At 40.7% G+C, this 140,774-nt stretch overlaps 3 protein-coding genes across 11 annotated transcripts; 1 reads left to right on the top strand and 2 right to left on the bottom strand.

Annotated features, from left to right (window-relative positions):
• Positions 1-27,299: 27,299 nt before the first annotated feature.
• QRSL1 (glutaminyl-tRNA amidotransferase subunit QRSL1) lies at positions 27,300-42,511 on the bottom strand. The gene is made up of 11 exons (XM_075087382.1): positions 42,381-42,511; positions 41,942-42,101; positions 40,675-40,773; positions 39,038-39,134; positions 36,579-36,755; positions 34,142-34,317; positions 33,904-34,016; positions 32,215-32,407; positions 31,702-31,819; positions 28,294-28,499; positions 27,300-27,757 (listed from the first exon to the last, which is right to left on the bottom strand). The coding sequence occupies exons 1-11, from the start codon at positions 42,402-42,404 to the stop codon at positions 27,549-27,551; spliced, it is 1,572 nt and encodes a 523-aa protein (XP_074943483.1). The 5' UTR covers positions 42,405-42,511; the 3' UTR covers positions 27,300-27,548.
• Positions 42,512-42,566: 55 nt separating this feature from the next.
• Positions 42,567-68,179, top strand: RTN4IP1 (reticulon 4 interacting protein 1). 7 transcript variants are annotated; one of them, XM_075087384.1, is made up of 9 exons: positions 42,567-42,944; positions 44,535-44,686; positions 45,568-45,636; positions 45,904-46,028; positions 51,270-51,318; positions 52,867-53,003; positions 55,148-55,331; positions 56,666-56,758; positions 68,046-68,179. In XM_075087384.1, exons 1-9 carry the CDS (start codon positions 42,686-42,688, stop codon positions 68,160-68,162), a joined length of 1,185 nt encoding a protein of 394 aa, XP_074943485.1. In that variant the 5' UTR covers positions 42,567-42,685; the 3' UTR covers positions 68,163-68,179. The 7 variants fall into 7 exon arrangements, with proteins under 7 accessions (XP_074943485.1, XP_074943484.1, XP_074943488.1 ...); XM_075087383.1 differs by having other exon boundaries at positions 44,520-44,686; XM_075087387.1 differs by having other exon boundaries at positions 44,520-44,686; positions 68,022-68,179.
• Positions 68,180-69,681: 1,502 nt separating this feature from the next.
• Positions 69,682-135,206, bottom strand: CRYBG1 (crystallin beta-gamma domain containing 1). Of its 3 annotated transcripts, none has more exons than XM_075087379.1 (22): positions 135,082-135,206; positions 111,332-112,821; positions 104,232-105,696; positions 103,971-104,147; positions 101,378-101,425; positions 101,151-101,269; positions 99,635-99,797; positions 98,528-98,667; positions 95,597-95,723; positions 95,252-95,287; positions 94,709-94,851; positions 94,326-94,452; positions 94,092-94,237; positions 88,302-88,428; positions 88,087-88,119; positions 86,433-86,542; positions 86,040-86,169; positions 82,176-82,315; positions 78,341-78,464; positions 77,007-77,165; positions 73,987-74,149; positions 69,682-71,067 (listed from the first exon to the last, which is right to left on the bottom strand). In XM_075087379.1, the coding sequence occupies exons 1-22, from the start codon at positions 135,115-135,117 to the stop codon at positions 70,979-70,981; spliced, it is 5,292 nt and encodes a 1,763-aa protein (XP_074943480.1). In that variant the 5' UTR covers positions 135,118-135,206; the 3' UTR covers positions 69,682-70,978. The 3 variants fall into 3 exon arrangements, with proteins under 3 accessions (XP_074943480.1, XP_074943481.1, XP_074943482.1); XM_075087380.1 differs by lacking the exon at positions 135,082-135,206 and adding an exon at positions 119,349-119,397; XM_075087381.1 differs by lacking the exon at positions 135,082-135,206 and adding an exon at positions 114,005-114,107.
• Positions 135,207-140,774: the final 5,568 nt, after the last annotated feature.

Raw genomic sequence — 140,774 nt, 5'->3', positions numbered from 1 at the left:
CCTGTGAAAGGCAACAGTTTTCTCCTGCTTCTCATCCTAACTGTCCATGTCCCTGCTGCCAGCCCCTGTTACCTCATGCCAACCCGTAGGCAAATGAGCCCTGCTCACACCTGTGCTAAGCTTTAGTCCTCACACACAGGTCTTACTCTAGTCTTTGCAATTTTCAGATCTGGCTGCAAGCTTTGGACCCTACTGTCCAAAGCTAAACCTTCCACCCCATATGGTATTCATGTCACTTTCTCCTTACCATAAATCAAAACTCCTCACTCTCTGCTTTCCAAAATTCGAAGACTTAACCTAGCCCTAATCGCAGTGCAAGCAGTAATCCTGTTACCCCAGCATGATCTGGTGCCAGCTTTATGCCAAATCACTGAGAATCTTTTTGGAGCCTGGTGCTTATTTTTTTTTTAAAGTGCACTGTAGGTCATTTTATTCAGCATCATTTATTTTCTTGTTTGTTGCCAGTTCTCTTACTGATGTTAATGAGCAAATAAAAAGCACGTATAGTGTGGGCTAGCAGTCAGGTTATGGTCATGGCAGGAACTAAGGGTTGGGATGTTTTATCATTCAAGGGCAACAGAAGTAGAATTTGGGGGTGGAATTAGGTGTCAAAGTAGGGCAGAAATGTTTGTCTTTAACACTGGTTGTACAGGTGTCTCTGGGCAATGCTGAGGGTATTGGGAAGGTCAGATTGGAGTTAAGCTGTTATGTGCCGAAGAAATTGGTTTGCTGCTGCATCCCACAGAGCCTGCACGGGTAGTCCAGAAAAGGGTCTCCCTGCAAAGATACTGCCTGTACACACCAGCACCCTGTGCTCTCCTGCGAGTAATGAAGGGACCTCATGTTTCCTCCCTTTGGTCTAGCTTGGGGGGCACTTTGGTCAGAGACCTGCTGTGCTTGGCACACCCCAGGGTACTGGGGTGGTCCGTTGGGACTGGTGAGAGTGGGCAGCGTATGGATTGAGAACCCGCTACAAATCCCACTGCAGTGTTTTTATTGCAGAAGCTTGTCTGAGAGCAGACAAGGTGAACGCCTCCTTTGAGAGACAAGGTAACCAAGATTTTAACTCACAGACAGTTAATGTTTATGCCAAGGTAGTGTCACCAGCAAAATGCAGGCTCTAATAGTCTTATTGCAACATGGGCTGGAGGGAGTTAAGGTATAAGTGCCACCTTCGTCATCCCTGTTAATGTAAGTGAGCACCTGAAACTCACATACCATGCTGGCGACCTGAGCCAGCATAACAGGTTCTACTTAGAGTTGCCATAGCATCTTGTTTAACCTAAAAAACAACAGAACCTGAAATTTTCTTGATGTGGCAAGAGACTAATTTTGCTGAGCCGAAGGGCCTGCGGATAAATAAGCAGGGGTCCTGTGACAAAGATAAAATGGCATTTGCAGTGACGGGGGTCCTTAAAAATGGTCCCCGTCTCTGCTGGGATTTGTATAAGAAAAAAATTATAAAAACGTATTAACATGATACCTTTAAAAACTGAATATAAGGCTTGTTGAAACATGTCATATTGGCAAGCCTAGAAAATGAATTCACTGGTTGTGTAGGGCTAGCAGCAATCTATTTGCCACAATTTACGATGCAGGCCTGTGTGAAGGCTGAATTCATCGTGGTGGGCTTAAAGGGAGACTGCATACATCTCATGAGCAGTTGGATTTTTCTGAGTGATGACGAAATTGGGGATTTAAAAGGCAACTTCCGACCACTTTTTTTTTCTTTTAATATTTATATTTCCGAATCTCTCACGTGCTGATGGAGAGAGGGTAGAAGGGCTGTGGTGTGCAGCTGGATTTCAGCCATGTACAGGGTGTGTGGTTGCGTCTTAGCCTGAGACATTACATACAGTGTCTAATCCCGTAAACCATAAAATCTCACGTGAATAGTGCCATTGATGAAGCTTGCAGGTAAGGGCTGCTTGTGTGAATGACTGCTTGAAGTACCCAGCCCTCTAATTTCAGTCTGTAGGAAAATTTTCTAGCTGTGTTTTGTGTAGAAACACCTAAAATCAGATCCTAATAACATTCCTGGCAGACTTGCTGCTGTGGTGTAGAAGGTATTGCTGATATTTAGCTGACTGCTATGACCATGAAAAACGATGAACGGATTAAGGCCCTGGCCAGGCTCCCAGAAGAGCGGATCGGTTGCCCCGGGAGCAGAAGCTGCTCCCAAATGCTGGCAAGGCTGAACCCGAGGACTGGAGTAGAAGACAGAGGTAATCCCTTAAAACACTGAAATGCAGCGAAGCTGACCTTCCAGTCTTATGCTCAATGGAGAAGGTGGGAGGCAGGGAAGGAGGAAAGACTGTAGTTAATAAACTTGTGTTAATGGTGTGAGTCATTCCTCCAGTGTCTGCAAAGAAGCAGTTAATTTATCTGCCAGGAATAAATTAACACTGTAGCTGCTTTGCCAGTCTAATTACCTTGCAAGCAGAAAGGAAATGAGTGCTTGTTGTTCCTTAATAGCTTTTTCTTCAATGAACTGCTTCAAACATTTGCACTAAAAATAATGGAGATGAGGAGGTGTGCGTGGACTGAGATTTGTGTTTTGCTCTAAGTAGCAGGGTTTGCTCATTCTTACAGAAACTGGAGGGTTTGATGCCCTAACCTAAACAGATATATTAGATACATGTGACAGACAACTGTCTCAGGGTAAAGATACTTGGCAAGAGAGTTTTCTTCCTTGCCAAGGCTGCTCGGTTCCATACAAGAAAGATTTCTTTCTCCTAAATATTTTACACCAATATGAACTATTGATCACTCAAGCCAACAGATATATAGTCAATTTTCTTTTTTCCATTCAATATCCTCATCTGTGCAAGGCATAAGTGGAGAGGTAACTCACTTCACATAATCATTTGGACTCATATTCCAATATGGTACTAAATTTTTTGTCATTAAACACTTTTTCTAGTGCACCTAAGGAAATGCATATTAAACCCAACACATTCCTGGGAAAGTGAATTTGAAGGTTCCAGATATCAAAAACTCAACTTCTGTGTCTATTTGATCTTCTTGGAAAGTTTCAAACGATGCAAAAATTGTGGTTGTGGACACTAGCTGTGGAATGTGTCACTGGCTATAGCATATGCAACTTGATTTGAGGAAAGCTGACAAGTAGTCATTTATCACACAATAACCTTATTCCTAGAGGTTTCTCTGGGCAGAATCAAACACTTTAGTATGACTATAAAGACCTATGAATGATGAATGATTATAAAGAGCTCTGCAGGCAAGTATTGCGGGATTTAATATATTAGGCTGAAAATCTCACAGGATGAAAATGTCACAGAACTAGAAAGTTGCAATGTACGTAAAGGACAGATGAGCTTATCTGGAGGCAATAGCTGAAGAAGAAAGAATCAAGAAACATACACTGGGAATATTTGTACTGCAACTCTGCACTCAAAACGAGTATTTACTGTGAACAGGCTTTCAGAGACTGTCTAATGTGACAGTTGGTTGGATTAAGTGCCAATTATTCATTACTTAGTCACTGAAATGTCTGACAGTGCATCAGTTTCTTAGTAATTGTACAGCTGCTTAGGAAAAAAAATCAATAGAACACCTACTCAACAGAATTTATTGATTTTTGTCAAAATTAAAATGTTATGTGGAGATGGTTCTGATTCAGTGGAGGCCACAAATGGGTATTTTCTCCCAGGACCACTGTGCTTGATGAAAGGGCTTGTTGCAGCTCCTCTGCCATAGGCTGCCTCACCAGGTGAGCTCCTGGCCAAGTGCTCCCTGATGCCCACCCTGCAAAATCAATCCTGGTAAATCAAAGGGGTAGATAGGGAATAATGGGCTTGATTGTTTAACTTTGGTTTAAACGAATGAGGGATAACTCAGGTAGGAAAATCCTGGGAAAGAGTAACCTCCTCCACCTGTATGCTGGGTCTGGACAAGACACCCAGCAGCCTGAGTGCCTGTGACTCGTGGGTCCACACGAACCAAGTTTCCTCTTGTCTCTCTTTTGACTCCAGACAGCTTGTTTTCCTGCTTCCTCTGGCAGGTACTCAGTGGTAGGGTTTGGGGATTTCCAATCATATAATCACAGAATGCCCTGAGTTGGAAGGGACCCACAAGGATCATCAAGTCCAACTCCTTTCCCTGCACAGGACAACCCCAGAATTCAGACCATATCTCGGAGGGTGTTAGAAGCTCCACAGCTCTGGGTCACTTGGCCAAGCAGAGGCTCTTTGGTGGTACTTGGTGGAGATATTAAGAATTTTTATACTGACATAAGGTTTTGATTTCTGCTGGGGACAAAACTGTTTTGAAATGCTGAAGTCTTCTGCACAGAGGAGTTTCATCTCTTAAGATGTCTCTGACTTTCAGAATTAAAATTACACTTTTACTGAAAGTACATGAAAAAGCAGCCTTGGAAAGTGCTGAAGACTGAGATATATAGGTGGTTCCTGTGCAAAATGGGCAATCCTATTAGCTGACATGGGGTTGCAGGAAACTAAAAGGATGATGATATGAGTTCGGAAACTCTCTTCAGGGAGAAATTATTTCAGAAGGCTTTTGAAAATCTTCTGGGCGTTTAAAGTAGCCTCTATTGCCACCCTTCTTCCCTTGTTGTGTCTCTGTAGTAGAAATAGTAGAAGAAAGTTCGGTATGCAGCGATGTTCACAAAACCTGCATGAAGAATGTGCTTTGGGGCAAAGAATTGAATGGAAGCAATAGAAAACAAGTTTGCCACAAAATGGCTGGAAATAGAGTTATGGTGCTTCTCTGAAGAGCCTGTTTGAAATACAGAGCCTTCCTGTGCTACAACAGTAAGGCAATGAGTCTCCCACACTGTGGTCATATAGGGTAGACACGCTGCTCAGGAAAGCTGCCCAGTTTCTTGTATGTATGTGAAGTATATGGTTTCTATATGAAGAACAGCAGTATAGCAGAGACAAGTATTTTGTAGATCTTGAACTTCTGTCAGTAAAGCAATAAGGCCAAGAGAAGATTATTTTATCTTCAGGTCTTGTATTGGTGGCAATAATTCAGAAGATTAGATATTCAGATTTTAAAATCTGGATTTAACCAATTTAAAAATTCATGAGTTTTGGGGTAAAATTCCTCGAATCTTGTAAAGAATTGCAGAAAGAACTATATAACTGAGTCTTTACTTAAGACTGTGTTTTCCATCTGTGTTTAAAACCATTAAATGCTGTCACCTAAGAAAACATGTTAGTGTCATAATTGTACATTTTCAGTAAAATAGTGGTCTTATTTAATGTTTTGTTTTCATTACTTTCTCTTTCCGATTCTTGATTTATGTTCTTATTAAATAAGTTTTTATATACTTTCTTAAACAGTGTTTGTTGATTTTGAATCAGTTGTCCAGGAGTGAGTAAGGAACCACAGGAAAAGTAAGGGATTTTTTGATGTAGAAGAAATCTGTCTACTGGATTTTCTATAAGAGGATCAAAATGGACCAAGAAAGCAGGGGATGAAAACTTCACTTTGTAGTTAGAATTTCAACGACAATGTTCTTGTGAATTGGTTTTGTTTCCTGGTAAATCCTACATTGGTCAGATACAACACAAAGTATTTCCTGTTCATTTTGAATTTGCTAGAGATTTTTATAATCATCCCTGGATTGTGGGAGAGAAGGAGAAGAAGATGGAGTGCTAGAGAATTAAATTATAATTGAGTATGACTGATTATATCTGTGCTTTTTTCTCTTTGTTTATAATGTATTTTTCTCTTTGAATAGTTTGTCATATGTGCCAAGATGTCAGGAAGATGTTTGTATAGCAGTTCTAAACCTTATTTTAAGCCTAGAAAAGGAGATGAATAAGTAATACCAAATCTGACTTAACTTTTTATATACCTTCTCAGTTATTGACGACTTCCATACAAGGTTAGATCTTTTCATACCTCTAGGATACATTGGGGTGTTATACTTTTAACCTTGTTATCTGTCTCTAGTACAGGAATAGGTGTTCAGTAGTTCACATGGACAAACATTTTGAAGATTGCACTGCAAGTATTAGATCATTCTCATCTTTTTGTGTATATTCATTATCCTGTTTCTCAAAAGATGGGAATAGTCATAGAGTCCAGAGTGTAACAGGGGAACCACTGAACTGACTGCTTAGTGTCACCGAAATCCACAGTTTCGTGGTCAAAGGTTTTGCCTCCAAATGCAAGCAGGAATTAAGATATGTCTGCATGCATGTGTGCATTTTTTTTTTTCATTACTAGAAGCTGAAGATCTCTGGATAGATATACTGGTTTTATAAAGTTGTATATTTATGGGGTGAATTGTTAAATTTTGGATGCCAGAAATTTTTTTCCTCAGCTGCAGCTTCATATAAGTTGAAAGGAATATACAGGCTTGAATAAGAGCAGAGACTGACATGTAGGTCTCTTATAGAGACATAGAGGCAAAAAGCCCCGGATGAGCTCCTATGACTCTCTTGTGATGACCTCCAAGGGTTAGCACTGTTGCGTGCAGGCAGAATTCTGTCACCAAGAGACATTTGTCACTAAACCAGGGCAAGGAAAATCTGGAGAACCTCATCTGGGTGTTTTGCTGGGAGCTGAGAGACATCTCATCCTGCTTGGAAGAGGAGGTTGTCCTTCAGGCAACAACAAAGGATCTCCATGGGGTCCTTTGCAGTAGCTCCCTCCCATCAGGAGAGACTGTGCGGAGACACCTTTGTATCCACTCTAACACAAGGGCCAAGATATGCATCAACTGATCAGCACTTTTGAGGGAATGGGGGGACTAAACCAAAAATTGAATGAAATTAGAAGGTGGTATTAGTAAAGTTGGTCAAGAAGTAATAATTCATCACTACTGTCTACAATATTTGTGGCATTGCACCTGGCACACTGGTTTTAACAAGTGTGCTGTCCAGAAAGTTTCATTACCTCGTGGTGACAAGTATTCTTATAATAGAGAGTTCTTCAGCATAGAAGGTGGTCATAAGAAAGTTTAGTGCTGAAACTAGAAGAATTATACCAGAAATAAAATACATAAGGCCATTGAAAATGCTTACATAAGCATGAGTGGTTATTGAGTTATAAAAAGCCTTTAATTTTGTAAAATATCTGCTGTTTAGGAAAGGGTGGAATTCATATAAAGGTTGCTGTGGGATTTAAAATCTATTAAAAAGACTTGTGAATAATTACTTGCAGTAAATGTTACTGACCTCAACTCATAAGGCCTGATGTACATTGGCTTAAAGTTCCTAATAACAGGCCTAAAATCCAGATTCTTCTACTTTCAAATGTCTATAATATCCTGAGAAATAAAGTTTTAGATTAAGGCTTTTTTGGATTAAGATAATCCAATGCATGCTTTAGAATCTGCATAAATCTTACTATTTTTCCAGAAAAAGCACTATAGAAATAATTTTAAAATTTTTGAAATTAATGTTGCATTTTGGAAGACAGAAATAATCTGGAGTCTCACTTTCTCATGACCTCTGAAAAATAGGTTAGCTTTAATTATTTTGGAATTTCCTTTCTTGTAGCATCATTCCTTCTTTGCTCCTGGAACCAATGTTGCTGTGCAAAGACGGGTGTAGGGTATTTGTGCATCTTTAGCTCAGGACACAGTAGTTGTTGCAATGCATGGAGAGAGCAGAGCAGAGGAACCCGTCTGGAAAGGCTCAGACATACCCTGGGACACGGGGCTGCTACTGCCAGCCAGGCTTCATGAGCATGTGGCACTTCCTCTTAACAGAGAGAAAGACAAACCTCATAGGAAAAGGGACTGTGGAGCTAACTGCTGATGTGATTGTCCTGCATGAGGACTGGTGCAGTATACAGCGGTCCCCAGAGCAGCGAGCATGGGGAAGGTCCCTCGCATGCAGATCAACAAAGAGGCTATATTTGCACCTCATAGGTAAATGGGTTGACCACCCTCATATACACAGCTGAACAAAAGACAGAGCTGCGTGGCAGGAGGGCTTACAGAGTTGGTTAGGGCTGATTTGGCTCAGTGGGAGGAGGTACTTCCATGTACTGAGGGTGAATGATCAGGCACCACTTATTTTCAGGGGCATCCTGTGCTCCACTTCTTTCCGGTGTGAGAGTGGACCAAATCAGCCTGTTAAACTCTGTCTAAACCATGCTGTAGTTATGGGTTAAGTATCTATCTTCAGTGTGATCTGTCTTCTCTGAAGGCACTTGTCTTTAGTGTGAGGAGCCCCAGACTTTGGACAAAACCAAGAAAATCTGCCTTCTAAACTAAAAGCTATTAAACCATAGCTGAGGCTGACAGACCTTGCCCATGAAATTATTTTATTACACTATGCATTAAGTGTTGTACCTGCACCCCAGGTAAAGAAGCCTTCTGTAAGGGGAGAACTTCTGAAAAATTAATCTTGGTGACTATGTAAATGTAATCTGCTTTATTGCAAAAGTCATTTCAGCATTTCACAAAGCGTGTTGTGCTAGAGTGTGATGGTATGCCAATTCACTTGGGCATGGCATGGAAACTTCTGCGCAGAAGTCATAACAAGGCCCTCTGGAAATGTTCATCTCGCAGCCCATAAATAGGTGAGGCCCCCAGCCCATAAAGAATTACTACATTACCGGCACTTTCTGAGCAGCGAGGGAAGTCGTAAAATGAGGGTTTCATGACTTGGTCATGGAACTGGAAAGAGAAAAACGTTCCTTTCAGAGCTGGGGAGAAGAACTGAGCAAGAGTTCAGAAAAGATGTGAGGAGGAGGACGCCTTCAGAAAACCTGGAGTGGAGGCTCCATGGATGTTGTCCAAAGGCTTGTGACTGAAGGCTGAAGAGCCTGGCTGGGTGAAAGACAGAGAAGGGTTTTACTTCTCTGGAAAGGTTCTCTGACTTTCTGTCACAGACAGTGCCAGATGTCCAGCTGCCCCCTCCTTCTTGTGGCACCAAGTCCTTCAAATTTGAGCAAACAAGAGTCTATGTTGCAAGGGACCTGAAATATCACTAATTCCACACTGAAATATGCTTTAAGCTTACTTTCACCTCTAAAACAGCTATAGCCTATGTAAAAGACTAGAACCTGTGGTTATGCTTAAATGCTCAAGCTTCTGGGATCTAGGGGTGACTTTAATCCCATTTTTCATAATTTAAATGTTGACTAAATAGAGTACATCCATGGCCTGCAGGTTGATTGTGAAATAAGACCAGTTTGAAATACTAGTGATTCGTTTGTCTGGTCTCCATGGATCGTGACCGTGAGTACAATGATAGCATTTCCCCCAACGTGTCCGATCCTGCCTGTGTGGGAAGAAATGCTGTGCATTGTCTTCCCGAGTGGCGGAATGACTTTGCATGGATCAGTTCAGGTGCATGAACATAAGGCTTACCAGCACATGCAGAGAATATTTCTTTATGACTGATGGGGTACTGCCAGAGGTAAGAGGGCAGGAAAATGGAATAGATTAGAAAAAATAACTGTAATATAGCTTCTACAAACAAAACTCAATAGGTTTTTAGAGAGAACAACAGAAATTAGCCTTGTAAAAGTGGTAAACAGCAATCGTACTCTCTGCAGCCATTCATACAAATCTCTTGACTATGACAGCAAATTCAATAACATTTTCCACGCATTTCTAAAGCAGTCTAGCTTTTTAGAGTGAGAGCTTCATCTGCTGTGAATAACATGGTCCTCCTTCAATTCAGGAAACAATTAAAGATTGTGGCTACTGATGCCCCAAACCCCTGGAAATATCCAAACGTTTCCAATGTTTGTTGTCGCATAGGTAGAAAATAACTGTGTGCTCCCTAAATGAATATTTTCAAGACCTCAGTGAAACAGCATTATGAATATCTAAAAATGTAAAAATTGAACTACGGACAGATGGTTTGAGCTTTACTGATGTACAACTGCTTGCCGTTGCTAGGGCTAATGTTACTATTTAGAAAAAGACATTTTGTCTGCAAATTAGTAGACAATAAGAAGCAATACTTGCTTCCAGCTGCTTTTCTAGATCATAGGCAGCTTAAATCAGGGGACAAATATACTCCTGAAGCTGATATAGCAAAACTGTTTGTTTGCTATTCTGCAGATCCTAAGAAAAAATTTGGGAATCATTCTGTCAGCTCTCAACGCATGGAAAGGTTGAGGTACACCCTAGTAAGATGTTTATCTCTCTAGGCTGCAGTGAACAGGATCTTAAAGTATTTTACAGCTCCTATAAGTTATCTCTGCACATTAGGTAAGTCTACAATAATTAAACTTCATTTATTAAGGATGATTAAGAGACTTCTTCAGTAATTGCATAATGCTTACCTTTAACAGCATACCAAATGTTTTATGATAGCCTTAAAATCAAAATAATCACATCTTGACTGTGATATGCTGGAAGAACTGCTATAAATATATTAGATCATTAAAGAACTGATGACAAATATTTTGGTTTTAAGTGTACCCATACAGAAACATAGTAAGATAAAACACATTTTATGTGACAGTCTATACTAGCTCTGAAATACCTGACTTCCTTCTGATTTCAGAAAACAATTGTTGTAGTTTGATTCAACCACTTCCTCCACAAAAAATAGCATAGAGTTCAAGCAATTCTACTGCTTATTAGAGCTTACAGACTTGACGGAAGGTTGGACACTGTGTTGGTGTGAGGGGGATTATGTACTGAGAGACCAAGGAGTATGTGTTTACATGCTGTGGGAGTATTGATTTCAGAAATGGCATAATTTTCTATCTATCTGTTAAAGCTCATTTTCTTGGTTATTCAATAAAGTCTATAAATACTACATTCATATCTACTCCTGACGTAATAGATGAAAGAATATTTCCCTCGGGTAAACTGACTTGGACATAATGTGGAACACCAATAAATAACGGTTGTACTGAGGCTAACTTTGAACTAATTTATATTGTATATATAAGGAATGGATTAAAAAAAATCTAACATAGATAAATGTTACTTCAAGTAATAAATAATTGTATTTGAGTGCATAAAATGTGCACTTGCCAGAAAAGTACCTGATCTGTTGAGAAACATTTTCCTAAAATCCCTCTTAAATTAAACTTTGTCAATGAAAAAGACTTTTGCAAAGAGGAATGAATAGTTTATTCTGTCTAGGAGTGGATAGGACAAGAAAGACATCTCACCTTACAGCAAGCTTAGGCAACGGGAAAGCTTTCCAACAGTAAAAGTAGTGAAGTAGTGGAGCAGATTACCTGAGAAGTCCATCAAAATTTCTAGACTTCCAGTGTAGAGCAGATTAGCCAGTGTCAGGGATTAAATATGTGTATTGGGTTTAACTCTGGAGGAAGGCTGGTAAACTATTTCCTGGGATCATTTTAGCTTTGTTTTCTTTTTTTGTCTTTTCCCCTCTCGCCCCCCTCAATATGTTGGTCTTTAGTCTTCTTCAAAAAGTTAAAAAAATATAGTAGGGATGTTTAGGGATTTGTTGGTGGGCCAGTCCGGCTTTTTTAACCAGTGGCTCAAAACTAATAACAAAATAAGCATGTTGTACAATATTACAGCTGTAGGACTTTTAACACTGGCAAGGGAGTGCTTAAGGAGGTGAAGGAAGAAGTTGCTTTTGCCTTCAGAGTGGCTGCAGGCTGTAGTGTGGGTAAAGTAAAGGCTTTGGCTACTGCTGCCAGCGTGGTCTTAATGGGAGGCTATGCTGAAGCAGAAATTCAATTCAGTTTGGATATATATTGTATTTTCTTTCCCTCCTGAACATTCATACTGGAAGCTGGCACTGGGTCTGAGAGGACAGGCTCTGTCTGAAGGACTCACTATATGTATAGGGATCAATCAGATAAAATATAGGATGAAGAAACAATTCACTGAAAATTAGTTATTTGAACCACAGCCACATCAAGCCTTTCTCCTTCTTATAGGCAACCATAAATCTAAAAAAATTAAACTGTTCTTCCCTTCTCAAGTTTTGCCAAGGAGTTACACAAGACTTTCTGATCAGCATTTTCCTCAATGCTTTTCACAAGGCTTGGTGTTATAACTCATCTTTATTTAAGCTTGGAATAGTGCCAGAAATGGGACTGAATAATTGTACCTTGGTCATTTCAGAAGGAAATGGCTGACTCTTGCCCAGAGCAAACGAAAAACTTTAAAAAAATTTCATCTGCTGTTACTAGGTCATTCCTTGTGACTGCAGCCATTGCACTGGAGAGTGTGGCGCCTGCTTCCTCCTGGTGCCTCCAGCAGGGCACACCATCCCAAAGGTGCAGGGAGGAGTTGGGGCTGAGGTGGTACTGTCTCCCTCAGCATTAACCCAGGGTGTTGGCTGGCCTTCAGAGGAGGGAATAGCACATTACTGAGGCAGATGGCAAAGCCCAGTTTCTCCTGCTCTGCTCCTCTACACCTCCTGCAGGTGTATGTGCATCCTTTGATAGCCTTAAAATCAAAGGGAGCTGCTGAAAAGTCTGCCTAGGACTTTCTAAAATCCTCATCAGCAGTCCTTGCAGGTCAGGTAAGATTGATAGCTGGGTATGCCCCTGGTTTCATCTTTTTTTGATCAATACAAGTGCATCAGAGGCTGCTGGTGCCTGGAGGTAGGGATCTGGGTGCCATACAGCACATGCTCACGCATCTAAATGAGCTGTGTGACTAGAATACAACAGCGCGGTGTGTTTGGGATACGCAAACCCTTAGAAACAAAGGCTAACAGTGTTGAAAGGGATCTAATTGTTGACAAGTACAAGCCAAACAGCTCTGCAACTTTTTGGAGGTGATGTTTTCAAGCCCTTATGTTTTATGAGTGATGCTTAGGCACGGTAGAAGTGGCCAGGATGTGAAAAGAACAAACAGTTCAATGTCAAGAGCAAATCATGTGGCTGCAAGTCAGCCTGCTTGCTTGCCACACTAAAAGTGCAGCCAGATTGTGGCTGGAAATTCCCACTCGGGACATTAAACTGGAAACTCTTTTGTGATGAAAACAGCAGGGGAGTTGGGGGAGACAGCTACCCACTACAGCAGGGAAACTCCTGTGTTCTAGAGAGGGTTTCAAGAAGACGGAAAAACAGATTTCAGGACAAAGGTGAAGCAAAGGTACCTTGAGACTTCACTGCAGTCCACTGAAAACCTTGAGCTGGAGCCAGCTATTGGCTGTGCTGCTCTGCCACGCTGCCTGTGCCTGCCTCCAGGCTTCCTCTGGCAGCAGCTGCTCTCCCATTCAGGCACCCCGGTCCCGCTGGCTGTGCCCACCGCCCCACCACCTCTGGGCAGCCGTTGGCACACAGGGGACAGTCGCAGTGGCACCCAGTCAGGAAAAGTCAGTGGCGACTTGCTGCCAGAGCCTGATACACACAGGCACACACCAGCAGAGGAAAGCCAAAAAGGCCTGGGGAGGTTTTTTTTTCTGTAGAAGTACTCTCGCCCTTCTTGCTTATTTTTGGCAAAGTTATTTCCTACACTCACTTTAGTAGAGGGTTGACAATATGTAGCAATCCCTTTTTGATGTTATGCTGTTCTCAGGGCAGCAGGACTTGCTTCTGCTTTCTCTCCCTGTTTAACAGTTAATGATCTGGAAAAAGAAACGAGGGGTAAGGTGACATTGGAAGCACTGCAGCTCCCTGGGGAGATGGGCTCTCTGCAGGTGCTGCTGCCTTGTCTGGACATCGGTGGCCAGTCATGCCACAAAGTACACGTGCCAGGGAGGCACTTATCTCCCTAGGGCCGCCTGAAACAGGGTCTGCACTGGCCCCACAGCACTGCGGCAACTTGTCTGGGACAGCTAAGGGTTGGTGGAGTGCTGGCAAAATCCAGCCGGCGGGGCACGGGCTGGACATCCTGGGCAAAAGGGGTTGCAGCCAGAGAAGGTGGCAGAGGGATCTCTATGAGTGGGTAGCAAACTGGGAACAGAGTTCGGGTGGTGGCAAATGTAGGGAGGCATGCAAAGGGAACTTGAACTATGCATGTTGCAAATGTAAGCCTGTAAGAGCAGCCACACCAAGAGGTCAGCTTTGCCCCAGGTGGCCCTGAACCAGGGTTAACACCTTTGTATGAGTTGTGGCTTAACTTTTCTTCCAGGAGTGTTTCCCATTGCAGTAATGGGCTGGTAAAACTGCAGAGCACGGTTAGGAGCTCTCATAAGCCTGCATTGCACACTCAGAGAAGAAAAAGGTTATTAAGGTGCTGCGGCTGGTGTTTGAGCAGAGACTGAAAACATTCCGGCCAGCAAGGTATTGTCTCGTTGGCAGCACTGCGAGCTGGATACAGCCTGGCCTGCCAGCCCGTTTAGTGGACATGGTCGCAACGCCAGTGTCTATATGCTCACAAGGCCCGTTTTGCGGCAGCAAAGTTTAAATGAGAGTCAAAATGCTTTCTCATGGTAGGGACAGCACAACTAATGGTTGTGTCTCCTGATGAATCCACACCTGTGTGTGACACATCACCTGTGTACATGTCTGTGGGTGTGTGTGGGCATCCTGTTGCAAGGAAGGGGCTCATGTCCCAGGGCCCACATTGTTGTTTGCCCTTCAGCAGGGCTCCAGGCTTGTCCAGGAGCCCTGCCAGGAGGAAGCTCCAGCCCAAAGAGGGCTCAGTCCTGGCATTTTTTGCCTTCATAAGAACTGACCGTAACAGCAGTGAGGAAGAAAGGGACCTGTACAAGCTGCTTTTGGTGTTAGATGCCTCTGCACATTTCCAGTCTTTGCTGCATGAGTCTTTTAGCATGTCTCACCTCACAGAGCAGCCCTGTTGTTTGCTATGGAGTTACAACTTCCCACACATCTGCACATGCTGGCCTGGACTTGAGGCATGAGACGGGTAGACAAAGATTTTGAAGGTTGAAACAGTAAAGGCTGGTGATGGAGAGAGCGGCCCTTGTTCAGGACACAGGCAGAGGCAGCTCTCCAGTGAAAATGGCCTCTTTCTGCTGACGGTACAGCAGCAAGTGTGGCAAGGGTGGTGTGGAGGACTGCAAGAAAGCAGCAAATGGTGACTGTTGAACTTCCTGTGGCAGCTATTACAAATGAAGTGCTAATTTAAATGAAATTAGGATACACTGGACGTAGTTGCCTGGTGAAGTTGCTATCCACATCATGGAGAGCCAAAGCTGCTACAGCACCTGCAGGAAGAGCTGTCAGAAGCACGCTGGGTCTTGCAGTGAAACCCAAACCTGGACAGATTCTGGGATGAGAGAGCCTTACAGTGCGGTAACAGTTCATCTGGTTCCCGTTACATCTCTTGAGACTGGAATGGGAAGGCAGTACTGGGAACTGCAGAACATCTGCTTCAAAAAACATTGCCAGGCCATGCTTGACTTCATTGGCCACCCTGGACTTTCAGAAGATGCCTTTTCAGAGACAAAACTATATACATTCATATGATACAAACATCAAGCTGCTGTTTTAAATTTGGCAACACATCATGGCTGCTCAGGTATCAAGAATGTCAGCAATACAGCAGGGTGATCAGAGCAAGGGACTTTACCTCCTGCCCTGGATAAAAACACCATCATATTATAATCACAGTCGTAATATTCTGATTCTTCAGTTTATTGTTGAGAAAGAATCAGAGGTGGCAAGAAAGCCTATTTCAGTTTTACACTCTCAAAAATATTTCCAGTATATTTATATCTTTTTATTTGGATGAACTTCTGGAAGATTAAAGGCTTTATTTCTTCCCTGAATCCAATTAAATGTGAAGCATTGATTTAAGAATACATAAACATTGATCCCTTTAGTCATTGTCACTTTAAAACTCACAGTGGCAGTGCTGCTTAGAGTAGGTGAACAGTGTATTTTGTTGGCTTTTCAGCTGCACATCAGAGAAGATGAAGCTCTTCCTGCTTAAGTTCTTGATGGTGCACTGCAAAATGATGTGATAGTTACATCACATCAAGTGCATGTTCACAAAGTCAGCAGCTCAGTTTTGCTTAGCTTGCAGCATGCAGTGGGTGCTTAGGGATGCTTTTCCACTTGCTGGTGGCATGAGAAGTTTTGCACTGCAGTGTGGCTTTGGGACTTTAGTCTGGAGATAATCAGAAGATACCTGCATGGTATTTTCAGTTAGACCTTCTTCTGCTCCTTCAGCCAAACCATACATGTATGCTCTCAATATTAATATTTCTGGTTTGGTGTCAGTCTTTTTTGTTCTCAGTTTGCTTTTAAGAACAGCGCTACTGCATTTTTTCAGCGGGATGATCAAAAAAATGTGGGTCCCCAGGCTTTAGAAGCACAAAAATGTCGTTGGTTCAGCTGCTTCTCTTCAGAAAGATGAAACCATAGCAATTCAGACTTCTCAATTTTCCTGCATCCCATCATGTGAGACACCTTAGGTCAGGTTATTTGATCTGGAAGAGCAAAACACTTGCACAACTGATCAGGTGGGGAAGAATGCAGTGAGGACTGTCCGGGCACAAGGATGCGTGGGCTGGTATGTCTGCACCCCCACGTCCCTGGGGAAGGACCTGAGGCTCAGTGCTTAGTGATGCTGCAGGGGGACAAATAGAGGCTGTGGCACAGCGCTGCTGACGGTGGTACTGGTGATGTTGGAGGAGGAGTACAGTGCTACAGCCGTCGGGCATGTCTGATCTCTGAACATGGCGCTGAGCGGGCCCAGGGGATTTGGTGTCAGATTCAGGGAAAAAACTTCCTTACAGAACACATAGTACTTGCTAAACAGTGAGTTCTTTGCTTGCCAAGTGGAGTAATTCATTCCAAATAACCATGATGCCAGCTCAGGAATGGCATCAGTGGAGGCTGCCAGGGACTGGCTGCATCCTCACTACCTGTGCCCGCAGGTTTCCTCACTTGAGCAGTCCCCAGTAACTTTGGTAAAGGATGTGGGCCAGGCAGGCTGATCAGAGCAACTCTCTGGAAACCGTTAAAAGCTTTAGGAAAGAAATTGCACTGTCTGTAGGCTGGCCATGGAGAAAGTGGGGAGTACCTTGCTTCAAACGCAGCTCCAACATGCAGGAACCTGTTCTAGTTTCACTTTTCATGCACCTTAGGACATGCCTACAGAGCATGGCTTGCTCTGCTGTGACCTGTCGTGGTAGATAAAGTGGCACAAGCTCATTAATGTGGGTACAGTATAAAGCAAGCAAGGTTTGCAAAGAAAAGTAATAGTCCTTGTTAGAGCAACCGATGCCCTGGAAAAACCAGAAGATTTCAGGTACTTGGGCCTTTTTGCAGATTGTCTGCTCCTTACACAACCGCAGTTACAGGTACATGGTTACTACAACACTGTAGAGGTGTGCTGTAATACATAGCTGTTCCCATGCAGAAAAGGAAATACACACATATATACAATAGGTAACAAGCCCTGCAGTGGGTTGTGGTATTAAAAAAAAAATCCCAGTGAGTAGAACAACTGAGCCCTTCCCAGTTGAATCTGGCTTTAAATCAGGCTTTAAAATCTTTAAGTTCTTCCTGCCACGTATTACTAATACCTGACTTTGCAAACAAGTCCAGGTTCTCCATCTCCACTCCTTCACAGCAGACAAAAGCATAAGCTTTTTCATTGAAATGTAAAGCTAATAATTTCTTTTGCTGATAGACGAATTTACACAAGGCAGGTACACCTGGATGCCTGGTGACAAGCAGGATCTGAAGGTTGCTTTAAGCCTCCCGGATGCTGTGACATGAGGTCAGGGCAGGCTGGAAAGTCCAAGCAGCCACTCTGAAAATGGATGAGATTCTGCACAGCTGGGAACAATATGTTTGTACGTTTGCTTTCCTGATGCTTCTTGTATATTGACTGGTTTTTGCCATGTCTGGGTTTCATGCTGTCTAAAAGGTCCATATTTCCAGTTCATCGATATGCCTTAGGAACTGTGAAGGATGAACCCGAATGGTTTTGACCACTGCCTGGAAAGCAACTGGCCTGCACAGAGGAACATAAAAACCTCATTATCCAAACAGTTGTCCGCAGCTTGGTGACCAAGCAACCCATTGAAATGCGTGAGGCAATTCACACTTTCTGAACACCATTGATTTAGTCTGGCTGCCAGCTTTGGGAATTAATGCTGTAGCAATTTGCACTTATTTCATGTTTTCATAGTCATAGATCTGGAGACATAGATCCAAAATCAAAACCTAATCCTTAAATTTTGGAGGATTGGGGGATCCTGAGCTACATGGAGTATTGATGAAAGAGTCTAAAATCCTGGATGACATTCAGCCATGTTTGTTAATGCAGCCTGTACCTATTTTCTAGACTGCTTTTTAAAATTTATTTTTCTTTCTTCCAACAGACTTGCAAGGAAATCTTTTAGACCTACAATAGACTTGCAGTAGTATTGGCTTTGAATTGAATCACGTTTCTCAAGGCATTTGAAATAATGGGGTCATTAAACGTGAGTTTTGTTTTGTGCTAAGCAAACTGAGTGAGAAGTGGTTGCAGAGAATGCAATAAACATCTCCTAACTAAGAAAATGCTTCAAATGTAGGAGTTAAAAATGTCCTGGCTTTTAAAGTGGCTGTATAAACAATAGTTCCTTTAGGACATGCAACTGAAAAGTTACTTTTATTTGATCCCCCAAGAAAATGTAAGATGTCTCAGCACAAAATGCTGAGCCATTAGGAGATTCGGATTAGGAAGGAATAATTTCTGTTCTGAGGGTAAGGGAATACTGCAGCTGAGGTTTTTATTCTACAAAGACATATAAAGGGCTAGCAGCAGAACACTGCTGCTGTATTGGCAAGATGACAAGATTTGAAAGTGGCAGACATTAAATAAAAAGGTGGAATTGCAATTACTTTGAATAAATTGCTTTTTCTCTCTTTTTCTTTCACTATTTTTCTCACTTTCTTTCATTATTGCTGTTAAGTACTAATTACACTACGATTTGTATTACAGTCTGTAAGAATAATTGGCCCTGTTTTAAAGCACATCCTGTAAAAGGACCATTTTACAAGGCATTAACAGGAGATCGCTAAAACTCTTCTCACTCAGTGTCCAATATGTCTCTGATGAGATGCAGCACTGACTTCAAGAACGGGCTTCTGTGGTTTTGAGTATTTGTGCAGGATAACCATCCTGATGAAATTTTTTATCATACTAGAAATGAAAGGACAGGACTGCTTCATTAATGCCTGAACTTATGTGCAATTAAACAGCTTCAACCTTTAACTGCCCTCTGATACTTTTAACACCACGTTTCCTATAAAACAATGAAAGCTAAGAGAAAGGATATGGATACACACAAAGAATTAGTTTTGCTTTAAAGGTTCAGTCCTGTCTACCCTCTTCTGAGGTGTGAAATTACTCACAGGGCAACGTTTTGGTTTTTTTTTTACCTGGAGAGGGGGTAGCAAAGTAACACATGGCCAAGTATTAACCACAGTAACGACAGAAACCACTTGTGCATGCCGAAAGAAGTCTGCAGGCATAAATATTTTTAAAGTCTCCTGCCTTTGGCTGCAGGGGAGAAGGGAGGCTCTTCTTCTTGGAGGGCTTGTGAGTGGGCAGCCCCTGAGCCAGCTGGGGGAAACTCCACTGCTTCTGTGCCTTTGTGAGGAAGGGACCAACAGCTGAGAGCGTGGGACCTCCAGCAACCCCGGCATTAGGAAAAAGTGAAAAGGGGAAACAAAGGAGCATCTGTTTAACCCCAAACCATGTCATGGTGAATAAAACCACCCAAATGCCCGAGGACATGAGAAGGAGAAATTATTTAGCTGCTTAAACCAATATGAGGGTCCTAGATAATAAACAGAGGAACTGGAATTGCTCATTTATGAACATAAATTCAATAGAGGCGGCATTGCTGGAACTTGATGGGAAATTTCTGGTGACTGAAATCTTTAAATCACTGGTTATAATCTCTTAAGAAAGGTTTAGTGGACAGAATAGGATGAGAAATGGCACACTATGACCAAAAAAAAAAAGGGCATGATTTATTTACTAGTGACAAATGACAAAGAAATGATCTCATGGATTGATTTCCCACCATGAAAAGCGCAAAATGGAGTATGAGTTGCTGTTGCGAGAGAGCAGCCGTTTTTATAGAGGAACAGATGACTGGCACCTTCAGCTGCTATCTATAATGTATGGGAGGAAAAAGAAAGTTGCATTTTCTTGGGGAGCGTTAATCCAAGTGACGTACACTGGCAGTCTCCTGCTGCCAGCACTGAAGCATCTTCAGAATCACTAAATAACTTTCATGATTTTCTTACTTAAAAAGTATTGCACCAGAGACCAGGGAAACTCTAGACTAGACATTTGCCTCAGCAAAGGGGAGGAACCACAGTACTAAAAATTAACAGTACAACAAATTAATAAAAATGTTCATAACTATTACATTTGTTGAAGGCAAACAAAATGCAAATCAGTAGCTTTAGCTGACACAATTTCACAAAGTAGAAAACAATTCTGAACTAAGTCAGGCGGGGAAAAGTGTAAATGATAATTGGAAAATGCCTAAGAATATTTTACAGGTTGCCTAATAAACCATAACTGGGAAAAAATAAGGGTACATTAGTTTCAAGAAAAACAACAACATCCTGGCTGAGAGGGAGCTGTTAAAATACTAAACCTCCTTTCCGTGAATACGTAATTAGTAGAAGAATGGGGAAGCAGAGAGTGACAAACATAAGACACACACTTCTAACTGGGAAAGCTGATACAGCTCTTTCCATGGGATGGGATGCTAAACACTTGAGATAAGGTAGGATATTAAACACTTGAGCCCTAAGCTTTCTTAAGAATAAAAATCAGCCTTTCCTTCTCAGTCCAGATGTGCTCCTGGTCGCCTACCAGTGCATTTGGTGAAACGAAAGCAATTTCTGACTGTGAGAACTGGCATTTGAGAGGAGTTAAATTCTCATATCTTAAATAGGGTTGAAATATGTTCTAAACCAGCTTCAAATTCAACAGCACTTTTGCTCTGGTAATACTAGACTGCATGGAAATGTGACATTTGTTTAGTGAGTTTGCTCATGAAAGCCACAGGTAGTGGTTTAGGGAATGTCTGTGCTTTCAGAATGAAGAATAGCAGGTGGAGGAAGTTTTGGACACATTTGTCAGGCCAACACGTACATGATTGTGTTTATTGATGTCTCTTCTTGACAACAGCACATCCATTGCCTTTACAGCATGTAGAACGACTTTTCTTTCCATTTTTGAAAGGTTTCCTCCACCATCTCCAGTCTATCAATGAATTCCATACTTATTGGCCAAATTCATTAGGAAATCTGGGTTTTAAATGGAATGAATTTAGTGGGAGTGAAGTGTCAGACTGAAAGAGCAGGGGTCAGAAGTGCTCTACATATAAAGAGCAAAGGTTGCACAGAGCAGAGCAATAGTTCCCTAAAGTTCCTTTAAGCCACAACTTGTCTTAAGTCTCACTTTTAAAGAAGAAAGGGAAATAATTATCTTCTTTATTTTCAGTTAGGGTGCTAGTTCAGTGCAGATTCAGCTGAAATCTGTTTTTCACCAGGTTCAAAGCATGTTAGGTCAGTCCTAACCCTTCAGCGCTCCAGTTCAGCCTCACCAAGATGATGGAACTGGAGCAACGCACCTCCATTGCATCAGGCTGTTTGCAAATGTAACTGTGCTCGAAGAGCGAACACATTAGCCTATTTTGCTGACTTGCTTGCAAAAATAATTTTCTCCTTTGGTATTCCATTTCACCTCGCCTCATTTTTTAAGGCATGCTACAAATTCCCCTCCACCATTCTTTCCTCTTGTAGCATGTACTAGAAAAGGGGAATCTGATTTTCAAGAAAAGCATGCTGGGCAGGAGAAATACACTTGGCATCTTCCATGTCTCAGTATATATTCTGGGGACAAAACTAAGAGTATTTTTGTCTAAGAATAGTGAGTTTCACTGAGTTCCTCCCCCAGGAGAGATACTAGGAGGTGCCATCTCCTCTCCCTTTGGCTGAAGACGAGTACGGCTTCTTTGCTTGCTGTGTGAGGGAGTCCCTCCTGCCAGGATGTGCTGTGGTCCTGCTGGGCTGCCCTCGGGTGAGAACGTCTCATGGCAAAGATGTGCAGCAGTGACAGCTACAACACAGTGAATGTTTTCTAGCACTGAGGGTGATTCTGTCAGCTGGATGCCCTAAGTCCCAAATCAAACTGATATGAGCAAAGCTGGGTTCTTATTCCTCCCTGAGGATGTTTGGACACATCCTCCAGGGCAGACTTTATGCCTCGGGATGTGTTTTTGCCTCGACTGCATCGTCAGTGTTTCACTGAACATAAGAGCCCTTGTGGCTCTTGTATGTTCCTCGTAACCACTGTATGTGCGCTGCTATGAGTACTTTGAACCTTGTGATTGATTCAAGCTTCAAGACTGGGCTGGGAAACGAAGAAACCCAAATTCAGCTTTGAGTCCTCGGAGGCTAAGAATCCTAATAATTATCATCATCATTATGCTTGAAAACTGTAAGTACAGATGTATTAAAAAACAGTCCTGAGAAATGCCCCTCTCCTAAACTTGATATTAGCTTTCCCATGGGCCAACACTTCTAGAGAGACACCAGTTCTGCCCTCATGTCTCCCCAAATACAGCCTTTGCACTGGTGTGGTAGGCAGCCCTCCACATATTTTCCCCCTAAATATCTTTTCTGACTTGTGTGGCCAAGCCGACGGAGCCCAGCACCTTCCTACCACTGCTCATCTGCACAGCAGGCAAGCCGGTGTCCCTGGGAGCGGGCACATTGACTCAGAGCTCATGCCTCTCTCTGAAAGTCTTTTTGAGGTGTTTTGTGCTCTCCCTGAGCCAGGCTGTATTGGCAAAGTCTGCATTGTCAGCGTGGTTGCATAGCACAAGGGACAGACACAAGCATGACCTGAAATGGAAGACCCCGAACGAAGTGCAGCTTGCAGCTCAGTTCAACAATATGGACATCCCCCTGTCTGTCACATTCCTGATGGGCTGCAATACAGGATTTTGTTGCTTGTCTGTTTAAATACTGTGAAGTTAGATGTTTTCTTCTATAAAAGAAATGGCATTGTTTTACATGCTGTATGAAAAAAAAGAGCACAGCACAGACTTTGCACACAATTGTGCTTTTCATCCTGTTTTTCGAGTTGTTAACTGCCAAAGTGCTATGACTACAATATCTTTTCAAAAGTAGTAACATCTTCCCTATTTAAGTGATGCTATTTTTCTTCATGGTTTTTCCTGTCAGCTCCTCTGGGGGTAAATCTTAATTTTAAGCATCAAACAAAATTCTACACTTCGTGTATGAGCAAGAAAGTAACATAATGGCCCCTCCTTCTAGCCCCAGTTGCAGTGACCATCTGGAGTCTTCCCTGTTCAACTTTGGATGAACTTCAGCTGAAGTACGAGAGCCAGTTTGGCTCCATACAAACTGTTCCAAGCCTCATTGTTGCTATTAGCAGTTTGTCTTGGTGACAAGGCTGCATTTTGCCTATTGAAGGGTTGGTTTTAGTGATTCAGCGTGTTTCCATTGTTCGCAGTTGAGAGTAGATCATTCAGGCTCTTATGTTTCCAGTGCTGTGGATACAAAGCAAAAATGCAGTTCTTGTTCACAATAGCTTATTACCCTGGGTGGGTTTTTTTTTTGTAGTTTTTACGGGGGGTCTTGGATAGATGCACAATTAGATTTGAGCTCTTTTGAGGGGCAGGTTCTTTTCTTGATATCCTTGCACGGTGTTTGTGGCAACAGGGCTCTGTTTGCTTGCAGCCATTAAAGCAAGCCAGTTAGGTAATAGGGTGAGGACCAAAACTCCAATTTTTTGTTAAGGGTGCCTACAGCACCTCAGCCTGTATCTAGCTGTTGTCAACAGGCAGAGCACTGTCACAACTCATCAGGACACAGGTGGCTCTTAGAGAGGCCACATAGGAGAAGCTGGCTGTTATTGTCCTTAGAGGACAACGCGTCCATTGGCAACCACAGCTTGGAGAATGACTGCGATGAGTGCGAAGTTACTGCAGTAAGTAAAGTTATTTGAAGGACACATTCTTTGTTTCTGATGACATGAAGCTGGGAGTTACTGTCAAAACAGTGGAGAGATGGACTCTACAGGAAAAACTGGAAAACACCAATAATTTGAATAGCAGTAACAAGAAGGAGTGCAGGGTCATGAACTCAGAGGCTTAATAATGAGCTCTCGGCTCATACCAGAAATGCTTATCTATTGAAAACAGTGGAGGAGAGAAAGCTGCCGGTGCACTGGTTAATCATAAACAGGCTTTGAGCTACCAGCGTGGTGTAATGTGGCTGAGTAAAAGACAAGTGCGATTCCAGAGTGTTCGGGGGAGGAATTTTTCAGGAGCGATGGGGAAATATTAATGCTGTTGCGCTTGTAAAACTGCACCTGGAATTGTCTTTACAATACTCGTCACCCATGTTGGAAGACAGATGAATTCAGCTGGAGCAGGTGCAGTGAACGGCTACAGGGATTAGCACTAGGCAATTTAATATACAGGAGTAAACTGGAAGAGCTTGACTTATTCGTCCTAGCAGAATAAAGGCTAAGGAAGAATGCAACTGTGCTCTATAAATGCAGCAGTGAATTAAACACAAGGAGTGAGAAGACATATTTAAACAAAAGAACAATAGTGCCTTGAGCAAATAGGTGTGTGGGGCTTGGTTGTGATTAAAGTTTCTAACAAAAGGTTCTGGAATATTAACAGAAGAAAGAAGCCAAAATACTCTTCAGATAGATTTTAATACATTTATGGAGGTGACTGTACGAAATAGTTACCTGTGAAGAGAAATGGAGCCCGCGAGGTCCCTTTTGCTGTGTTCCTAGGCTTCCTGAAGTATATTGTTAATAACATGTTTTCCTTTTGATTTTTATGAAGCATGTTACGTGTGCCTGTGCCAGGCATTATGCGTACCCGTGCCAGGCATTATGTGTGCCCAAATAGCACTCACTTTGGGACTAAAAGCTTGCAAATGCAAGTCTTAAACACTCTGATCTTGGACTAAATCAAGCAGACTCTCTAGTTCAGAGAAGTACAACTCGCAAAGGTACCCACCTTCAAAGATTTCAACTTAGGAGCATGAAGTTGGGCCCCCTCCTTCACCAGAATATTTCTGCTTCCTCATCCCCATGTCCTTTATCTCTTCAATCTTCCTCTCCCAAGTCTCCGGCTTCTTGAAGCAGTTACCAGATCTTATGATACTTAATCCTTCCTTTCTTCCATATGTTTTCTACAACCTGGTGTTTCACAGCCTGCCTAGACAACCATTCTGTGCTTCTCTGTGTCTCTTCCCAATCTGAAACATCCCATCTTGGGTGGCACAACAAAGCGCCTAGTGCTTTTACTCCATACGCTGCAGTGCAGGAGCTTGTCTCCCCGTTGGGATTACTGTTGGCAAACAGCAGTTGCAACCCAGCAGCTGTCCCAGTTCACAGTACAGTGTGGGCAGGTGCCCAGTTGCTGCCAGCAGGTACTGACCACCTCCCCACCTGTGCTCCCGCTCCCTTATCGCTGCATCTTTAACACCTGCCTGCAGCAGCCTTTCAGCCAGTCTTTCCTTTGACCTGTAACTCCAAGCCCTTTCCCTCTCCCACCACCCTGCACCTCCCCTAGAGTGGCATCTAACCCAGGAGTCTCCGTTCCCGCCGCAGATGTCTGAGCTGGCACGCGCGACAGCAACCTGCCCATCGTACTCCGCAAGCAGTGCAGCGAGGCAGGCCACACAAATCCGTTCACCAACAACACAGTGATGTACAAACACAGTCCCTCTAGCTCAACAAATTTCAGTTCCTACCACCCTGAAGTCCGTTTCATCACACACTGTGCCACAGCATTTGCTTGTGACTCCCAGCACCATGTGCACCCTTACTGTACGGATATCAGACCACAGACTAAGCTAGAAAACCGCATGCAGGACCAGACAAAGCTGCCGGGCTGGATTCCTGCTGCTTTCTCTGAACGACCTGCACCGCTGAGCTGAAGACACCTTTTATCGCTCTTCAACAGTGAGCACAGGAGGATGCCAGTGCTGGGTTTGAAAACCTTTCTTTTGATTACAACAAAAAGGGTTAGCTTGGAATCCCTTAATTGCCACTGGACATTAGTCAAGCAAAGGTGTGCTAAGCTAATTAAGGTGATTTTAAGTGTTTTTCATTTCCTGTCCCTAACATTCCTGTAACTGGATACCTTCCTTTTTATTTGGGAGACTACTAAAAAATAAAACTTAGATAAACCTTTTTTGCTCCTCTGACTTTCTTGCTTTTTTTCCCTGCCCTTTGGTGGCATTGTGGGCACCAGTTTAACATGAAGCATGACTTCCCGTATAACCCCAGCGGTCTCTTCGATTTTCAGACAGGCTGTGCACACCTCATCCTTTTTTGGTTGCCCATCTCCTATACAAAAGTCTACTGGTACTGCTCTGTGTTCTCGGGGGCAGAGCTGAAGGGTATACCTTGGTTTTTAATATTTAAATTAAAAACTAAATTTTACTTTTAAAATTTTATTCATGTGGGATTTTATTTGTGTACCATCTTAATTGTGTGGGAAAGGTATTGGAATAGCTCACCTTGGGGCGTGGAAAATTCACCAATTCATTTGCAATTTTTAGAAATAAGGTGATTTTTTTTATATAGGTGACAGTATGGTCTAAGACAAGATGTAGTTCAGGAAGATTCTGTATGTTACCATATCAGACTAAGCTGCAATCATTTTCCCCACCCTACACTTTCTACATGTGTGCAAACTATAAACCATGACTGAGAGCAAATCTGATGCAAAACCAAATCTACCAACTTATCCTTCATACTTTTTCAACTTTTGAAAAATGGAAAATAAAACACTGACAACAGGTTATTAGTTGTTTAGCATGTCTTCCCTAACGGGGGTGTGTGTCTAGTATACCAACCCTACTAGGGGTGCTAGTCTACCAACGTTATGGCTTTGAAAGTTGTTTCAAATCTCTATTGTGTTGAATGACCGTCCATGAAGGGATAGCTGGTATTACTCTATGGAGAGTTACACTGAAGAAGAAAATGTCTGTCTTAGTAAGTATTCATTTTAAGTGATGGTTATAAAGAACAGTGATGAAGGAAAAAGAAAGTAACTACCCAAGGGCTAGCAGGCATCCTTCCCCAGAGGAAATGTGGAATTCATAATTCTTACAATGAATGTAACCAGAGCAATATGCATTATTTGTAAACCTGGAACTTATTTCACCTCCTAAGTGAGTTTGCTAGAAGGGATTTTTTTTTTTTTTAAAATGAACTATCTATATGTTAACTCCCTTTGTTTCCTTTTGTATTTACCTGTTGGTGAAAAGATGCTTGATACCTTTTCTCCATTAGAGCTTGCCTGGTTATTCCATTACAGAAGTCTATGTTCCAGAAGGAAACCAACCCTTTGGCAATGATGTAATTTTCACAGGAAGGTTCAGGTTAGTTCTTTAACAGGCCGGATACCTTTCACGCCCTCTGGAGATGGAAAAAAGCAGCTCCACAGGTATAAGATAAATAATTTCAACCTGGTGTTTTTAATTTCAGTTAGAAATGGTTCTTAATGACAGACACGTTTACTTAATGATTCGCTTTGCCTTGATTACATTGTAACAAGCTGTGATGATTCCATCCTGCATTACTGTACATGGTCTCCTTAAAAAGGATTATGATTTCTGCAAAAGAGAATTAACTGCAGGAATATATTTTGAGATCATCTCCACAGCTTTCTTATTTTAGCTGACTAGCAAGTCCCATGTTATGAAAAAGAAGCAGATTTCTCATGCTGAAAGGCGCCGTGGTCATGCCTCTTCACTTCTAGCTGGATCATGGGGAATTTTACTTGTTTTTCAAACCATTTAGCTACAGTGAGAAGCTGCTTCTCTTGGAATGACTGTCCAATGAACTGAAGCCCAACTGGCAAGCCTCTCTCTGAAAGAGCTGAAGGAACATTTATGGCTGGCAGTCCTGAAAGAAAAGAGAGACACATGCAAAGACTTAGTATTAAACAAATCCAGTTGGAATAATTTTTGTAGCAATTCTACTCTTAGAGCTGTTTTTATGTAGAGGAAAAAACCTAGTTTTTGCCAAGACAGGTTGGAACAGATGACCCTTGACATACCTTCCAACCTGGTATTCTATGATTCTACTTAAAATAATTTCAGTCAATGAAGTAAGGATACTGTTAGGTGATCACAAGAAATGAATTAGAGTGATTTAAGGAGTCAGCATCCTCTGAAAAGAGGATCAATGCTCCTAAGAAAGAGATTTTTGTCTCTGAAACTTGAATGGATTAATCTTATCTGCACCCCCCACCCATTTTAAAATCTAGTCTTACATTTTAAAGCATTTCATAAATAAACTATGCTTATACATGGTTAACACTGTAAGAGGTAAAAGAGGTGAAACATCTTGATTCTAAAGAAGAGGTTAAATAACTGAAGGGAATGGACATTAAAAATGACTAAACAGGGGAAACCAGCTGAATTCCTGTCCCTGCTCACCAGCCATGTTTGCAGCCTGTGTTAGGATGTCATCTTGTGCGCTACGGGTTCTGTTGTCTTCTTTGATGAATTCCATATATGGTACTGCATCACTCAGAGTGGTAGGAGTGAGTAAAATATCAACACCGCTCCCAAAAACCTTCACAAAGTCACTGGCAATGAGACGTCTGACTTTCTGTGCCTTGACGAAGTAATTCTCATAGTTCCTAGAAAGAAATACGGACGTGAGGGCCTGACGCTAATTCAAAAAATACAGAACCTAATTTCTTAGTTACTGTAGAAAAGACAAGCCCAATATTCCTTCTGGTTAAAAGACTAACACTGGTACTTGAGTTTTTGATACACCAGAAGCATAGTCATCAAACATGGTGTTTATGCTCTCATAGCAATGAAGCTGTCAAAGAAGGAAGAGATGAGGGCATCCTGCTGAAGAAGGGTGAAGGGAAAACAAAACCCTAGTTTAAAATAAAAGTTGTTTTGATTTTTAGTTAATTATCACCTTTCTGAAACTAAACCATGTACTGAATTTCACCGCAGGGCAGCACAGCAAAGCCTAGAAACAATACGGAAGTAAGCAGGCCTGGAAAATAGGCGTTAATCATTTAGGATTCAATCCAGCAAGATACTTAAAGCATGAGAAAAAGTCCCATCATCTAGGGAGGGCTCCAAATGGACTTAAAACTATGTATATGTTTGCAGTATACTTCTCTGTAGAATACTGTCAAGAACTTATCTTTCCCTAACCTTTTTTTCTCATGTAAATTTGTACTCTATGAACTTCTAAACTGTCTTTACACAATTCTGAAGCAGAAACAAATCAGCTTTATCAACGATCTGGACGAGGGGATCGAGTGCACCCTCAGTAAGTTTGCAGACGACACCAAGTTGGCCCAGAGTGTTGATCTGCTTGAGGGTAGGAAGGCTCTGCAGAGGGGTCTGGACAGGCTGGGTCGATGGGCAAAGGTCAACTGTATATTGAGATTCAACAAGGTCAAGTGCTGGGTCCTGCACGTGGGCCACAACAACCCCATGGAACGCTACAGGTGTTGGGAAGAATGGCTGGAGAGCTGCCTGCCAGAAAAGGAACTGGGGGTGTTGGTTGATACCCAGCTGAACATGAGCCAGCAGTGTACCCAGGTGGCCAAGAAGGCCAATGGCACCCTGGCTTGTATCAGGAATAGTGTAGCCACCAGGAGCAAGGAACACCTGTACTCGGCACTGGTGAGGCCGCACCTTGAATATTGTGTTCAGTTTTGGGCCCCTCAGTACAAGAAAGACATTGAGGTGCAGGAGCGTGTCCAGAGAAGGGCAACGAAGCTGGTGAAGGGTCTGGAGCATGTGTCTTATGAGGAGCGGCTGAGGGAGCTGGGGCTCTTTAGCCTGTATAAAATTAAGCTCAGGAGAGACCTTAGTGCTCTCTACAACTACCTGAAAGGAGGTTGTAGCGAGGTGGGGGTCGCTCCCTTCGCCCAAGTAACAAGCGATAGAACAAGAGGAAATGGCCTCAAGTTGCACCAGGGGAGGTTTAGACTGGGTGCTAGGAAAAATTTCTTCACCAAAAGGTTTGTCAAGCATTGGAACAGGCTGCCCTGTTGGAGGTACCCTGTAAGTGGTACCTTCTCTGGAGGTATTTAAAAAGACATGTAGATGTGATGCTTAGGGACATGGTTTAGCAGTGGACTTGGCAGTGCCAGGTTAGCAGTTGGACTTGATCCTAAATGTCTTTTCCAACCTAAATGGTTCTATGTCTATTGTTCCTTTCAACTTCATATGCAGAACTGGTAAGTGTCGAATCCCCAAATTCAGAGAAATTCAGTTTCAAAAGTAACCACCGTCTAAACCCACAGCTATTCTACAAAAAAAAAAAAATCCCCCCCACCAAATCCAAAACCAAACCACAGAGTGGGGTATTAACAACTGCTACATGCCAGAGTGTTTGTAGATAAAACAACTGAAACTGTCCCAAAGCCACTTCTTTTTTAGAGTAATTTAAAGATTTATGTTTCTGAAAAACTGCAACGAAAATGGTTAGAATCAATAACAGACTGCAGATTCAAGATAAGAATTTATATACCATGGGAATTAGCCATTTTTTCTACAGTCATTTCTGAAATCATTCTAGCTGTTAACATCAGAAAAACAGTAAAAGGAAAAAAACAGACCTCCAACAATATTTGAAACCAGAAAGACTATTTTGGGTTCTAAAAAAGGGGAGCGGGGGGAAATACTGTTAAATCAAGCACATGCTCTCTATTAATTCTGATACAATATGGACAAGCTTCCATTCCTTCCTGAACAATCACCTAGTTATTTCACAGATTTTAAAAGCAGATAAAAATAATCTGTAAAATGCAACATTTTCAGGAGACACAGATGGTTTTTCTCTACTATTTATTCTAAGAATGCTTTCTGAACCCTGGGTTCTGTTCTTCAAAAGCAATTCACTGTGGATGGGAACAGGACCCTCCTCTTCAATCTTGTTGGAAGCGAATTGTATATTCCTTCACAGAATAGTGAGCTACATGAATTTTAAAGCAGCCTTAGGAAAGCTGATCTGGACAGTTGTAACCAGAAGGAGCACACTTGGCAGGAATATCGGCATTCCATAAAAGCTGGTTTTTACATACTGACTGACAACATTCCTGTCTCTGCGAGCAATTAGAAGTCACATCTGATGAATACTCTTGCTGACAGAGCTCTTTCTGTAGTGCTTTGAGATTGATTACACGACTAATATTTGTTAGTATCTGAACAAATTAAGACAGAGAAAAACAGCACTTTTGCTAACATAAATCAGGATTGTTGGATAAGACTGAAAACTAAGAAAAAAAAGTCAAATTGATCCATGCACCAACTTCTCTACATCAGCTGTATAAAAATATGTCTAAAAGACATTAGTTCAGTACCTTTGCCAGTGCCTTCCTTTCCCTGTATACTGAGGCAAAGAGCTATAGTTAATTTAATTACTGTATCTTCTGGCTTTCTCTAAAAGACCTCACTAGAATGTACCAACAGCTGTTCTATGCAGTTTTAATGAGGTTAACAGCTACAGAACTTTAACACTACGACAGTAATGGCTTCAGCATGATTTTAATGTCATACCATAGGACAGATTTTTTTCTTAATTTAACTAATGGGTGGAAATAATAGTCTGGTAGGAAAAAAGAATAAAAAATCACTAAGTTGTTTTACTTATTTAATAAAGAAGGCTCACTGGTAAGGCTACAGGAAAACATTTTCATTCATTATTAACAATTCACTAGGTATTATATTGCTAAAGCAATAATAATAATACAAGTAGCTACTAGTGTAAGGCGAATTTTTTTCATGTCAAGATGAACAATTAATCATCACTTGCTTAAAAAATTGTTAACTTGGCAAATTTGAGTTTCAAGATGTTCTGCTTACTGTTTCAACAAGAAATAGTTTCCTGACAGAATTCTTCCTCTTACAACATCATTAAAGCCTTCTCGTCGTGTTGCAGCATACATACTTTCTGTGGAATTGTTCATGTCAGAACGGTGTCCTGAAAAGAAAAAGCAATTTGGAAATTAATACTTTTTGTAATCCTTAAGTTTTAACAACATAAGGTAATGTTATACATAATAATACAATAGGCTACTGTTTGCTGCAGTCTGACATGCTACTATTCTGGAAAAACAACAAAGCATATTCCTGTTTTGTTACAGAAATATTACATAGATTTTAAACCCAGACACTCACATGTCTACAAGTGAAATATATTAAAACACGTATTTAATTACTCGTTTTTATTTGGACAGGGTTTTTACTCTATTCTGTCTTGGAGAAATAACACCAAGCATTCAACCACGAAAAGCATATCTGTTATAACTAATACTTTTTAATGGCATCCAGCAATGTTTCTATAGTCCGAGAAAAAAGTTTTTTCAAAGGACTTACCATATTCCAGTCCATCAAACCTGGCCATATTTGATGCCACTTCTGCTGTGCACAGCACATGATAGCAGACAATTGAGTAACGAGTGTGTGGTAGACTCACTTCAATTACTTTAGCACCTGCATTCTTAAAGAGGTCAGTAGCCTTTGACCAGACAGCCAAAATTTCACTAGAAAGCCCCGGTGCATGATATTCCTTAGAGAAAAACAAGAAGGGGAGTGATTTTACATACTGGCTTACTTCTAATGGCAACCAAAATACTAAAAATAAATACACTGAAACTGTTACCTCACCACTATATGATTTAAAGGCTTCTTGCATCTACTAAATATTATAAAATCAAGCAGTATTAAATTAACAGAATTCAGTCTTCTAAGAATATTATGTTAATCTCAGTAGGATCAACCCACATATTGCAGACCATGGAATTTCAGCAGTTTCTTCTGAAGGAGAAATTACCCAGTTATCCACTTATTTGTCTATTCACAGAAACTGTACTGCACTGCTCTGCAGTTCGTGGGTAGAAACTCTTCAGGTTTAAATCCTAATGCTAGGGCTGCTGCGAGTAGGAAAGATAAAAATAAATTATGGCCACAGCATATCAGTGGCAACTGGTATGCCTCACTGAAATGAACAAAACAAGCCACCAAAGAAGAACTACAATCAAGGGGTTGGGAGAAGATTTAGACAAGCTACATTACTGTTTAATAGCCAAGTTAAAGCCGTTCTATTAAAATTCTCTATTTTTGAAGGTACTTGCTTTAGTTCTAACTCACTATATCGGTGTCCTAATACTGGCTGATTTCTGAGCAGCTACAACCCATGTTTAATATATGCATGTATCTGTTTAGGATAATCTGTAGCAGTAGAAAACAACTGTCCAAAGGATATGAATAATTAACAATACCACTATTTTAGAGTTATCTAAATCTAAACAGTATGCAGCTAATTAATTTTCTAGGCATACAATTTTTTTTGGTTCACAGTCCCTGAATAATTGGTCAGTGGACAACTGTTTACCACATTAAATCTTTTGGTATACCTGTCCTAGCACAGGTTCAAATCTGAGAATCAAACTAATAAATGTTATTCACATTACCCCTTTGAAGACAGAGCCTTTACTAAATTATAAATAGGCTGAAGTCCCAAATTGCAAGTATCCTTATAGTTACAAACCTGATTGAACTGCATACATCAGAAGCCAGATTACAGTTGTCTTCCAATCCTTATTAGAGCTCTGTGAATCACAGCTCCTTGCGCTACTCGTGTGCCTTTAAAATTCTGCTTTGTATTAATACAGTGCCATTTAGACAAGCATCTCAAAGCACTGCACAAACAATACTAACCTCACTGCATGAGAAAGCACTAAGAGCAACTTGTTTGAGGTTATACAGGTGACTGGTAAGACAGCAACAGAGAGAAACAAGAATTGAAGTTCCCCATTTCCCTTGGAACTTCCTGACAGTGCCTCCCATGACAACGACAAAATGTTTTAGATGAAGCATTAGCATATGCTCACTCCAAATTGCCTGCACAAGCAACAGAGCACATACTGTTCTTTCCCAGGAGCTGCTCATATGCCTTCACTGTTTTAAATCATGAGAGACTGGGAGGTGATGGGCAAGACATTTTTTGTTAGATCTTCTATTTGCTGTTCCTTCTAACAAGTGTTGACAGAATTTAAGTGTTACCTTCGGAATTCCTATTGAGAGCTTGCTAACATCTGTCAAATCAGATAGTTCAAATGGCTTAAAGTTGTCCTGAATCGTGGTAGAGTCTTTAGGATCATGTCCAGCAAGTGAACCTGAAATATGACATGACATACGAAGAACAGGAAAATGTACATTGGGTAGCCAGAATTCAATTTGTTTTGAGACAATATTGTAAACAAAGATGTGTTGTATACAAAGACATATGTAGTAGTGATACCTAACACAACTGCTGCATCATCCACGCATCTGGTTAAGATTCCTGGTACATCCATCGAGTTCACTAGAGGAATGAGACCATGGCGAGAGATCAGTCCATATGTTGGCTTTAAACCTACTACACCACAGTGAGCAGCAGGGTTTCGGGTAGATCCTCCTGTGTCTGACCCTAAGGCTCTATGGTTTCAAAAGGATTATCATTAGTAAAATAATTCAGAATGTTTCCAAATAATAAAAATGTATGGTTTTAAGACACATGGATTTAAAAATGTGTGAATTCTTCCAGATTAGAAGTCATAATCACACAGCCTAAATTTCAGTCTGCTCCTTATGTCTGCTATTTTTTATCTGTTCTCTTATTTTTCTTAGGGTCTCTGAATTAGCCACTGGGAGAGCCCAGTCCTCTTCACAAAGCAGAGGTAGATAGGTAGAATTTAGGCCATCTGAATATGGCCCTACATATCTACTTCCACTTCGCCTGTTGGTCTGTTCCAATTCTGTGCACTCCAAAAGATACACCTCATGTGATTTAGCATACAATTTTCAGACATTGATAGCTTATTCAGTAGCCAATACACTATGAAGCAGCATCTTCCAGTATACAAATACTTCTTGCCCCAGTAAGAGGGCATACTTTTCAAAGTCTAGGATGTTTTTCCCGTTTCCAAACCTACAAAGCATAGCATCAGAACTCCCAGCTTACAGTAGCTTAGGTACAATTTTATGATACTAGTTTTTCTTAAGTTAACTTTTTTTTGTTCTTTCACAGGTGAAACCTTGTTCTTTCTACATTGAAATTTTTATTTCAAAAAACTATAATGGAACTGGAAATTCATATTGAAATGAAACCTGCTCTTCTCTTGTTTTTAATAATTTTAACGCCAGCACCATTTAGAAAATAAAACAGCTTTCATCCAAACCTTTGCCAAAAATAAATCGAACTTCAGAAGGAGGTATAATTTTTATTGAGGTGGTAAATGTGGCTTTTCCCATAGGCATCTGTTTCTGAGATGGCTGAACCAATTCAATTGGCTTTGCTGAAGTGGAATTTTTTCAAAGCTTTTAGTGTTGATATAAAACATCTTTAATTTTCTAGCATTTCTGTACATCCAAATCTCAAATTGAAAAGACAAAGACTGGCAACATTCCTGATGCTTGAAAGAAATAATAGAGTGGATATACAAGAGGTTATGGGCAATAAAATAGCTGGATGAAAAATATCCCTGATCTGACAACGTGCTGAGCAGTGCAAAACGGGAGTTCGGCATGCCCAGTAACATAAGAGAAGGTGCCAGACCCTATCAGGATCAGCCCATCCTGGCTCAGGACAAGGACCAGCCGTCCTTGGGAATGGCTGCACTGAGTTCAGTTTCAACAGTATTAAAACACTGAGTAGATTACAGCCTAGCAAATGGCAAGGAGGAAAGGTATAATTTTTAAAAATCATACAATAAATCAGTCTTTGTATCTAAAAGCATAGTATTTTTTCTAAAAAGCTGTAATCAACATCAGCAAAAAATATTTTAACAATAAAGTAGATGCTTATAATATAGTTATGGGTAAACAATGACACAGTAACTAAAGAGCATTCTTAAACACCTTCCAGTTAAGAGCTCAACTGAAATAATCTTCCATAAAATGTGCTCCACTATGTAGCTCTAAAAACTGCATAAAATGAAAGGTGTAAAGTTTTAAGGATCAGATTTCTTTTAACAGTTGGATTGGGAAGATAGTATTGACAGCTGATTGGTTAAATAGCGCGTTGCTATTCCATGCAGAAAATAATTATTGTAAAATAAAAAAATCCAGCTTGTTTAAATTCCTTTAAAGAAAAAAAAAAAACACATTAAAAAAACCCCAAAACCTAAAACTGCCTTTTAACTTTTTAAAACAGACAAGTTTGTAAGTATCTGTGTAGTATCTGTGTATCCTTTTGTTAAGTCAGGGATTTGAAAGCTTTTAGATCCCAAATCTCATGTATTATTACATAACTCTGCTATAAAAACAAAGGAGGGAAGATTATCATACTGTTGTTACAAATTAAGAGATCTCCTCATTTGCTGAATTACGTTTTCAGCGTGTATTTGTGTAATGCACTTACCAAGGAAGAGGGTGTGTCACAAGCCCCGTGTTAATTTTAAGAGAGTATGCGGGAATAACAATAAAACTGCTGTTCCTTTACTGCCATTATCATTTTATTTCACGCAGTGCAAAATGGTCAGTATGCTGAAAAACACTCAAAATAAGTCTAAATTTGCCTACATGGATTCATTCTGACTTCACAATATGCCATGAATAAACAAGGGATGCTGAAATAAATTCTTGCATGCCAGTGCAACTAACCCTCCCATTTCAAACTAGATTATGAGAAAATTATAAAACTAAAACCTTCCAACATAGAGACATTTAATAAAAAACAATTTTAAAAAGCCTCTTACGCAAAACATGTGAAAGATGACACAGCAGCCGCGCTGCCTCCTGAGCTCCCTCCCGTTATTACCCAGTTAGACTCTTCGTCCTCAGAATGGGATTTTGGGACAGATTTTTCCTTGTACTGTCTTGAGTAACTCCAGGGATTTCTGACTGGTCCAAATACCCCATCCGTACTCCCAGATCTAAGATAATTAGACAGAACAAATAGAGACAGAAGTGACAGATGACATACTGCATTCACCAAGTTTTTTTCTTTATCCAATTCCTCATCCTTCACCCTAGCAAATTCAATTTCAACTCAAAAAGACCAGTGTACCTAAATCACTGTGCAGTCAGCTTCAACAATGTTACACAGAATTGTTAAGTTTATAGATCTTCATCCCTTTCAACTCATACCTCCAACTTTTGCTAATACCACTGAAAAGAATGTAATCACACAAAGTATAAAACTGATTTAAGCTATGTAACAGTAAAGCTGCATATCAGCTTATCAGCTTCAAAAGAAAGGTCTTCTGGTTTCCTTACGCTCCCTTGTCATTTTGAAAAGTCAAAAGATGATGACCACAGTCTTGTGGAAAACCATGCTGCTAGAGGTGGGGGAAAGCCCTGCAACAGCAAGAACAAGCACCTCTACATAAATCACACACTATTACTCACTCTGCAGTCCTCTTCTGAGGCCACAGTTTGCTGGTCCAGCATGTTAGACTGGCTTCTCAGAAACTGATTTCAGTCAGCTTGTGGTCACCTAAGCACAAGCTGCCAACAGTAGCGGGGGCAGGAGGTACTTTCCTCCTTCCTCACAACCTCACCACCATGTTCCCCCTGACTCCAGGGTGCCAGTGACATCAGCCAGTGTCATCAGAGTGGGCAGTTGACACTGCAGTTGAAAACTAACCTTACTGAGCTATCATTACTTTTGAGCTGGATCAGCTTCCTGATCAAGTTCATGGTGCAGCTGTGTTACTGCTAGCATAAGAGACCACACAAACACACAGACCAGAGATGAGAGGCCAGTGGTGGGATAAACCTTTATAGGAGTATCGTGTGCTTTAATGAGCTTAGACTAGTTGTAACACTGCGTATCAGGGTTTATTCTGAGCTTTTTCCCTGCTCTTCCTCTGAAGAGTCTCTTTGACACAAAAATGACTTTATCCAAAACAATGCAGTCAAAGTATTTCCACCCCATCCATGTGAATTCCCAATCAAATCTCCGTCTTCAGTTTAGGTAAAATAAAAACAAAACCAAAAGGCAACACTTATTGTTTGTAATAGTGTGCCGGTTTTGGCTGAGAAAGAGTGAATTCTCTTCACCCCTATAGTAGTCAGGGGCCTTTCCAGCTTCCCATTCTCTGCCACATGGGCAGGAGGCTGGGAGGGGTGGGGCCACAGCCAGGACAGCTGACCCCGACTGGCCAAGGGGATGTTCATTCTGTACCATGTGACACCATGACCAGTACATTAACCGCTGGCACATGGGGAGGGCAGTTGCGGCTCGGGGACCTGTGGCATCAGGTTGGTGGGCAGCTGCATCACGTGCGGGTTGTTTCAGTTGTTCATTCCCCCTTCCCCGGGTTTTGCACCCCTCTCATTGTTTTCTTTTCCATTGCATTATTGTTGCTGCTGTCGTTATTGTTTTACTTTAATTATTAAACGGTTCTGATCTCAACCTATGAGCTTTACCCTTCTGATTCTCTCTCCCATCCCACCAGTGGCGGAGTGAGCAAGCAGCTGTGTGGGGCTGAGTTGCCAGCTAAACCACAACAAACAGGTAACTAGTCCCAGATGTTCCTTTCCAGATCCAGCAGCTGTGGTGACAGAGACTCCCATTCCTAATGGCCCAGGGCCATTCTGGCCCAGAAGCCCAGCCCTTCTATAGCTTGGTTGCCTTCACTGATTTGCTGGGGAATCAATTTGTGAGAGCATTTTCCAATGTGCTCCTGACAAAAAAGTCACCAGCATTAGCTTAGGCAATTTAAAGTGTTGCTCTAGATTAGCCTGTTTGCAGTGAATCAGGGAGTACTCATACAAATTACTCTGGCGGCTGACTGGCAGAGGCTGCCATTGGGGGCATGATAATAATTAGCTAAGCGCCAACAAACACCAGTAAGGAGAGAGAAAAAGGCAGCAATTAACTGGTGGTGTAACCAATTCTACTAACACACTACTGGATCTGGAAGAAGCCTGCTTGTCCTTGGCCTTCTGCAAAGGCTGCACTGCTTCATCCCCCTCAAACACAGCTATAATCAAACACTATGTTCATAAAACTCAGCATTTATATAATTTACACAACAGTATAAATGCTCAGGGAGAAATTCACGCAACTCTATATAGTCTTCACAGGTAAGCATTCATTATTTTCTAACCTCACAGAAAGAGGAGTTAAGGATTACAAGTAGATCAGAACAGATGGTATATATTCTATTTAATGTGCAATCACACATTAAAAATAATAAACGTCACTCACCCCATGGCAAATTCATCTAGGTTTGTTTTTCCTAAAAGCACAGCTCCCTGATCCAGTAATTTCTGAACTACTGTAGCATTGTAAGGAGAAATATAACCTGAAAACAATCAGAAAAATTAAGAGTGATTGGTGAGACACAGCTGATTCAGAAGTGGCTACTTCGAACACTTCAAAGTTGTAAATATTTATGCATAAGAATTGTCAGTTCACAGTTCCAAAATTTTGCTTCAAGTTAACAAGAGTACTTTCAAATTTAGCAAAAGTAAATAAAATGCTGGGGTTTTTTGCAATGTCTTTTTTTTTTCTTCCACAACTTACAACTCAGTAATTCTGGATTATACATCTCTAGAGTGTGGAGCTAAGACTTCACATAAACAAGATATCACAAGGGCAGCAAATTACTGCATTCAGCCAATTTGCAGGAACTGCTTAAATTAGAAGAAATGGGAAACAGCTCTTTACAGAAAAGCACTAAGCTATCTTGAATTACCTCCCATTACCATGAGGTAAAGGAGCCTATGGTTAACCACAAGCTGAAATACTAACTGGCTATATCCTGTCATCAGACATCTGCATCCATGATCACTTAGACCTTACATAAACTAGGATAAGAACCATGATGCTTACAGATCCTGAGTAGCAACCAATTCCTTTTGTGAATATTGATGGGTTTCTCCACCCTCAACAGGAACAACAAGGACAACATCACTCCTAATACTCACAGCTGTGACACTGCAATCAAACCACAGTGGGTCTGAGAATGTGCTTTAAGGAAAAGCATCTCGAAGAACTTTGCTATTTTAAGAAGTTTTATGTTATATTTTATTTTTTCTGCTATTAAAAAACCCCATAACCAGATCAGGGTTTCACTGATTCACTTGAACCATCTTCCACAAAACTCTTCAGTTTTACTTTATGCAGAATCATAGAATCATTAAGGTTGGAAAAGACCTCTAAGGTCATCAAGTCCAACTGTCAACCCAGCATAAATAAAAGAGATAAAAGAAATGTTTTCTACTTTTGCTTTTACTACGAAAACATTCTAATGTCTTGAAAATGTTCATGGCATGTTAACAGAAACAATGAGCTTAGGAAATTTCAAAAAATTAAAAAAGCCTTATAGAATGTGTTTTTATATCAGGAACATAGAGAAAAGAATTGTTAATCTCTACTCTTCCTACAGCCATATGAAAAAGCTACTTAAGTCACCAGTTATCAACAGAACAACAACAAAGACGACTGTCTTTGGATTTTGCTAGACAGAACAGTACTGACTGCTCTCCTGTGGACCTAAAAGTAAAAGCAAAATGTGAACTATAGAACAATCCTATTTTAGTTTAATACAGGTTATAATAGGCTATTTAGTTTATTACAGGCTGTAATAAACATTGTGTTGTTAAAAGCATGTAACTATACGAATAAAGGAGATAATGTGCTTACAGAAAAAAACCAAAAAGCTTCTGTAATACCAGATGAGCTTGGCAGAATAAATTAGACAAATATATTTCCTCAAATGAGTTCAGCTCATTTTTTAAAAATATTAGATTTCTGGAAGACTCCAACTCCATAAACCCTCTAAAGAGAAGAGCAAGAGCTCCAAAATGAGATCTGATTTTACTTTAAAAGCTCTACTGTACCTTTTAGCATGTTTGATGCACATGTTGTCTCAATGCCAGCTGTATTGAAGTTGTCTTTCACTGCAATAGGAATTCCATCCAAAACACCCAGTGGCTGACCTGCATTAGGAATTATTGCAAGGACAACAGAGATTAAAGCAAAGTGTGCTATATTTATAGCCTTCCTACCAATTACAGTTTATTTTACATGTCCCTTTGGATGTTTTCTGGAAGCACGAATGCTATCCACTTAGTGTTTGATAGTGGTCTGTTAAACTTTCAAGAACCATCTTCCATTCTAGCTCTAGCATTGAGCATCCTGCCCAAACCAGACCTGGCCCCGCAGGGCTAAGCGGAAGTGTCTAAGCCTGCAAGACAGGCAGCTGCTTTCATATGGATTAGCTATCCCAAAGGAGTGCTTACCTCTTCAAATGTGACCATGTAATGCTTATTTCAGCCATAGGTGCTGCCTAAATCTACTCCATCCCTAGGCTGGGAGCCATAAATTCTGCCTACCTGACATACACAGTAGATATGATCTAAAAAATTACCGAAGCAGAGAAAATCTTCCTTAAGTGATCAATTATCCATCATTCAGGAAAAAAAATATTAAAATTAAAAGGCCTATGTCAGGAAGCAAAACACTCTGGCTGGCAATTTTCTTAAGCTGACAAAGGACAGCATGTGTCACCCAGGTAGGCAAAAAAAAAGTGCCCTGTTAGGTGAAAATTTCCCTTTTCTGTCTTCCTGGAAATGCGGAGGAAAATGAGGACAGTCAGCCTCTAAATACTGGAGATAACAGGACTAAATGTTGTTCTGTTCACCAACCAATAACTGCAATTAGCAAAGTTGCTTTATTTTTATTTGCGTTCTTAATCGAAAACCTGACAGGCTGAGTGAGCCAGGTGTTTTATCTACCCTGGTCAACCGGCCTGCAAAAGACCACTGCATCTTCCTGTTTGTGGTAGCTGTTGGCTACCAATTCAAAATAAACTGCTGAGGGAAAGCACAGCCAACCAGCAGCAGTGAGGTTCAAGAAGCCTGTTTAATCTGCAGTGCCTGGTTTGGTCCAGGTTTTGCCTCTGATTTTTGAGCTGAATACACTAGTGGGTGCCAAGCATACACCCACGAGCATGCAGCCGCAGAAGCCTCAACGGCAAGCCTCACCTCCTGATAGTCAAAGGAGGAGTGCATACATCTCCTTTAAAAAGAAAACGTGCTTCACCTAAGACAGGAGCTCCTCCGCAGCAGCTTTTTAAGGACTAATATCAAGTAGGAGCAAACATACCTCTTCTGTATCTTTCCTCTGATTCTTCAGCCTGCTTTAAAGCAGTTTCTTCCGCTACGGTAATATAAGCATTGAGAAACTTGGTGCTTTTGATGAGGGAAAGGCACTTCTGGCAGAGGTCCGTCGGAGTGACGCGTCCTTCCCTCAATGCTTTCGAAACCTGAAAGCGCAATCCCCCACTCAAGGCAGCCGGCTGACAGAGCCCGCTTCGCGGCGCGAAGGGGACAAAGCGCCATCCCCGCTGCCAGTTCGGGAAAGAGCTGGCAGCTGGAAGGGCACCCGCCCGCCGCCCCGGGCCTCGGGCAGAGGGGACGGGAGGTGACACCGCGACGAGCCCCCTCGCCCCGCTCACCTTGCGAGCCCGCCCCGCCGCCACCCCGCTCCGCCGCGCGCCCTCTCCGCGCCGCGGCGTCCCGCCGGGCGGGCTGCCAACACTCACCTCACAGAGAGAGACGCGCAGCATGGCGCCCCGACCCCACCGCCTCACAGCCGCCGGTCCGCCGCCGCCTTTCTCCCGCCGCGGCGGCTGGGCGCCGCCATCTTGCCGCAACACCGAGCGGCACCATTGGCAGGATCGCTAAGAAGGCGGCCGCACATTGGCTGAGGGCGGAGGGCAGGCTGGGCCGGGCCGAGCCGAGCCGCCGGCGCTGAGCGCAGAGGCGAGCGGGGAGCGCCGCGGCCCAGCCCGATCCCGCGGGGCGCCGGCGGCCCGGCCCGGCTCGGCTCGGCCCGGTTCCCCCAGCCATGCTGTCGCGGGGGGCGGCGGCGAGCGGGCGGGCTCTCCGCGGTGCGGGGCGAGCGGGCGGGCAGCCGCTGGCCCGTGGGCTCCGCGCCTCTCCGCGGTCGCGGTCCGCCATGCCCTCCTGGGTCATAGACCGGTACGGCCGCAACGACGTGCTGCGTTTCACCAGGGACATGGTGTTCCCCATCATACATTTCCCGAACGAGGTCATCATTAAGGTTCACGCTGCGAGCCTGAACCCCATCGACCTCAGCATGAGAAGTAAGTGCCGGGCCCGGGCGGCCGGGGCTGGACGGGCGCCCAAAAGCGTACAGACCTTGTCACTGGCCTGCCCTGGAGGGCCCCCGGCTCCGGGCTGCCCCAAAGCACCTGCTGCCCTGAGCCCTGTGAGAAACCGCCTCTTGAAACTTATTTTTGTCGAGTTCTTAGGGAAGAAGGGTAGAAAAAGCCATTGCCTTTCGGAAGACAAGAGTATGTGTGTGTTGTAGGGGTCAGCTTTTAATCTGAGTGACTAACTGCAGTCCTCTATGCAGGCTTGCAGCTCACAAGTCACCTTCCTTTTGTTAGTAGCGTAACTGTGGTGGGGTTTCTTCCCTTCTCCCCCGTCCCCACTGTTTGGGCGGCAGCACTCTTGACCAGGGGACTGGCCCTTCCAAGGAGCAGTGTTCCCCCTGAGATGTGCTGGATTTGCCCATCTCTTTAAGGCAAATGGGGCTGAAGGTTAAAGTTATTGCAAAGTCGGCACATGCAACCTAATCCAAACCAGGTTGTTCACTGTCGTGCCCTTTCTTCCTGAACTGGCGTCTGGCAGTACTGGTTCTACTCAGTTTATACCTGAACTGGTACCTGCTGTCATCTTGCCCAGGAAATTATACCTTTCACTGACCAACGCTTTGCATTCGACACATTTAATCAGATTTTTTTTCTCTCAGTTTCAAGGTTCAAAAAGCAAGAAGGAAGTTATGATAGAATACCTTATATTTCATGTTGAGAAGCGATCTTGCACACCAAATCAGATTCAGTAGTACTTTCAGAGATACCTGTGGGAAGCCTGCTGACAGAGCTGTAATTTGTGTTTTGGGTCTCTAATAAATGAATTTAAAATATCTTTGTATATAGTTGTGGGTTTGATTATGGGACTTCTGCTATCTAAGGATTCCTGTTGAATGACCCACTTGAACTGCTGGGCTGCAGCTAGTATTTTCAGTCAGCATAAAAGTATTTTGAAAAAACTAAATTTTCATCCTGCTTTTGAGTATCTTTTTTTTTTCCCCAGTATTAAAACACTTTCTAGCATAACAGGCAGTCTTGTCCAAACACTTTAAAGGGCATACATGCCAGAATGCAGACTTTTTTTAGGCTAAGCAGAGTTATTAGATGGTCATTCTGAGAGTTCACAGCATTTAGCTATTGCTTACTGAGTAGAAGTTAGGGCTACTCGTCTTAGGAGATGTGCCTTAATATTTTTTACAATTCTGTTCATGTTACTTTTTACAGTACTTTACTGGAAAAGACAAATGGAAAGCTTGGAGTTCTTTTGGGTTTGTAGCTACAGGATGCTGTTGGAAACTGGAGTATTTCCAGCAGACTTCTTAGAATTTCTGACAGTGTTACCACTATTAAATATTTTAATAATAGAAAGCCATTTTGTGGATAAATAAGCCAGAATGAGATTTGCTTTTATTTGTACAATCTGTAGAAGTATAAAATATTGCAGATTTTTTGCATGCCTAAGTTATAACAGAAATGAGGTACATTTGGTACGTTAGGTACAGACAATGCTTTATATTTGGATTTGTCCACTTAATAAATGAAAACTCAGTATGTCATGGTTAGTTTCATGTTTTGCAGGTGGTTATGGTGCAACTGCATTAAATATGAAGCGGGATCCTCTGAAACTCAAAAGCATGGACACTGAATTTCCACTAACGCTTGGTCGAGATGTCTCTGGTGTAATTATGGAATGTGGGCTGGGTGTGTCTTATTTCAAACCTGGAGATGAGGTGATGCCACCAGTCTCTTTTTTTCTAAAATGTATAGTTAAAATATATTACGAGATGTTCAGCTTTCATTTTCCTCTTAAGAAAATGATTTTTTTCTTTATGTTGTTGCACTCTGAATGAGGACTATTTGTCAATAAATTCCTAGAATACTTTCTTCCCTACTTTTTTCTCTGAAAAACATGGTCTTTCCCAGACTTGCTTCTGCAAGTGAATTTCCCTTCTGTTTTTTTTTTTTTTATTTTTGGTCCATTTCAGTGGTAACAAGAGAGGAATTTATTTATTAAGTGCATACTCAAGATGTTGCTTCATTCTTGACTGAAGATAGAATTCTAACAGGAAATTATTAGTTGGGTTTTGTTGTTTTTTTTTCTTGTGTAACTTAGACTCATAGAATCATTAAGGTTGGATCATCACCTCTAGGATCATCAAGTCCAACCATCAACCCAACACTACCATGTCTCCTAAACCATGCCCTGAAGGTTAGGATAGGAACTCTGGCATAACCGAAGAGCCACTTTGTGAGTCCCCACATAAATTCTGATATTATTTGCTTTCACCTTCACCAATTGCTTTCACATTTTACCAGTTTTACTGCTTCCTCCCTGCGCTTCTCATCTGCGCTTTCTTGCATGGAAGTAGTTTGGGGGTTTTGAAAAATTATGTCTTATATACTGTATGGTACAATTTATTTTCATAGCTCTGCAGTCCTTCGTTTAGTCAGTCTTGTGATGGTTTTTGTGTAAAGTGAGTTAAAACTGGTTTCTGATAAGCAATAGTGAAGACATTTTGCAAATTGGACAAAAGATTAATGAGGAAAACTTTTTAGGTACAATCATGAGCAAAGTCACAAAAATTGATAGTTGTTTTCTGTTTGGTTTTAGGTGTGGGCAGCAATTCCTCCGTGGAAACAGGGCACTCTGTCAGAGTTTGTGGTAGCTAGTGGAAACGAGGTAAACCTTCAGAAATGTGGCTAACAGACAAAACCGTCAAATTGTGAAGGCTGGCTTTTTTTTTTCTTGGTTGTCTAATTAACTGTCTGTTTCTTGGTGCTTGGATTGATTTAGACTCCAGCTAGTTAGGACGATAGTTGAAAATGTGCAGTACACAACCTGCAAGTCAGTACACAATGTGGAATACACAATCTGCAATCCAGTTTAAATATTTCAGTGTCATTTAAGATCTGCTGTGTGACTTTGGTACGACTGATTTTATTTCAGGTGTCTTTTAAGCCAAAGCGTCTCAGTCACACCGAAGCTGCCTCCTTACCGTATGTAGGTCTCACAGCCTGGTCTGCAGTTAACCAAGTTGGAGGACTGAACCAAAGTAATTGTAGTGGGAAAAGGTAAGTAAATAGTTCTGGTGCTGAAACTTAGTGTTTCATTTTTAAACTGATCTGCTGCTTCTAAGACATGTCCCAACAGCAATGGAGACTGTTGTGCCATGATATTCACAGAGACCAGCTGGCCTGAAGATGGTTCAATCTACACAACCACTGAGAGAGGGGCTTCTTCAGAGGGAGTCTCAGACAAGGACCCTAACTGAAGTGCACCTAGTCACTTGCTGCTCACTTCCTCTATATAGTGACTATATAGAAGTAGTCCAATGTGTATCTACTGTGGACTATAGACTATAGGACTCCATAGAGAATTTAAGAATGGTATCTGTAGGAATTTGTAGGGACTTGCCTTTTTGCCTGGTAGGACAGCTATCTAAATGTAATATCCTCTCTTGAGTTATTTTGGCAGCTCACAAAAAGCGCTCAACCACCGAGGTGTGGTTCAATCAGTTCCTGCATGCGTGGGCCACTTGGAACAGACTGGTTATCCAGCTTTTTAGAAAAAAAAAAGAGCAGGTGACTTGGTCTCATTTGACCTATAGGCCAGAACTTTGATGAGGTCAGGGGTGCAGAAGAGAAGAGGAAAACGTGCAAGACGAGCAGCCAAATCAAATAGAAAAATTGGCTTTGTTTATCAGCCTGTTAATCTGACAATGGCAGATGGAGGACAGAAGAGGAAAAATGCATTGAAAGATTGGAGCAGATACCATTTTTTGCCTGATAATTGAAATTGGCAGTTATTTTGGCCTCTGGATATTTGTGTAAATAGATAGCAAAATGTTCAGAATGGAAAGAAGGGCAAAAGTAAAAATACTGGAATTGAAAAATAATCACTAAAATTATGATGTTGTACCAAAAATTTAGGTCATAAAGTAATTATTGGGCAGTAGGAGTCTAGATGCCTGACCTCCTCTTATCTTGGGTGTTACACTGTTGTAATGTAACACATTGCAAAGGACACCAGATTTACTGAAATTCTTTGTCCACATCTTTAGAAGATAATTGAGTGAGTGGTTGTTTAGATGTCACGGTAAATTTCACTGTGAAAATATATAGTAATTGTTTGTTTGTTCTAAAGATGAACAATGTTTTTAGAAAATGAAATTGCAAAATTTAAAGCAATTTCGGAGAGGCTTCATTGAAAATAAATTCCAGCTAGTGATAAAATTCGAGGTATGTTGCCTTCCTTTTTATTTTTCAGTATTTAGGCTTTTTTATTATCTTTCACGTATAAATAGAGTTAACCTAAGCATATGTTGATAGGCTAGCCTTCCTTAAAGTATCTTTCCAGTCTTCGGGTAAGTGTTTGGATTGTTAAAAGTGAAATTCAAACTTCATTTATGTGTGTCTTTATATTTAACATTTACTTTTATGTCCCCAAGAAATATTTAACCACTCTGCCAGCAAAAAACATTTTAATGTACTTACAAAATTATGATGTTTCCGATCTAGAAGTTTCGAGTTGTAAAAACAGCAGAGAATGACTTAGGTGATGGTAGCTTTTTTTTCCCCTGAAAACTTTCTTGTAGGAAAATACATAAAATGCATTGAAGGGTCTGTGCAACAGTATATTCCATTAACTTTACATTACTCTCTAAAGGCAATAATTTCAAAAGACAAGAATTTACATAATGTGTCTTAATTTCTTGAACTAATTTAATTAGCTTGGAAAGAATTTACCTACATATGTGATTTTATGTTGGTCTTTTTGTCTCCTGTAGGTGTATGTAAAAGGCTATGTAGAAGGGTGTATAGACACACCAGAGTGTGTCTTATTTTGAAAGAACAGCTGTATTCCTTGATGAAAGCTACTTCACTGATACTTTATTGCAGTGTTAAGACATCTTAGAAACAGCAAGATTTTTCTATTGGTGTGTATTGGTTTTTTTGCCTCTTTAAGGTGGAAGGGTGGGCTACCCAGAAATACTAACAGTCCAACATCTGACTGTATATTGATCTGACAGGAGTATCTGCTGCATCTGCACACACTTTCACAAATTTGGTTTTGACAAGTTACCTGAAGTGTGCTCACATTGTTTGTGATTCTCCTTCTTCACTATAACTTCAGTCATTTCTCCATAACTTTTATCCTACACCGCTGTAATTTATGTCAGTATTCTTGCACAGGCTAAAAGTGAATGTTCTTATTATCCAAAATGTTCAGAATAACTCTGTTGTTTTGAAGTTCTCGGTGGATAATACCTGGAGAGCTTCTCGTATGTGCTAGTGTCCTGTTTCAATGGAAAGGGGATATGCTTCTTCAACAATAGCTGTTAAATATCTTGCTTGCTGTATTCACAAAAAGCATGATATAAACAAACTTGACAATTTGAGAAGTTCTTGAAAATGTTTACATTAAGTAAAGGTCTTCTATATACAGAGCCAATATTTTATGTGTTTAAGTGTGCTGGGGAGAGACACTGGATTCTGTTACTGTAAGCTATTAAATGTACACTCCTGGTTTATATTGTTGCAACAAAAATTTGAATTATGTAATACCCCAAGAAAGTATTTTTTCAAAGTTTGTGTGTTATTTCGTCATTTTATCTGTTGAGAAGTACAAAGTGAGTGTAGGTTGTAAAACTTCTTGATAGGGTAAATCCTTCTTGGTACAGGAATGAATCTCTTAGGGACATTTTGTTGGCATAATCAAATGGAATTTAATTTAATATATATATGTAAATTGTTATATTTATTCAATAAATAGAATAGTTATTATTTGGCATGTAACTGAGTCACTGAAAATTGTTAGTTGTTTATAATCTGGAGAAAATGCTAGTCCTTGATCTGTACACCCACTCCCCACCCGCTGTGTCTTCTGTGGTGGGGGACACATCTGAAACAGGTCCTGGCTCTCTGATGCTGGTTTCTGACCACCCCATAGTTCCAAGCAGGGCCCAGGGAGAAGGGCTAAGCTCTCAAATCCCATGGTATGCTCATCTGGAGAGATCTGCTGACTCTCAGATCATTTGAAACACTGAAGCCTTGTATGGGTCTTGGTGAATGCTGGCTTGAATTATGTGCCTCTGTCAGAAGGGAGCAAAGCGTGCGGTACAAACGTTTGTTTTGTTCTTTTGAGAGAATCAGTTCTCTTGGATCTCTGTTCAGGTCAAATAATTCATTAGTTTGTTCCCTTGTGCACAGGCTTATATGTTAGTTTACTGCAGTTAGTTTACCTTTGCAGTGAAACAAGTAGTTTCTCTGATATGTTTTCTCCTGGCTGTGTTTTCCTGAGGCAAGGCAAACAAAATGGTGACTTCTTTGGCACTTTCCACCATCTGTGGTTCCTCAATACCATCCTAACAGGTCCTCAAACACTTCCCTTCTTCCTTGTGTTGTGCCAAACAACATGTCTTGCTGTCCTCAGTGCTGTAAAATGCTCATCTATTGAGCTGTGGCGTACGGATCTCCTGTGCAGACATAGTCTGAAGCGAGGAGCTTTCTTAAAGTCACAATATACGGAGAGAGTTTTAGTAATTAGGTTTGAGAGAAAATAGCCTGCATAACATAGGAACAAACCAAATCTGGAAAGTATTTCTATGTGAAGAATCTCAAGGCTTTTATTGAAGGGGAAAATAAAAAAACCTCCTAGCCAAGCAGCTTCCCAAAGCTGAAAATGTACCTAAATCCTTGAGCAAAATGTATGTCTTAAAACGATAGCTTTTTCCAAAATTTGTAGTGGAAGAAATGCCCTTTAAGCAAGGAGTAAAATTGGAAAGGCAGTTTGACAAGGCTTTTTTGAAAGGATTTAATTGTGACTGTCTGTTGTAAGGATAAAGATGGGCTTAACCCAGTATCTTGAGCTTAACCCGGTATCTTGAGTGTAGCATCCCTGAGCCTTTTCAAGTATAATAAAATCTAAATATGAACATTGCTTCAGGCATCTGTCATTAGAAGCATGGTTCTGAGGATAAGTACTTTTTGGCAGATTTAAAAGCTGCAGGCATTGTGGTTTCAACTTCTTAATCTGAATTTTGCAGCTTGGATCAGTGAAATCGGAGGGAACAGAATCTGATCTTACAAATGAGGAAGCATTTTAAAATGGGTACTGTGACCAAAGCCAAGTCTCTTAGGTTACTTCAAAGAATTTTTGTAAACTGAGACTCCAGATTGTATAGTATGGTTTTACACTGTAAAAAGTAATTTCCTTCAACATCCATCACAGTGAGATTTAGAACAGGAACATCACCAGCTTCTAAAGATACTGAAATTTTTCTGGCAAACAGAAGTTCTGAGAAACATGATGTTCCTCAGTCCTGTGCCAAGACTTAATCTTGGATCTTCCTTTTGTCCTAGAATTAGCAAATAGGTCCGAAGTCCAAGCACCATTTGTAGCTTCAGCAGCAAGGCTTTCTTACTAATTTTCTTTCTGAAGTTTAGTTATTTAATAAAATATCTAGATGAAATTTTTGAGCAGTAACTAGGCTGCTAGCAGTAAGGTTCTCACACCACTAAACTGGAATACATTTTTATGAAATTTAGGGTAGTGTGTTCAGTTAAAGTGAACTCTCACTTGCTAATAATTTGGTAATATACTCTTTCATTTTCTTGCTTGCATGCCAGTTTCCACAACCTGGCATTTACAGGGTCTTATTGAGATGTACTGAACTAGAAAAACTATACTGCCTTTTTTCTAAAGAAGAAGGCGCATATCTTAGTTTAGCAGAACTCAAACTTGTTTGTGGTGAGGCTACTTCATTGTATTTTTGTCTTTCTTTTAGATAAATATTATGCAGTATGGGAAAATTATGTTCCATATATTCTGAAGTTCCCAGTCTCCCTAAATAATGTTATAATAAACCACTTTCACCACCAATTTGTGTAGCATGTTGGTGAATCAGATTTTTTCTTTAGGAGATATGGCAGTGGAGTCTGGGAGACCGTAAGACTCTTAACTGATTTTGTCCCAGGCTGGGCAATTGTGTGTGGGAAAGTGAGGACAGGGACAGGGCTTTTGCATGATGAATGTTGCTGCCTGACAGCTCCACTGCCTGGTTTTAGTGGAAAGCACATATGAGGGAGTCTCTTTGGCTGTGCTGAGATAATGCTCTTGGCACAGGAAGCATGATCAGCAATGTTAGTCACGTTACTATCGGAAGAGTTAACCACTAAGTAACATTGAATGACAAATACAGTCTTTTGCTTGAAATAATTTAGTGTCAGAGATGTATGAGAAGCATTAGAATGCATAGTTAACATAGAGTTTATTTAAAGAACTATTTAATATATTTTAATTTTCTCTTGCAGAGTATTAATATTAGGAGCTTCAGGAGGCGTTGGTACATTTGCTATACAGGTAATATAAAACAGTGTGCCCAGGATGCATCTTCAAACTTATTCAATATGAAAAAAAAAATTAATGGAAGGGAATTGAGGGAAGGAATAGTGAAATAGCAAGCTACTGATCAATCTATCTATTCTATCTGATTGATATTTCCAAAAGTGAAATATTTTCAAATTTATTGCTTTGCATTTGTTATGTTGTATTAGTTTAAAGTAGGAAGCAGGGACTTTCAAAGACAGCAGTTGTGAGTGTGGGTAGTGAAAGATCACATTTTATTGTTTGGGTGCAGGAAGTCTCTAGTTGGTGTAGCTTGAAATATGTAGCCTGATTTCATTATCTTTCAGTCAGCTCTGCTCCATAAATATGAAAGGAACTTGGTGTATGAGTAGAAAAACTGATGGAGAACGTATCGTCTACCATAACTGTTGTAGGTGGTCAAATGATATGAGAGGCACCAGGCTTTTATGTGCAGTGTATGTAAAGCACAGTGGCTTAGCTTAGCTTTCCCTCACTGTCTTTGCCCTGCTGCCCTTTTGTCTGACTTCATTCCAGTAGCTCTAAACTTTGGAGAGTCAACATGCTCTTTTATCGATTGTTAATTGTGGAACATCCTCTTTTCATGCTTCCATTTGATTTGGGGATTTTGATTCTAATCGGTGTAATCGCATACTGAAAAATCTTTCTCTTCAGAATATGAAAAAAATATAGAAGTTGGGTGATTGCATCACTGTGTTCCATGTTACTAGACCATAAACATAGTGGTTTTAAAGAGGCTTACAGGAGAATTTTTAGTGGTATGCTATTTGCCTGATCCCTAATAAAGCAGGTGGCTAAATTAGATCAGTATGAAAGGTTGACCGGCCAGTAACTAGTTGCAATTTCCAGCTGATTAATCCTGAGTAAACTACACTAATCTGGAATAAATGTAAAAAAGATTACTGTAAGTGAAAAATGAGATTACAAAAGAGATAAATAACTATCAAAAATCCTTTGCTATAGCTTTAGGAGTAGAAGATAATCTGACATCCTCCCTGTGGTAAATCAGAGATGGCTTCCTTCTTTTTCTCATTATTAATATTTAAGATGTTCACAGGGAGTTATATGAAATACTTAATGACCAGGTAGGAATATAAAAGATTTTAATATTAACTATTTAAAAGTATTTAATGGTTGATCTGGTGACAGTTCTGTAGATCGGTAACTTGGACAATACTTCTTGGCATACATTTAGCTGACAGATTCAGATGGCAAGCGTATTTCATTTGAAGCCTTATTTATCTTGAGACCTGATATCTGTAAAGTGGTATTAAAAAACCACCCTCCTTCCTCCACATCAACTCCTCCCTCCCCAAAACCTCCTTAAATATTGATGAATTTTAACCATTTTTGGTCTGTTGGATGTGTGACAATTTATCCTGTGTTGGAACACAGTCTCCCCACTCCCTACTAAAGGTGCTCATTTATTATATAAATATAATGAGACTTTGGCTTTTTAAGTTGTTCTCAATGTTTCACTAAATTTTAAACTTTGGACTTCTCCTTTTTTATACTTGTTTTTAGCTAGTGAAGGCCTGGGGTGCTCATGTGACAGCAGTTTGTTCTCATGATGCCAGCACACTGATGAAAAAGCTCGGAGCGGATGATGTGATTGATTACAAATCTGGAAATCTGGAAGAGCAGCTTAAAATATTACCCTTGTACGTGTTTGTGTTGCTTAATACTGAGATGAAGGAGTTGGCAGTCAGACCTTCTGCCTTTTGATTGCTTGACTCCAGTCTATCAGAACTCTGTCTTTCCCCCCCCCCCCCCACCATTTCTAAAGCGTTACTTTGTAAAGCAAATTAATCCCAGTCCTTTTTGAATGCAGTTTGCCAAGTGAGTATCCCAAGCACAGATTTCATTGTAAGACTAAGCCAGTTAATTGGGCTTGTGGAGGCAAGCTCACTTTCACATGCTTCTCTTCAATGACTGCAGTTTGAACAGTTCTGTCAGCTTCCATCCAAGCATCTTGGAGCATTTACAAAGCATGAATAAATTAAAATAAGTTTCAGAAATCCTGGGTGAGGCTAGTAAATAGTAAAATTGATCTTCTAGAGGGAAGAACTATGTCATGAAGCAGTTAAGTGACGTGCCTGAAGGTCTTCAGCCACTGTGCAACTTGACCAGGAATAAATTTCTCTTCTGTAACATTGGGTACAGCTACCTCTGATAAACAATCACACTTATCTTGTCACAGCAGTTATGTTTAAATTGGCTTGGGGGTTTTCTCTAGAACTGAAGTATTTTTTGCTTTTGTAATCTTTCCATCTGTTTAAACCTAGTCTACTGTGACTTGTATTTTAATATGGTATTTACACTGCTCTTTTTAGCCAGATTGAGTTAACTTTCTGGGAGGGGAAATAGAAGCTATTCTATGTATAAAAGAACTTTACTGATAACTGCTATGAAGACATGAGCCCTTTAACTGTGGTGTGATTGTCAGCAGGCCTGAGGTCAGCTGTGAGCGTACTGGCACTGTCTGTACGGGGAGGATGTGCAGCAACTAACGTAGCAGTTTGCAAGCAGTGCTATATTTGCCTTTATGCAATTCAACATCTAAACACCTGTTCTAGCAACTGACCCTTTTTAGGATCTATCAACAGCACAGTCTTAGGGTGCAGTTTTATGATATAGCAAAGCCGATCAGTCAGGTGTAGTAAGGGGAATGGTTCTACTTCCCTCCCCTTTTTAGTTGTACTGGCTCTTCAGACTCCGTGGTGAGCTAGTTTTTCCTGGAGCATTAGTTTTCAAGATTTTAATTTCTCATGTTGGCAGCTAACCGTTAGGTTGACTGAACTGTAACATGAGGTTGCATCCTTGAAAGGCAGGCAGGAAAGCTCTTTCCAGAGATAAGGACTTTTTTATTTAATTTGCATAAAGTAGTTTCCCTCTTATTTGAGGGTTATTTAGATTCAGTGTATGTGTAAATACATATCTGTTGCAATCTGGAGATTGCTGGAAGCTTAGAGGGGAGAATGAGCTGTGTATCAAACAGAATAGGTGCATAGCTCCCTGTTACCCTATTCAGCCTTTACTGGCTCACATGCTGGGATAATGAGAAGGAATGCTGAAACTGTGGCTTGTTGCCAGAGGCTGCATATACCCATTCCACGGGGGGAAAGTTTTAGACCCTTGCCGTTGTTAGGTTCTATGTCAAATAGGTAGATTTGAAGAAAAGAACTGTCCATAAAGGTAAAATGATCGCCAAAAAAATAGGGAGGTCAGAAAAGACTCTTCGAAGTGAAGCTGAGAACTGGGTCACAGAAAAGATGTGAGGAGATAAAGGTTAGTAGAGTAGTTTGTTTATGTAACTTTGGCCACTGGAACCAACTCTCATGCAAGGAGGGCATGTACAGGAGATGCTCCTAGTGAGGGTGTGAGTCCAGGCTAGTTTTTACATGCACACAGCATATTGTTTAAATGTTAGGGCCAGACCTCAAGACTTTTCCTATGGTCTCAGTGGGATGGCTGAAGAGACAGAGCTCTAGAAGGCTTTAAGCAAATAGAGAATGTAGTTGTGCATCTTTGGAGTTGAAGAGAAGTTTAAGTTATCTAAATACCTGTGTCTGCTGTACAGTGAATGAGCGATAACCTGTAAATTTAACTACCATTGTACAGTAAAGCTGGGATTTAGCTGAAGTCTTGGGACTTTCTCCCTACTGTCTTGCAGGCAGTTATTTTAATATTGCAGTGATATGTAAAAATGTAAACTACAGCAAATTTCTGATATGAGTTAGCTTAATTAAGATGAAACTGTTTTCCCCATATCATGATTTTAAACCTGTTCTTTACATGTCTGCAGATTTGATTTCATTCTAGATAATGTCGGCGGATCCACTGAGAAATGGGCTCTAGATCTCCTGAAGAAATGGTCAGGAGCAACATATGTCACCTTAGTAACACCATTTTTGATCAATATGGACAAACTTGGAGTGGCTGATGGCATGTTACAAACAGGAGTTACTGTTGGTTCCAAAACTGTAAAGGTATTTGACAAAATCCTATATACTTCAATATTATGTAGTACTTTCATGGCTTCCTTTGTGGCTTGGATGCTAGTCATGTGGCTCATCTGTCTTATTTTCCTCATATATCATTAAGTGTACTTCAGATGCATTTTTATTCTTTCCTCCTTTCTTGCACTGAAAAAAAATGTGCTAGGGTGGTGCCGATTGGTGTATGTGGTAGTTTGGGGTGCTTTGAAGTTTTGATTCCTTATTGTGCTTTTCATTGTGGCCTTTTCCATATGGCCCCCCTAGTGGGTCCTGCTGACAGCTAGTGTTTCATAGTAAGCAGAGCAAATCCCTGCCTCATTGAAGTGAGGGCAATTTTGCTACTTGCTTTAGGCTGGTCAGGCTTTCTCTCAAAACATTGTTCCATGACTGATTCTCTTCATCCTATTCCAGCACCAAAGAGTAACAAAAGTGGTTGAGGGTGGCTAGAAAGTCTTTCATCTCTTTCATGTTCATGCGTCTGGATGGTGATACTGATTTTTCTGGTTTTCATAAGTGGATCTTAAAATGTTCAGCCAGTAGCCAGATCAGTGAGGCTTTTTAGAACTTTTCTCTTTCTTCTCTCAACATATGTGCTTGCTCTCCAAATGAATGCTTTTCAAACAGTTGCCATGGTGTTCCTGTGATGGCATGGTTGAATGAGATTCTAAGTCCTGCACTGATACTTTCAAAGGAAAGCTCAAAAACAAAATGAAAAGGCTAGGAAGAAATAATGTAATGTTATTTCTCAGTGTGCATGTTTCAATGATGAGGAGCATTGCGTGCCATGTATTAAAAATCATCTGGGCCTCTTATTCCTATCATGACTTACTTAGAGGAGGTGTTCTTGACTTGTGCTTGTGAGGTCTTCGTAAAATGCTTTTCATGTGAGCTGCCATCTGTCATTGGACGGTGATGACTTTGGCAGGTGTGGTGGCGGAAATTTTAATCACTGACACTGAGGTGGAAGGTTCTAAATGTCACATTGCTGGGTTTATTTCACCCCCTTTGTGAACGTGTATAAACGTATAGCACCATTCCTCTGTTACCTAACAAATGATGCCATTTCTAGCTGCAGAGAGGTGGTTGTTTTTCTCAACTATCTGACTTGTGCAATTGGACACAAAATTCACTCTGATCCTATTGTAATACAACATCCCTGTCTTTACATTTAATCCATATGCTTAGGTGACTTTTTTTTCAGACATTAGCATATGGTTTCTATGTCTTTTCCTTAGGTTACTTCTCTAGTGCTTCTGTCATTACTTTTAGTTTCCATTTCAGGTTCCTGTCATGATTTTTTAATATATTTGTGATCTTTCTTGCAGCATCTCTTTAAAGGAGTCCATTATCGGTGGGCATTTTTTACGCCAAGTGGCCCAAGTTTGGATGAAATAGCAGAACTAGTTGATTCTGGAAAGGTATGTCAATAACGGTTATTTGGCTATTTGTGCTGAAAGAGGTGCTGCTTTGACTCAAAAGTGGTGTAGTTCACAATAAGGAAATAGAATCTTATGAGAGTCACAGTGAGGAAAACTAGGTAGGAATTTACTTGCTTCAGTTTGTAACTTCTGCCTTTTGCATGGAATTCAGGAGTTTGTAATCCGCAAGACTGCCCTCTCCCTCTCCACCCCACCTGTTTTTAAAAACACAAAACTTACTAAGTTAAGAGGAAAGAACGTCCAGCACTTGTTTATTTTTGCCAGTGGGAATCATTTAACATGAACTCTGACGTTGAAAATGATATGTTTTAAGAGGCCTCATTTGGTCAGAGTGAACATGACTGTGTATCTGCATAAGCAAAATTGCCTAGACTTGGGGGATCAGGAGTCCTGCCCATAATGTGCATAACTAGAATATTCAGGTTATTGCAGGTCATAGAGAATCTGTGCTGGAAGAATGATGACAAGAATCTTGTGTTTCATTATTTCAGTGCTTCAGAGTATAATGCTTGTGCTAATCCAGCACAGTGACTTGGAATATTGTGAGCGTTCATAAGCTTTCGGGGAATCTCTTAGTGGACGGGGGGGGAAGGCATGAAGTGGCAGATAGATTACTGCTTTTCTGATCTTTTCAGGTTTATGAGGTTGTTACAAAATGGGTGTGAGAGTGAGCAGTTGGTTGCCTGTTTATTGGACTGTGTGGTGCTGGTAGTGTCTTCTTTTGGATAATTTCGTGTTGCCAAAATTCCCAGAGTAGAGAGCATGGACAACTGCCTTTAATCTTTCTATGTGGTACCTAAGCAGAAGAGGGAGCAGAGTCTGCTGTGACTGCTGGCAATTCCAGTATGTGAACTGTCAGGCCATCTTGCACTCAAAATTTGTGCATATTAGTAAAAACTAGATCTCTCAAAGTTTGAATGTTGATCTCCTTTTTCGCTATACGTTATGCTCCAGAGCTTGGAGAAAAGTAAATGAATTGCTGTCATACTTAAGGCCTGATTGTTTCTATTTGCCACCTCAGTGCTGCTGATCAGAATAAAAGTCTTCCTGAATTCAGCCACTCCTATTCCTCTGTCCACAAGCAGTGTGTTGCTGACACAGCCAGTGGAAGGTCTGTGTTTCCTAAAAAGTTACCTGCTCATAAATAGAGGCTGCAGCAGCAAATAAGCTGTGCTGAAGTGTGTTCCTGGCTACAGCTTTGCACTAACCTGCTTTGCATTATGTCCAGTGCTGTAGGCATTATCCCATGGTCCATAACAAAACCCTAGAAGATGCTCCTCATCCTGTGATTGCGTCCAGTCACACGACTAAATTAAAACTGTCTAAGAAATGGAAATGCCCTTGTCTGTGTTCTTATCATTTGTCCTGATTCTCAGCCAGTCACAACTTGTTTTCTGTTCTGCTCCTGCCTTGTAGGCAAAACGAATGCAGAATATGCCCATGAAAGCCTCTTGGGAAACACCAGTTTATGCAGTAGAGATAGGGCTTAATCAGTGTTCTCTGCCTAATAATCTGGACAGGTGAATTGTAATGCCATTTAAAAGGTACATCATACATATATGAATGTCTGATGTTCTTTTTGTTGCAAGATCATCATGAAGACAAAGATGTTTGCTTGATCTTTTATTCTCTGTGCAAAAACAGGTCATAATGTCAGACTGTTTATCTGTGTAGTCATTATTTTAGCAGCATTTTACTGTTTTGTAAAATGTTGTAAACACCTGTGCTATCCTCAGTGTTTTGTAAGAACCAGATGTTTTCCATTTAGACAGATGTTAATAAGACTATGTCGTGGTTTAGCCCCAGTCAGCAACCAAGCACTATGCAGCAACTTGCTTACTCCTCCCTGGTAGGACGGGGGAGAGAATCAGAAGAGTAAAAGTGAGGCAACTCATGGGTTGAGATAAAGACAGTTTAACAAGTAAAGCAAAAGCTGCGCACACACACAAAGCAAAACAAGGAATTCATTCACTCCTTCCCATGGGCAGGCAGGTGTTTCTCCAGGAAAGCAGGGCTCCATCACCTGTAACGGTTACTTGGGAAGACAAACACCATAATTCCATAACTCTGAACATCCTCCCCTTCCTTCTTCCCCCAGCATTATATACTGAGCATGATGTCATATGGGGTGGGATATCCCTGTGGCCAGTTGGGGTCATCTGTCCTGGCTGCACCCCCTCCCAACTCCTTGTACACCCAGCCGAGCATGGGAAACTGAAAAAGTCCTTCACTAGAATGAGCACTGCTTAGCAACAACTAAAACATCTCCACATTATCACCGGTTTCCAGCACAAATCCAAAACACAGTCCCATACTAGCTACTATGAAGAAAATAACTATCCCAGCTGAAACGAGGACAGACTTTGACCTTTATTGTCTGGACACAACAGTTCTCTTAAATGGCCAGATCATCCATTCAGAAGAGTAGGTGTTTGGGAAAGGCAGGAGAGAATTACTGGAGGAAGTGTTCCATAATTTCCCATAACTCAGTGAAAAGAAATGTTTATGTTTGAATAGAAGAGGATAAATGAGAATTAAAAAAAGAACAAACGACAAAGCACTGGAAGTATAGCAAGAAGACTTGGGGAAGCCAGCAAAGTGAGCTCATGTAGTTGCATTTCTTAGTTTTGAATTAATACAGTTTTGAGTAATGCAGATTTAGTTATTTTGATATTTTGGTGAATTGTCTTTTCTGTTACAGACATCTTCATTTTGAGATCGTATGAAGTGTCAATAGGAGAGCAGTTGCAGAGCTCCCAAAAATGAGAGGCTTTTTTCATGAAAGCATAGATCATGAGGGGGGATTTAAATGAAGGAAATTAAAAAGAGCTGATGGTTTAAAGAGATGATGTTATAGTAAGTGAAGCTTTGAAGAGCATACCCCTGAAGCAGTTACAGATCATATTGATTTGTCAGTGTTTTTTCTTTCAGTCCCTTTGAACCAACAGAGATTTTGAATTTTGATGAGTTCATCATCTTCCTTTGCTAAAGCAAAAGGATTCTCAATCCTTCAGTGGCTGAAGAATAAGCAAAAAGGGCACTTTGTTTAAAGATACTTGGTTTTCACACAGGTGATTTTTGCAGCAAGGAATAGAGATTTGCAAAATGTCAGCTATGAGGAGAAGGAGAGGATTTGGTGAGCTGGCAGTGCAAGGAAGGAGAATAATTTTCCTTTTGTAATTTACCTGCACATCAGCTCAGTTCTGGGGATTGTAAAACCATTTTCAGTCTATGAGCTGTTTTCTCTGCCTTGCAGCTGGACATCTTGCAAAGAGACTATTGTGAGACTGAGGGGCTGGGAGGCTGCTGCAACAGTAGTGGGCGCAGAGGAAATCAAGTATTTCCTTGTCAAATTTTAGAGATACTGGCTACTTTCTAAACTGCTGGAAAGTCTCTGTTGTGGGTTGAACTCCACCAGTTAATTACAAGCCAGTAAGGATTGGCTTAATGTGGGCTCCACCAAAACAGTCGTGACGCTGGGGATCTCTTCACACGCAGAATGTTCCTGGTGAATTACAAGGTTGTCATCTAAAGACAACTGAAATCCACAGAGCCTTTATCTCAGGACACAGATTTGCTGGCACACTGTTCGCTGAGGCATTGTCACTGGTCTTTGCTGCCAGCATTGTCACTGAAAGGCTTGTTAGGATTTAGTTTGATATGTTTATGGTCAGTGTTGTGGATTTAACATTGACAGTCTTGGGTTTTGCTGCTTGCTTAACTTTTTTACTCCTTTCTAAGGATGTGCCATTTAGTCCTTGGTGAAAATACACCAAACTCGAGTAAGTACATAAGTTTGTGGAAAGCTTCTAAGTTATAATTGAGCACTTAACTTTGCCTTTTGTAAAGCCTGATGGAGGACTGAAAGACTCCTTTGTGTCATCAGGGGGAGCACTAAGTACGTTGTATGTTCCTGCCAGACCACGATAGGTTGTGGGTTAACATGCAGCCCTACAGAAATTTGAAATTTTAATTTTAATTTGGTGTCATTTAAATGCAATGCAGGTGTGTGTGTGTGTGCGCGCGCGCAGTACTTCTGGTGGCTTAATGCTCTTTCCTTCAGAGCAAAGTTGCATCAGATGGGCTGATGGGTGGAAGTTGATTTTGCAGAAGGAAGACTAAAGGACAAATGGAGCCTCCGATTGTGGATTGAACAGATCATTCTCTGTATTGTTTGATCTCTAGGTAAATGTTACAGCACAGGCACACATAAGAAAAATAATTGCATGCCTATATTAATGTAATTTGTGTGAAGTGTTGATTATACATTTTGCTGAAGACACTAGATGCTTTAGATGTAGCACCTGCTGTTACGGTTTGGAGGACAGGATGCTGATACTTCTTTGGCTCTGCTGCTCTCTTCCTGTGCAATGCTGTACAAATCATAACCTTTTGCTACCATAATGTCTCTGTCTACTAATGAGGGCTAATGCCCTTTATCCACTTCTGGTCATTTGCTCTGAGATACCCTGTTAAAATATGGAAATCAATTGTTTTCTGTTACTAGTCTTTGCTGTTCAGGAAGTAAATAACACAAATAGATATGGTCATCCACTTTGACGTGATATGGGGTTTTGAGTTGTTTGGATGGCAGTGATTTAAGGTGGCTTACATTTGTCCTGCTAGCACAGGTTATCACAGCTTCTTGACTCTGTACCCTAACCTGTGTGTCTTGATTTGCTTCCAGTTCATCTTGTCACAGTTCTGGAAGGAGCTTTTTCCCTGGCCCTTGTGGCACAGTTGTTGCAGATTTCTCTCAACTGTGTGAATATCAAACAGCTAATGTAGCATATTGAGTCCTTGAACATCCTCCAATTCTGGCATCTCTAGATGTGGCCTTCTCTGCAGTAATTCCAGTCTTTGTCTTTATGGCTGTTGTAAGGTATCTTAAGGTACTCGAGGTGACTCACCCTTGGGTGGAGCCCGCTTTACCCTCCCTGTCTGAAAAAGGGCACTAGGGTAGCGATTCTGTACTTACATGTGTAAATTGGCTAGATATCAGTCCTTCTTCCCACTCTCTTTAGGCACTCTCACCCATTCCGACAACCATCTTTCTCCATGTTAAACTGCAAAGCTTGCACCTTTTTTTTTTTAAAAAATTTTGTGTTTTCTTGTTGCAGTGCTTTTGCTTGCCAGGTTGGTTGGCTGGACCCCAGAGGTGTTGATCAAGGAGAGGTTGCCAAAAGCTCTGTTCAGTCCTTTCTCTTCTAAAAGGAACTTCTATCTGCATTTTGTTATGGCCACCAAAAAACCCACTGTGATTTTTATTAAAACACATCTGCTCCTCTTCCTGCGGGACATGGTAGCTCACTTATGATCTTTATGAAAGTGCTGTGTGATTACATCATAAAATGTCTGTGAAGAAGACTAATGGAAATTTTGCATACTGGGGAGAGATAGGGTTTGAATACATAAATTCACATAAACTGCAATGAGGTCTGGAAAAATTTCATCATATACCAGGTATTTAATCAACTGTGTTACCTCAGCCTGATGTAATTGCATGTTCTGTAGGAAATCAGTCCTAGTGTTCTGACCTCTAGTCTCTTAGTGTAGGAGGGAATTATGTCCAGCACAGTGGTAAAATGTGGGGTCAACAAGACAGACATTGTCTGTTGTGAGTCAAGTTTGCTGAGACCTGGGGAGATGCAGGTCATGCAGGACTGTTCTTCTAATATGTATATATAAATATATATAGAAATATATGCTTTCACATATAAATGCATATATACATATATATAACTGTATTAAAATTTATTCTCTCTTAATTATATGGTAGCATTGCCCCAGATTGATTTAATTACCAGTATGAATAGCAAGACAACTACTATGAACATGGCTGCTAGGGGATTCCAGAAGAGAGAGTTGCTCTTTCCTTTAGTTAATAGTTTTTCAGCATGGTTCAGCAGGTAACTAAGCCCAGGATCTTCCTCACTTCTACTGATTTAAGCTTGGGCTAGGCTGGCACATACTACAATTCTGGGCTTGTTCCAGTTTCATACTGCTCTTCATTGTGTTCTTTAGAAGCTGTTCTGCCAGCGCTAATTAATGAACTAGAGAGTTTTTTTAAGCCTCTTCTACACTCCAAACCATACCCTGATAGCCTGCTTAACTGGGATTTATCTTCTAGCATTTTAATAATTGTAGATGATACTCATAAGTTACTGTGGGCTGCTCATAGAGGCTTGATACGAAAGAATGTACCTTGGCTTGAAAAACAAAGAAACAAACAAAACTTGGTAATACAGTTGTTTGTAACATGACTGTGGGAGTAGACCCCAGGACATATGCCTTCCATTCCTGTGTCTTAACTGCTGCACCACCATTCTTCTGATGGGTTTATGAGGCTGGATCGTTGGATCATTTTTACTCCTGCTAGGCGTTTGGGACAGAAATATCATGCACCTAATGTCCTTTAATGTGCTTTTGGATGAAAGTGCGTATTCTCTGAAATAACAGTTAATCAAAACCAAAGTACTATATAGTTGCAAAGTCACCCATATAATATGTGACCAGAGCCAGCTGTTCCAGAAGATAACAACTTTAATCTTTGTCTTCAGTGAGGGCTGACCCTAGAACCTAATGATGGCAAGCAATATGAAGGTCAGGATACATTTTTGCATGCCATTTTAAGGGGAAGACAGGATGAAGAAAGGGGTGGGATTAAGACCCAAAGAACATAGAACTCGAGTATGGCAGAGGAGGTGCTCAGCTGAAGGGAAAAATGACAGAAACAGCAGTGTCCCAAACCAGCATTTCTTCCATGAGATGACAGTGAAGTGCTGAATGGATAACTAAATGTTTAGTTACAGGACAGGGACTGTTCTTTGTAATGATTTCTGTTCAAGTCTCTTGTTGACGTTGAAGGGAGACTCACTGAAGGCCAAAGGAGAGTATGAAGCTCTGCATTTGTGCTCATATACTGCATTTGGGCATAGTGATAATTTCTGGAGGAAGACAGCCTTTCTCTTGTAACTCAGCTAGTCAAAATGACAAGCGGGTGTTTTGTGTTACGGCAAGCCCTCAAGACGATTTTGAGGTCTGCTAGAGCACATCACAGCTCTTGTTCTGTGCACATGGAAGTCTTTTCCAAAGCATGTTATACAAGCCACAAGCAGACTCGTGGCTACTTACCAAGGCGTAAATGGGGGGTGCGCCCTGGGAGGCAGCAGCTGGGAGGGAGGCACTCTGCAAAGCAAGGCTGCCTGGCAGTGTTGATGCAGCCATCCTTTACAAACCTGGGGGAGAGCCAATGCACTGTCATTGCCCTTGGAGTGAGGGGACTTTTTTTCTTTTACACTTCGAGCTAGGCTTGCTCTGAGGGCCTCAGGTTTGGTTGTCTCCTGAGAATTTCAAGGCTCTAGCTCTCCCTCCAGCGGCAGGAAGCAGCTCCACACTCACTGGAGTGACTGCTAATGCGAGGCTCAAAGCTGTCTTCGTTCCCTTCATGTTTTCTCACTTGTCCCCTGCTGGTAAATTTAGACTGTGTCCTTGCTACCGGAGGAATGGGGACCTCCAAGGGTGGCCTTGAATTTGCCATTAGCAGGAGCGTGTTCCTGCTGACCAGTCAACTCCTGCCAGTGCCTGTTCGCTGCCTGCTGCGCTCAGAGCTGGATTGGCTGGGATGCCACAGCCTTAATCAGCATCAGCAATTGCTCTTTTTATTTTTCCGAAGAGATGAGTTCATGTCAAGAGACCTGAGATTCATTTCAATAGTATGTCCTGCATCGGAGAGAATGAAGAGGAAGAAAATACCTTTCAGGCCCAATCTGTTTTCAGATAAACATTTCAATGCGGGTGCGTTAATCCTTTCTCTCCCAGACTTTAGTTTAATCCCTTTTCCCTGAACAAATAGGTGTCCTCTGGCAAGGAACTGATGTGTGGCTGTAAATAGGCGGTGTTTTTATTGTCCAGTTAATCTCCATTTATTATCACACATTCAGCAAACAGCAGGCGCTCCCCTACTTGTTTGTCTGCTCACAGGAAGAAATTTTATCTTAGTCAGTGGATTATGGTGAAGGCTGAGTGAATCACTGAGCTGCAACACTGTCAGCCCTTTCAGGGTTATTCAAACAATGGGACTGACCAGCCAGCCAGATAAAATGTTTAATGCTCTAGATTGTCAGGATCATCAATTTGGTATTCATGTCTCTCTATAGCACTGCCTAAAGCCAGCGTTTAAATGGAGCTAGAGGTTACATCAATGTAGCAGATCAGCTTTGAGCGTGTGGCGGCTGCAATGCACACGGCGTTTTGAACTGTGAGGCTGAATTTAGGGTTCCTCTGAATCCCTGTGTCACCACTTTTCCAATGTGATGCTTTGAACTTTACCTAATACGCTGAGGACATAACATACCTCGTTCTGTCAGGGTTATAAGCTGCAACCTGCAATAAATGACTGCAGGTAGCAGAACATTGAAGTGTTCTGTTCATTTTTTCCTCAGTTGCTGCATGTGTCTGAAACCAACTTCTGCCATTCCCTGGAATCCCTTGTATACCACGTCCCTTGTGCTGCTGCACTACTTTCTTCCCTGAATACCCTCCCCCTCCTCCCAGCCTGTTGCCCTGCTGGGGTCATCCGTGTCCATGCTCCAGCAGGCTGAGTTTCTGTATTCTGGTTTTTTCGTTTGTTTTTCTTTACTGAAGCACAGCTTTGTATGTAAGTGCCTTTAACAATAAGTACTTGTACAAGTGCTGCACTTGTGCTTGGCTCAACAAGGTTATTGCATTGTTTTTTTCCCAAGCTTGTGCTATGAAAGCAAGGGTTGGTCTTCCTCAGAACAGCCACCACTGATCAGCAGCACGTTCCTCCTGCTGATAGTCACGGCAGCTGCAGTTTACTCGGATGCTCAGTTTACCCAAAGCCATTATCTCATTCAGTGGTTTTGCTGCCCTGGGTCCATGTCCCCGAATTTGCTGATGCCCAAGATGACATTTCCATTCTGTGCTGGGTGCTGACCAAACATGATTTTGTCTTGAATTTGATCATTCGAGCCCCACGCTTCTTCCCCAGTGGAGCAGCAGCAGGTGTTACACGGTATCTTTCTGGATGTGCTGCTGTGTGTTACTACTCACTTAGCTAGAGGTGTGTGTACAGAAATTGTCCTGGCAGAACAAGGGGAAGACATGATCCAGCCTTGTACCCTGCAGGATGGCGAGTTTGAGGCACTTAGTGAATATATTTATTTGCACAGTTGCTCTCACAGTGATTTGGCTGCTAATTCTGACTTTTCCTCTGGAGAGGGTTCACACACCTACTTTTCTGCCCTGTAAAGTTTCACACTACTGCTAAGCTTGCCTTGATAAAGAAGGAAAAATCTAGTGACAAGCTTAGGAGATACTGCAGTGTAATAGTTAGATTACTGATGTCTTGGATTACTGTTATAAGCAAAACCAGTAGTTATTTTAGTACAAAGAATGGATTTCAAGGTAAGGCACTGTGTATGAATAAAAAGAAAATTAAGAGTTGAGAAAGGAACCTACCTGAGCACAGCGAGCTGCCAGACTGCCTTTGCTGTGCTGTTGGCGCAGGCGCTGGGTGGTCAGTGCTGCTGCTTGGAAAATGTGTGCCTATGGAAACCTTTCCTTGGCAGTGCTGCACACGGACCTTCTAAGCAGCGTGTCTGAATACGTACCCCTTGCCTTCTGTAAAAGTAAGCAAGCCTTTTGAAAGATGGCACTGTTCTGATGCTGGCAGATTGTTTGTCTCCTTATTGCTGTTGTATTTCTTCTGTTTAGTGAGATGCATGGCCTACCAGGAGAGGAGGGCAATTACCAGTTCTGGAGTATTCAACGAGATAGTGTGCCTCTAGTAGCTGTAAGGAAAAAGCCTGAAGATATTTTTTCACTGACACAACAAGGATCTTTTTCTAGCACAGAAATAGGGTGTTTGGATCTTTGTTACTACAAAGGCATGTAGGGATAGGACAAGGGGTAATGGCTTTAAAGTGAAAGAGGGAAGATTTAGATTAAAGAGGTGAGTCTTTACTGTGAGAGAGATGAAGCACTGGAACAGGTTGCCCAGAGAGGTTGCGGATGTCCCATCCCTGGAAGTGTTCAAGGCCAAGCTGGGTGAGGCTTTGAGCAACCTGGTCTGGTGGAAGGTGTCCGTGCCCATGGCGGGGGGAGCTGGAACTAGATCATCTTTAAGGTCCCTTCCAACGCAAACCATTCTACAATTCTATAAATCTATATCACTGCAAGAGCTAGCTGCGGACTCACCTACTGGTAATGCTTTCCTCTGAGAAATGGATTAGGATCAGTTCATCAATGCAACAACATGCGCTGGGCTGGTGTTAGGGGATCCAATGTAAGAGACCAGCCTCAGGGTAGATAGGATCTTTGGGAGGATGTGCGGGAAGCACTTTTGTATACAGACCTTATTTTGGCCTTTGGAAGGCCGACTCAGAACTTGCTGATCAAAAAAGTCTCTTCCCTTGGACCAGCTGTGACAAGTGTTTTTCAGAAGCAACTGGGACATGTTCTGCCTCTGCTGGTACACTATGATGTTTAAAGAAAATGCTTGTAGGATTTTTCAGGCTCCTTGGTCAATAATGGGGACAGTGAATAGGGCAGTTTCACCTTCTTTATTAGAAATTAGTGTAAAACAATCCAGAAGGCTACTCTACAAAATTAACGCCAAAATAGTAGTCAATGCAAGCTGGGCTTAATGATGTGTGCCTATGGGAATACACCTGAAAACTCAGCTGCCATGTATCTAAATGATTCAGCAACAAATGTCTGTGGACTTTTTTCTGTACTTCATTTGTGACCAAGTCTTTTCAGGGTACTGAGGCATGTACTGATGCAGATAGCTTTGAATCTAGTGCCTATCTTTAAAACATCCAACCTTTTGAAAATTCATGGGTTTAACAAAAAAAAACAGCAAAGAAATATGAGGGGAAAAAAGTGGTTTTCCTTTTCCTCAGCGGATCATTCTGGAGAACAAAAAGTTGAAGCACAGTGTTAGCTTTTAAAGGGAACTTTGGAAGTTAGAGCCTTGCATGGTGACTGTATTGTTGAGTCTCATGTGAGACCTCTGAACTGTGCTAGTAGAAATGTTTCAAAACCTGGGCAAAGAGCAGCAGAAAACCTTCTCCTGCTTTCAGGGGATCTCTGAATAAAGTTAAAAGCTAGGGACTCCATCATTTGGCAGCATCTGCCCTAAATGCTATAAAGTAACCTCCCCCCTTTCTTTATACACTAAGTGTGAAGGTGATACGTTATTTTACTCCTAATATAGTGACACTTTTTCTTTATTCTGTAGATCCAACCAGTCATTGATCAAGTCTTCTCTTTTTCTGAAGTTCCAAAGGCCTTTCTGAAATTGGAAGGAGGACATGCACGTGGAAAAACGGTGATCGATGTAATCAGTAAAAAATAAAGTCTCTCTAATCATTACTCTGCCTGCAGTCAGTCCTTTACTGGTTAATTACACTTGAACATTAACTGGTACGTAGCAACTGTTTCTTCTTCAAAAGCTCACTTAGGGTACATAATATTTTAAAATGTCTGGTTTTAGAAAATCCCCTTTGATTCTTCCATACTCTGCCTGTTAATAAGTGTTAATATGCAGACAAGAAATACTAATATCCCTTAGGTGTTTCTGCATGAAAACCACGTTAAGAATGTAATTGTGACAGCTGCAGAACACCACTCATTCTTGGGGTATGAGGAACAGCTGGCAGCATTTTCAGTTTGTACCTCTTCAAGCTTTTATTTTCCAGCTGTTTGAACTAAGTCCTGAAACGGCAAGGCACACTTTTATTTGATTGTCCATAAGAAACTTGTCCTGTCCGTTCTTCCTTGGCCTTTCCTAGTTCTATTCACCTTTATTAATACATATTACTACTCAATCTAGTTCATTCTCAGAACTTGTAAACTTTTCCTGTATTAAGTAGTCACGTTGCTGTCTCAAGACCAGTCCTTTAAGCTTGACATGGCAAATCTCTCATGGCGCAACTAATCTGAGTCAATGCATGGAACAAAAATGAATCTATAACTGATAATTATTTTAATTGCCTAACTCCTGGCAGAGATTCAGCTGACTACAGTGTTGATGCAGGTAGGCTAGACAGGATTTTGTCAGTAATCAGGAGACCCCATTCCTTCCATGCCCCCTCTATCACTGCTGGTTGTGATGAAGTGCTTGGGGGTTGTGTGTCTGATGGTCTGTTTTTAAACTTACCGTTTTGCCAGAGACGGGCTACAGCGTGACTTCCGCTGCAATTATGCGGGTAGATCGAAGGAAAGTGGTAACCTTTTAATTGAGGACTGCGCATTTACTGTGGTGCAGCTACGGTGAGGGAAACACCATTTCATGCAGCACTTCCACCAGGGGACAGAAGCAGCAGTGTTGTGGCCCCACGCACAAATGCACTGAACGCATGCTTGTATAGAAGCATCCATTCCTCAGAGCCTGCAGCTATTAGACACCGTGTGTTCACTCCTCAGTAGCTAGCTGTCGTGGAGGAGTTATAGACAGAGAAGGGCACGAGACAGAAGCAAAACTAACTGTAAAATGTCAGCTTTCAACCTTTAAAAATAATTTCGATAAAAAGTTACCTAACTTAAATTTATTTTTAAAATGCTATATTATATATAGCAAGAACACATCAATATGACAAAGTACCACTGTTTGGAACTAATGACAACACATTTTCTATGAAGAACTAAAAGCAGCACATTTCAGAGGAACAAAACTTCAGTATGTCTGTACAAAAGGAGGAAAATCAGTAAGGCACTTCCTCTAGGGTGGTAACAATAAAAGCACCAGTATCCTTTGAGGCAATACAATAGTAATGAAAATGTTAAACAGACTTACTATGCAAGACAAAGGCCTGGATGCTCCTAGGAGCAGCTTGTAATAACACTGGTCTAAGCCAGAACAAAACACAGCAGCATAGTACAAGACTTCGTTTGTATCTTACCCTTTTGCCAACCTTATTAAGGAAAACTAACAAAACCAGGTGAAGAGCAGGGCAACAGAAGAACCTCCTGCAGTCATTGGTGTGTTTTACTTATCACGAGCTCTTTACTAAACCAGTAGCGGTTTCTTTGAATGGGCACAGCCCTTGTCACTGGGCACGTATCCAGGCTTGGCTGTGCCCCTTGCTAGAGCAGCCTGACACTCCTGCCCAGCAGCAGCTGGGAGCCTGCAGCCCACTGCAGCCGTTGCTCTCCAGTGCCACCAGAAACACCTGGCAGCCTGGCATTCTCCATGGTAAATCCAACAGGCAGCAGCTGAAAAACTTAGTAACCACAGCACTTAGGTGCTGTTGCAGCCTTCTTTAGTGATACTTTCCCTAAGAATTCTTGTTTTCTGGAAGACTATACTTACTGGAACTGTTTTAAAAGGTCAAAATTTGACTTGGCAAAGAAGTAAAATACCCATAACTCAAAAAGTTAGGCAGCCTAGAAGATGGGCAAGTTCTTCACATTCTGATGCATCCTTTTGCCAGCCCTCTCTTTTTCTAACAAACATCTACTAATTTACATCATCTCTGCAAGAGAAAATCTAGATTTTTTTCTTAATTTAGGACTAACTATATCAGCATACTAACTATATTTGAAGCCACATGTTAAAAATTCTTTGGATGTGCTGTGCGCTAGCAGTCTTTAAACTTTCAGTAAACATAAATTTGGTCCAGTGAAACAAATATATTAGTTTCCAGTAGTGAATATTTCTCTATACTACAGCCCATAGGTCCAAGTTGCTATACCCACATACACACTGCACTCCTGTCCTTTATAAAATAAGCTTTAATTATTTTTTTAGCCCTTCTCTCAGCTTAAAAAAAAAACAACACAACAAACAAAACCCAACTTTAAAAAATAATTTAAAATTATGCATATTGACTATTTTGGATTAACTACTCACTGACACAGCTGTAACTTACGGGGCCTCTCTTACCTTTAGTTCTTCCCCTCTAGCCTGAGGCATACTACCACTCTCTATCTCACAGTGAGTTGTGATGATTTTAAAAAAAAAAAAAAAAAAAAAAAAAAGTTGAGAGACAGGCTTTTACAGGGGTAACAATTTCAGACTGAGGTGAAATCATTCTGTTGCCGTGTTCTTTTAAAAATTGCGAAGAAAAGACAAAACTCTCTTTGTTGATCCTGTATCCTTCAGAGATGGCAGTGCCAATTCTAGTGTCTGGAATAACGGCTAATCCAAACACCATCTTTGCTCATTTGGGTTCATACAACTAGTGGTTCCCAACACTGCGTTAACTTTTCTTCGCTGAATGTGTTGACAACAACATGGTCGCGATCGTATTGTGCGCCCCCTGTAAAGAAAAATTTCAAAGACTGTAGATTATCTTTGAAATAAGAGACTGTAGGTTTCAGGGCAACTCTCTCAAGTGCTGGTGTAGCCAGTTTCTCTTCTCCCCAGGGCACTGAAAAGACAAACTCATTTTCATCACTGCCTGCTTTTGGAGTTCATTATGAATCAAGGGAGCCTGCCTGCTCTTCTCCACCCCTTCAGTAGTTCAGTACCTTGGCTCTTTCAGCCTGGATGGGAAAAGAAGGAAACACTGCAATACGGTCAGGGTAGCTCCTTTATGACCGTCACTTCCCAGAAGTCAAACTCAGCTGTTCAGTTTCCCCTCAACAGTTGTCAGTTGTCACTTTGCTCTAAAGATGATGTTTACATGATGAAATAAGTCCTGCTGCTAACAGACAATACGAGCATGACCACGCCAGGGGTAAGGTCTGGTACTCATCTACTCTTTGCCATTATAATCCTGGATTTTGACCAGCTGCATCACAAGTCACCATACACAGAATCTCTCCCAATGTTCAGCTCTTTCCACGGGCAAAATACAACCCCTTCTTAGAGGGGCTTCATTTACTCACGTGATGCAATGCCAGACATGTTCCCGTAGAAGAGCACCATTAGTATCCTGACAAACTCAGAAGCAAAGAAACATTCAACTAGAGCTGAAAGTCAAAACTGATTTTTTTTTCTCAGACCTAGTACGTACCGCAGAAACGCAGGACGCGTGCATCTCCTGTAGTACAACACATCTGCAACAGCAGGTAGTATTCCCACTGGAAGCCAACCATTTATACAGAGCACGAGGACACTCCTATAGGCACCGCCTTTCATTCTGCACCCTGACAGCCTCACCTGCCCCGAATGAGCAAAAGACAAGCCTGGCAGCTGAAAGCTTACGATGAATGTATCAAATATGGATTCTAGCAGATCTCAGAAAGAAATATGCTAGGCACCTGGAGTGCTGCATGGGCAGGCACATTGAAGAGCAGCTCTTTTATACTAAGGAAATGCCGTCTCAAGCCCCTTAGCTGTTCTCCACTTCGGGAATCTGGGGGAGGCTTTCTGGTGCTCCTGTCCCAGATCAGAAAGGTATCTGAGAAGGTTAACACCAACATGATTTCTCTCCTTGCCATCACGAGGCAATTACTAAAATGTAGTAGGGATACAGAGCAGAAACACTTGCAAGTTCTTCAGAAAGAGGGGAAAGAAGGGAATACCAGATCAAATACTCCCACAGGAAAAAAACTAAACAAAACCAACCAGCAGCTACCAAAAATAACATTAGCCATGTAGCTCAGTTATTGCTGTGAGTGCAAAAAATATTTTGTATGCGGTGTCTGATAGAACATAAACGTTTTATAATGGGATAAGATGGGATTTTTACCAGTGGAACACAGACTATTTACTTTGATAGAGGCATGCTCTGGACAAAGCTTTGTGCTACACCAGTATATCCACAAGGTGGCATGCACGGCTGAGCAACTGCATTCATTTGCTGAAGAATTCATTAATGCTGAATTTGTGGTCAAGAATGGATCAGCAGAATTGGCAGAAAGAGGTAATGTTCCTACTAGGCTTTCTCGAATACAAGCTAAATGTACTTACTCTTTCATGTTTACCATACAGATTTACTTTTTTTTAAACTTAAGAGTGCATCTATGCTTTAATCACCAGACCTATCCATTGTGAGGTTCTAAATTATAAATGCAGAATACATAATTGCTTTTAATATGATTAACTGAAGACAAGGCAGCATAATAGTATTTCTGTTTGTCTGGTGAACTCAGAACCGACTTTAGAAAAAGGTATGCAGAATCATTGTGACTAAAGACTCTCCCTTGAGCTGGAGTCTTGGTAAGTTTCTTATTAATCATCACTAGCTTTTTTATGGCAGTAAAGAGAATTTGTGATTATTTGTGCCAGTGTTGTATTATGGTCGGACATTAGATAACCCTTTCTCACAGTTCTGATAGCCCTTTCCTTTATAGGTCTAACGTGCTGACTGCTGACTCTCTGTTTTGGTTTGGTTTTGTTTGTTTGTTTGTTTTGGTTTGTTTGTTTGCTTTGGGTTTTTTTTGGGGGGGAATGTGTTGATTTTTTGGTTTAGGTTTTTTTGGTTGTTGGGTTTTTTTGTGTAATTGCTGTAATTAATGTCCCAGCAACAATGCAAAATTAATTTTAAAACAGCTAAAAAATATTAACAGCTATGGGAAATTATTATTCCCCCCCACCCAAAAAATGCAGGGTTATGCAAGAATATCGGATTATGCTAATTCTGCTAATCACGCCATTTGTTGCTTTTTCAGACCTTTTCAGAAACTGAAAACAAAGCTCAGAAACAGTTTCAACATGAATCAAATTGCTGTGACAAAAGTGACTGTAAAACATGCATCGAGTGCGCACAGACCTTAGGCTGCTATGGCAGAATCTCATGTTTGCAATAAAGGTATAGCCATTAATAAACAAATGAAAAAACTTCTTGCATCTGATCACATCAGTGTACAAGCCTGCCTTTGCTCTCCTAATATCCTTTAGCTCTTGCATCTACAACTACTATATAAGAAAATTTGCTCTATACAAATTAAAGTTAATGAGAAGTTAGGTTTTTCTTGCTTCAGCATTTTAAGTAATTAGATTCACATCACCCAGTGCCCCGTAAAATTAACTGAGGATATCTGCAGTGAGTGGACACTGGGAATACAAGATAAGCAAGTACTGTGAGTTATTAAACTCTGTGTAGAAAAAATGAAACAAAGTCCTAGGGCCTGTATAATTCAGGAGGTCAGACTAGCTGATCGGGTCTTTTTGGATTCCAGATTAAAGTAACTATAACACCATCCTTAATTTATAGGCACGTTTAGTGCCTATCCCACTGTAAATACCATATAATTAAGACACAATGTAATGAGATAACACATTTGCTTACCTTTGATATCTAAAACCAGCTTGGGTTTCATCTTGCTATAAATCCTGCCATCGGGACTAATATGCCAATATTGTTTGTCCTCATTCCGCTCAAATGACAGACCAAGTTTAGAGCCAGGAGTTATAAGATTTCCAACAATTGTCAAGCAGCAGTCCTCTGCCATCTGTATCATCAGAAAAGCAACAGCAATTACTCAAAACAGCCTTAATTCTAGTATCCACTCTTTTTCAATCAGATAGGAGAGATGTCAGCAGGTGAGAACAGAATCTAGGAACTACTTTCCCTAAAGGAATGTATTTTTGCCCCAAATTCAAGACTACTTATTTTTCCTTTTGTTCCTGTTTCTACTGACAGTCTCCACTACATAAGAATGTGAAAATAACCATGCTGTATCAGATCAAAGGTTCAGTTAGCACCTGCCCCTAGCAGTGGCCCATAACAGATGCCGTGGAAGATTACATTCACTCTGCTCTCACATGCAGTGTGTTCCTGGTAATCTCTCCCAGTCTACACCAGTTTCCAGCCCAGAGCTGGTACCTTTAATACTCGGACGGTTTCTGTCCCGTATGTGCATCTGTTAGTCACTACCCACTGAGATCAGTGTAACCCCTTTACATGAACACCCGTCTGTGGTAAGCAGGTCCAAATCTGAACTGCTACTGTTAGAAGAGAAAAATGAAAAACAATTTGATAGGCAACTATTAGTTTTATTTAATGCTCTCCTCAACACCCCCGCCCCCCTTCCCCTCCTTTATTTTAAGGGATGTCTTGTTCACGCTATGTTTGGAGAGACTTCAATCACATCATCTGTCTAACTGACCCCCCTTTGCAGGCTAAGAAGTCGTAGCTATCTTGTCTCTTCCTTGCACAGAAGCCCTCCACCTCCTCTGCGCATCCTTTTTTTGTTCTTTAATCGTTTCTAGCTCTGCAATAACCTTTTGAGGTAAAGGACATAATGGCACAGTATTAAGTATATGAATTTCACAGTGTATCAAAATAATAATTTGTTCTTTGTTCTATTTTCTTTTCCTAGTCATTTGTATTACTTGATTTCAAAACTCTGCAGCTGTCTTTATGATTAAAAAAAGAACGGCAAAAATCAAGCTTACTTGAAAGGAGTATTAAGGCTGTATTAGTAATACATTACAGTTAATTATCCTGTGTGAACAGAGATTTTCAGTAGATCACCATAAGCCACCTTTAACTTCCAAATGGACTCCAGCAGCAGATTAAACAAACACCCATCTGCCATTGTTGATATGGCCCTAAATTATTAAATATACAGTTCTGAAGAAGTAGTACTTATTACTATCATTACCTGGAATTGAAGTAAGTCAGTTTAGTTCTCCAGTTCTGAAATTATCATCTGTATTTAAAAAATGTTCTCTAGCAAGACCTGGAAGACTCAAAGCTTACACACTAGGTCCACTAGGCTACTACTTCACCCATCTCCAAGAAACTCATGAAGAGTAAGGAGACCTGAATTCGTATTTGCTCTTCATATCTGTTTCTGACAAAATGAGCACAGTAACTTCCATATCGTGCTTACTGGTTATCCCACCTACCTAAAACAGCCCTTCCTTGAGAACCTCAGACACACCTCAAGGTACCATGACTCAGTCAGTGAGATGACCTAAGCTTAGCGGAAGAAAGGCACGAGTTCTTCCAATGCCCTATGTCTGCCTACGTGCACGTACCTACCCACCCACGAGCTTAATATGCTTTTTAAAATGTGGTGAAAACCAATTTTTTGTGCAAAATACATTTACTGCCCTTCAACAGAAAGATGGCAGAGCTCTGTAAGAGTTCAGTCATTTAAGATCAATGTTGCCAGCCTGCACGCCCCACTAAGCTACCCGACTGCTATACAGCACGAGCCATGTGCACAGTTCCCTGTGCACAGAAAAACTGCTTTATGAGATACAGGTACAAAAAACGAGCATTTATCCAAAGCCATGTAACACCACACTGTCTCGATATGAATACTTTCAGTGAAACGTCCGAGAGGCACTGTCAAGAGAGAAGTCTTTTGTATGCGATACTAAAGCTTTTAGCTTACTTTGCATCATTTTGCTGTCTGCATAAATCCCTTTTACGACTGCATGTGTCCTGTAAACATGTCCAAACAATGCCTTAGCTTATTAACAGTAAGATTCTTCCCTCCAGCATAGATGACATAGTTATAAATAGCTCCTTTGAAGTTATACAATCCTATAGAAAAAGTTCACATGATTCTTTGCAGTCAAGCTGTTTAACAGCATTAAAAGTAACTTAATTGTCTTTGGCCCGCATCCCTACCTAAGACTGTTCATGCTTAAACATTATGAACTGCGCATACCTCTGCTCACCTCAATGACAATTCACACATGATTAGTTTTATGGACTGTGAGAAAAGTAGGACTTCATTTGGAAACTTGCACAGAGGAATGGAAAAGGGATGAATTCACAAATACAGGGATAACCAGAAACGAACAAACAAACAAAAAACCCCAACCAAAAGAGTAGGATTCTATCTTTAAGCTTGCCTGAATGCAGAAGAGGATATAACCTACATTATACTAATTGACCTACCACAAGGTATGCATAGTTCAAAATATTATCAGGAAGAGTCTGCGTTTTAAAAGGTGTCCCTGCTTTGACACTTTTGTGGTGTTTTCACTGTGGAGAAAGAAGGCATGAGAGTGGAAGGAGCTCATGAAGGGCAAGACAATGATCTGCTGGTGTTGATTGTACTTATGAGGCTACTATTGTTTATGGGAAAAGTAAATCATAACTAATCATAACTAAAATCTCTCAAAATCAATGCTGTCAAAAAAGGTATCATACAACTAGTTTGTATCACCTGAAAAAGCCAGAGTTCAATTAAACAAAAAAACAACCACAAACCCCTACAAAAATTATATTACAGCTGAAACAGAATAAGTCCATAAAATCAAATAAGATGATACAGTAGGAATTGAATTCAGAAAGCCCTACGTTGGAGAGGAAAAGAGAAAATTCACATTGAACTTGAACCTCACCCGGCACCTTATGAATCCATCCTGATAAACCCAGATTTGGTCATCTGAGTCTGTATCTTCTGCAACCTGTATTCTGAGAAGATTCAGATTGTCTAAGTTTCCATCAGCTGACATGAATTTTCCCGTTTCCTTGTTTCGAAGCCTGAAGTACACACGTTTCTGCAGAAAACAACAGAACTCTTTAACCACAGTCTCAGCACAGAACACATCCTGCTCTGGTTAACTTCAGAGCAATTACTGTGCAGTGCTGAACCCCGTGCCTCCCTTTCAGAAAGCTTAACTTTTCTATTTTAGAATTTAATTCCAAAGTCCATAAATATCTAGGACAAGCCAAGCTTTGAGAACTCACCATTCTGCATGGAGAGTTTTAGGCTTTCCTATGCACTGAGATCAACACACAGTGGAAAGCTAAGAACTTTTAACTGAGAGCAGCACTAACTTCTCTCTGCTAACTTCTTGTATAGAGGCTCTTAGCTTTCATTAAGGTGCACTTATGCAGTGCTGCTTATTTCACTGGCAGCAAGTATTACGCTGCACATTCATGCTGCGGCCTGTTACACATTAACATTTCTGTTCAGACAAGCTCTCAGCCAGGGCAGTCAAAATGCATTATTCCTAACTCTGCTTAAGGCTATACAAAGACAACGCTATGACAGCAAGCAAATGCATTTGGTTACAGGTACAGGTAGTCTGTGAATTAGAAAAAGTTGTTTCCTGAATAAAATACAGCTCAGCAAGAACCTCAAATGTTAAAGCTCACAGGACTGCTGCAGCACTGGACCAAATCACATGGTCCTTTTTCAGAGCAGCAAATGAAAAGGACACCGTGAGAATAAGTTTTGCATTAGATTTGCAAATTATTCTGCCAAATAATAAGCAGGGAAGAACCTTTCCCCCTAAATCAACACAAAATCACTACTAATTGAAGTATCCAATTTTGTTGACCAGTTTTCTTGTTGCTTGAAAAATAACGCAGATAGTGCAGACAGTATGCCACTGAACAGTTTGGGCACTAATTATAAAACAAAATAATTCATATATAGTATAGCCATTATTTATTAAAATAATTTAGCCAATTGTATGCTGTCTTCTATACTTTGGTTTAAAGTATGCTTAATGAACAGTTTAAGCAGTAGAACTGCAAAGCCATGTAGCATAATCAAATAGCTTTTATTACAAGTGAAACGTAAAGCAATTTCTTTACACAGTTGCCATTGCTGAAGCTTGTGACACGCATCAGAACAGTAACATTGCTTCCAACTGTATAATATTCCCTCAACTCCATTACAAAATATAAATTACTACTTGACAATCTCATGTCAGAGCCTACTCACCTGCAGTAAAGGTCTCAGAGAACCTATCTGACAATAGCCACTCACTTTATACCAATCTGGAATTTCATTCGGTGATAACAACATCTGACGCCCCCTGTAATTACTATGCTCATAAATTATCCATCTATGAGAAAAAAAGGAGAGAAAAAAAAAAGACAGAATGCTTTTACTGCCAAATCCTGCTTTGGAATCAATAAATGGGTTTAACAGAAATCTGCCCCACAAAGTAGTAGTGTTTAGTTTTGGAAAGCCAATAACCTTCCTGTTAAGAGGTCTTCAAAAATAATAAAATTGTGTCCTGATTTAGATCAACCACATTAAGATGAGTACACTGGAGTTTACGTTTTAAAGCCGTTATTCAAAAATTACAAGCTGAATGAAACAAAGTATTTTCTTGCCTTAAAGGGAGAAGCCAACTTTTAAATATCATCTGTTTTCAGGAGGTACTGTGACTCCTCAAGGAGCATATATGTGTCTGTTGCATATGCTGTATATGCTAGATTGTTGCATGTGCAAAACCAGTAGTTCTGTATCTTAATTTGGACAGGTCTGACCCACACAGGAAAGAACTACTAGGGATGCAGGCTGCAACAAGCAAATACTGGAACTCAACAGGGTAAAGTTCTCTAGGGTATTTTGGTAGAGGTTTTATTTCAGAACACCTTTCTTCTTTCCAAATACTGGGGGGGAAGCTCAGGGGGAAGACAGAGACGAAGCATATGGAAACATTTTGTATAGAATCATAGAATCATTTAGGTTGGAAAAGATGTTTAGGATCATCAAGTCCAACTGCTAACCTAGCTCTGCCAAGTTCACCACTAAACCATGTCCCTAAGCACCACATCTACACGTCTCTTAAATACTTCCAGGGATGGTGACTCAACTATTTCCCTGGGCAGCCTGTTCCAGTGCTTGACAGCCCTTTTGGTGAAGAAATTTTTCCTAGTACCCAGTCTAAACCTCCCCTGGTGCAACTCGAGTACGTTTACTCTTGCCCTGTTCCTTGTTACTTGGGAGAAGGGAGCGACCCCCACCTCGCTACAACTACCTGAAAGGAGGTTGTAGAGAGCAATAAGGTCTCTCCTGAGCTTAGTTTTATCCAGGCTAAAGAGCCCCAGCTCCCTCAGCCGCTCCTCATAAGACTTGCTTCTAGACCCTTCACCAACTTCGTTGCCCTTCTCTGGACACGCTCCTGCACCTCAATGTCTTTCTTGTACTGAGGGGCCCAAAACTGAACACAATATTCAAGGTGCGGCCTCACCAGTGCCGAGTACAGGGCGATGATCACTTCCCTGCTCCTGCTGTCCACTCTATTCCTGATACAAGCCAGGATGCTGTTGGCCTTCTTGGCCACCTGGGTACACTGCTGGCTCATGTTCAGCTGGGTGTCAACCAACACCCCCAGTTCCTTTTCTGGCAGGCAGCTCTCCAGCCACCTCTTCCCAACACCTGTAGCGTTCCATGGGGTTGTTGTGACCCACATGCAGGACCCAGCGCTCAGCCTTGTTGAATCTCATACAGTTGACCTTTGCCCATCGACCCAGCCTGTCCAGACCCCTCTGCAGAGCCTTCCTACCCTCAGGCAAATCAAAACTCCCACCCAACTTGGTGTCGTCTGCAAACTAGATCCCCTCGTCCAGATCATTGATAAAGATATTGAACAGAATTGGCCCCAGTACTAAGCCCTGAGGAACACCACTTGTGACTGGCTGCCAGCTGGATTTAACTCCATTCACCACAAATCTCTGGGCCCAGCCATCCAGCCAGTTTTTTACCCAGCGAAGAGTACACCCATCCAAGCCATGAGCAGCCAGTTTCTCCAGGAGAATGCTGTAGGAAACAGTGTCAAAGGCTTTGCTAGAGTCTAAGTCGGCAACATTCACAGCCTTTCCCTCATCCACTAAGCGGGTCATCTTGTCATAGGAGGAAATCAGGTTAGTCAAGCAGGACCTGCCTTTCATAAACCCATGCTGACTTGGCCTGATCACCTGGTTGTCCTGTACGTGCCACATACTCAAGATGACCTGCTCCATAACCTTCCCTGGCACTGAGGTCAGACTGACAGGCCTGTAGTTCCCCAGATCCTCCTTCCAGCCCTTCTTGTAGATGGGCATCTCATCCAACAGATTTCCTAGCACACATCCAACCATGCTTACAATTGCATTGACAGCAACCTGTCAGAACCTGACTTCCGCTTCTCTACTACAGGCACAGTCAGTGAATTACAACTGGACTTTGAAACAGGCTGCTATACAGTGCAATTTGTTGAGTTTTCTTACACTGATTTGCTGTGACTGTCCAACAGCCATAGGTTTCTGAGTACATGAACATTTTCCTGTTACCTCCTTTCCTCTGATTTGTCAGTAGTCATCTGTATCCACAAGAAGCACATTCACCTTAATTTTGATGCTTTTTCACAGCCTAATATACATCTAACCCCCAGTATGAAATTAAGAGAATTATAAACAGATGTCTCTTAGCAAAAGGAAGAGAAGATGAAAACCCCTTCAAGTAAGGGAAGCAGTAGGAACAGGGACACTCTGAAACCCGTATTTTGACACAATGAAATCAGGATTTTCATATCATACTCTACATGTTTCCAGTTATCAACCAGAAAAAACATATACATTAATTGGATAGGAAACACACACAATTCATGACTCCGTTACCTGGAATCATGGTAGCCACGTTCTCGGCAAAGAAGTATCTTATGTTTGACTTGATGTTATTTCATGTTATGGAAAGTGAGAATCAACTATATTGTGGTTAAGGTAAAAGATACTGAAATCTCAAGAGACTTAAGAATACGGGGCATGTACCTTCTCCTATGACCTTTATGTTTCAAATGTCAGTTCAGTGTCCTAAGAAAACCCTTTGACCAGCTTATCCAGATAGGGAAAAATGGTTTGCTCTACCAGTCTGGTGTTAGCTATCCACTTGAGGGCAGTCTTAAGCTATCCAACAGCATCTCTCTAGCACACATCTTGGAAATATAAGTCTTCAAAAGAACACATTTAAATGCAAAGCAACAGTAACATGCACCTATTAATGAAAAAATAAGTCACGTTCTTCAAGTTAGGAAAAAAAATTGAACATATACTTGGGGCAAGTATCTTGGAAGTAGAGGTTAACAGCAGGAAAAATCACAAAATGATAAATTTAACAGATCTGCTGGAACCCTGGAAAAAGATAACACACTAGTTTTCAAAATGCTTCCAGACAGTTTTTTGATTTCTTCACAGACTACTTTTTTACACGCTCTTCAAAAGTAAATTAAGGGAACGCAATTGCTTAAAAATAGCTGAAAAAATTTAACTGCTAGATTTACAACCAAGACTCTGACCCAATTACTGAAGTAAAAGGGATTATTACTAATGCCAAAAGGGGCCAGATCATGATCTGATTGTACCACTGTGTCCATAACATCTAGGTAAAAGGATGAACATGAAGACTTATTAAAACATTTTGAGGTTGTGACATGACACAGGTCACAAACAGAACTTATTTTTTTTTTTATGATTGAGACCTAAACCAAAACCACAGAAGTTGGTTTTAAGGATGCTATGCAAGTTGGCTTTTATAATATGGCATGAGAGAAGACACCAGTTTCCTTGTAAGCTTTACTCAAATTCATTTCAACTTCTAGCACAGGGCACAGTCAGTGATAGCATGTTCTTGAAGCAGGATGTGAAAAGGTTCTATAACTAGAAACTGCATTAATGCACTGCACACATTATGATATTCTAATTTTATACTCCTTGGTTTCTAACACCTGTAATTTTTCTATTGAATAAGTACATCATTCTAAAGAATCAAAAAGTTATTTTAAACTTACATGCCGCCAAGGACTTGAACTGAAGCTATTTGAGGACTGTATCCCAGGAACTGGAGATTTAAGATTTCTGTACTGAATTTTATTTTCTTTCCTTGGAAACCCACCTTTTCAAAAAGAGCTATGCATGGCTCAGACAGCTCCTGCAAAAGGAAGACGACACTTTTATAGGATGTCAGAACTCCAGACGATGACTGTGAACATGATTACTCCACACAGCCCTTTTATTTCTGAGGTTTCTTCTTGATTGTATAAGATCAAAGACCCTGAATAATGTTTTTGCTCTGCAACAGGTTACTTAAAAGAAATTTAGAAAGTAATAAAAAGCCTTTATACAAAACACACAAGGGATCTTCTTGCATGGAACGTAAAACTTCCTTAAGGCACACACAAAGGTCTCTGTGGTTGATTCCTGAATAATACCTTAAGTATGTTTTAAAATACATTCTAATTAATGCCATATCCCTCTTCCATTGCACTAAAACCCACTTATTGTAGGAATTTTCATCTTCAGACCGAAACACACAGTAAGCTAATATTGATTTCTACAGCTTCAAATGACAACAGCCTTGCCAGCACTGCTTAGCACTTACTGCTCTCATTTATAATTCCTATAGTAAGTTATGGCAACATCAATCTCTGACTAGACAAAAGCTTCAAGATTCATACTTCTGAGGTGAAATTCATGGCTCATGTTACTGCAAAAGCTGTAACATCTGAATCCCCTAAATTGCTGTGGGGAGATGATTCTTCTCCCTGTCAAAATGCTTCTGGTGTCAAAGGGATTCTGCCCACATGAAGCTCCCTGCACCACTGAATCAATTTTAAATGTCTTCTGGATAACGAACCTTGGACTCTTTTCCTCACGGCAAGGTACCTATAGTGGACTCGAAATAACTTCTCATAATTAAAGCTTTCCCCTGGAAGCTGGGAGGTAAGGGTTTGAAATCCCTCAGGGTAAAGTCAGTTAAGCGCAAGTGTCCCGGCGCTACAGTTTATGCTCATAGATGAAATGACTATGCCACTCCCTTTCTCTCAAGTCTTCCAGCAACGACTGCACAAAACCAACACCATAGCCAGAAGTGCTTCTTCCTGCTGGCATGTGTTCAGCATGCTCAAAACACATCAACTGGATCGGGAACGCCCGACATGACGCGAAGACTCGACAGACTCCCATCTGGCCTCAGGCATGGAAACAGGCCCTCCGAGGCAGAGGTGGCTCCATACACACATAGCAGTGGATATCCACACTTCCTTGTGACTCTGTTAGGCAAGACTTCATGTCTACCAATTTCTAGACAGTCCTTAAACTCCTCTTTAATCTTCCTTGAGGTGTTTAAGGGCCTGGATGACAATGCTGCATGAGCGTTACCATTATCTGAGCAGTGGTCCATGTTATCGCACAGCAGCTGAGCTATGCTTCCTGATTGAACGCATGCTGCTAGGCTGTGGAAAATGCCAGGAGAGGCCTTTCAGCTTACTCCAAAATCAGAGTACACTCATCCCCACCATGAAATGTTAACACTAGTCAGTGTGTCATATGTCATCACGGGTAAAGAGCCCAATAGGAACAGTCGCACCATGATGATGTCCCGGTGTCTCTTGTCCCCTCAGCCCTTTTACAGACCTGCGCACCTGCACTCTGAGACAGGCAACTGGTCAGGCAGCAGGCCCTTAAGCCATATGCAATGCTTCAGAAATAATCCACTTACAAAGAAAACACACAGACAGAAAAGGAAATCCTCCAATTTTCTGCCACACCTTCCACTCTGGGCATTTTTTAGATGGAGTAGCAACACTGTTATATAAAATGTTCTCCACAGACAGAAGTGCGAAGTCAGCTCACAAGTTTTCTTTCAGTTACTTCCCATGTGCTGCACTGCACGAAGCTGGTGCTCCTGCATATCTACATTTATATTTCACAGAGTTGAAAAGAAGTTCATTAAAAAAAGAAGTATTTTCAACACAACAGTTCAAGCATAAACCACATTCACAATTGTTTTTACAGTATGCTCAGGCAAAAGAACACGTGGCAAGTTCAAGAAAGAAAAATGCCTTTTTTGGTCTGCAGCACAACCATGGGGAGCACGCAAAGGAAGCACAATCAAGAAAGGTACAGTGGTATAAAAAACCAAAAACCTTGAGCTTACAAAAGCCCTTTTAACTTTCACTTCCAAGTTTATCAAATATCCCTTTCATTTCCTTTTTTTTATGGTCCCTTAGAAATGGATCCCTGCAAAAGGGAGTTAAACTAGATAAGTAAAGTAATGTGACATATTAAAATAGCAAAGGTGCTTCTTGTACAGAAATGTCACAGAAAAATCACAAGGGAAGTTATGGGAATGGCAGATGGTGGGGAGGAATTAAGATCGGCTCTGCCAAAAAAGGTCCCAAAATAAATCTGACAGGTGAAACCAGTATCTAGAATAACAACGTTCAAGCTTTTGTAAAATTATGAAAAATGAACGGTATAATATGATCACTTCCACCTGACTTATTATTCTCTGTATTCTGGTTTGCTAATAAACCACTGAGCAAAGCAACCCATTTTTCTCTTCTCTACAGGTAGGAAGCCTCTGAAGAAGGAAGCAGCAGCACATAACTTGCAGCCAGATGCAGCTCTGTGCTGCAGTCTGAAGTGTGATAAATTGTAGGGCTACAACAGGTTTCAGAAGTTTAAGTTCTTATAAGATGTACAGAACTGGCATTTAGCTGTTTTAACACAACAGTCTCTGCTACAAATTATCTTCCAAAAGTAAGAAGATCCTTCCAGCTTGAAACAAGCATTTTAAACCCAAGAACTTGATATTGACAGGTACAAAAGAGCCTATTTTAATTCATGGTGATCACCCACCAAGCCTGGGCAGAAACACTTCTATTTTTTTTAATAGGATCTGTCTACTGGACAGCCAAAGAGCTCAGAAGCCAGACTTACTTGCTGCAGATGTTTGTTTACACTGTACATCAAAATGCTCCAGAGACATGAAAGAGGATGACACATTTTAGTTCTCCTTCGTCAACTGCTACATCACTGACGGGTTAGCAAAATTACAGTGGAGTGCAATAAAGTTGCCAAATTCAAAGAAGAGAGTCAATAGTGTACTCCTCCTTTTTTAAAATGAGTACCATCTCTTCATATTGCCGTAAGCTCCTGGATTCTTGACCCCATTTTGGTCTTAAAAGATACTCGAAGATTCTGTACATGATCCATCATAATGATTGGTTATAGTCTTGAGCAAACTCATTCCTCACCAATGATGAGTTACAAAATATGTAAATGTTGTTTAGTTTGTATCCACCACACATAACAACAACACTGTCTGATTTTGCCACATGGCACTGGGTGTTGCTTTGCTTTATCTAGATGGGCGCATTATTTTGTGATTAACTCAAATTGCATTTCCCTGATGATAGCAACAGTGTTTTTTAATTACATGTATTTCATGTAAAGTTGCTTAGTTAAGTCTGCTTTTTTAATATACACAAAAAACAAGGTCTGTAGTACAGATGTTTCCTGATGCTGTCCTACTGACATTTCTCAACCCACTCTAAGTGGTCTTTCCTACTGGGAAACAAAGAGTCTATCTGACACATCTTTGACTCTTTACAGAAGTCCTTAATGTTATTAAGAACAGTAATCCCAGACAGCTGCTTCTGTGATGTCCTCTCCTCTGAAAAAGCAACACAGAGGTCAAAAAAACTGACTGCAGCTAGGATTTTTAACTGCTACTGCATAGGAAAAAACCAAAAAAATACTCCTCTGTTGTCTGTGTGGCCCTAGCGTTTTTACTGTTGCAAAAAATGGGGAGGTCAGAGTCATCAGTGCACTGATCTTTACTTCACAACATTTCTAATAGCTTTACTTACAATATTTATAATCTGTAAAGATTTTAGAACCGCCTGGGGTGAACAACCCATCGCTGTCAGGTCAGGATAGATTCCTTCTTCTAACACATACTGGTTACCGCAGAATTCTTCCTGGTCATACACTATGCAGCTGCAGGAAGAAGAAGAAATTACCTCTTAGGAATTCTGTGCAAGTAAAACAATGCTAGCGTTTGTCTTTAGCAAGAGATATAGACAGAAACATTATTTACAATGTTTTGTCCTGACAAGCTAAAGATTGATGTGTAAAATGCAAAGCATTGTTCTCTGTAAGTCCCCATATATGAAACCACTTCAGGTGTTAGAAAGCTGGTTGCTTTTTAAAAAACTTTTACCATTTTAGTGATTTTGCAATATTCATTCAATATAACTTACCTGCCATCTAAAACTTTTGAAGACTTCACAGCAAATGAATCAATACATCTTGTGTTTTTGTCAAATATTTGGCAGTTACCCTTGAATTCAGGCTCTGAAAATAACTGGACCTTTAAAAAGTTAGAAACATATTTAAAAATTCATTCTTCGACCTTCAGTAACATGTCTCTGCCGTTACTTCTATAATTAGATTAGAAAATACTTAAAACACCCAGCCTTCCTCAGTTACATATACTTTTTGTTACCTCTTCAGTGCTGCACTCCTTGTTCAAGACAGCAAGGTAACAATATCAAAAATTACTTCTGGCTGTAAATCACTCAGTAACATAAGAAATAATTAAAACAACATTAACAAAGATAGCTCCTCAGACTATCTGCTGGGAAGGTTTTTAAATCCCCACAGAACGGCCAGAATAGGCACACCTTTAGTAAAGAGCCATAAACGGTTTTGCTTTAGATTATTAATCTGCTTAATCTCCAAAATACATACTCTTCCCACTAAATGAAAACTATCTGTCTCTCAGAACATAAATGGTGCATAATCTTGGCAAAGTACTCAGCACGCCAACAGGCATGGTATATATTCCCTGAGTAGATGGGTTTTATGTGTTACAGCTATAGTTACAGTCATGTCAGTTCTTTCTCTGCTCAGAGGATAACAGAGCATACGTCACCCAGAGTCTTTTGTCCTTGTTAAAAAGAGGAAAAAAAACTTCTAAGCAGCAAACCTGCTAATTTTGTTAGAGGATAATTAGCCCTGATCACACAGAAGTCATTCACATTATCACATGCCTAGCAGCTTTATTCACTCTTAACAGAGATACGAGCGTGGGCATGTACAGGGTTCTCCGAAGAGGAACATGCTGACAAGGGATGCAGCCTCTTCACTACAAGCCAGTACTTCTTTGTCTCCTTAGGATAAGGTCTTAATAGGCACATAATATACAGATGAAAATAATTTTTCATGCACATCGCTGAAAATAAGCAGCCTTGAGATTTTTATTCCCCATAGTTTATACATTATCCCTATACAGGAGATTCCAGTAAGGCATGCTACTAATCAAGAATGCAAACGAGACAGCTAAGACTTTTCTCCCTAGTTTTCACTTCCATGGCATACTCACCATTTTGACCGAAATTAAAATAAAAGTAACTTTGTACAGGGACAAACACAAAAAGGCTCAGAATTATGAAAAAGCTGGCCATTAGCCTCACTGTCATAACTACAGATTAGTATTTGCACATAGGAGACAGTCCAACATAAAAATATGTTAACTCACTGAACAGACAAGTTCTCTCTGCCATTTCCTTCTCTTAGTTATTGACAAGCAGTATTTGGAGCTTCCAGCTCCAGCTCCTCACAACAGTCACCGATACCCCAAAACAGCTCACTTGCTGAACCCAAACATTGCCTGTGCCCAGAGAAAGTTCTGATGGCAGCCATGTATTAAAACCTACTTTCCTTGGGCCTTAATGTGCCTTACTCAAGAGGTCTGAAAAGCAGCCTTCCTTCGCCTGCAGTTCTCACTGTTTGTCTTACTAGTCAACCATCTATGCAAATACCTGGGTGTTACACTAGACAAAAAGCCATTTCTTTATTTATACGTTACAGACACTACACATTATGTTTCATGCACTTAGAGAAATATCCTACCTTGACTTTACCCCTTTCGCTTCCAACAATATCCTGCAAAAGTTTGGAGGGGAAAAAAAGGGAAAAAAGTGTTTTAAACAGTGCTAAAATAACAAACATAAAAGTTTATAGTAATTATTGTTTAAAGAATGTAAATAATCTGAATTTGACAGAAAAAGTATAGCTCCAAATACTTCAGAGAAACTTGCAGAACAAGTATAAAATGAACTCCTTACCATAATGATGGGTTGAACTGAAGATATTTTGCAATTCTTCCCCCCCCATGCCTCAATGCTGGGATAAAGCCCTTTAGCCAGTATATACTGCTCCCCCGTAAACTCAGGATTCTCATAAGCAACCCACCTAAGAGAGACAGAAGAGGACAGCGATGGGCAGAAGTCACACTACTTTTCCAAACTACTGATGTGTATATTCATTACTGTCTTAATGTAAGAACAAATAAATTTCTTCAAGTGCCGAACTGTGACACTATTACAACCCTAAACAAACCCGTGTATCTGATACTCCAAAGCCCATGCACATACATCTCTCCAATATTCAACTACCCCTGCAGTGCTTTATTTCTAGCCTGAAGTATCTGCTGTCAGCTAATCTTGCTATGCATAGTCTACCACATTAAATAAACTTTCTATTATTGCGTTCTTCTAACCTTAGCTCCATATTGAAAGCCCAGATAAAGCATTTCTGCATCGGCACTACCTTTGGTTTTGTGATAACCTGCATCACTTGTTGCTTTCACTGCTAGGCTTCCCAAACTTTCCCATAATTACATTCTAGCTCTTTCTTAAACTCATCTTTTTTGTTCGTTTTTGACTGCTGATATTAGAACTGGCCAGAGTAACAGCTGAGTTTCATTCATTATGCAGGTATCAGGACATCTTGCTGGTTCCTGGTTCTACAGATAATCTTCTACTCATAGTCAACCAGCTTTTAATTTTAGCTAATACGTTGAGTAACTAGTATGTGATAGGTTGTGCCAAAATCCACTTTGAGTGCAGTCTTCTTACAGAGTTTCAACGCTAACAAGAAATTTCACATCATAAAGCAGTAAAATGATACGGAGCTTATCATTTGCAGTAGAGGCTAACTCTCACCATCTAAATTCACCATAAAATGATCTATGTGTGTCAAGCAACTGGATTCTGTTACACTGCAGTTTTATTCCAAGAACAAATGCCAGAGTCTCTGCAGATATAAGAAGTGGGATAACTTCAAACCTAAATAAAGCTGTATCAACATGTATGTGCTGAGAGTATGAGCTTTGTATTATTTGTCCATGCCAAACACTCATATAGCGATTCACATTTATCACTATTCACATCTCTTGGTTTGCCTCAGATGTAATCAATTATTCTAACTTGTTACGCACTAATTACTTAAGGCATATTTCAAGGCACATTTCAAAATCACCTCACAGTAATTCATCAGAGAGACATTGGTATGTACAGTAAATTGAGCAGACAGTCCAAGTGTCTGAGGTGTGTCTATACCTGTATGCCACATATACCAAAAGCTGTAGAAATGAGGTTTCCTTAACCAATTTCTTCAGCAGACACTCATTAGATTTTTTCAATGCACAAATGCCAGGCTACAACTACAGTGCATGACAGCTTAACTTGACTGAGATTTCTGCAATCAAGTGTTTCTGATATCAACTGAATCATAAAACATGCCAGATGTTTTCTCCTAAGATTCTCCTAAGAATCTCTCCATTGGAGTTTTTTCATTTCCCCCATTTAAAAAGAAGCCTGAACACAGAAGTAATCAACATATCTCACTTGCACATGTTTATGTTGAAACCAATGGGATTTAAATAAGTAAGTACCACTCTCCCATGCAAGTCAGCCCATGCAGTTAGTGAGTTTCTAGAGTCAGGGCTTATTGGTGAAATATTTGTGCTTTTCCGCTTCATTCAGAAGCCCATACAAACTTCTGAGAGTAATAACATCATCAAGGACAGGCAGGTGAATTCAGTACCAGCTAAACCTGTCAGACGTCTAGACTATCCCTAGGAAGGAGCACTGCCTTAATCCAACTTCTGACTTAACAGAAAGGCCTGGAGAGCAAGACATCACCTCCAAATCTGAGCAGGAGAGTCACATCCCAGCTGCCAGGCACCACAAAAACTGAAGTACTGCTCTGTAGCATGGCAAAAACAACCCTGCCCCACAGGGAGTGAGTTCTCCTAACGCAACAGTTTTTGTAACACCCAGCCCTACAAATTGTCTTAGGCTGAGTAACAGCCTCATCCCAGGTTGCTGGCAGGGTAGTGCTGGAAACCTTCACTCCTTTGCACCATCCATGCCCCTGGAACCAGAGATGTAGAGAGAAGTGTTATTTATATATTGTTAGCACTGTTACAAGCACAGTGTCTTTCCCCAAAACCTTCTATATATGATGTCTAGGAAGCGCAGTGCCAAACAGGGTCTGGAAGAACAGCCAAGAACCCAGACACAGACAAAAATGACCTTTGCCCATGGTTAGCCCAGGTCTCATCTTACCTAACTTTGTGTTTTAAAACATTGTCCACTTCTCATCATGCATGCTGCTTTTAACCTTAGCTGAGAGGGGTAATCCCCCTGTTTGTACTGCTCAGACTCATTTTAGGACTTGACAGATTACCGAAGTCCTGGAAGGACCTTCTCTCTCAGCTACCGAGGAAATGGCAACACCTTCATTAAACCAAATGCCATAGTTGTAAAAAATAAGCTTTCAGGCACAGAAGCACTTCTTCAGGTCTGAAACACAATCCACAATCTTTCAAGCTTAAATATTACACAGAGGCAGTGGGTCTAGATTGGCCTATACATGCTAATCCCATAGACCACAAGGGACCAGGAAGTTAACTGGCACTTGCAGATTTGTAGCATGATTAACAGAGAGGATGGAGGTAATAAAATTCGGTTTGTAAGAGAAAAAAAACCAAGGTTCTTTATCATACCCCTTCATGCTTGTGATTCCTAGTATCCCAGGGACCTACAAACTTTAATTTCCTGACTCCTTGAAAGGTTTTGCCAAACTTCAGTTCAGCTCAGTTCAGAGATGGAGGAAAGTGGAAGCTCTGTTTAAAATGTTCTCCCACAAGGTACCCAAGGGCTCTTGCCCTTTTCAGCTCCCAGCAGAGGTTTGTTCTTATACCTCACATCTCTTTAGTTTCACCCATGATACCTTCCCGAGTGCATCTGCATTAAATTTACTACGTTCTGGCTCCTGTATCATGAACTGCTCATCACCTAATAATTGCCTTAATCTCACTATCCATATTTACACCAGAAACAGCCAAGTTCGCACTGTGGACTAATTACTTTAAAATTAGGGGAGAACCAGGCTGATTACACGACCACAGTAAGATAAATGCCTACGTAAAAAAATAAATCTGGAAAAGTTCTTCCACCAAGTTCAAAAAGGATCAACTAAAAGACGGGCTTTTTCAGGATTTTTGGCAAAAGTTTGATATGTTTATGGATAAAGAAAAGGCACATTTCAACCAAGCAATTCCTGTGATTTTAATCACTATTAAATATATGCTTGAAGAGTTTTTAAGCAGAGAGGAAATCAAAATTGTACAACAGTTGATTTTAGTACTTGCTTAAACTTGTAAAGGGTGTTACCTGTTGCTAGTAAGTATTTCCATTTTCCACCACTTAAAATTCTGCCAATTTGGAAGCAAACATCAAACCCTACTTAAAAGAAAGGCCTCTCTTTTCAGGCTTTGTCCCACCCCAATGGGAGAAGAACAAAATATCTTGGGTTTTATGCTTGGCCAAGCTCTGAAGTACAAAACATTTTCCTTTTTGAAGTCGTCAATCCTCATCACTTTAGGATATTTCTTTCAGGAGGTCTTTACAATGGATTTTGCAAAAAACATGAAAATATTGATTGGAAACATTCTTCAGAAACACAGTAGGTGAAAATTTTAATGCAGCTAGCGTTCAATTACCCCAAAATGGAATATTCACCCCCCAAAAGCAGAGCTAGGCTGTCTTCAGCATACAGTTTAGAGATGCAGTTTAGCTTAGAACTTGTTCGGTAGTATCTGCGCACTGCAGTGTCAGGCTTTCTTTTCTTTGATATACCCTTTAAATTGCAGGGCAATCAAACTCATTATGTGGGAAATACAGATCATCTGTTATCGCTATAACTGCTTACCCCAGATACCTGTAGTTAGAAGATTGCTATGAAAGGTTCAGGACTTCTTACATGTTTTACTTTTTTTTTTTTTTAAATAAAGTACTTTCAGTATGATACCAGGAAGGTTACTTCAAAACATTACGACAAGCTTTTACTGAATCTGTCACAGCTCACAATGACATCACCTACGCTACAGTCTAAACAGCTCAGGAAATTGCTCAACGGATTATTCATCACTCCATGACTGCTTTCTTGGAAGGAAAGATAGAAAATTTTTCTACCTGAACAGTTACTTAACACTTAAAATAAAGCATTTCATGACCAAGCATCACTTAACCTGGATCATTCAACCCTTCTGGCATGTTAGCATTTACTAAGAGCACCACCACAAAACCTCCAAACACCCACAATTGCTTTGGAAACAAAAGGGTCATACAAGACTGTTCAGAGTTGCGTGCTAGCCACCTGTTATCTACAATACACCTAAATTTTTAAAAAGCTTATTCCTGCAAATTACATCTTTAGGAGACTACAAGGTGAGATTACAGTAGTAGTAGCAGAGTCTGTGGGACAAGAGTTTTGTTTGTAATGACTTCTAGCCGCCTTTACCATCACAGTATGAGAGTCACTCTTAATTACTAGAATACTCGAAGTCAAGCATGATTCCTATCTCAGCTGCAACAGACAATTACTAGAACAACTACACAAAGGGCATGATAGGTAACCCACATTTTGTTTCCCAGTCTTCAGAGGCAACTCTTTCACATGAATCTCGCTTGCATATTACAGAAGACAAAAGGGCGCAGTGGCCTCAAAGGTCACCAGGCGGAAAAAAATGCTGCTGTCGCACCATATTCATATAAAAATCAAAAGCATTCCTCTGGAATGCACTGAGCTTGATTCTGCAATCTTTAGCCAGACAAAACTTGCAGAGATATCACACAGATAACACACAAAGATTTAGGGTGTGGCTGGGTAAGGCAGAGCTTTCAGCAAGTCACCTGCATACCAGGCAGGGAGAGAGACTGCACGTCTCACACTCTTTTGGCTCTACTACTTCAAGTATTTTTGTATATGTGGAGACATGATTGCTAATACTTGTTTGTATTTCCAAAATACTTTGATGTAGTCTGCAAGGCTGTGAAACTCTATTTGCAATTGATGTACTGAACAAATCAAAGAGCGAAGTCTATCAACTGATCAACTGCATGTGGCAACACATGTGCCACAAAGAGTAAAAGTTGTTAATGGCCATGCCAATGAAAAGATTTGGGAACCACTGCGTTAAAAAAAAAACAAACCCAAACAATAAAAAACACCACCACGGTGCTAAAATACTATTAACCTATGGGATTCACTGCAAAAGCAGTGTTACTTTTCAGAACAGTTGAAGTCTCCTTAATATCAGAATGTATTAGTGAGCACAGTAAGAGTTATCTCCATTTTACACACAGCTGAGACAAAGAGCAAGGAATTTGCCTCTGGTCAAACACAAGAAGCCTGCAAATTAGTTTCAAAGCTGGAAATTAGTTCCATAATGACTTTGCTGTTGAAACACTTTTAAAAAAAATACAGCCACGAGAACAAGCTATTTGTGGATCTCTGATGAAATGTCATACCATACTTTCATACTTTGTGTATCAGTAAGTCAACATTTCCTGGGACCATCTGATCTTATGAGAAGAAAACCAATTTACGGTACATATTCACAAAAACCTTACTTTTCACATTCTGCAGTCGAGGGCACAAAACTTTATCTGAAGACTCCACACAGACATTAGAAGTCAGAGTGCTGAAAAACATCTGCAAATACTGTAAAATTCTAAAAGGAATAGCACATTTAAAATTGAACAGCAATTAAAAATATCACTTACACGCCACTTAGCACATTTATAGACTGTGTCCTCAGCCCATATCCAGTGTCTTTCAAATTGGAAATAATTCCTAACACATTAATATTGGCACCCTTTGATCCGAAGTCTTTTTCACTGTACATTATCATATGGGAACTTGAGAAGTCCTGTTAAAACAAAGGGAAGCACCATAAGGAAAATGCAACATGACATCTTGGTGCACTCAGGAGAAGCCTACATGTTCTTGGGACTTACGCCAACAATCGGTCGCAGTGACTGCAACGCTTCATCATAGCCACCCCAGTCTGTCCAATCCCGATACGCTCCTTCTTCCAGCAAGTACTGATGGCCTTCAAACCCAGGCTTCTCATAAGCGACCCAGCTAAACAACAACAACAGAGTCAGCATGTGAAAATGGACAACTGCCACTCCGCGTTGTTATGGAGCAGCTACAGATGTGTGGAATTTGTTCTTTTGGTGTGACTACTTGCAAATTTAACCCAGGCATATATGTAAACGCAAAAACTAGGAAAACAGAGAACATAAACAGGTACTGAATTTGTCCACTGCAATTTCCAGCCTAAGGAGTTACTACTTCAGCTGAAGGGGAAATATTGCCGCTGTTTTCCCACACTTACACTCCTCCCAGTACTTTCATGGATCCCACTGATGTAAGTGGAAGTCTTCTCTTTTCTTCTGATTCCTTGTCATCTAGCATGAAGATCTCTGATTCTATTTCCACATGTCTCCCTTCAAAGAAAGGCTTCTCATAAATGATTACCTGTAGCAGAAATGAAGTAAAAGAAAAGTTGCAGAGAGCATGATGAATTCTGACGATAGTTTCTTTTGCATGGGCACACAGAGGGAGAAGGTGAGATTATGAAACTAATTATTGGGATCTCTCTATTCTCTTCAAGAGGTCTTTCCCTTAGAGATGTAACATGAAGGCTTGAATGTTCATTACCCATTTGCATTATCCAGACCGCTGTTAATACTGCCATATATGTATGTGATGGATGCATAAATGTGACAGAAATTGCAGTTTTGTGGTGTGAACACATACAGCAGGACCAGCCACTAACCCATCAGTAGTTGGTACACGATCAAGATATGTTTACCCACCCATGTGTAGTTCATATGTTATAAAATACCTTTGGACATTCAAATAAATAGACTTTTACCTTTGGCTCTCCACTGAATTCAACTTTGCGACCACCCTGTTAAAAAAAAAAAAATTGTCTATACTTAGACAACTTAGAGGCAACTATAAGTCATCAACTCTTCACAGAGACAGAATTAAAAAGAAACCTTCCCTAAAACTTGAAGAACACAAGTGAAAATAAGAAGGCAGATTAAAGGCAGAAATGGATGCAATCAAATGTTGAAAGTTCAAGAATGTTATAGGATAAAAAGGTTTTTTGAAGAGTTACATTCTTCTGAGTCTTGAAAAATTGAACCACCTTAACACATTATTTGTAACACACAAACATAGGTTATGTAACTTGCAAGTAATAACATTATTTTACCATTTTCAAGGGCCTCATGGACCTGATGTAGGCTTCCTTCTTCTCCCAGAACGCTAAATTAGGGTATTCACCAGGCTCCAACATTAAAGGGACTCCCTGGAAACCAGGTTCTTCATAAATTAGCCATCTAAAGGTAGGAGGTGGGGTGGGGGGAGGAAAGCAAAAGATAAAAATCCCAAAACATTTCTGAATAGTAAAGAAGATGACAATATGCTTACTTTAGAAAAGACATCATTGTACACTTAATAAAACTTTATTTCTTTACCATCAAAATTGCCAGCTATAAGCTGGGATACTGGCAAACTTCTGTGCCAGTGCAGGAACTACCAATAATACATGTGTTTTGTCTGAACTCTGAACGGGCTAAAAATAAAGAACAGTACCAATGAACAGACAGTTAAGAATTTGACTTATCTGAGGGCAACCCCAGTTTTAGACTAAAGTTTCAAGACTTAAGGTGACTCTGTATTATTTTAAGAATAGTTTTAAAATATGCAGAACCAGTTTTCAAGAAGGTGAAAGATCTCTACTAACCTAGACTTGGATTTGTTGCAAAATCTGTTCAATAAAGAATTCTAAACTTGTGTCATTTACTAATATGTAGAAAAACCTGACCACTCCTTAGAAATCTACTTACTCATAGTTAGTATCTGCTAATAAATCTGCTTTGAAAGACATAACTCTCAAAATTCCTGATTGGGACAGCAAGAGTAGTTTGTCAAAGGCTTTTTTTCAAAAAAATCTTAGCCAGTAATCAGTTACTGGAAACCAAGAAACATACTGCTGATCTCTGCATAAGGATGCAATGTATTTCTTCCAGTTAAATTTACTGATCTCTCAGAAGTGCAGCATGGACCAGTATAAGACACATGCTAAATAGGAACACTTCATGAAGCCAACCCTTTAATCACTTAAGGATCACAATGTATAAATCTGGTGATATCAGAAAGATGTTAAAATAATCCATCACCCTATCCTGTTTAAAAGGCAGATTCCAAGCTGATGAAAACTGGCACAAGTTGGTATAGTTTCATTGCAGACACATGGTTCCAAGAAACAAACAAGGAGCTTTAGTTTTATTTCTGTCTATAGCTGAATACTTGACATATTGTGTGTCCTGTAGTCACATCGCTCAGTAAGCCCTCAACTTCACTGCAAGAATTTAAACACATGGAAGACCAAGGAGAGAGTAGAATCAGAAGATAAAGGTGCACTGACTCATTTTTGTTGGCAGCTTTTAGTAAACAACAATTAAGCATGAACACTGGGAAACCTTAAGAAGATACAACCACACCCACACCGTAAGGTGACTCAGAATCAGAGCCTCCCTCAGCTGCCAGTACTGTGAACTATGCCAGGCCTGTAAACTAAAAGAAAGAAAAAACCCTGCAACATGCAAAAAAAAGCAGCAACAGTTTATGGAATTTCTCATGCAAGCAACTGGCAGAAGCAACTTCTTTCCACACTGGACTAAACAACTGACATCTCAAAGATTATTTTTCAGCTGCCTATTTTGCTTCCTGGTGCAAATACTAGTCTGCCTTCCCTCAAGGGATCCAAATGCAACAGAGAGAAATTAAGACTGTAAGAGTTTACACTGATTTAGTGCAAAAAACAGTGTCACATGGATGCAAAACAAGGGCCAGTCTGAAGTCTGACATGTGTACAGGTTCTGCTCCCTTTCCAAAAATGTTGTAATTTCACTATTTACAGAATGCTTTTGAGCAAGGGACAGAAAAAAAAATAGAGAGGTAGGTGAAGCCAATTAATAACCAACCTCCAAGTAACATACTTGATTTCATTACTTTTGGCAGACATGTAATTTGGATTAAGCTTGCAGTTCAACGGAAACAACCTCCTGTCAGAGAACCAACTACTTGGACATCTTAAAATTTCCCTATATATTGAAGTGCTTCATTTTTTCCCCCAAAACAAGGTGTATAGATTTCATCAGATAAAATACCCTTTACCTAACAACTAAAATGCCCCATCCATCATGTGGCATATTTGAATACATCTTCGCAGCAGTATGTAACACTTGTCTTTAGTTGGGCAGTTCTTGATAGTTAAATAGACCATTTGCAACAAGCAAATGCTTATCAGTGCCCAAACACAACATGGCCAACAGGTAACAACCAAGGTCTGTACACCCTGCAAAATGTTCTGCAAGACCCAACATCATTGAAAGCAGTTCCACTCTCTCTCTTGTTCTGAATGCAGCCTCCCTCTTCTGCATACTTTTCCCAGTACCACTGTGAGGCATATTTTCAGTACTGATTTACAAGTTTGTTTATTAAGTTATCAAAACCACCACTACTACTGGATTGTTCCTTAGAGGTCTCCTTTCCCATAAAAACTTGCTTAATTCATGACATACATTACACTCCTAACTCAGATGGCTAGATAATTTCAGATGATATAACATACATGTCCTAAACATCACCATAAAAACACCCATTACAATGTAGTATGAGATACAAGAACGCTTTCCAGAGTCCACACATGACACAGTCTTATTTTGTAACACAAGACCTTCAAAATGTTTTTCTTTTAGTACAGTCATTTCAGGTTTAGAGGAAAGCAAGTAGGAAACGCAGTCTTATCATAACAGTTCATCCCCCCACTCTCACTTTGCCTGAATAAGAAAGAGCAGGAGCGGCAAACTCATTCCTTTGCTTCAAAAACACAAGGGTTGCTCTGTCTTTACCACATGCAAGCAGAAGAAAAACTGCTCCAACAAAACATTTTAAGAGGTCAGCCTCTCCAAGAGTGAAGCATTACAATGATGTGCTAATGCTACTGTCAACAAATACTACCAAAATACAGGTCTAGAATAAATATAGCCTGCTTGCATGTCTGATAGGTGTAACCAACGGTTTAAACCAAATTCCTTCCATAGCAGTACACGTTCATAGAGAACTATGCACTTACATGCCCCAGTGTACTTTGATAGAACAAGTCTTCTGAGTGGTGCCAAACACCCCTGTTTCCTCTGTGTCGTCGAAAAAGGAAGTCACGATTCCTAACCCTTCAGGTTCTGTATACAAATCAATTCGGCAAACCCTGTAATCCTGAAAAATGAAGATTGCCATAATCACTAAATCTGTGCTGCGAGTTCTGTAATTAATGTGGATAACTAAATCAGTTTTGAAACACCTGTTTATTTTAAATTGTTTCCCTCCTTGTCAATTACTACTGCTATTAGATGCCTATAATAAAAGTAGAACTAGGCCAGTTTGCCTGTCTCTGGACTAAGACAGTCAATCTCTAATCAGCATTTAGACTGTTTACTTTCTGCCATCTAGGCAGGGATGCACCTTCTTTCATCAGTTAACATCTCCTCCAGCAAATTAAATCCTAAGAGAACACCAAGCAATCCATTCTTGAAAAGAACTGCAATTTAAACAAGAATTGTAGTAAGAAGCAATATACATTCCTCCTTTTTCCTTTCCTAGTCAAATAACTTTATAGCTCATGCCTGTTTTGGAAACCTGCAAAGATAATTTCTTAGTGGTAGGTTAAAAGTGCATGTAGGAAGGCTGCTCTACCATGTGTGAAGCTCCCTGATAAGTTTGTGCATACAAGGCTATTTTTTGAGTATTAAACCAGGTTTGTTGTTTGACACTAAAGTTCAGGTCGAATGTAAATTTGGTTTATATTAAAAAAAAGAAAAAGAAAAATGCACACACATCTTTTGAAAATATGAGTCTGTAGAATTACTGATGGGTTTCTGGGATGTTTTTTCCTGAGAGACTGAGCAAGCTAAAAAGCATATGCTGTACATAGCATTTTGGAAGCTATTCTAATAAAAACCACTAAGTTTTGTTCCTGCCCTACCCTTCCAGTAGATGTTACCATAATCTCTATTGTGCAAAAGTCCCCACATTTATTTTGTGATTAAACAAGAAATTTGACATGGAATAATGTTTCATGCATTTACAACTCATGTTACACTTGTGTCTAATACACCAATCACACTTTGTATCAATACAAAACACCACCAAACATTAAGATCTATAGAAAATTTTCTTTACTTGCCTTAACAACATGTCTTATTGAACCAATCACTGCAGGCTTTAGAGATTTGCATTCATTTTGCTCTTCAGAAGTACCTGCACCCCAAATATCTGGGAGTTCCACCTCTCCTTCTTCCAGGGGAATAGAGGGGCCTTCAAAATTTGGTTTCTCATAGAGTATCCAGCTTAAAATAAAAAATTCTCATTTTTAATAATGCTTTATGTAGTGTGATTTTCAAAAATCATGCTCCCATTTAACAAGTCCTTTCACAAGAACTATTATCTCCAGACCCTTCCCACCACCCCAACACAGCTTATCTGCCCAAAACTCCTGATGCAAGCCATTTTGGGTCTCTGTGATACTTTTTAAAGCAATGATAAAAACAAAAATTCCTACTGCTGACATTGTAATTTCATCAAAAACTCCTCCACCTTTTTAAATTGATGATTTGGAGCTGCAAGACTACTGTCTATGAATACCAGACTTTTGCATGAGATAATAATCAGAACCAATTTGTAGGTCAGAAGATGTTGACGCTGCAGACTGCCGCATCATGTATAAACAGACAAGCTACTTGGATCCTGTGAACAGCAGCCTGGAGTTCCACAGGGGCTGGTATAAAAGTGCCAAAGGATAAGACTGCTCAGAAGACAAGCACAACTTTATTTTTAATGGCAGGCTTGATTATTTAACTAGATAAAAACTATATCCATCTGCAAATACAAACCCCTCCCCTGGAGCTCTCAGTTGAAGAGAGGGGGGAACCCCAGTCCCTTAGTGCATGCTGGACGAGAAGACCTGGTTCACACAGATCAAAAGATTCTCATTCCAGTTTTCTGAACTAAACAGCAATCAGTGTGCTTCCCAGTACCTCCTACTACAGATGGCCCTTGTTTCTGCAGCATACTATCAGATCATTACTTCTGAGAACCTGCAATTTGATCGTATTATAGCCTGGCCACAACTTAACTTGCCATGCTATCCACACTAATAATGGCTGTTCTGTTAATGCTGTAAAGAATGTAGAGGATGAACTTGTTTTGAATTACTCTTAGGTGATCTAGGTTTTAGAGAAAAATTCCCTCTGGACTTATCAAAGAAACAGCCAATTATCTCCACAGCATACCACCTTATACCTTTGGACATGAATTAATCTTCTGCATCCAAACCCATGTCAGACCTGGCTTTAAAATCATTTGCTAGCCTTTTAGCCCAACTCAAATACTATGCAAGAACCCATAAAGGGGAGAGGAGTCCAAGGGCAGCATAGCTGGACACAATCTGTCATTTCATCCCATGCCTATGCCTGGTGAAATGTTGCACCCCTCCAGATGGTGACACTCACTCAATTTGTCAGCAAATTAAATTTCCCAGCCCAAAACTTCCTATTGTAAAGGTAAGATGCCGCGTCTCTTGCTCATAGGTGTCTACGTTACGTTGCCATTTGCAAGGCAGACTTACTGTGAATTACATGCTGGTTCTGTTTCAACAGATTTTTGGACAGACCAATGATAAAGAGTAAAAATTAATCTCTTACCATCCTCTGATGACTTTAACTAAAATTGTTGGTGACAGAACCCAAGAACTGCAATCCAGAACATCATGGAAAACTTCAATAGCATTTTTCTGATAGTCCGATTCAGAGTATATCACCAGCTGTGTTAAAAAAACCACACCCAAAACAAATAAAACCAAACATATCATTCTATCTTGCTATGCTTTAAATATAGAGCGGAACAGTAAAGATAATAAAATGGATCTTACCTTGCCAGGTCTGGGATTGATTTTACTTTGTCCATTTCTTGAAAGTGCCTATAGACAGTGAGGAGAGAAAGTCACACCAAAAAAAAAGAATCCCAAACCAAAAACATATTCAGTAAAGATACTCAGCTACCAAAAAGAGCTAGTGAAACATAATAAAAATTAGTCTGGATAGTAAAAAGCTGATAACACTTCAGCTACACCTACTTACTGTTTCAATTCCTTCCTCCTCCTGAAGAGCGGTATCTTGCCACAAATGTACAAATTTACACCCTTTTTTTTTTTAAACTCTGAATATATCATCTCACTGAAGCCAACTAAACTCAGACTTGAAATGCTTTAAAATCCTTCTGATCAGCTTCCTATATGTTCCAGGAGTTTCATACCAAGAGATTACTGAAAAAACTGTCATTAATAAAATATATGCTCTACAATGATAAACACATTAATGAAAGTTTCAATGTCTGGTAATCACAAAGCATGAAATAATTTTGAAGGAACACATGAAAACACTGAGGAGGCATGATGGCATTTACATGTATGAACTAATTAGCATAATCAATTTTGTGCTGAACACCTTGTAACAATATAGGTTTCTTCAGAAAAGCGTGAGACTGCGCAATAAGTGATGGATGAAAAATGCAGAGAAAATAAAACACATTGAGGTATACAACATCTATAACAATACTGAAGTCAGTGGTAAATTATATGATATAGAATATATGGGAAAGTTGTGGTTGCACCACGTCATCTTAAAACAAATAAAGAAAGCATTGCAATTATGCACCTGGTTCCCTAGCAAGGACAGGAGTGCTCATTTTGGGTCAGGGTCCCATGCTTCTAGGGACTATTCATACAAACAAAAACCACCAAACAGACCCTGCTCCTAAATAGGTTGCAGACTAAGATAACCAACAACATGTGTAAGAAACTAATGAGAACATAGTAGTCAGCATGCAGGGCAGGCAGTGGTCTCAGGACAGAGTTCCTAACCACCATCAGATTTTTGTAGGCATCATCAAGACACGTTGAAGCATGACTGGTTTTTTTAGCCTGTGCTTCAATTCCAGTTAGAACTTGCTCTGTGTTTTAAGGAATGCCGAAGTAATTGTTTTGGGCTGCCCTTACTCTTTTCCTTCACATTACCCATTAGGCATTGCATCATCATTTTCTTAGTCAGTGGAAGATGCACAGTAGGTATGCATCATACCAACATTCTCAGTTCCTCTATAACTTGAGCAAGACACTTCAGAGCCAGCAACAATGCTGCAGAAGTCCTGGAACCCTACGGAGCCTAATGGGCTTCTCTCAATAGCAGTCTTATGTGTGTACGTACCTCCTTGCCATATCAGGCCTCCACACTCTACTGAAAAACTGAAACCCAGTCAGGGGCACCAGTTTAAGTAGCAAAAATAACCAGTACTAGTCATTTAGCTTTAAACTCAGGTTTTGAAACCTAAGCAGGACCATCCAGAGTAAGAAAGCCTCTTTAACTGGCAGCGTAAGTCTATACCACTGCAAATAACCCCCCTAATTTTCATCCCCACACTTATTAAAAAACTTCCCATGAGAGAAAAATCTGCATCCTCAAAATTGCAAGGTAGCATGGATTTATTTCCTTCTGCAAGATGAAGAGGAAAGGAATTATTTCTACTACTCCCCCACCCCTTTTAGTAGAACTGTAACAGCAGATAACCATTAGCTTCGGAAAAGTATTTCTCAAACTTCTTATATGCTGCTTCAATCCCACAGATCACATTAACACAGCTATTAAAGTCTGGAGAACATATTTCTTCCCACGATTCTTAGAACTCTTGATTATAGTTTTCCTCTCAAGTAACAGTAAAGGCCCACAACCGAAATAGCAGATCCTATAGGACATTGGTTCATCGCTTTGAACACAGAAATTACAAAGTTCTCCCACATTAAGGTAAAGCTGCCCTGAAGGGAAAATGCAGGTCTGCCTTCACTCATGATGAATAGACGCTCATAATCAGACAAAGGAACAGCCGACCACTGTAGCAGCACTTTCAACAATCACTACCATCCACTTTTTAAAGTGTTCCTAATGAATATAGATATTCTATCAAATGCATGGGAATGCTGGGAACAAAAACGGAGGACTAAAAAAAGTTTGTCCTGTTACTCATTTAATGGTGCAATGGCTGAATGCCTTGCTGGAAGAGGACAGAGATTACCATCAACAGAAGAAGCAGGTAGAAGTTTCTGAAGTTCACAGAAAACATTCCACTAATTTACAACAAAAAATAAAGTTAGCATGAGATTTGGTTCAAAATAATACAAAACCAAGTATGAAGAAATATTCAAACATACGCTTTCAATTCATACTTGTGAAGAGTCTCAAAATAAGGGTACCATAAAGAACCATAACCATGTTAATAGACGCCACCTCATTTTCATGTGTAGGCAACATCAGATTAAACTGGTACCATACCTATGCTCACCTCTCTGTATTTGTAACCTATGTATGTCCCTAAGAGGGGAAAACAAAACAAAACAATGTATGCACATCGTCTATAGAAAATACAAAAGCTGGGTAACTTTCCAGGCAGATTTTAAACAACACAATACTTACATCCACATCTAATAAACCAGTGGGGACATTTGATTCATATCTGCTTGTCCCTAGCCAGCTGGAAAAACTTTTCTCAGGGTTCCCATAGTTGGGCATTTGTAAATTTAGGTCTTTCTTTGCACTATCTGCTTGCATGTACTTCTCCACAAAACTTGGAAATTTCATATCTGAAAGAGACTGAATTACAAAATCAAGATTAACAGTCATTCAGCAGGTAGACAAAATTTTACGTGGTTGCATTTCATGAATGATCTTTATTACCTCTGATTTTTGAGGCATGCTGAATGGCCCAGAAGCATCCTGTTGTAAAAGAGGCATCCCTGAGGAGTCAGTTGTAAAGCCTGTAGCAGTGTTGTTTACTGAGGTGACAGAAGGATTAAAAAACTTTTCTTTAGATGTAGAAGACAGCAAGCTTGAGAAAAGGGAGCTTTTTTCAAGACGAGATCTCTTAATTTCACCCTCTGTACCATCAATATTCTCTTTTCCATTTATTTCCTGAGTAAAGACAGGTTCGTCTCTATTACATGATTGCAGGGCTTTGAATACGATACTTTGCTCTGTTGATGCACGCTTGGGCCTGACTCTGGCTATTGTTTCCAGGCTTTGCATTTTAATTTGTTGGGCTGGTAACAGATCCTGTGTTTTTTCCCTCCTCAGTCCCAAACCAAAAGTAAATACAGTAGGATCAAATACTTTTTCTAAGTTGTCTTCATGAATAGGAGGCATTGCGAAGTGGGGTGCTGGGGACTTGGGAAGCTTTGACCTCTTCTTCTTCTGGGGTAAACAAACCGAGCTGTCCAAGTTTTTTATTGTTTCAGCAAACTTTCTCATGTCGGTTGGAGAATCAAAAATGCTGTCATCTTCAGCAGATCCATTACAGGTTTTGCCTGGGCTCTTTTGTGTATTGAGGTTGTGCTCTGATAGCAATATACTATCTTGACTGCTGTCATCATCTTGCAGTGCTGCAAAGCTCAAATCTCCTGGCTTTGCCTTTTTATCTCCATTTTCCATCTTCTTAAATTCTGATCTAGAAACCTGATGAGATGGTAGAGGATATTTATCATCACTGCAAGGTGATAAAGCTTCTGTGTTTGGCAGCATCTTTTCTTCATTTCTGTGGAATTCTGAGCTTCTGTTATTTCTCTGGTAGGAAGTATCTTGAGTATTTTCACTTCTACTGGGTGAGTGCAAAGACAGTTTAAAAGGTGAACTTTCTTTTTTAGCTGTGGTTAATTCTGGATCGGGTTGCTTCAGAGAGACACTACTAGCATCTACTTTGCTGCTTTGGTTAAAAAGGGATATTGCAGCTTTTACTTTAAGTTCTGTTGTCTTCCCAATATCCTCATAAGAGGCAGAGCCTTCTTCATTTTTGCCTTTTAATTCTGCAGTGCTTTCTTTCTCTGGTGTGCCATTCTCAAATAACTTCTGCCGACTGCTTTGCTTATTTAGTGTTTTATCAGGCTGTTCGCTTTCCTTAGGTTGCTTTCCAAATTTCAGCTTTGCTCTGCCAACAAATGTGCTTGGTACAGTACTGTTTTTTGAAGCAGGGATGTCAGTAGGCCTCTGGCTCTGGTTAGCACATTTATTTTCAAACAAAGAAATTTTGTTGGCAATGTTGCTGTTAGTTTTATTAACTGGTTTTTCAAGAGCATCCTGCTCACTTTCTAAACTGTCTTGATTTGTAGATGCTTTAAAATTCAGCTCTACATTCTTCGGTTTGGCTGGACTACAGGAGGCAAAGTGATACAGAGTTACATCTTTGATTAATCTTGAAAAGACTTGTAGCAATTTTCAAAACAATAAAATGTAGCATTATAATGAAATTTTCCATAGTCATATGCAGTTTAAGTTTCGGTTATCTCAAAAGGAATTAAGTAAAAAAGGAGTAACTATATGAATGACAAAAAAAAAGTTAGACACTAAATAAGGAGGATATATTCCAAACATGTATGCAGCTCTTTAATGCTCAGTAAAACAAAAAAAAAACACGCAGCAGCCTACAGCACCTGCAACTGAGGCAGAGAACTTAACTACTTATGACTGTCAGACATGAAAATTTAATAGCGAATAGGCAGAATAAATTATACGCATGCAATTCCCTACAGAGTTTAGGAAACAAATCCTAATTCATTAAGGTGATAATGAGTTGGTTAGCATTTGAATATACCTCTCCAACAAGTTTTGAAGACATCTGTCCAGATTTTTTGCAGCCCTTAATTTTAAGGTTGCAGAGGCAACCTTAAATTGAGTGAAAGACCTCTTCTGGTCCCATTAGTACTGGTGGAAAAGGTAACCGTCCCCAATCACTGCACCACTGCTTGGCTAAGCGAACACCATGCGTGAGGACTCTCCCATTTCCTTCAAGTAAAGTTAGCTAACAATTTAAACTGTGCAAAATAACTCTGCTGATTTTACAAGAACTGAATTAGGGAACACTTACAAGAAACTTCTCCATCTGAGTGGATAGAGAAGCATGAACAAGTATGTAGCACATAGTACTCATGTACTATGGCAGAAGGCTGATGACATGCAGCTGAGGGTTTTAATCCTCCTTCCTCTGAATCCAGGAAAAATCATTTGTCCATGGCACTTGCTACTGCAGGAACAGTATGAACAGCTGTGAAGGTGCAGGGCACCTGTCTTCAAAATTTATGAGTCAGATATAAGAGTGTCAATGAGCCTACCCTCACCTCAAAGGCAGACCTGTTCTCCAAAGAGGGATCCAGAGACACTCAGCAGCAGCAGAACAGGCAGAAACTGCACTACATGAAAACTGACAATGGTGGGAGATAAAGAAACTGGCTTGCAGCAAGAATCTCCAGGGCCTCAAATGCTCTATCAACTGATTATTCTGTTATTTAAGCGCTTTCTTCTTTCTCACCTACACAAATTGTGTTCACTGAGCTCTCAGACAGCTCTTCAGTCCAAGAAAGAAGCATGAGGTAGAAGTGAGTTAACATGAACAAGCCAAAACCTGAGATTACTCCTTTCTCCTCTTCCTCAAGCAATCCATCCCAAGTAAGACAGACCCTACTAAAGCAAGGCTCTCAATTGTATAAGCTTCTTTTCTTGGGAGAAGCATGAGGAACAAACTTACTGAAATAACAGAAAGAACCCAAAAATCAGCTGCCAAAGAACCTATGCAGAAAGCAACCGTAAAAAATCAGCATGTCTTTTCAGAGGAGACTTCCTGACAGCGCTTACTGTAACTACCAGCCTGCTCACATCAGTTCACAACTGGAAGGCTCTTATGAAGAACATGTGATGGATAAAAAATGAAATAGTAAACTTGAAAATGATTGGCCATATTTCAGATAGGTGCTAGTAAAACATACTTAGAAAATTTAAGTCTAGAAACAGAAAAAAATTATTCCTGAAAGGGGGAAGGCAGGGAGGGAACTGTCACATAGCATCAAATTAAATATATTTAGACACTGCTTTTTATTTGCAATATGACTGTTTTTCCTAAACTTTTCAAAGTTAAATTATTATATGATTTTTCTTTCTGGAAAATGAATATAAGTTGCAAGGGACCTGTACAAATCAGCCAGTCCAACTTTCTGCTCAAAACAGGGACAGCTTCAAAGTTAGACCAAGTTGCTGAAGGCTTTGTCTGACCAAGTTCTGAGTATCTCCAAGGGAAGCATTGCAGCAGGTCAGTCACTGTCACTGTGAACTGTTTTTGCCTTATATCCCACTGCAACTTCATTGTTGCAGCCGTGGCCATTGCCCCTTCACTGCACACTTCAGGGACGAATCTGGCTCTGCCTCCTCTATAAAACCTCTACAGGTATCGAGCAATGATATATCCCTCTCTTCTCTCAGTTGAACAAAATAAGCTGCCTCAGCTTCTTTTCAGACACGGCATGCTCCAGTGCCGTCACCTTCTTAGAGGCTCACCATTGGCCTCATTTCAATTTGTGAACATCTCTCTTGTACCAGGAGAGGAGAGCTGGAGGAGGGAGGGGTACAACTCGATATAAAGTCCCAGATCCAGCCTCATGAGCACCAAATATCTTCTCCTTTGACCTGCTGGCTATGGTCCTGCCAGCGTAGCCCAATACAGGCTTAGCCTTTTATCTGCTACAAGGATGCACCACTGACAAATGCTGAATTTGCTGTTCACCAGGACCCTTCATGTCCTCTTCTGATCAGAGAAAGGTACGTATCCCCTCCTTCTACCTGTACTTTCAAGACGTATCACTAACAGCTTAGTTATCTTAACAGACTCATTTCCATCCAGCCTTTTGTCAGCCTGTCACTTGCACTACTCTGTGCATTTCAATGTAACGTGTATCTTCCTAATAAAATCCATCTCTCTCGTCTGCCTCGACACAAGCAAGCTCAATGGTTAACACTGATAGTTATCAGCCACACCTAAAATTTGTTTTAAATGAACAGCTAACACCTCAAAGGTATAGTTTCAAGCTGTGCAAATTCACACAGAAACAACCACTTCAGCACTTCATACTTTACATTCTGAAGTATTTCTGCACAGCAGCAAAACAGCTAAGACCAAAGAGCAACAGAAAGCTCAGCCCTAGAGCTCCATCCACTACAGCTGGCTTCTTCTAACCAACCTTTTCATTACATCTTTTTCCACAGTAAGAAACACTGATTTTAAATACAGCCAAAAGACACACCTTATTGCAAGAACTGAGTTTCTAAGCTTGTTTAAAATGAGGAGATGTTGTTTGAGTACCCTTTAAGCCTCCCCTCTAGTATGGGGGAAATGCATTGAAAGATGGATTCACTTAATGGTGCAAACGTTTTCTTACAAACAGCCCAGTGTGGCCAATTCCTACTACCCACTGCTGGTCTGCAATGCCTGGAGCAAGCAGGCACAAGAGAAATCCTGATGTCCTCTTCAGCTACACCTTGCAGCTAACCTGTGGAAACAAGCAGTTAAACCTCTCCCAGTATAGTCATAAATGGTAGGTGAGTCACATAGCTGAAGCATACTGTCCAAACGACCATGTAAAGCACGTAACTGATGCCAAAACACATTGATGCCAAAACATCAGATTGAGGCCAGCAAAGAAAAATGGTATGTTAACAGAGCAGAATAATTCAACAAGTGGGCATAAATGCAAAGGCAACTACAAAACCATGTCTGAACATCAAATACGACAACTGAAGCCAAGTTTTCCGCTAAGCACATCAAAGTAACTACAGCCTGAGGTTTTATTTGCTGATTAAGATGTACTATCAACCTCAGTTTAGTCTCAAACCTGAGAGGTTTCCCTTGCAAAAGCTAGAAGCAAAGTATCCTGTGACTCCAAGTTGCCCAGTACACAGACATAAAAGGAGAAAAGACTGAAAACGCTATTATTACTTGCAGGGAACCAGCAAAACCAACTTCTTTTAAAACTGTTTCTAAAGAAACTTGATTGCGAAAACTGGCACAATGTCATTAGTAAGATACATACTGTATTTTTAAGCGAAAACTATTTTGATTATACACAATCCATCTTATAGGAGGCAAACGAGTCTATGAGTTAATGAGTATTTTTCAACTTGAACGGGATTCATGTGAAGTATCTAACAATAATTTTTTAACCTTTGAAAATGGGAAAGTTAACTGCTCTCTAGTTCAAAGCAACAAGAGACCAAAAACACACCTACTAGTAATGACACCATCCTTTCCCCTCCCATTTTATAGCAGCTTAATCCACATCCAGGTTTATAGTCCATGTGTTCTGATGAATGACGACAAATTACTCCAGGTAATCTGACTGTATCAATTTGTCTGGCTAAAGAAACTGTGTGGTGCCATGCAATGACAGCTACCAGATGCATCAGGAACCTTGCAGGCATCACAGCGGTCCCCACCCAGGGCTAAAGTTCCTATAGCAGCAAATATGGCCAAGACACAGAGCACCACACCCCCCCACAAAATCAGGTGAAACAGAACAGGCTATTTATTCATTAAAATTTAATCTGTCAGAAAGGATACTTGTCCATTACTTTATGAGTACAGCAGAAGATAATTCACTGTACAGCAAGCCAAGGAGATACCCAGAAAAACAAAATCCAGCTACAAAAGCATTTATAACTTCCTCATCACTGATGACAGTGACACAAGGAGAAAAATATGAAAGCTACCTTTCCTTTGAAGTTGTGAAGATACAAAACTTCAGAGTTTAGGATTTGTGATCTATACGGCCCAACAGCAAAGCATCACCATGTACAAAAATACTGCAGTTTAACTTTCAGTACTAGGTGCTTTTAATTCAGTTACGAATTAACAAATCAGAAGTAGAGTATTACAAATCATGCAAAGGAAATTGTTCCCAATGCTCCTATGCTTCTCAGATGTGGGAAACATAATCGGAAACACAGGTCTTTCTTAAGCCATAATGTTGAACTTCCACATTCCTCTAACACAAGTGAATGGCAATTCTGAGCATTCGGTGCACCGTGGGGGGACCTACAGGATTCAACGTATTCTGACACCTATAAATGAACGTACCAGAATGAGGAAAGCAATAGCACTCAGTACGTAGCCGTGACAAACAGTAGAAGTGATGAATGTAATAAAATGATTCACTGTAGAAGAGAATGTAATAGAATCCAGGAAATCAATCGCTGGGTTCATACTAGTGATTACAGTGAAAGCTAGAAATACATCCACTTCTTCAGAACCCTAAGGAAAGCACTGATCACCTCTGTTTGACAGACGACAACTTACTTGAGTGTAAAACCAAATCCTGCAAACTAATAGGTGTATAATTCTGCAAACGCCTGACGTTATGCACATGCATAAAAATTTACATGATTCATCCTGCACATACTTACAAAAGCAACTATACATATTCAAATCTCTGGAGTGCGATTTATCATATCATTGGAAGGATCAAGTTCTACATTGCATTTTACATTTCGTCATAAAATAATAGCAGAATTTATGTTTTTCCAAAGAACACCTTGAATGTATTCCTTATTCAAACATTTTCACACACAAAATCTTCAACCACATCCTCAGTTGGTTACAGACAGCAAAACTGCATTAAGGTCAATGACAGTCGAGCTAATCTGAGCAACAACAGGGGCACTGATAACAACGACAGAGCAGCTTTTATGTATGTTAAATTATTCCATGCAATGTCATTGAGCTACAAAAAAATACCCTATCCATTTAAAAAAATTGAAAAAAATATTATTTTTCTAACACACATAAACCACAGTGCTTGTTATGTGGTAACTGTAATTATGATAAGTTAAAAAAAAAGGCAGTTCTTAACTGAAAATAATTTAGATAGATAACAAGATACATAGCTAAAGTTCCTAGAGAATCCTGAATACAGGTACAGGAAAAATTACAGCTACAGGGACAAGGTAAACTAGTTTTTGTTACTTACAGGCTAATCTTTGTTGTGACTGTTCTGGAAGCATCCAAATTCTTCAGCTTCGAGCTGTCTAAATCAGGATTTGTCTGCCTCTCAGCTGACATACACAGGTCTCCATTTTTAATCCCATCGGTACGCAAAAAACCTCTTCCATCCGAACCATTACCATGCTTTACTGCCTTGGTCTCATTTCTGCCTTCAGCCAATGCCAAGGCAGTGTCTTCTGTCTTATCAGCCAAAGAAACTTTGGGAGACTCGAAGCTGTCTTCCCCAAAAGCCACAGGTATAGCTCCCTTTTCCACCGAAGTTCTTTTTGTCATTGGGTTACTCTCTGGTGATGCTAAAGGTTGCCTTTTTGAGGAGTAATCCCTTGCCTGACCCTTCAAACCAGTAGGGGAAATGGGGACAGGGTCCGATTGATTCTTTTTATATGACCTTCTCCTTGCAGGGGTTGTGTTTGCGATCTGCTGCTTGCCTTTGTCAGCTTCAGTTTTAGATGCCCCTTTGTGAGCGGATCCAACTTTTAGGTCCTGATTATTACCTGGGGAAGAGGAATTCTTTTCAGGAGTCTGCTGAGGAGACTTCAATTTTCTTTCAGAGTTTATTATCTTGTCTGAAAACACCTCAGAAGGGACATCATCCTCAAAAACAGATTCTTCTCTTGCGGTAGTCTCAGTTGGGTTTCTTTCTCCATTTGGAATGTCACTAGACGACTGAGATTTTCTCCTTTTTCCAGATCTTTTATTAGCAGATTTTTTATCCATTGTGTCCGAGTCACTACAGTCCTCTTCTGATGTAACAGTCACAGGTTCATTAAGGAGTTCGTCTGTTTTCCTTAGATAGATATCAACTGTTAACACTCTGGCAGAACGTGTGTGCTCACTCGCCGCAGATTCCAACTGGTATGGCAAATCCTTTGGTTTTGCATGCCCGGGCTCCTCAGACACCCACGTGTTCACAAGCTGCTTGTGGCTTAAGATACTCTTTTCTAACTCTTCACTAGGCAAATTTCTCAAGCTTTTTATGAAATCTGGAGTTGTGGAATTATTTATATCTGTGACAGATTCTTTCTCCAGTTCCAGGGTTTCCACATTCAGGCTACTCTCACAGAAAGAGTTCTTAATGGTTTCACTGCTGCTGCTCCAATCTGCTGACCACTCACTGTCAGAGGAGACCCCCCTACTACTCCATTCTGAAATGGTATCGCGATACAGCGGTCCTGCTTCCCCACTGAAATTATATTCCTGCGCCTCAGAAACAGCACTCACGTTTCTCACTTGCTTCTGTACTTCAGGAGCTTCGTGTCCTTCCTTTATGTGCCTACAGTATATCGGCTGCGCTCTGTGAGGAGAAACTGACCTCTCCCCTTTCCGATGTGAAGCGTGTTCTTGTGAACTTTTGACGTTTTTCCTTTTCCCTGTACCAAACAAATTTCCAAGTCTTTCCAAAACTGGTTTCTTTCTATTCTCTTCTCTGGAGGAATCTGGAAGTTGTGAGGTGGACTATAAAAACAAACAAACAAACATTTGGTTAATGTAAAAATTGTTTTTGTAATGCATTTGTTTGTATTAGCATCACCTATAAATTAAAAGGACACAGTGAATGGAACAAAACAGCTTACCCAACAATACCAGCTGTCAAAAAAAGAACAAGAAAAACAAAACCCTCAAAAACCAATTAAAATCCCAAGATCCGTCAGTAAGTTTTTGCCTATGTTTGTTTACAAGTAGGCTCATCTGCCGTACAATACCAGCATTTTATGTCCTAAATCTGAAACTTTTGCAAAATTAGTTAACGTCACGCAAAATAACACAGGAAAACATCCTGGTGTCTGCAAGACTAGGGACAAACTGCTCGGTCTAAATTTTTATTACAAAAACAAGAGTGGGGAGTTTAACTTTCCTTTCCATACTGGCTGAGTTATTTTTGACCCTTGTGCTGGTAGAGAACAGTTTCAAAGGTGTAAGCTGCAATACCACTCATACGTTTCTCGTTAATGAAGTCCAATAAATACTTGGCTCGTCTTTTGGGCTAGAAACCCCAGAACTATAAAAGCCACCGCATCATTCACTGAACATTACTGGGTCAAATACTGCCCCGGATTACTCTTGGTGAAGTTTTCCCTTACAACTGCTAATTAACATGGTAAACAGGAAACACGCAACAGCATTGCCGAGTATACATGCATATTTGCATTTTAATATACTAGCACTTTTTGCATGCCGGTACGATGAATACTTGTTTTGAGATGTCCATTTCCAAACACCGCCGGTGTTTCCTACTACGCCGGACCGGACCTCCCGAGGAGAGCGCCGGTCCCTCTCGCCACCACGGAGGCTGCTTCGGCGGGTTTTAAACTAGGGGGTTTTTGCGGCAGACGCCGTGTCCGGGCATGTGTCCGCGCCCCCCACCCAGCACCGCCGGGGTGACCCCACACCCCCGCTTCCCTCCCCGCCGGGACGGGTACGGAGCACCGGGCCGGTACGGCCGCGGCCCCCCGCGTTACCGGGAGGGAGAAGCCCCTCGAGGCTGCCGCCATCCTTCCCCGTCCCCGAATAGGACGAGCCGGATGAAGGAGCCGCGGCGGACTTTAGCCGCCCGCAGTCATGCCGCATCCTCACCCGGCCCCGCAGGTGCGGGCGCCTCGCCTCACCTTCCCGCCCCAGCAACAGCCCCGACACTCACCGCCGGGCCCGGCTCAGCTCGGCGGCCCCTCCGCGGAGTTGCCCCACACGCCGCGCACGGCGCCGCTACCCGCGCGGCTGCCCCGGCGCCGGCCGTCTGGGCGCTCCGCCTCGGCCCGCCCCCGCCCGCTCCGCGCCCCCGCCCCTCCCGCCGCGGGCAGCGGCTCGACGCGCCCGGGCGGCCTCCCTGGGCCGCGGTGGGAGGGGTGGCGGCGGTGGCAAGGCTGAGGGGCGGCGGGAAGCGCGCGAAAGCCGGCGCTCTCCGCCACGGGGGGCTTTCGAGGGGGTGGCGGAGCGCGAGTGGGCGCCGCATCCCATGCGTGCCCGAGCAGCCCGCGCTGCGGCGGCGGCGGCTGCCGTGTTACTGAGGACAAAATGCCGCCCCGGGCGAAACCGACAAACTTTTGACGTTGAGGGCGAAGCAACAGGGGTTGAGGGCGGGAAGTGAATTCACGCCGCCGCCCGGCGTGAAGGAGCGCCCGGACGGGAGCGGGGCTGGCGCTCTCCCCGCGGCGGGGCGAGGGGACGGGACGGGGCGGCGCGGCACACGGGAACCCGTTTGCCTCCGCCAGCCCCGGCCGCGCTGAGGTGCCGTGCCCCGGCGGGGCCCGGGAGCAGGCGTCGCTCAGCTCCGCGGCAGGACCCGCCCGGGTAGGCATGCTGGGGCCGGCACCGCCCGCCGGCTGGGGCCCTTGTGGGAGATCTCGGTTCAAAGCCCTGCGGGGAGATGAACCCGCATTTTCCACCTCGCAACCGCGGGGCCGGCGGGCGAGGGTAGCTTCTATCTGGGCCTACCGCCTCGGTCTCCGCCTGCTCCGGGGGGCCGAAGCGGCTCGGCTCCGCTCCGCTCCGCTCCCCCTTCCCCGCCGTGCACCGTCCCCGGCCGGGGCGGCGTGAGAATGACTCCGCGGTCTAATGGTGCCGGCGCTCTCCCCGGGCGCTCAATTAGTATTTAATATTTAATGAATGCTAAACTAGTCCTCTTCTAATTAACGCTTAATTACTTAGATGAAGTGGAACAGCTTCGACAGGAAGGACCACGCAAGGAGCCTCGCTCGGGCGCTTCTGAGGGCCCTGCGCGGAGGCGGGAGAGACACCAGGTCAACCCGCCTGCAGCCTGTCTGGCCCTCTGGCTATCGAAGAAAATAAAGGCCTTTTTTACACGGTCGCTTCCTCCTCCAGGTGAAAAAGTATTAACTTAGTTATTTTTGCTTCATCAACAGACTTAACATGTGGCCTCTGCTGTAAAAGTCCGCCAGCCGTGAGTTCTGAAACATGGCCTTGACTGCCTGAGAGCGCTGCAGAGCCTACTTGTTGCCAGTTGGAGGGTGTACAGCAGCTAGGCCTGCCCAAGCACATGAAAAACACAGAAAAACTTAAACTGGGTAATATGTAGAGTTGCTTTATCATCCTGCAACCAAACAGAAATCCACGGGAACCCTTGTCTTTCCTTACCTTTCTTACATGTGTTACACAGCTGATAAGCAACTGTACCACCAACAAAGTCCTGTCTCTGCACACATAGTGATCCTCCCCCGGCTGCTTTCAAATAGGCATGACCTTGAGCTTCAGTTTTTGAGTTGTTGGGGTTGGGTTTTTTTTGAGATAGTGAAATAATCTACAAATGAGAACATTTGATGTCTGTTGTTTCCCTCCCTTTGCTGACCTCTTTCAACCAGCAGAACCAAAACAATTAAATAGAGAGGAACATTGAGGGCTGCAGCTCAGACAGTTAAATTGATTTTGCGATAACAGAAACAACTATAAATTTCCCTATCAGATGTAACAATCATGAGTAATGCAGCCCAATTACTATCTAATTTCTTGATTCTACATATGTATTGCCAGTACTAACTAATTATATAGGGGAGGGATAAGGAGACACTAATGAACATTGCTAGGTAAAAAAAAAGTTAAAATATGGTATTTTCAGGAACACTTAAGCCAATAAGCAATGAGTGACACTAATTTCTCTGAAAATTCATAACCACTACGGCTGTGAGGAGGACGCTTCTATTGTTCATATTAAAAACCAGTGAAACACCAAAATAGGGGGAATTTAATTTCATTATGGTGTCAATCAGCATATTAATATTTGGATGCATAATAACTGTCAGTCCTCTAAATTAGTTGGGATTACATTATCAACCTGACAGTCATTATTACACTGCAGTCAAGCTTTGGGTTTGCAAGATTATGCTTGGAAAAAATAAATTATTTGAACTGTGGATCTGGATTTCTCACTTCCCAGCAGCTGATTTTCATAAAGTCCATGGGAACTTAATTATCTTTGAGACGTCTCCCCCTTTAAAATGTCATTTAAACTGTCCAACAAGTTCAAAAGGTGTTGGAAGGGAGGAGGGACAGCCAGCCAGTCCAGCCACATAAGCCTTGTTTCCTCAGGGAAGGAGGCTCAAGATTTTTTTCTTGATCTTGAAATAGCTGCCCTATGTAAACTGTTTTGAAGTAATTTCTTCATACAAAGTACCTTAATTATATACAGCTCTTTCAAAACACATAAAAGGCCCGGTACTTGCCCTGAAGAGCTTGTATTTTAACTCAGATAAATGTAGATGAGCCAGTATTCCCAGTGCAAGAGGGCACAGAGACTGAGCTTCACAAGAGGCTCCAAAGTGGGGCCCAGCCTGACAGAACACAGCAAAGGAATGCTTGATTTCCAGAGCACAGCACTGAAATGTTTGATTTTCAGAAGGCAAGAAGTATCCTTGATCTGTAGATCAGGCTTCTTCCACATGTTTCTGCTCAGGCATTCTTACCCTTGAGACACTAGCCATTTCAGAAATGCCTGAACAAAGGCGTTGGGGCAACTAAAAAAAGCAGAGGACTTGCCTATCCATTCCTTGGACAGCGTGGGGGAAGCCGTTTCAAGTACACTGCATGAATCTCTAAAGCTCTGTTCTTATCTGAAAGCAAAACGCCCTCTTCTTAACCAAGAAATGTAAATCTTATTTGTATTTATATTCATACCTGTTTATGTTAGCATTAAAATATTTCCTCTGTTTTTGGCTGGGGTTTTTCTCATTAGCTAATGTAAGTTGCCACAGCCAAACCCCTAATTTAACAACGTAATTAAATATGTCCTTTGCAGGTCTCCAGTGGAGAGGAAGCATAAACTACTGTGATTTGTTGAATCAGAACTTCAGGCTGTGTCTCAAGGGATCAATTGGATGTTATTTTCATAGATTAGTTCATCTGAGTCAGTTAAACCTGACTGAAAACACTTCTTAGAGCATACATTACAGAAAAAAGTAGTATTTTTACTAGTCATTAGCAACTTTGTGGTAACTAATAGGTGGTAATTTCTAGTGTGGACAGTTCTGTAATTTAAACATTTATTTGCTAGCATATGTTCACCTTCAGAGGGGAAAAAGCAACAAACAATATTTAGTGAAGAATAAGTCTGAGCTTTATCATTCACGAGAAGGTCATAAATAACTGCATTTCAAGTAACATGAAAACCTCTGAGACCCTGCTATCCTGAACAATTCTAATAATTTAGAACCCTTCTAACTTCATACTGGAAGGCCAGTAACTTTCGGTATCTTTAAATCACAGTATCGTAATTCTCACAACCATGAGAAACAGAAAGCCTCAGAGTTCTAGTAGTCACGTGATATCCCAAGAAGTGCATTAGCCAAAAACATTTAAATAAATAAACAACTACTCTTCAGGCTCTAGCATTCTGCGGCAACTGAGACTCAAATATTCAACACTAGCAGTGTCAGGCTTTGTTAGGCTGAAAATTCATCTGGAGTATTGCAGGCACAATGTGCTATAAAAATATTAGGAGGAAGGATGTGCAAATCAAACCTATGAGAGAATAGTCTGAGAAGCACAAGACCCACTCAAGTCCCTGTTTCAGGTCCTACACAGAAGACTCATACCGCTCTCCTACAGGTGAGTGCCCTAACTACTGGCAGAGAGAGAGGGACAGTTTTAGGCGGCAATGAAGGCTTGCTGCTTTTGCTTGTGTTCTTATTTGAAAAGCATGGGAAAAAATTGTACTTAACAAAACACTTGACCTGAAACAATTTTTTTTGTGATGCACTGAGGGAAAAAAAGCAATTATATTTCAAGTTAACCTAAACAATTTCTAAACTTAACCAGTTACCTTGCTGTCAGTCAACTAGCTTTGAACTACTTCAATTCATTCTAATAATTTTTCCCTGTTTATGCTGACCCTTCACAAAGCCACAAAATAGGGGTTACTATTATGAAAAATACAACTTTAGTTATTTTTACCCATACTCTGCCTCTCCCAGATATCAAGTTTGGCACATGCACATTAAACTTTTTAAGCATTTATTTTAAATATACCGGATTCCAGGTTGACAGCGTCCTCTTCAGAGGCAGAGAAAGAAATACACTTCAAATTTAACAAGTTCACTCTAGCACGGAATTTACTCCCTGCCTCTTCCAGCTCTTTGCCTGCTACACTTACAGAGGACATAAACAGCAATAGCAAGATTTTAAACTATTTCAGCTTTACCTGAGCTCTGCATACAGGGAATGTAGATAACCAGACTGGGGAACTTACCCGAATAACCGAGGAGCTACAAATGTGAGACTGCTGAGCAGAATGAAGTGAAACAACGGTAAGTTTTCTTAATAGTCATATTTTTCCACAAGCTATTTATATTTTATATTTTCTACTAAGTCAGGATATTTTAGCAAAGCAGTTCATGTCTTCAAGAGAACAGGATCTATCTGCTTCCAGTTTATTTTTTCACTCTAAAACTAAATTTTTAGTGCAAATGTACACTGAAAATTGACCATTTTGCAACAGCACATAGCCTAATGAGAATACCGAGCCTGCATGTTTAACTGATTTTTCGAAAGGAAAGAATCAGTTCAAGAAGCATAGATGTAAGGGTAAATCCCATATTATTTCTTAGGTGCCAAACCCAGAGATTTAGATATTGGATGTATCAAAAAAACCCAGCAAAACTGTAAGAAGTGAATCATGCAAAATCAAATAATACAAATCTCTTGGAAAAAGCTCAGGAAAGACAAAGAAGAATAAATAAAAATTGAACAGATCCTTACATGACTATTTAGGAAAGGAGGTTGATAAAAAAGAACAGGCATGTCAGAAAGGGCATGCCTGCTCCCATCTCCTCTTCCCCAGAGCTAGTTATTTCCATACACTGAAAGCTTTACCCCCTCCCCTTCTGTCAACAGTAGCATCTATCAGTTAAAGAGACGCTCTATAAAACTACAGGAGATCAGTTGATATTATGATTTTTAAAAATTAATTGTGTATTAACCCAAAGATTTCCGGTGGGGTTTAAAGAGGGGAAAAGAGAGAATGCTCTTCGCCTTACCATGACGATGATAATTCTTTTTGCTGTTTACAGAAGAATAAACAAACTATGGTGTGTGAGATGCAGTCCTGTGTGTCATTAACCAAACCCTTTTTCTTAGCAATCCTCCCACGCTTTAACCCCTTCTTTCTTCTGGCAGCACTCAGTTAAAACCAAGCAAAAAAGGAAGTAGTATCTGACTTGAGCCTTTCCAACTGATAAGTCATTTGGCAGACAAATTATAACTATGAGAGGGACTCAATTAGAGGATAGGTGAAAGAGCCGCAGAAGGGTGGCAGCAAGTCCTTCAGTAAGCACCTCTACAGAAGCAAGAGAACGTGTTGCAAAGAACTGTGAAGTTACTGTTGGGCAAATGCCTTATGTGCATTAATTAACATGCAATACTAGAATGTAGATATGCAACAGTAGGAAAAAATATACCACACACGTTGGTTCTCACAAACTTGATTACTGTTTTCTGATCCACATTTAAGATGGCTAAATGAAGAAAATCACTTTGCTTTTATTCAGCAAGAGGTTGACTTATACAGGCATCCTTGGTTCTTTGGCTTCCTGAGTTGGTGTATTAAATCTCTATTTTTCTAGCGACTTGTGGAAAAATGATACTAAAAAGGGATTTGAAAAAGCACAAAACAAGCAGCACCGAAAGTAGGAGCAAGGATCATTCAACACTGAAGAACTGAGAGAATATTTAAACTCTCCTGAAGTTGGAAGACTTCCAGAAATAAAATTCTATGCAAAAAATAGCATTAACATAAATTATTGTACTTGTAACCCTTTGTGGTTCAATGTAAGAGAAAGTGAAAAAGTTTCATGAGAGTTAGCCTCACATCTTTGCTCTCAGGATTTCAAGTCTTGCTGCTGGGTCAGGTCTATATCATTAGATGATCTATTCTGTGTAAAGATTCAGTGAGGCATCACCTCTTTTGGGGTAGAGGGTGAAAATAAACATATGTTATCTGTGTTTTGTTCTGAGACAGGAACTTGAAAGTACTGTTTCTGTTGAGCAATAGAGGATAAATGACAAAAGCATTTTGGAGGGGAACAGAGGGGTTTGGAAGTCTTTTAGATCTCCCCAACCAGAAGCCAAAACTAATAAATGTAACCCCTTTTTTAAATTCTGAATGCAATTCAGAATGATAAAGAATCTGTTACATAAGTGATCTTGCATTTACTGGGTCTCTTTCTTCGCTATTTGTAGGTGTCTCTTCTGTTCTGTGAGAGCGCACAGTGTCCTGTCACTAACTCTAAATGGTGTATATTGGTAAGTATAGATTTCACATAAGTTGTCTCATTTAGATCTACAGATCACGGTAACACTTCCCAATTCCTTTCTGATTAAGTATTTATGTATAATTACTGAAGATAGGAAATAGGATTCTTTTGCTGTGAATCTAAGAGTGTCTGTACAACAGAATAAGCTATGAATCTCTGGAAACCAGCTCTTTCTTAGGCACAATCAATCTCTCTTTCTTCCCCTTGCTTTCACACACAATTGCTGCTGTCAGTTGGAGCACCACAGTCCTGAAAGTATATGATGTTTGAAAAAGTCTTGTAGAATTTCAAAGCACATGCAAGAATTTCATAAAAGCATCAGTAAATTCCCTGAGCAACCCAAAATCAGGTACTGTGACAAAGACTGATAGTTTTCAATAGTACTACTGAGCTTACAGTCAAACAGAAACTGCTGGTTTGGGCAGCTAAAAATGCACAAGTGACAACTCATGTTTTCCGTTCTGCATTTTTCTCATCTAAGAAAAAGCATTTTAAGTAGCAATCTGAATTTATTTCTTTGCTAAGCACTTAGAGTAAATAGAGTGATATATATTCCCAGAAGAGAAATTATGCACGCTGGAAACATCTTTGAAATCAGACTGTGGAAACTGTATTAAAACTGTCAGACCCACTGTAATCCTTGAATCTCATTCCAGATACTGTAATACATCTTAAGACTGTTTATACATTTTTACATCAAATGATTATGGGACAAAGAGGAAGTAATCCTAAAGAGCCACATGTATTATCAGCCTTTGCCAAACACGGCACTGATGTGGCTACTCTGTGCTGGCTAACTGAGCTGGCTCCTGCTGGGCATCTCTGCATGATTCTGCATGTAGCTCAAGAGCAAGGCAGGATTCCTAACATGCTTCTGTGCCCAGTCTTTCTTGTTAGCTAGCTGTAAGTGCTCAGCAGATGAAGGATAAGGATTGTCTTACTCTCTGCTTGCACTAGGTAGGAAATCTAGGTACTCACCTGCAGTTTTAATTCAGTCTAGGGAAAATATGCCTAGGAGTTAAACTAACTAAAGCACCTAAGTGTTTTAGTCCTTCAGCGACTCTAGCTCTAGATACCTAAAAGTAACTTGTTATGCCATTTGAAATTTAGAAAATGGGTTCTTTTCATTGGGTAAAGTAGATAGTCTGAAACTATAAATGGAAAACTAAAAGCCTTCCACTAGAAATCCAAGGACTTTCCCCAGGTCAGGCACAGCAGAAGATAAGCTGTCAGAGGCATACAGGGCAAGAGGCAGAAAGCCATCCTTCTGAGCACAGTGTTGTTAATGTGAGACTGTAAAACTGCAAAGGTAAACAAGCTGCCTATTGGACTGCTGGTCTGACCAAAGCCAAATTTCATAAACAACGAAGTGAACTGCAGGTTTGACATGCTTGCTTTGGGAAGTTGATGTGATGGTCCTGAAACACGAAAAAATTACTGTATGTTTATGATTCTGAAAACCATTCAGTAGGATGAAAAAGACAAAATTTAATCAAAGTGTATTTAAATATGAAGTTAATAGAATCTGTCTTCTCCACAGAAGTTCTCATTAAAGAGATAAAAAGCACACCATGTAACTTCTGTTACACGTTATGCCAGGGTTCCATCTGGTACCTTTAAACAAACAGAACCTTTCAACTGAAACATGTCTCAAGTCAGGCCCCCAGTATGAAGGCACCCAACACAGCAGCTGCTTTGGAAAATTCGGGCTTGATAGTCTATGTGCTTCAAAGAGCCCTTTTGTAAAATGTATAAAGTGGTTACAACCCTTGATAACTTCTTTGATGTACAGATTTTTCATCATGTACAGATGAAGAGTAGTAAGTACAAGGAACTATTATTACTGAAATACCTTATTCTGACTTTATAGAAATTGCTGGACATCTCATTTTACATTTGAATTACAGTGTTATAGTTTAGCATTTATTCTAAATAACAGTGTTCACCTAAGGCTCCCAGAATTCCCTCAAACTAATTATTATAGTAATTATAACAGAGAATTGCCTTATTATTAATTGGAATAAACTTTATAAAACCAGTACAGAGAAGATAGGAATGACTCAAGACACACTGGTTCCCTGCAGTACAGTGGGCAAAAATTAAGTGCAATAGTCCTGCAAACTCTTTGCTCTTAATCCCATGATTACATCAGTATCGCCTAATATTCACCATTAAGCAAGTGAAACATCTTCTAAGAGAAGATGTTCTAATGAAATGCGTTTATATTCTTAGGTGTGTTTATTTCAGGCTCCAAACAGAAATAATTAGTGTATAAAACATTAAAATAAACAATACGTGTCTGTCCAGAAAACAGATACATTGTTACTTCTGAAGAAAAAGGGAGATGTATATTTTCCTGCTCTTAGAGATATACTATTAGAGATACGTTGCATTATCGTACTGTGCACCCTCGCTACTAAATGTTAGCTGCTAAAGAGATAAAACTACAACAGATTTTAAGTCTCACTACTATTACTAGCGGTTAATTGGATGAAAGTTCAGATTCCTACCTGATATTCTTTAAAAAAATAATTCAGGTCTTACCTCTGAAAATATATTTTGTTGATTAACAATGCAACGGGGAATTGGATCGAACTGGATGAAGCTATACTGTTCAGAAATAGCAGCATTTCCAGGAAATGTCAAGAAACACACAGGATTATTGATTCTGCACTTGAACTTCCAAAGAAGATGTTAGTTTGCGCATAGGCCAATCCACCATACTCTAGGATTGGCCTTGGTGTCTGTGGCTTAGAACAAGAGACGTTATAGTGGTACTTTTAAAGCTAACCCTTAAAAGCATCATGACGAACCGAATACAAACTACAACAGTTCTCGTTTTGGGCTCAGACTATTTTAGACCCTTTCTAAATAAAATATGGTAAAAAGACTCCATTAACAACTCTCAGAGACTACATCGCGTAAGTCCTCTCCACTCTTTGTCAGTGCTTGAGAATATAGAAGGGAGCTGGTTGTCTACCATTAAAACCTGGTAGACAGTAAGTGCTTCCTGTACTTAGAAGGCAGGCATGTGTCTTCTCTCCCATTCCTATTCTACCGCTTCCCTCCTACGCCTTCTTGGCACCTGATGAGAAGGGGGTGGGCAGACAAATCTCTGCTACTCCGTATGGCGTTTCTCTAGCTACCTACCTTTTACATCTGCAAGTGACTCCCTCTTTTGTCTTTGGTGCAACTCAGGCTTTCCCAGCCAGCCGTACGATAAACCTGACAAGTCTCTTCAGTTTCCCAGCTGTGCACAAGGCTCTGAGCAGCAGCCAGAAACAAGCAGGGTGAGCTGCTGTTTCACTGGGTGGCCGCTTAGGAAAAAACCCTCACTAATTGTCTATACCTTTTTCATGTTTGGAAAGTGGTTTTCTTTTTCAGGTCCAACAGTCAGAAATTTATCTGATAAAAATTAAGTCTTACATGCCAAAGAGAAAACATACTCTCAGCACTCCCAGAAGCAAAACAATCAGAACTTGCCTGGAAAAGCAGGAAGGGGAATATCCAGAATTACTACTGATAAGCATTCTAAAATCACAAGTTTCTTTACATGAAATACAAAAAAGTAAACAGATCTTGATGTTCTTTTTATCTAAATTCTGGTTGCTAAACATTTACAGTGTAGTTTGTTCAGATTTTTCAGACTTTTCAAAAGCTACACTTTTCAATCCCTGTTTTCCTTGTAGACAATTAGTCTTTTTTTTTCAGCAATTATACCCTAGATATAACATTGGTAAATGAAAAGGAAAAAAAGGGGAGGGGAATTGTAAAGATGGGAGGGGAGAAGAGGCTATATATTTATTTGCAAGCCATAAGGTATAATTTAGAGGAAATTACAATGTCAAGTTCCATTATAAAAAAACAATGTTTGTAGAAAGAAACATTATATTCTATTTAAATCTTTAGGTACTGTTTGCAACCACAACAAACTCAAAACTTATCTGTTGGAATGTTACCTACTGTGATTTTGAAAATTATATGGACAATGCTAGTTTGTAGGAATGGTAGATTTCTTTTAGAATCTCTAAATCTTACTCAAACAGTAGTTTAGGCAATTCTTTATTAAGGTGGATCACTCTTTGCTTTTGCAGATCTTGAGCCATGGCAGATGGAGTGCTTGTTTTAAAGGGATAAGTGAAGCAGCATTCTGGCTTATCCACTATAATTCAGTTCTCAAGAGAATAAAACCAGAAAGATGAACTTTTTCATGACTGCCCTTTGCAAACCCATTATTATACTGCAGCTAGAAGTACAGAGCAATAGATTACACATATATGTGTGTATATACACATTCTTAATTGTCATATGCATTATATAGTATATAAAGTGGCAAAAAGCCTGGTCAGGAGGAATGAACTATTACTAAAAGCTTTGTGTCGCAACCTTCCCAGATCTGAGGGTGCACAGGTGTACTGTGCATATGCTGAGCCACCTGGTCACGTAGCATGGCAAAATGGAAATAGGGTCACACCCAAGGAGAGAGCACAGCTAGCTGCCAAGGTCCTGAAAACCATTCCAACACATTGCACAAGTGTGGAAGTGGTACAAGAAAAGCATGATGTGAAACAGTCTACAGCTCTCCACAGAGATCACTGCACAGTAGGCTAGAGTGGAGGCCAGAAACAAACCCCTGGTGATTCAAAGAGCAACTTCACAGGACTGTACTCACCAAGGGAAGGAGAGGAGCATGTCCTTTGGGAAGAAGGCAGTAAAGTGCCTGGTGTCATCCTAAGAGAGTTACATACTAGCATGAGCAACACTAGTGAAATGTTGAAATGCTACGTAGCTAGGTGTTTGGCATGATACACAAGGGTGGGGCAGATAAAAGCTGGCCACTGATAACACTGGACTCCCTGGTGCAGACTCCCACGTCACCATTACCAGACTCATTACGTACTATCCATGCTTGATCACTGACGACAGACCTCCTTAATACTTTGCACTGCATGAATTGCCCTTCCCTGGGCAATGCCACACTGAGTATGCAGCTATCCGCATTATCTCACTCCTGCAAGGCAAAGCGTTGTGTCAGTTTGACAGACCTTTTATTTTGTCACTGCTTGGGGGACTGTAGGTTATTCAGCAGTCCACCAGCCCTGAAGACCTCAGCACTATCACATTCCGGGACCATTCCTCATGTGACTGTATTTTAAGGCATCGCTAACCCTCTCAAACAGAAACACATTTTCACCTGTTGCATCCTCTAAATTTGTTCACAGTATTACGTGGAACGTGCAAGAACGAAGATGAAATTCAATTCCAAACATAACTCCACTATGCAGGATGCAAGTCCCATGTGAAGTTGGACGTAGCCTTTTTATGATTCTCATGCATCAGGGTGGATGTGTTGAACTGCTTGGAAGGAGACTTGTCCAAGTTACATCTGTCTTTAAGTTGCCAGTGAAGAGTAAATAAAGGTAAGCTGTCTGGTACATGCTACGGTTGGTTTTTTTTTAAACTGCATGTAAAAAAACCCAACAATCTCCTCAATAAACTATGTGAGTACCTGAAAGATATCTATCAGAATAAGAATTTACTGGTATTCCTACTCTGCTTTCAAATTTATTTGTATTCTGAAGGGGTGGAGGGAACCTTCTTTACTCAGTACATCCATTGCATCTTGAATTCCAGAGTGTTAGACTACGAAAGATTCCTCTTGCACCAATGTGTCAGGAGCTATATTCCTTCTATGAAAATGCTAAGTGACTCCACACCAGCTTCCCTCCTGTCTTTTGCGCTTCTCTAAGGCCCATGTTAGCTGTCAGCTGTAGCCCTGTACACCTGCAGTCAACCACAGCTTAAATGCTCTTGTGCTAAACTCACCGAGAAGCAACAGAAATACAAGAGAGAGAGATGTTTTCAAGGTCTCTCTGAACCAGCCGTAAGAACTGGACATAACCTAGATGTTATTTTTAGGAAATAAGAGAGTTGGTGTCTTAAGCCAGGTTGGAAATAGCAAAATGAAACCCTTTTAAAGTTAATACTGAAATGAATTTGTGGTTCAAATGGGGATAAGAGGAATAATGAGCTGGGAATATGGAAAAAGTGGACCGACAAGGAAATTGCAATGATGCCATTCACTCCAGTCAGCAGAACGGTATTTTATTAAGCAGAGAAGTAATTTTGTTGAGCAACACTCAGAGAGGTTCTGTCATGGATAGCTGAGAACCTCTGTTGTGCTGTAATTAGCCATAAATTTTCAGACTTTTTGGAAGATAAAAGGATGAGCAGGTCTTTAAGTGAGCTGCGTTGCAAAGCCAAATCATAATAATCAGACAGTTTTATAGTGGACCTGATGTCCAAGCTTTTTGGCATTGGGACTTCTTAGAATTTTGGTCTCTGTCTACACAGTAAGTATGACTCTGAGTGTATAGTAACTAGCTGCTTGATTATTCTGTCTTCATTATTAACAAATGTGGTTGAATGGAGGGTACCTGGCATTTTCTTCTATGAAAGAATCATAATTTTGTATCCAGAATATCTCTGCTGCAATGCTATGGATGCTTGCTGTGTCCTGGGAAATCTGGGCAGAACGATGCTTAACCAAAGGTATATACCATTATGGATACTCTTAACTTGGGAACTCTTAATTCTGTTGTGTGCCTCAGACAGATCAATCATGTTAGAAAGAAAGTTCTATTATGAATGGCTTACCCTTCTGGGGGTGCAGTTACCAGAATTGTAGTTCTTTAACCAAAGACATAAAATAAACCAGACTTAAGAGTAGAATCCTAGAAAAGCATAAACCTGATATCAGGTAACTGAAAGGATTTAAATGACAAACAGCTTATTCTGTCTTCTGAACACTACTTATATTTTTGGGTTTGCTTTCTTCCCTATCTGCTGTGATTTTAATCTATAAACAATTAATTGTTCTTGCTTTGGTGTTTTAGTTTGCTTTGGGGTTTTTTTGGCTTGCTTTGGTGCAATCTTTTCAGTCTCTCCTCACTGGTCTCCCTCTGGTCCATTCTCTGTCTTCCTATCGAGGCCTTGACAAATGGCAGATACAGATAAAGCAATGGGCGTGCAATTATTGCAGCCCAAAAGCAAAAGTGCTTGATGTACACAAATTCATACCATATTTATCTTTTTTTTTTCTTCAAAGCAGACACGATATCTAAGTTCTGTCAGCCTGAGATGCATTACCAATGGTGACTTACAACTACGAATGGCTGTCCTAGTGTCCTGATTCAGCATTCCTACAAGTACAACAGTACCAATGTGCTATTAAAAGTTGCTTTTACAGAGGCTCTGCTACATTTGTAGTTTTTAGTGTCAATGTTGAAAAATACTTATATTAAAAGAGAGCACCATAAGTTATGAAAACTGAAAGAATTAGCAAAAACAGTTCAGTCCTCCGCTGTTATTTAGTACTATTCCTTAGGAAAAGTTGGCCTACATGTGGGTTCTTGCTAGCAGGTGGTATTACACAAAGACTCTCTATATGTGCTGGGGCCAGTTTTGCTTTGTCTCCGTAATTCTGAGCATCCCCTTCTGTCAAATATTCTGTCAGATGGCATACTGCCATTATGTCTCTGTAGACCGTGCTCTTCAATATTTTCTCAGTGGAAGGCACTTCAATAGGAGTCGTCTGCAAGTTATCCCCCCTGTACTTTGAGGGTTTTAACATATCACCATATCATTTCAGGTTACTGGTTAATGACACTGCTCACCAGATACTGTGGACAAGTGATTTAAGATACAGTGGCTTCTTGGAGCCCAAGTGTTTGTGGGAGACATCACTGTGACTTAAGTGGTCAGCATTTAAATTCTGTCCCAGTCCTGTATTTTCTGGCTTCCATGATTATTTCAGTATTATTTAAATTCTGTTTGCTTCTTATTGGTTGTGGTGTTGGTTTGTTTTTAATTACGAATTGCATATTTATCAACTAAATAATTCTGAAAGAATATTTCAGCATTAATCATCTCAAACTATTGCAAAACATAGCATGAGTCAGAGCTAAACATCCTATGAAAACCTTAAAAGTTTGAAGGACAGAGCAAATTAAATATTTACCAAGTCTATAAAGCCTTTGTCAACCATGTAAGAAATGCTGGCATGTCCAGGACAAAGTGAGGCATTCTTTTTCCCTCCCCACATTTCTCCACCCTACTCAACTGGTTTGTTTTGAAAATTTGATTACTTCCCCCCCCCAGTGAATTTCAAAGTAAAGACTTCAGTGTTCTTCTCCTATTAACATCCCTTTCTTGCCCAAACCACAGCATGGTTGCAGCCCAAGAATAGGAACAAATTGCGTAGATAGGATAAAAGGGAAAAAAAACCCAACTTAGATAAACTATTACAATGTTCTCATGTTTTCCTAGACATTTTAAACCACAATAAGGAATTACTGTGCTGGCCAGCAAAATAACATCCTATTAAAATCCATATTAGAAGCCATATAGACAGTGGATAATGTAGCTATTCTGAATGCTGCCAAAGAGCTCTCATGTGATCCAGGCTTCATCACATTTGATCTTTTTCCATTCTCTCTATATACCATTGTCTTCAATTCATACAAGTACATCAGGACAGCAATCCCAAATCCATGACTTATGGATAACATCCCTCAAACTTTCTTCAATTCATACATACATTTAAATATACACCCATCCATATATATCTCTATACATGTATATATATAAAAGTAAATAAAATTCCTAGATATATTCTAGCCTATAAAAATCTCTATTGCTGTATTTTTTGATTGCTCTAAACCAAAAAAAATTATTTCTCCAGATTTCCCATAAGTTAGTGCACTAGAGGCACATAACATGTAGGTGACTCTCACAGGCAGACCTGGCTATTTAGAGAGGTTAAAAGTTATGCTTTAAAATTAAAAAAATGGGAGGCTACTCTCTCCGCTGCAGAAATGACAATGGGGAGGAATGGGATTAAAAAGTAGCCCTACCAGAGTGAGCACAAGCATGACTAATCGAAGAGGGAGTACATGAATGTCAGCTTTTTGAGGGGATTATCAAGGGATTTTGAATCTGTCTAGTAACAAGTGGGCATTCCTGGTAGAAAAAAAGAAAAGAAAGAAAAAAAGAAAAGGAAAATTATTCAGCTTGTTAAGCCCAGGAGGGAGGTAGAAAGTGTGACCATTATTGCAGGGAAGCAAGTTACACTTGGGAGAGGAAGGGGACTGGAAGCATCACACAGAGCAATGACATGGCTGCACTGAACACGCGTTATCAGTGAGGCCTGCAACCCAACTGGAGTGGCACTTGCTATAGTTCCCAGAGGAGGAACGACAGTAATTTTACCAGGTAAAGAACACAATAGTTATATTGAAAAGGTGGGGAAAAAAACCCTAGCAGATCCAGTGCTTTATTTTATACAAAGGTTGAGCAGAAGTGTAGTGAAGCGGATAGAAACTGGCAAGAATCTGGATGTCCCGCACAGCACTGAGAAGGCTTTCTTCCCTGGCTTTTTTTTCAGGTAATACAATAAAACTTTGTTCCGCTGCAACCAGGACAAGCTGGGAAGGTATAACCTATTCCAAACAGTTGAAGGCCTATCCAGATTTTAAAAGAAAAGAAAACAAAACCAAGAACAAGCCCACCCTCCTGTCCCACCTAGGCCCCTCTTAGGTGACTGCTTTGCTATACTTGCCCTTCACCTCAAAAGAAAAAAAACTCTATAGCGTCCCCTCCCTTTTTCCCCTTCAGTCTTTGCGCAAGGCAGGCTAGTGCTCTCCTGAAATTGGTTGGGTTTTGGTTTTTTGGTTTTTTTTTTTTTCTCCTTTGAGAAAACCTACAGCAGCAAATATTCTCGGCCCCTGCATGACTCACTTCGTAGGACTTCAGAGACAAGGTTTTGTTTAGTTTTCTGATTCCAAGCTGGAGAAGGATGCCTTCTCTTCTTGCGGTCTCAAGTTTTGGGAGGAGATTGGTTAACCACTGAAAGGCCTTATCTATTAAAAATTGTGGTGAACCTTAAGGCAAAGTCTTGTTCTTCTCTGGGCAAGCTCCTCTCACCTATCCACAAACTGATAATTTTGTTGTCTGTTACTTTGGAAAGTGGCTTACCTGCTTTCTCACTCACTTAGTATTGGAAGTTTATCAAATGGCAGTATAAAATGCTTTGTTCCTACCATTTAAACATCATTCTGGGAGGTGATTTTCTAAGCCTGTGGGATCCCAAATAGACTTTAGGTTTTGTTATTTCTTGGGAAAATAATGCGCTGTAAGGAGAAGCAGTATGAGGACCTGGGCTGGATGTCTTGCTAACATTTCTCTGAGCAAGGCAGACATGAAATTGAAGAAGCAGATGTGGAATCCTAAACTGAAAATATCCTAGAGCTTGACAAGCTATCATCTTGAAAGCTGAGTTAGAAGAGCAGAAGGAATTAGCGATCTGCATATCTGCTGTCTCAGGAACATGGCAAGGGCAGTGATAGAAATAAACTCATTTAATCCAGTATTTTGACACAGAATCAAAATGGGCTTCCACAGCCACACCTGGGTGTTAGAAGTACTCCACCCAGTTTCCTTCATTAAATATTCATGTCATAGGACTGAATCTTTGTGTGAAAGGCAGTGGCTGTGTTCAGGTAGCAAGTAGGTGTGAGAACTCTTATCTAGATGGAGAATCCTGAGAAACCTTTAGACAGGTACCTGGTTATAGGCCTGAAAACATGACTAATCAACACCTGAGTATATGAGGAGAGACAGCATTAGAGCACATAGATACGACTTAGAAAAAAACCTACTTAGACCTAAGGGTCTCACATGGAATTTTACAGTCTGGATTTTTTGTGATGATTATTCCTAGTGCACAGGAAATGTATAAATAATGAAGGATTAAGAACTCTCGTTTCATTCACTCATTTTATTATCAGCAGAAGTGAATCAAAATCTGAAATTGTTCTCTAGAGGAATAAATGCATTTGTCTCTAACTACATAATTTATGGTCATTTGAGATCAACATATCACAAGTAGGACTCCTTCTCAATTGCTATTAATATTTTGTCACTGTTGAAGCTGTATGACTGCAAAATATACATTTATCTGTGATCTGGTCCTCAAATGGAATTATTATTTATTTGAAGAGAACAGAATGACTCAAACATTCAGGAAGTTGTTTCTTCATTCATAGTGAGAGCACTGGCCACATTGTTTTATTAATTAAACAGCCTTAAAGATATAAAAAAAACAGTCATAAAATTATGGCCATGGCTATCTACTTCACGTACTACAGGTTATATGACAGCTTAAATAATCTTCAGTGTGGATCTGCATAAACATTCTAAATATAAACAGGAATCGAATCAAGCTATTTTGCCTTTGTTTGCAAACAAACTCAAAGACACCATATACTCGTCCTGTTTAGCTCCACTGAGCAAAACTGGATTGTGCAAATGTAACCAAGGATGCAATGCATTATTTGGGCAAAGGAAGAGGAATAAGCTGAGTTTTAGAAATCTAGAAATAGAGTATTTTGCAGAACTGACATCTAGAAATTATTTCTGGGGCTTTTAAAATTTTTTTTATGTAATAGTGTGTTATCAAACTTCTATTTGCCAAAATACCAAAAGAGAAACTACTAACCTTCATTTTTATAAAACAAATACTTTGCTCATTAAATAGTACAGGACTAGAAGAGGCAAGAAAATTAAATGTATCTTTAAATGTGTATGATTTGTTAATTTCTCATAGATCTACCTCCAGTGATTTAATAAACGTGTTATTTATATATTTGATAAGAGCACTTTAAAATCTTATTTTCATTTTTACAGAGCTGACATTTTCAGTTGTTCAAATCAGAAGCTTACAATAAAAAAAGTGATAAATTGCAGACAGCCTTGCAAAGGGAAAAGAAGTGGAAATCTTTGTACAGAACTAGAAGTACATCTGAATGAGCATCAGAGGTATTTGATGAGAAAACGACATTGATCTAGAAGGATGTTGCTTTTTTCCTAGAACAATGATATAGTGAGAGGAAATATTTTTGCCTTATAATTTGGGCAACACAACATTTACTCTCCGAGCAACACTACCAAACATTTTAAATATTTTGTAATTTCCTTCTGGTTTACCACCACTATTTATGAAAGTCAAACAAAAAGAAAGAGAAACAAAGTTTCACTGTATATCAAGAACAGTTGCTGTGAAGTACAGGAATAGGTAAGATGAAGATCTGTTAAACAATCCTGGAAGACGATGAAAGGGGAAAACCAGGGTATATTACGATAGAAGTTTATTATACACTAGTTAATTGGGTGGAGAGAAGACTGTTTTTTGATCAAGGGAAGCATCCAAAAGGACAGAACCTGACGGCTTTAATTACTTCTTGGAATTAATTTTTTTTTTCTGCTGGAAAAGAAATACAAGACAGAGACAGTCCAACAAGTTCTTGGAATATGCTGGGGACAGCTTTTTCTTCAGAAGGTGAAGAAAACCATTAAGGGAGTGGCTATTTTAGATCTTCTGCTGACTAGTACGCATGAACTGGCTGAGAGTAGAAGGGAATTTAGGTGAAAGTGAACTCCATCGTTTAATGATCACTACTACAAAAATGAAAGGGAAAGCAGCAAATAAAATTTCTTTCTGTCTTTTTTGGAAAACAAAACCAAATGTTAACAAGCTTCAGAGACTGATAAGCAAGGTTTCTTAGGAAGACTGTTTAATTAATAGAAGAATGTAGAAGAACTTGTCTGTTTTAGTCATTGCTGGAGTCAGCTCTTAATTATCTGAGGTAAAGGGAATAACCTAAATTAGGCAAAAACAGAGGATAATACAAATTAGGCAGTGTAAATTAGTCTGCAAGACTGTACTTAGTACATTCATCTCTGAAAGGCTTACGAGCAGATTTCCATGGAGAGAACAGCAACAGAGAGGAGCCTGGTGCAAACAGCTTATGTTCTGTGTCATGCACCGTTTTCTACTGCTCTCCCACAAGAAATACTGGAGGAAGGCAGGGCTTCATTAAATCCCAGTCCCCATAAACCATCTATCATCAGCAGGTGACTATATTATTACACACATTAGCAGATTATCCGAATACAGAAGAAACTGCTGAATTCACACAAACGCACGCACACACACAATTTCCTTGATTTTTATGGTTTATCTAACAATCAGACCTTTGTATTATGCATCAAAGTATAAAATTATGTGACCTGCTCTGATACTCTTTCAGATGCTTCATTTAAAGGCTTTTAAATGTTCTTAGTACAAATGGATTTGTTCAAGATTAGAGGAATGACACCCCAACAACTTAACTTAGCTGTAAGTATGAACAATTTATTCCAAAAGAAGAACAAAATGCCAACTCAGAGCTCACTAAATAACAGCTGAATTCTGCTGTTGTTAAATTTCCACTGAAAAAAAAATCAAACATCTGCTTGCTTTTCTAGGAGAAGCCCTTGCAAGGAGTTAATACACAAGTCCATCCAAGACAGCAATAGGGTGAACAGCACCCTATTTTCTGTTGGAAAACTAATTCCCCAGCAAGGTCTACTGCCATAGAAATGTCATACCATCACAGTACTGCACCATTTTGCTGTTTGGTAACTGTGAAGAACTGAGCTCTTTTTGTAGGCATGTTTCTACAGTATCAATAGAACTAAGATGGTGAATGAGACCATGGGGATGTTTTGGGCTTTATATTATTTGTCTATTCAGCTAAAGACCAATGAGTCTTTTTCCAAAGGTTTCATATAGAAATTAGGAGATGAGATTTGCTGGCGTGAGTAGATGAGACAATAAAATTGTTTTAAAGACAGAATATTTTAAGCCCTCATCAAATATATTCAGATGAATATTAGTTCCACAACCAAGAAAAAAGCAACTTTTTCAATTACTGGCCTGCTGTGTACTTTTGTTAATGTGGAAAAAAAAGTATTTCTCTCTCCTTGGAAAGATTATAATAAAGACAAGAATGGCATTGCACAACCTTGTCTGCAATCTGAAATTAAGTTCTCACATTAGAACAGAAGTAATTAGCATTTTCCCTAGCTTGCTTCCATGCAGTAATACTGCTGCCAAGCAAGTGAATAACACTATATGAGCTAAATCAACACTAGGAAACAAATGCAGAGCCATTTCTCCTTCTCTGGAATAAAACTTAATACAGAAACAGTACAGGTTAGAGAGAAACTGTAGAAGTGTATGTGCTGTTTCTTTATTATTTTGGCTTATATATATTTTATGAACAAAAGGAAAAAGCCATATGGTTTGTGAGAGCATGTGGAAGATCTCCTCGAGCCATTTCCTTTGTTGGCTCTTCATGCCAGCTACAGTCATTATGTACCTTCCTTATTTCCGTATTATGATATTAATTTGAAAATTTTCCAGTACTTCAAACACAGGTCTTTAAAGGAAGATTACAATTATACCTAGTGTTAACTTATGTTTTCAGAAAAGTCATCTTCTTTATGATATATGTAAGTATGTGTGTATATATGTATATATATCTTATATAAACACGCATATTTAGTTTTCTCTTACCTTTCTAAGTGCTGCTGGTAATGAGGCAGTAGACATTGATATCGCTGGAAGAACATAAGAGCGTGGACAGATTACTGATGGTATTTGGTCTTCTTGAACAGTATAGCGTCTGCCTGATATATCATAGTACCTGAAAGGAGAGTAAACATTGTTCAATTAATACATCCTAGCAAAATAATGTCTGAGCTAATACCTGCTGTATCTCTCAACAAAACACACTAAGCTGTCTTCTCATGTTATAATGGTTCCAGGCCTCTGGTACTTCACAAATCTATGGCTTTATTTTAGCTGAACTACTTGCTCCTCTTATTAGACACTAATTTGTCCCACCTGCTTTAGCTATCTGAAACTCTAACTTGTCAGCTTTTTCCTGATAACAAAACAACCAAAAACCAAATGCAGTATTCAGCAGGGTAACCACATCAGAGCGACGAGGCAGAAAAATTAGTTGTCTTATCTTACGTCACTCCACCTCTACAGACACAGCAGATTATAACATTTGGGGTTTACAGTTGCACATTACATCATGCATTCTGTTCACCTTCCTTCTGGAAGCTGTCTCAGTAAAGAATCAGTTGAATTCTCAAAACAAAAGGTCATTTATTGGGAAGAGGTTGTCACAATGAAAGTATATACAATCTCTAAAGCAATACATTAATTTTTATCAAGTCAGTCCTAAAGCTTAATGGACCTAATTTTTCTTATGTTTATTCTGCAGTGTCAATTTTGAAATTCTGAATCCAAAGAACATGGAGAAGTTCAATTAGTCTCCTCCTAAGAGAGAAATAAAATAGTAAGAACTGACCAACTTATATCATCTCTTTCATTTCACTGTCTGAAAATCAAAGTAGCAAGAATACAGAATTCTCTGAAGATATGGTTTCATTAAAAATGATATTGTATATATTTAGTCCTTTAGATGATTCAACAATTAGTTAAAAGTCAGCTTTTTTTGCAAGTTATGTATTTTGATATTTTTATTTCAAAATCGGGCTGTATTTTTCATAGGATCAGAGGACAATTCAGGTTGGAAGGAACCCCAGGAGGTCTCTGGTCCAACATCCTGCCCAAAGCAGAGACTGCTATGGGATCACACCAGGTTGCCCAGGGCTTTAACCAGTCAACTCTTGAAAACATGCAAGGGCAGAGATATTACAACCTCTCTAGGCAATGGTGAAAATGTTTTCCTTTACATCCACTCTGAATCCCTCCTTTCTCGATTTTTGCCTGTTGTCTCTTGTCCTCCCACCATGCACCACTGTGAAAAGCCTAAGTCTGTCTTCCTGGTGACCTCCTCACATGCTATGGGGGGCCACCAGGCCCCTCACTACCCCCGAAGCTGCCTCTTCCCTCACTCTGAATAAGGCCTAATTCTCCATCCTCTCCTCACAGAGCAAGTGCAGCCAAACAGGCAACCCCTGACTGTACCTGTGGCCATCCGATGAACTCACCCCCGTTTGAAATGCTGAGAGATCTGTAGGCAGAAAATACCCTCACCAAATACTTTTCTTTCAGAAAAAAGAAGTGTCAAAATGTTTTTGTTCTGTTATGTCCTTAAAATAGGCATATATTCCATTTCGGTTGGATAAAAGCTCCCTTTCCCATAGGCTTCTCTTCCAGACTCATCACAAAGTCCCAAATCCAGCTCTGTTTGTACAGCTTTAGTTGCAAATTTAGTTTTATAACTAACTGCCTTATAGAGTTTTCAAAGAGTAAATACAGGAGTAGAAACACCTCAGGCATATTTATAGAGGTGTTCAGTTTATTGCGTAATTGTGGTGAAAATGTTTTGACATTTTAACACATATCCCAATAAACATGTGCAATTATTTTGTTTATTTACCTACTTCTAAGGAAAAAACTGCATCACTCTCAATAGCTGGTTACCTTCTCCAAGGCATAGCTGACTTTGAGCTGTCCATCTTGATTTTAATTTTCTGCCTCCACCAATGGAGGTTGCTTTTGGAGTGGTTCCACACACATTGTATACGACAGAATTAAAAAGTCACATCAACCAGCTGCTCACCTAGTGCTGAAAGATCCTGTTGCACCCTACCCTGTCTAATATATATACTGGAGGCCTCTGTAAGATTGCTCAAGAGAGCAATAGTAGACTGAGGACTATCAACTCAGTGACTCAGAGCAGTGGAACAAGTGACATAGTATGGGCAGGAGACTGGGAAGGCGCTTGGTTGAAGTTCAGGTAAGAAGTCTGGGTAAGGAGGAGGAAAATAATGGCACACCACAGGAAGCGGATAGAAGACCTGTCAAGTGTTGAGGTGACACCAACACTCTGCGAGAGGCCACCATTTACAATGGCACTGCTGGGCTGGTGCCAAGCGTCTGTACCCCAAGTGCTATATAATGAATGTATGTCAGGAAACAATGTGCCACCGATCCCACATGTCAAAATGCCAAAAGGAGGAAGCTCTGGGAGCAAACACTTCCTAGGTAGGAAGTCATGATGTTTCCCCAGGATCCCGCAGTGTCCTGCGGCAGAAGGGGGCTGTGCTGGTTCCCAGGTGAGCCAGCAGCATTCACCTGGGAGACACCCGCTGTCTCCCTTCCAGCAACTGAGACAAGGCCCCCCTGGGGGCACCCCCACACCTCACCCCCATGGGCCCACTCCTGGTGGGACATCAGTCCGAGACACCTTTAAACCTCAGGGCACCGGCAGGTCCATGACACAGTAGCCAGGAAGCTGTTGCTTTCAGAGTATGGTGAAGCAGCCCTGTTTCTTTCAGATACCTTTTTTTAAAGGACACAATTTCATGCCAAAAGCTGCAGCTGACATCAGCAGCATGAAGAGTTTCAACCCAAAGACAGTGCGCTGGAGAACAACCAACTCCAGATTTCCAAATGGGTGAGAAGAGGCACTCTTTGAAATCCTTCACAGTTTAAGGCCTATCCTCCCAACAATCTGCTGATGAGCTGAGCTCACCAGAGCCTCCCAAAAGCTTTACTTTATGGGACCAGGCAGTTTTCCAGGGAAACGCTGCGGTACGCTTCCCGCCTGAAGGCACGGGCATGCTCGCAAGCTGCCGGGGGCAAGCCAGGGTGTGAAGGCACAGCGCCGCACCTCCGCTGCCCTAACTGCCCAGCCAAATTCTCTCCTTCCAGCCCAAATGCTGAGCAGCTCACCCAAACTCACTCTGGAGAAACTCACCGTGGGGCAAAGGCAGGAAGGTGGACAGTTACCGTAGGGGAGCTGACGCGCTGTCAACCCACACCCTTGCTTTCCTCACCCAGGCTGGTTTGTGTAACCATACCCACTTGCTCAAAGCCCTGAGGGCCCAGGGGGAAAGGGTACTTGCAACACACTAGGCATGTTATGAAACCCTCCCAGACGTTTTGCAAGGCCCATCAATTGTTGGAGGCACTTGGAGAGGAGCTTTGTCTGTGGAGGTAAGAATTTTTAAATCAGGAAAAATGGTGGGGTGAATATTTATGGTAGACTGAGTAGTTTATTGTTTGCTATATGTTTGGCTACTAAATAGTACAACTAATTATGTCAAAAATGCTCAGAGTATGTTTACTTGGTCTACAGCAATGTGTGTCTGGCATGTTTTCATATAGCTAATGAAAATAATAACTAATTTTACAGTGAAGCAAAGGAAGAAGAGGTAGGAGGCCTTGGAAATTACCAAGCTTTTGAAGAGAGCATGAGGCACTAAAAGGAGAAAGGAGAAGCTTTGTAGGTACATACATCATCTTTTTACCAATACAGGGATGCTGGTTCACAGCAGAACTACTGACTGGAAAAGGAAAACATCAGACAGGAATTAAACTGGGGAGTGCTCCCTTCATGCTGCACACCACACACCTCAGCCCCATCACTTGTACCTGTCTGTGCCTAGGTCCTTAGTAGCGACACAATGCTATCCTATTAACCGTCTTAAGATATTGATTATCTTTAAATATCATGACAATTACAAATCATTTTGAAGGGAATTAACCTGAAGACAAAAATATACGAAAACGCTAAGATAGGACCAATAAGCAAACAACTCAGAAAAGGAAGAGGAGATTGCCGTACATTTTAAACTAATAATACTTACTAAACTGGCATCCTTATAATTTTACAGCCATGGCTTCTCTCATAATCCATCATATTCAGCCCTGATATCCATCCAGTCTGCTATTTTTTATAACAGTTTTCAGTCTATACCCTGTAGATGGTTCTTGCATATTAATTCCCATTTTCAATCAAGACTTTTACACAGGATGAGATCATGTTTTAAAAAAGAGAGAGCATGTATGAACAAGAGCAACTTGATTAAAATAGAAAGACATTTTGTTTGTTTATTCAGATCCCCTGCCCAGTCTCCCACCCTCCCACGCTACAGCAGCACTTAAATTTTTCCTTGGGACCAGCAAACATCAATTTTGATGAGCAAAGTGTCTGTGCTAAAGATTTACTGCAAAACATAGAACAACATTAAGAGCAGTAAAGGGCTTTTCCCTGGCTGGCCCACCACCTAGGTGCTCATGACTAAAATGGGTGCACCTACACTGTCAAATAATTTACCTCCCTGGTTCATTCCCTGGTCCTGGTCCCTTTGTACCATCTCCCCACATGATGCACATGCATCACTTTGTGTTTGGACTCTTCTCTGGAGGAAGCCAACTACTTTCCTCTGAGGAAAAGCTGAGGCACATCTCTGTGGACAGGCTGACCTACGGATGGCAGAGCGAGGATGGGACTACATCAGCTTTGGCTCTTCCACCCCTATGCTATCCCAGCTAGCCTCCTGCCCTCAGACACCCCCTGTATGCCCCACACCACACCCCAGAGCATGCAGCATACCTTTGACATAATGCTATAAAAACACCAGTCTTGCAGGCAGCAAAGCAGCCCTCACGTTACCTCTTTGAACACTTTGAACTGAAGCCACAAAAGTATAATTATGGTCTTAGAGCCATGGGGGCATCGGGCCCAGGTCAAGTGTTAGGCAGCACAAACACAGCCAGTTCACTCTAGAGGCATGTAATCTTGAGAGGTGTGGATGTATATATAAGGATCACTCCCTGGGGCATATCCTTTAGCAGTGTAGACTCTATTTTAAACAAGCTTTCTTTTTTTTTTTTTATAATTGTGCATTATTTGAGTTGCTGTAGTTACAGTCTTAATACGTTCTGAGCGTTTCAAACAGCCTACTCTGGGCTTAAGTTTTCCATACAAAGCTACTGCTTATTATGCCTTCTGTCATCTCTTCCACAAAACCAGTATGTGGACTTCCTGAACAGTCTGCAGCAAGCTACATATTGCATTTATATCACCTCTTCCCACTGCCTTGGCAGTCCCATTACTGTATCCCCACTTATAGAAGTGAAGAGCTGCTTCTCTTCCCTTCATTACATCATTGTTCAGACCCGAATCAACTTCAGCTCCTATACAAAATGGTTTGTTACACTGCGGTAACTATACAAGTCTTGTACCTACCTACCTACCTACCTACCCACACAGGGTTTCAAGGAGTGAAAAGCGGAGCAGACGCATGCGTCCTGGAAGGTTGGGACACAACCTTCTGCCATGGGACTGACAGGGTACATGTGTACATTTTTTATAGGAAGATTAAGCATCTCAAACCAATCCCAGGCCCTGGGACTGATGAGTGGCTCTGAGCTCCTCCTGGGGCATAGCATTAAGAAGTGGCGGGAAGGCACGCACACTCTTGTGCCCGCACCCTGCC

The sequence above is a fragment of the Phalacrocorax aristotelis genome, chromosome 3, assembly GCF_949628215.1.
Source record: "Phalacrocorax aristotelis chromosome 3, bGulAri2.1, whole genome shotgun sequence".
Classification (NCBI taxonomy): domain Eukaryota; kingdom Metazoa; phylum Chordata; class Aves; order Suliformes; family Phalacrocoracidae; genus Phalacrocorax; species Phalacrocorax aristotelis.
This window is presented reverse-complemented; position numbering and strand designations above follow the sequence as displayed.

Excerpts from the sequence above, each read along its gene's own strand:
- CRYBG1 (XM_075087379.1), bottom strand. The coding sequence starts at position 135,117 with ATGTCTACTGCCTCATTACCAGCAGCACTTAGAAAG. Across the intron at positions 95,288-95,596 it reads CCATGAGGCCCTTGAAAATG|GGTGGTCGCAAAGTTGAATT; the intron begins GTAAAATAATGT and ends TTTTTTTAACAG. Across the intron at positions 74,150-77,006 it reads ATGGATTCATAAGGTGCCGG|ATGGCAGAGGACTGCTGCTT; the intron begins GTGAGGTTCAAG and ends CTGATGATACAG.
- QRSL1 (XM_075087382.1), bottom strand. The coding sequence starts at position 42,404 with ATGCTGCGCGTCTCTCTCTGTGAG. Across the intron at positions 39,135-40,674 it reads TGCATCAAACATGCTAAAAG|GTTATATTTCTCCTTACAAT; the intron begins GTACAGTAGAGC and ends GATTGTTTTCAG. Across the intron at positions 31,820-32,214 it reads GTTTGATGGACTGGAATATG|GACACCGTTCTGACATGAAC; the intron begins GTAAGTCCTTTG and ends TTTTCTTTTCAG.
- RTN4IP1 (XM_075087383.1), top strand. The coding sequence starts at position 42,686 with ATGCTGTCGCGGGGGGCGGCGGCGAGCGGGCGGGCTCTCCGCGGTGCG. Across the intron at positions 42,945-44,519 it reads CATCGACCTCAGCATGAGAA|TTTCATGTTTTGCAGGTGGT; the intron begins GTAAGTGCCGGG and ends TGTCATGGTTAG. Across the intron at positions 56,759-68,045 it reads AACTAGTTGATTCTGGAAAG|ATCCAACCAGTCATTGATCA; the intron begins GTATGTCAATAA and ends TTTATTCTGTAG.